The sequence below is a fragment of the Stenella coeruleoalba genome (assembly GCF_951394435.1).
Source record: "Stenella coeruleoalba genome assembly, chromosome: 3".
NCBI classification, from domain to species: Eukaryota; Metazoa; Chordata; class Mammalia; order Artiodactyla; family Delphinidae; genus Stenella; species Stenella coeruleoalba.
The window spans coordinates 42,132,424-42,276,602 of NC_137148.1; the positions used below are offsets into that span (position 1 = coordinate 42,132,424).

Consider the following 144,179-nt stretch of genomic DNA (forward strand, 5'->3'; position numbering starts at 1 on the left):
CTGGCCATGGGCCACATCTTCAATGTAGAGAGAAAACTTCTTTGAGTCAGTCAGTGCCAGTTACACTGTGCCAGCGTCCCGGATACACCACTTCCTGTGTGTCTCAGTGTGCTGGTCTGCCTGCAGAGGAGGAAAGAGACCCTACCAAATGCTGGGGTGATGCTTCAGTCTTTGAGATGACCCCCAGGTCTCACTGAAAGTGTGATGTAAGTGCAATGCCCTTGAAAGCACTGAGTCAGTGGTGTACTGGTAAATGATTAGCAACAGGATGGCCCTTAAGGGGAAAAGCCCTAATTTATAGTGTTTGCCAATTTCTGTGGTATAAATAATCCACCATAGCTGATTTCAAACAACCAATGTGACATCACTGAACATGGAGTTGGGAAGAGATGCACAGTAATCCATCCTTATATAGCACAGATATGACTGAAATAAAATATCTCAAAAGCACAGATATTAATAGAACACCGTAAAATGATTAAGTGATGAGTTTAGAGTATTATCTTTATTTTATATAATTTATTTAATTGCAAGTTTATCTAATTTAATTTTTAATATTGCCTGTGTTTAACAACTGGCTTGCAACTTTCCTGATAATTTAACAATTGGCTCTTGTGAGCTGGTATAAGCCAGAACCAGTATCCTTTTGAGCCAGTGTTTTCTTTTATGGACAAATATTGACTGAAAGGTGAAATTGTAAAAGGATAGGCATTTTACAAAGAGATAAAATATCCAAGGAGGTAAGCATTTGTTTTTGTTTTTGTTTTTTACTTATGCTATGTCAGAATAGGTTTGTTATATCGTTTTACTTAATGCTTTGTCAGATTGTGATTTCTCTCCTCTACTGAGCCCTCTACGGAATATATCAAAGGCCTAACCCAGTCTTCCATATGCTTCCATTATAATAAAATATAATAGGCGCCATCTTTACAGTTTTATCTGTGTCTCAAAGACAACATGAATGGGGGACAGGAGATGCATGGGGGAAGACGGTAGTTAAAGAAGATAAAATGGTGGTTTAACACCACTTCACTGCCAACAAACTCTATATTAAATTTAATGCTGCTCCCAAGATCACAGAGGCAGTCGGACACATGTAGAAATCAGCAGGATGCGCTGGAGCAATTAAAGATCAAAGATATGGATAATCCCTGCCCTTGAGGATTTTTGTTCAGGGATGTGTCCCCAGTGTCCAACACAGTACCAAGCAGATACACAATGGTATCTGGTGCTCACTCACTGGCCGTTGGTTCTCCCATCCTTCAGAAGCAAGCTCAGTGCTCCGATGCAGAGAGACCTATCTAAAGAAGGAATTGCCAAGCAATATGAACATACCCTATGGGAATTCAGTGCCTTGCTGCATTGTCCAGAGTTCTAAGGAAGGGCTTCTTAGGAATATTTATATTGCTGGAAGAGTTACAGGAGTTTATAAATTGTAGACCTCACCTCCAATCCTCCATCAATTATTAAGGAAAATCAATTTACTACCACCTGTTTTGTAACAACCAAATACCACACTAAGGTCAGTTTCTCCTTAAATTGTTAATGGCCTCACTTATGATGGGTTCACCTTCTCTGAGAAAATCTTCAGATTGGTTTGTAGGATTCTTGACCACCAACTAAATCTAACCTTCATCTGGCCCCAAAGCTTTAGGGGAAATTGTATTTCTCATCAGAAGTTACCTCCTCAGAGTCTGCCTTTTTCCCCTGGACAGGATCCCCTTCCTTGAGCTCCTGGCTATAAATTTCATCTGAAATAAAAAAATTTTAGTGAGTCTGTGGTGAAACAGTTAGACTGCCAGTAGCACTCAAAAAATTAAAAACAACTCCTTGACCACATACTTTTCATGTTCCACATAAATCCTCACTTAAGACATACAGAGTATGCAACTTATGGCAAATCATGTTCTCACTTAACTAGAAGTAATTTGCCCAGGAATCTTTAAATCATCTTCCTTCTTGACACTCATGAAAGTAATATTTGGAAATAGGGAATTCAAATAATGGCCGATCAAACAAAATGTTAAATATATCCCATTAGACTTGATGGGGTGAAATTTCACAAATGAGACTCTCAGCACAAAAAGAAAAGGCAATAAATATTTCTCTACATATGTAAAGCAAGGAAAATAGAACTTCAAGTTCCACTCACCTTTTAAGATTAAGAATAGCTGGAAACAATAATATACCCAGGAACAAGCATGAAGCCATCTTTCCAAGGTAGGACATTGGAGGAATCTGAACCATTAAAGATAACCTAAGACATCTGTGAAAGACACAGGTTGTATTCTAAGGATAATAGAGACAAGACATTTTCAAATCTTGTATATAGCAGGATGATCAAAACCTTGAAATGTTCAAGGAAATTTTTTATTACATATGTAAATAACTTCACAAGGAAAACACACATAGAATACGTCCACCAAAAAAAACCCCGTTTATATAAATGTATAACCAGTTCTGAAGTTTATTTTCACACAAGCATAATTTTAATCTAGTTATAGTCTTTTCATGTATCACTATTTTATAAACTGTTTATCATGTAACAACAAAGTCCACCTGGTCATCCATCATTGTAATGACTGTCGTAGGCTGGGTTCCTCCAGAAGCAGACGCTGAGACAGATGTGAATGCAAATAGCTTCTTTAGGAGGTGATTCCAAGAAGCACTCAGAAAACCAAGGAAGTGAGACAGGGAAGAATGCCAATGAGCAGGCTATCACTGTGGGCAACCAGGGCTCAACACGCACTGGGGACCTTTGGAAGACAGTGTGGATCAAGCCTCAGAGTTAGCCCAACCAAGGAGGGAAGCAGTTGGGATATTTCTACACCAACCGCCATCAGTCATGGGTTGAGAACAGTTTCCAGGGGGTGTTAATTCCCCAACACCTCCAGGCTGCCCTGTTCATAGGCTGAGAGGGCGCCAACAGCTAGAGAAACCTCACAGGCAAAGATCTGTAGATGCCTGTGGTTGGAGGTTTTCGGTTAGAGAACATGAATAGGAAGTCCTGCAGGGCCCAAGAGCATCAGACACAGTAACTATGTGATATCTCATCACATTTCTATGGCATTGTTTTTCTATTTGCTTTGAGAAATACAAATTTAATTGTCCAAGTTTCAGAAGGAAGTCAGTCAGTGTAACATCCATGTGAAACTTAGAATAGGTACCTGGTGAAAGAGATGCATTAAATTGTTTTGTAATCAATGTTGTGGAAAGCTAAGTAAATTATTATTATTCAAAAGGCATTCATTCACTTCACCTCCATTATGGTAGCTAACATAAAAAAACAGAAAATAGCAAGTGTTGATAAGGATATGAAGAAATTGGAACACTTGTGCATTGCTGGTGGGAATGTAAAAAGCAGTTGCTATGGAAAACAGTATAGCAGTTCCTCAAAAAATTAAAAATAGAATTATCCATATGATCCAGCAATTCCATTTCTGGGTATATACCCAAAATAATTGAAAGCAGGGCCTCAAACAGATATTTATACACCCATGTTCACAACAGCCCAAGTGTCCATCAATGGATGAATAGGGAAACAAAATGTGGTATATACATATAAAGGAATATTATCCAGCCTTATAAAGGAAGGAAATTCTGACACAAGCTACAACATGGAAAAACCTTGAAAACATTATGTGAAGTGAAATAAGCGAGTCACAAAAGAATAAATTCTGTCTGGTTCAACTTATATGGGGTACCTAGAGTAGTCACATTCATAGAGGCAGAAAGTAGACCAGTGGTTTCCAGAGACCGGGGGAGGGAGGAATGGGGAGTTACTATTTAATGGGCACAGCGTTTCAGTCTGGGAAGATGGAGAAAGTTCTGAAGATGGTGTTACTGAAGGTTGCAGAACAATGTGAACATACTTAATACCACTGAACTGAACACTTAAAAATGGTTATAATGGTAAATGTTATTTTATGTATATTTTACCACAATTATTTTAAATCCTGCAAAATTTTTTAATTTTTTTAAAATAAAAAAGTGAACTACTATTCTATGCAGCAATATGGATGAATTTTTCAAAGATGTTCATTAATTTTCTCAACATCTTCCAAGCTGTATATACTTAGTTTCTGGAAATTAACATCTAGAGCCTGTGAAAATATTTTAGCAAAAGCCACTCCAGGGCCCTCTGATGTTCTTCCCATCCTTTCTCTAAATGTGTACACACCAAAGGTCTTCCTCATGCCAGAATAAAGGCAGTGCTAGATCCAAAAAATGGAATGCTTTCACTTCAGCTCTTTCTCCAAGATACAGTTCACTTACAGTTGTGTGTTTCTAGGGTTTGTGCAAAGGAGCCAACTCATGAAACCAGGAACTTTCAATACTCAGGAAGAGTTGGCAGCAGGGAACTACCAGCGGTGTCTGTGTGGAGACCTGATTTGCCCGTCCCCTTTAGAATGGTTGTCAGAATCTGCTTAGGAAGCCGTCAAGGAAGGCAGTTTTCAAGTTAGTCTTTTGGCAGGCTTCTCTCCTCGGCAGGATCCTAAAGACTCCAGGATGGAGGTAGCTTTTGTCCCTAACTCCTTTCTCTTTAGCACTAATGGAGGCAAGATTTGGGCCTGCTACTGTCTTCCATATGATAGTATGTTCTTAAAGGTGTAGGTGGTGGATGAGACAAAAGCCTCCAAATCGCTTTAAGTAACCTCATGCTCCCACCAAACTGAATTGCTTGCTGTGCCCCAGACACTTTCCCACATCCCTGCATGTGTGCACGAGCCTCCCTTCAGAGGAAAGAGACACTTCTGCCCTCTCTCCCCAACCTCTGTACATCCAAATCCAATCCTCTCCTCCACAATCCCTTGCCCAATGGCTAATTAGAGGTAATTTCTTCCTCTTCCAGAATTCCATAATGCTTTAGCAGTTCTCAGGTCTTTGCATTTTCTACCTTGTATTTTAGATATTGATATTTCTATCTTATCTCCCTTACTAGACTCTAACTTGCTTTAAGACAAGGTCTCTATCTGATTTACCTTAGTACCCATTCCACACAGAACATTAGGTCAGCATGTTTCCCATAATAGGAAGTCAGTAAATATCCCACAAATGAATGAGTAAACCAATGAATGAATGCAAGCATGAAATCCTACAAGAAAAGCCCAACAAGTCTGGGAAAAGCTGTGCCACGAACCACTTCTTTCTCAAATGCCCATGTTTCTGGCCGTGCCTTGCCCCTCCACACCTCTGCAAGAAATACAGGCTATAATGGGAAGACATGTCATCATCGTCAAACCTCTGTCTCTACCCCCTTGAGCCTCTGAAGCATGAGACAAGCAATAATTCCCATGGCCCCCTCTGCACACCCCCATCCCCATGCCTTACAGTCACTGCAAATCTGAGAGCCCAGATTCCTCCAGTTAAGGAGCCTGAGTATAGACCACAACTTTCCAGCTCTTCCCTGGAGCCCTATAGTTCCAAGAAGGTGAAGGGGCCACGAGGAGGAGACTGGGACGGCAAGGCCTTGGGAGCCACACACATATACATATACTCACATTGTGCTTCAGCAAGAGCAGCTCTGGTTTTCATCTATTTTATATTGTAGTTTTCCACAGAAGATTTCATGGAGAATAGAAGCTTCCCTGCTAAAAAAAAGATATCTGAAAAACACTGGTGTAGCCCATGTACTGGGACTATGATCTCTAGGAGGGCAAGAGGTCAGAATTGTACCGTTCATTACCCCCCATACCTGGCACAGTGCCATAAAATTAAGTAGGAAGCACCTTGGTGGCACCAGGCGAGAAGTGCCAATAACCCGAGTCCTGGTCCCAGCTCTAGTAGGAACCAGTTGGGTAAGCCTCTTCTCTGAGCTTCAGTTTCCTCATTTTCAAAACAAGGGGAGGGCACAAAGAGAGGACACTCAAACTTACAGCAAAGGCACAGGATATGCAGGACACTAAGTAACAGAGACTGCAGGATCCCCAACATATCCCAAAGAAATCTCAACCTTGGCTTTAAGGGCTGAGGCCTGAGTCGCTGCAGTGCCTCACCCACTGGCAGCCCGGCGATGCCGGCTCCTAGTTAAAAGGGCCGATGCCGTGGGGCCAGGTGGCCCCATTTATGCGCAAGTGCGGGCTCCAGCTCGACAGTGTGACTCCAAAGTGCCAAGCGCAGGCACGGCAGCGGCTCGAGAAAATATAGAAAATATAGAAAATATATATATAGAAAAAATATATATATTTTTTATATTAAAACATTTTATTTTTTATTAAGACATTTTATATTAAGACATTGTACTTTGAAGTGTTTGAGAAAAGAAGAATTTACCTGTACTTTTATATACATCTATTTTTATTTCATTATTAAAATTTTCAACTGTTTTAGCCAGCTTAGGCTAAGTCATGCTGCAGTAACAAATGATCTCAAACCTTGTTGATGACACAATAAAAGTTTATTTCTTGTTCAAAAACAAAACAAAACAAAAACCAAGGGATTTGTCCAGAAGATTCTAGAACACCACTGTCCAACAGAACTTTCTAAGAGGATGGAATGTTCTATATCTGTGCTACCCAATATGGTAACCACCAACCATATGTGAATAGTGAACATCTAAAATGTGGCTACTGAGACCAAGAAACTGGATTTTAAATTTTAATCAATTTAATTTAAATTTAAACAGCTATATGTGGTAATGGCTGCCATATTGGACAGCACAGCTCTAGAACATGATCTCCAAGAACTCTTTCAGCTCTGACATTCTAGAACTCTCTAAATAACCCTGCCGCCACCTCACTACTCCCACCACCAGGCATTGTGATTACAAATCCCTCCCACTAACAAACACACACACACACACACACACACACACACACACACGAACACACACACACACACACACACACACACACACACACACACACACACGACATTGGATTCAAAGGACTAAAGTTAGCTGTCTTCCTCAAAATGAACAGTAGGTGTCTCCCTTACCCTGAAACATCCACTGCTGCAATTACCTCAGAAGCTTCGGTGATTAAAGCAGCCGTAAGACGCAGGGATCTTAGATGGGCAAACTACCCAGAGCACCATAAGACAGAGGGAGAAAGGAAAACCAGATTGGAGGGACTCCATGATTCTTCTCCAACCGTGTGTCTGACAGGGTCTTGGTGCTCCAGCCAGGTGTCAGGCCTGAGTCTCTGAGGGGGGAGAGCCGAGTTCAGGACATTGGACCACCAGAGACCTCCTGACTCCACGTAATATCAGTCAGCAAGAGCTCTCCCAGAGATCTCCATTTCAACGCTAAGACCCAGCTCCACACAACGACCAGCAAGCTCCAGTCCTGGATACCCCATGCCAAACAACTAGCAAGACAGGAACACAACCCCACCCATTAGCAGAGAGGCTACCTGAAATCATAATAAGTTCACAGACACCCCAGAACACACCACCAGACGCAGTCCTGCCCACCAGAAAGACAAGATCCAGCCTCATCCACCAAGACACAGGCACCAGTCCCCTCCACCAGGAAGCCGACACAACCCACTGAACCAACCTTACCCACTGGGGGCGGACACCAAAAACAATGGGTAGCTGCAGGTTCATAGCCTGGGGGCTGCAGGCTTTGAACCTGCAGGCTGTGAAAAGGAAACCCCAAACACAGTAAGTTAAGCATAATTAGAAGACAGAGAAATATGCAGCAGATGAAGGAGCAAGGTAAAAACCCACCAGACCAATAAATGAAGAGGAAATAGGCAGTCTGCCTGAAAAAGAATTCAGAGAAATGATAGTAAAGATGATCCAAAATCTTGGAAACAGGATGGAGAAAATACAAGAAATGTTTAACAAGGACCTAGAAGAACTAAATTGCAAACAAACAATGATGAACAACACAATAAATGAAATTTAAAATTCTCTAGAAGGAATCAATAGCAGAATAACTTAGGCAGAAGAACAGATAAGTGACCTGGAAGATAAAATAGTGGAAATAACTACCGCACAGCAGAATAAACAAAAAAGAATTGAGGACAGTCTCAGAGACCTCTGGGACAACATTAAATGCACCAACATTCGAATTTTAGGGGTCCCAGAAGAAGAAGAGAAAAAGAAAGGGGCTGAGAAAATATTTGAAGAGATTATAGTTGAAAACTTCCCTAATATGGGAAAGGAAATAGTCAATCAAGTCCAGGAAGCGCAGAGAGTCCCATACAGAATAAATCCAAGGAGAAACACGCCAAGACACATATTAATCAAACTATCAAAAATTAAATACAAAGAAAAAAAGCAGCAAGGAGAAGCAACAAATAACATACAATGGAATCCCCATAAGGTTAACAGTTGATCTTTCAGCAGAAACTCTGCTAGCCAGAAGGGAGTGGCAGGACATATTTAAAGTGATGAAGGGGAGAAACCTACAAACAAGATTACTCTACCCAGCAAGGATCTCATTCAGATATGACAGAGAAATTAAAACTTTTACAGACAAGCAAAAGCTAAGAGAATTCAGCACCACCAAACCAGCTCGACAACAAATGCTAAAGGAACTTCTCTAGGCAGGAAACAAAAGAGAAGGAAAAAACCTACAATAATAAACCCAAAACAATTAAGAAAATGGTAATAGGAACATTCATATCGATAATTACCTTAAATGTAAATGGATTAAATGATGCAACCAAAAGACATAGACTGGCTGAATGCATACAAAAACAAGACCCGTATATATGCTGTCTACAAGAGACCCACTTCAGACCTAGGGACACATACAGACTGAAAGTGAGGGGACAGAGAAGATATTCCATGCAAATGGAAATCAAAAGAAAGCTGGAGTAGCAATTCTCACATCAGACAAAATAGACTTTAAGATAAAGACTCTTACAAGAGACAAAGAAGGACACTACATAATGATCAAGGGATCAATCCAAGAAGAAGATATAACAATTGTAAATATTTATGCACCCAACATAGGAGCACCTCAATACATAAGGCAAATACTAACAGCCATAAAAGGGGAAATGGAGAGTAGCACAATCATAGTAGGGGAATTTAACACCCCATTTTCACCAATGGACAGATCATCCAAAATGAAAATAAATAAGGAAACACAAGCTTTAAATGATACATTTAACAAGATAGACTTAATTAATATTTATAGGACATTCCATCCAAAATCAACAGAATACACTTTGTTCTGAAGTGCTCATGGAACATTCTCCAGGATAGATCATATCCTGGGTCACAAATCAAGCCTTGATAAATTTAAGAAAACTGAAATTGTATCAAGTATCTTTTCTGACCATAACACTATAAGACTAGACATCAATTACAGGAAAAAAATCTGTAAAAAATACAAACACATGGAGGCTAAACAATACACTACTAAATAACCAAGAGATCACTGAAGAAATCATAGAGGAAATCAAAAAATACCAAGAAACAAATGACAATAAAAACACAATGAACCAAAACCTATGGGATGCAGCACAAGCAGTTCTAAGAGGTAAGCTTATAGCAACACAATCCTACCTCAAGAAACAAGAAAAATCTCAAATAAACAACCTAACTTTAGACCTAAAGCAATTAAAGAAAGAAGAATAAAAAAACCCCAAAGTTAGCAGAAGGAAAGGAATCATGAAGATCAGATCAGAAATAAATTAAAAAGAAATAAAGGAAACAATAGCAAAGATCAATAAAATAGAAGCTTGTGCTTTGAGAAGATAAACAAAACTGATAAACCATTAGCCAGATTCATCAAGAATAAAAGGGAGAAAACTCAAATCAACAGAATTAGAAATGAAAAAGGAGAAGTAACAACTGACACTGCAGAAATACAAAAGATCATGAGAGATTACTACAAGCAACTCTATGCCAGTAAAATGGACAAATTCTTAGAAATGCACAACCTTCCGAGACTGAATCAGGAAGAAATACAAAATATGAACAGACCAATCACAAACATTGAAATTGAAACTGTGATTAAAAATCTTCCAACAAACAAAAACCCAGCATGAGATGGCTTCACAGGAGAATTCTAGCAAACATTTAGAGAAGAGATAACACCTATCCTTCTCAAAGTCTTCCAAAATATAGCAGAGGGAGGAACACTCCCCAACTCATTCTACGAGGCCACCATCACCCTGATACCAAAACTAGACAAAGACATCACAAAAAAATAAAACTAAAGACCAATAGCACTGATGAACATAGATGCAAAAATCCTCAACAAAACACTAGCAAACAGAATCCAGCAGCACATTAAAAGGATCATACACCATGATCAAGTGGGGTTTATCCCAGGAATTTGAGGATTCTTCAATATATACAAGTTAATCAATGTGATACATCATATTAATGAATTGAAGGATAAAAACCATATGATAATCTCAATAGATGCAGAGAAAGCTTTTGACAAAATTCAACATCCATTTATGATAAAAACTCTCCAGAAAGTAGGCATAGAGGGAACTTACCTCAACATAATAAAGGCCATATATGACAAACCCATAGCCAACATCATTCTCAATGGTGAAAAACTGAAACCATTTCCACTAAGATCAGGAACAAGACAAGGTTGCCCACTCTCACTACTATTATTCAACATTGTTTTGGAAGTTTAAGCCACAGCAATCAAAGACAAAAAAGAAATAAAAGGAATACAAATTGGAAAAGAAGAAGTAAAACTGTCATGGTTTCCAGATGACATGATACTATACATTAAAAATCCTATAGATGCCACCAGAAAACTGCTAGAGTTAATCAATGAATTTGGTACAGTAGCAGGATACAAAATTAATGCACAGAAATCTCTGGAATTCCTATACACTAATGATGAAATATCTGAAAGAGAAATTAAGGAAACACTCCCATTTACCATTGCAACAAAAAGAATAAAATACCTAGGAATAAACCTACCTAAGGAGACAAAAGACCTGTATGCAGAAAACTATAAGACACTGATGAAAGAAATTAAAGATGATATGAACAGATAAGACATATACCATGTTCTTGTATTGGAAGAATCAACATTGTGAAAATGACTCTAATACCCAAAGCAATCTACAGATTCAATACAATCCCTATCAAACTACCAATGGCATTTTTTCACAGAACTAGAACAGAAAATTTCACAATTTGTATGGAAACACAAAAGACCCCAAAAAGCCAAAGCAATCTTGAGAAAGAAAACGGAACTGGAGGAATCAGACTCCCTGACTTCAGACTATACTACAAAACTACAGTAACCAAGACAGTAAGGTACTGGCAAAAAACAGAAATATAGATCAGAGGAACAGGATAGAAAGCCCAGAGATAAACCCACACACATATGGTCACCTTATCTTTGATAAAGGAGGCAAGAATATACAATGAAGAAAAGACAACTTGTTTGATAAGTGGTGCTGGGAAAACTGGACAGCTACATGTGAAAGAATGAAATTAGAACACTCCCTAACACCATACACAGAAACAAACTCAAAGTGGATTAAAGACCTAAATGTAAGGTCAGACACTATAAAACTCTTAGAGGAAAACATAGGCAGAACACTCTATGACATAAATCACAGCTATATCGTTTTTGACCCGTCTCCTAAAGAAATTGAAATAAAAACAAAAATAAATAAATGGGACCTAATGAAACTTAAAAGCTTTTGCATAGCAAATGAAACCATAAACAAAACGAAAAGACAATCCTCAGAATGGGAGAAAATATTTGCAAATGAAGCAACTGACAAAGAATTAACCTCCAAAATTTACAAGCAGCTCATGCAGCTCAATATCAAAAAAACAAACAACCCAATCCAAAAATGGGCAGAAGACCTAAATAGACATTTCTCCATAGATGATATACAGATTGCCAACAAACACATGAAAGGATGCTCAACATCACTAATCATTAGAGAAATGCAAATCAAAACTACAATGAGGTATCACCTCACACCAGGCAGAATGGCCATCATCAAAAAATCTACAAACAATAAATGCTGGAGAGGGTGTGGAGAAAGGGAACCCTCTTGCACTGTTGGTGGGAATGTAAATTGATACAGCCACTATGGAGAACAGTATGGAGGTTCCTTAAAAAACTAAAAAAAGAACTACCATATGACCCAGCAATCCCACTACTGGGCATATACCCAGAAAAAACCATAATTCAAAAAGAGTCATGTACCACAATATTCATTGCAGCTCTATTTACAATAGCCAGGACATGGAAGCAACCTAAGTGTCCAACAACAGATGAATGGAGAAAGAAGATGTGGCACATATATACAATGGAATATTACTCAGCCATAAAAAGAAATGAAATTGAGTTATTTGTAGTGACGTGGATGGACCTAGAGTCTGTCATACAGAGTGAAGTAAGTCAGAAAGAGAAAACAAATACTGTATGCTAACACATATATATGGAATCTAAAAAAAAAAAAGAAAAAATGGTTCTGAAGAACCTAGGGGCAGGACAGGAATAAAGACACAGACATAGAGAATGGATTGAGGACATGGGAAGTGGGAAGTGTAAGCTGAGACAAAGTGAGAGAGTGGCATGGACATATATACACTACCAAATGTAAAATAGATAGCTAGTGGGAAGCAGCTGCATAGCACAGGGAGATCAGCTCAGTGATTTCTGACTACCTAGAGGGGTGGGATAGGGAGGGTGGGAGGGAGACGTAAGAGGCAGGGGATATGGGGATATATGTATATGTATAGCTGATTAACTTTGTTATACAGCAGCAACTAACACAACAATGTAAAGCAATTATCCTGCAATAAAGATGTTAAAAAATAAATAAATAAAACAGCTGTTGTCCTCCCCAGTGTGTTGTCACTCAGCTATAACTAGGCCCAGGAATCAAGTCGCTCTATGGAAACTCTCCTATATGCCAAACTGTTGGGGAGTTACCCCAAGAAGCAGAAAGTCAGGCTACTCGCAGGCCCCCGGGCAGTTGTCCAGCCATTCACCACCAGAGGTTCTCCCTACTCCCCTGAGCCCCAAGGTCCCCTCCACACTTCCTCATAGATTCCCACACTTTGTGGAAAATGGTGACAAAGAAATTGTAGCTTGGTATGTATTTGTCCAAGATGACATTCTGCAAACAAATTTTTGCAAGTCATTCACCTCGTCTCTGAGGCAGTGCCAGGACTTCATGTCTAACTATCCTCCCACGAAAGAGACAGAAATTGTAGCTGCCAAGTAAATAAATGGATTAGAGTGGGGGCAATCCACAGGGCACTGAGAGAGTCAGGGCAAAGATCCAGATTCCCTGCAGCTTCCCACCCTTTGTAAACCCAGGCTGACTTGGGTTGACCAGCTCCCTCATTTTAAGGAACTAGTTTCAGACATCACTGTTACACAGACATTGCTACTACACAGTGATTAACGGAATGGGCTCTGGAGACAGCCTGGATTTGCATTCTAGGTGCACAGAGTCAGTGAGCTGTGTTACTTAACCTCCCTACTCATCAGTTTCCCCATGTATAAAGTGGATAGTTGACAAAACTGCAAGAGATAATCACAGTGGCTGTCTTCTACTTGTATGTTAGATATTATTAAAGAAGATTAGTTCTTTCTTGTAGCTCGGCTATATGATAACTGCTGTTCCATCTTACTCTTTAAAAATGTTGCCACCAAATTAGAGATGAAGCTGGCCTTCCTTCTGGGGAGAGCGTCTGGCCTGAAGACAGTCTGTGACTAAATCCTTCAGGAGTCACTGCAAAGTCTGGGGTGGATCTGCAGAGCCCGGAGCCTCTCCTTCCACCCATGTTCCTCGTACGGTCTGAGAAGAGTGGAAGACTGAGGGAGTCACCTTGCTCCAGGTCAGCTGGACAAGTCCTGCGAGTACATAGGCAGGAAATTTAGCTCATACCTGAGTGGTCTTCTGGAGGACACAGGCTAGCAAAGGGGCCAAAAGTCCCTCTCATTTGGAGGTTTCAAAAACAGTAAGATCCTTTACAAAAGGGATATAGATGGACAAAAGGCACAGTATTAGGAACACAACCTTAGATAGGCAAGTGTCTTATCAAGTCTCTGATCCAACAACTCACCAAACTTTAAGGGCATTGGTCAGTTTTTGGGTCAGGCAGTACTGGGCTCAAATTCTGATTTATCAGCTATTAGTGGTGCAACTTTGGTCAAGTTATTTACCCACCTGAACTTCAGTTTCCTCATCTGTAGATTAAGAATAAACAATTCCTCTTTCACAACAACAACAAATGGTGCCACTCTGGAGATATTCCTGTTTAACATCTTAGTAAAACTACCTCTTTTATTATTTTCTCAGCTTAGTTGAAATTCTTCATTTCAACTAAACACATCCTAATGAAGCCTTTGTTTTGACAATTGGTCAGCTTACAGCACACACATACATATACACACACTTTCACTCCACACCATCCCCCTACACCTCACCCCACATCCCACTGCCCCAGGGCACCCTGGGACCCCAATCCCATCCCTTTCCAGATGTCAATTAAGAAGATAAAGAGATCTCATTCTCCATTTACCCTCAAACACCTTCTTGAGAGATAATTTAATCTGATCTAATAAAGTGGCCTGGTGGACAAAGCAAAAACAATAACTGAAATTACTTAGTGCCCACAGGAGCGCCCCAGTAACTAGCTCTATTCTCCTCCAAAATCAATGTGGTCTTCATCCTCTGAACATTTACTCTAGTAGGATGGGGTGTGTCTAACTCAAACAGCTAGGGAGCTACCACTCCCTGCCCAACAGCTGTGCTTTCAAGTTATGGTTCAGTTTCTGGCCACATAACTGTGTCTATATTGCTCTCTATGAAGCTATAAAAAGTCAAATATACTATACATCTCTTCAAATTCACCCAGATCAAAAATAAAAGATCAGTTATCTCACAGATTATCAATAAAAAACTCAAAAAATCCAAATAAAAACAGAATAAACATTTAAAATACATTAAAAAGGAGTTTAAAGTTTTTTTACATTATAACTCATAATTAGCCAAATTCTTCTGGACTGTTGATACGGGATATTTGGTAAACTGGCCAAGTTCAACAATACCTCTCCCTATGAATGGCAAGAATATACTAAAAGGTCACTCTTCTTCTGTCAAATAATACAGAAAGCACAGGAAAGCCAACAAGGACTTTATTTTGTAATGTCCCAAAGTATAAAGAATAATATATATGAATCCCTATATATCTATCACCCAGCCCCCATCACCAGTTAATTATCAACTTTTGCCAATTCAAAGACTTTTGAAAGGAAGATTTTTTTTTTAAAGGATTAGATTTTTTTTTTTTTTTTTTGGCTATGCAACTTCATTGCTGCACTCGGGTTTTCTCTAGTTGTGGTGAGCAGAGCCTACTCTTCATTGCGGTGCACGGGCATCTCACTGCAGTGGCTTCTCTTGTTGTAGAGCATGTCTCTAGGCACGCTGGCTCCAGTAGCTGTGGCTCACTGGATCTAGAGCTCAGGCTCAGTAGTTGTGGTGCACGGGTTTAGTTGCTCTGCGGCAGGTGGGATCTTCCCGGACCAGGGCTTGAACCCAGGTCCCCTGCATTGGCAGGCAGATTCTTAATGAAAGGTATATTTATACCATCATCTAAAGTATGTGTTTTCACAAAAAATAAAACAAGCACCTGGTTGTTTTGAGTGAGAGGAAAGACTGGATTAAATTTCGGAGAAACAAGAGAAAGGTGCTACCTATGCTGTGGCCGAGAGTAAACTGCAGAAGTGTGTTGCCTTGAACTAAAGTCCTTGGTCTCTAGTTGCTGAGAGAGGCTGGGGAGGAGGGATTATAAAATTCTAACCCCCTATGTTCCTGGGAAACAAGTCTCAGGCAGCTACAGCCCAGTCAGTCTCTGACTCACTGGCAGCAGACTTTCTTCCTTCTGACTCCATCCAATCCCCACCCCAGTCACAATAAAGAAGAAATCAGCCTTGCCCTCCGGGCTGCAGCTGGCCAGGAATGTGAACTGCAGGTGATTCCAGGTTAGTCCAGGAGGTGCACCAACATTGCTGAGTGCCGTCTATGTGCCAGGTAACACTTTACCCCAGCACTTCTCCACGCTGACTACTGCTTTATAATCACCTGGGAAACTTTGGGAGAAATGCCTGGGATCACTCCAGACTAAGTATCTCAGAGCGAGAACCATTACTTTACAGCAGTCCTTTCAACAGCCCAATAAGCTAGGTACCATTGTGCTCAGAAAGGATGTGGATGTTAAATGACAGGGCCAGGGTTTAGAGGCAGGGCTCTCTCATTTCCAAAATCCTGCTCTTCTCACTGACCACAGCACCAGACATTAGTATTTCTAAGTCTCTATTTAGGCCATAAGATCCATTCAGACAGTAACTCCCGGATCTAGCTCATGGTAGGTACTTTATACGTATCTTAAATTGAATGAATAAGTGAATGGATATTTCACGGTTAAGTGGGTCCACATAGTCCAGATCAGTAAAACAAAGAATCAGATTGCAAATGTAGGCTCAGACTAACAAAGAAAAGTGCAAAGACTTTCATGCCTTCACCAGGGTTAAATCTAATCCTATTAATTACCTCTTCAAGTATTTCTTCTGCCGCCTTGCCTCTCTTCTTATTTGGATTCCAATTACATGACTGTTAGTTTGATATGGTCCCACAGGTCTTGCATGGCCTGCTCTGGGTTAATTTGTTTCTTTTTTCATTTTTCTCTTTGTGCTTCAGTTTAGACAATTTTGATTGACTTATCTTTAAGTTCCCTATTTTCTCAGCTGAGTAAAGTCTCCCAATGAGCCCATCAAAGTGATTAGTCTTTCATCATATTTTTCATTTCCATCATTTCTGTTTGGTCCCTTCTTAGTTTCCATCTCTCTGCTGATAGCCTTCCTATGGTCATACAGTTGCCCATCTTTTCCACTAGAGACTTTAACATAATAGTTATAATTATTTCAGCTCTCTTTCTGATAACTCTAACCTCCAAGTCATATCTGAGTCTGATTCTGTTGATTGCTTTGTCTCTTGACTGTGTGCTGTTTTCTTTGCTTCTTTGTGGGTCTCATAATTTGCAGTGTTTACTAACACTGAGGTAAACAGTTTCATGTCTGGATATGTGAATAACTCTTCTTTTTCTAGGCCTCTGCTGTGAGGAATTGAGTCAGTCTAGTGAGGAGCTGATCTGGGTTTGCATTTATTGTTGCTACAGGTACCCTCAGGACACCTCAGGCTAGAAATGCCTCTGGCATTACCTCATACTTCTGGCTGGGTTTCGGTTTCCAGAGAGCATTTCTCAATGTTCTGTTCCACTTCAGCCTTAGGCTTTGCCTGTGTCCCTAAACCTCAAAGATATTTTCTCCCCTCATTTTTGCCTCCACCTAGTAGTAGACTATTGTTATTTGTTACTCAGTTCTTGCTATCCTTGGAGTGGGAAGTGGGGAGACATTTTCTGTTGTCCATATTCAGGCCCAGTCCTAGGCAGGCATTGTGTGCCTTAGTCTCAGGTGTGGGACCATCTCAGTGATCCTATCTCTGCCCTAGTGGCAGAGGCTCTTTCCCTGCCTCTCCCTCAGAAACAGAGGGTTGGTTTTTTTCTCTTCCCTTCTTCTAGCTACAATGTGTCTTCACCTCGACCCTGAGGGTGAGAGTGTTTGCTGCCCTTTCCTCAGAAACTTAGGGCTTTTGCTCTGTGAAGAAGGTAGGGGCAAAGCATCCTGGCAGAGCTTTGTGCCCTGCCTGCAGAGGTGGCTGCTCTTGTCCCCTGCACCAAAGGGGAGGCTCGTTCCAGTCACTGCCTTGCCCCCAGCTTTCTCCTGGTGAGGTCCATGGAGAAAAGCCTGCCAGCTAGTGTCAATTCTCCTTATGTCTGTAGCTCCCAGGGGTGCTATATTTTTATGCTAAGCCACACTCAGCCCTTAGGGATTCATTTTAAAACTTACCTGAACTCTTCCGATCAGCTTCTATGATGTCCAGCACCTCTTCCGATCATGCCTTTCTCCAGGTAAGCAGGTCCTCCCTGGAGGTACCTGTCTTCCCTTAGATTTCAGCCTACTTGTTTGACCTGCAGCCTCAAGTCTGAGAAGTTAAAGAAAAATTATGATTTTGTAGATTATCCAGATTTTTCTTTGTTATAAATGTGGAATTAGCACTCTTTCCAACTTTCTACATCCTAAACAGAAACCAGAAGTCTGCAGCTAGAGTGCTGCAAGGATCAACTACTTGTATACTGAAAGTCCCAAGAATTAAGACGTAAGTAGGAGTAGAGAAAGTAACAGGAAGCTAGGATCTAAAGTTGTCAAATAAAGGGATTCCTCAAAAAGCTTAACATAGATTATCATATGACCGAGCAGTTCTACTCCTAGGTATATAACCAAAAAGCAGGGATTCAAACAGATATTTTTACACCAATGTTCATTGCAGCATTAGGCACAATAGCCAAAAGGTGGAGACAACCCGAAAGTCAATCAGCCAATGAATGGATAAACAAAATGTGGCATATAAGTACAATGAAATATTTTTCAGCCATAGCAAGGAATGAAATTCTGATACTTGCTACAACTGAAATAACCTTGAAGACATTATGCTAATTGAAATAACACAAGCAAAAGGACAAATATTATAAGACTTCACTTACATAAAGTATTGAGAATAGGCAATTTCATAGAGACAGAGGGTAGATTAGAAGCTGCTGGAGGCTGGAAGGAAAGGGAGATGGGGAGTTATTGCTTAATGATTACAAAGTTTCTGTTTAAGATGGCTAAAAAGTTTTGAAAATAGACAGTGGTAGTAGGTGCACAACATTGTGAATATAATTAATGCCACTGAATTGTATATTTTAAATGGTTAAATGGCAAATTTTATGATCTATATATATGTATATAAAACCACAATTTTAAGAATTAATAGCTACATATCAAGAACCATTGAATTGTACATTTTAAATGGGTGAATTGCATGATATATAAATTATATCTCAATAAAGTGGTTTAAAAAAAATGAAACGAAGGGGACTGTCCCAGTGGTCGCAGTAGATGCAGCAACAGTGAGGTGGTGAGTGATCTAGTGGGGTGACATGAGATGCAAAGCTGGGGGTTGCGGAATGGGGGAGGAAAATAGTTTGTCGCTTCATAGAAACCTCTGACCCTAGACCACATCTAAATGACCGAACTATAACCAGAAAGATTTGGTGGGAACCTCATAAAGGTCTCTTCTCACTCTAAGAGTTCACTCAATGCTCACTCTAAGTCCAAAGCTCAGAAAATCAAAAAAGTTACAATTACCACTTTGCCACCTGACCTACTTCAGGGAAATCCCGTTCCCTCACGTGTCCTTCTTCACTGGAAGGCAGGGGACAGGGCTACCCAGATCCCACATCACAGGGTAGGAGAAGCAAAAAAGCCCACTGCCCCTGCACTCTCACCACTTACCACCACCAGTGGAGTCCCCAGTGTTTCAGTTCAGTGAGTCATTCAACTCCAAATCCTACTTTGTGGGTCTAATTTACAAGGTCACTCCCAACTCCTAGTGCCACTCCCAACTGTCAGCATGAGCTCCCGGAGGGGAGAAGTTATGTTCTACCACTGTCTTAGAGATCAAAATACTTGAGAAGGGGGTAGCAGGTGGTGTGAAGGGAGAAAAGAGGAGTGTTGAGGAGAAGCACAATACAAAGGTGCATGGCTGAACAGGAAACCTCTTGGCATCAGGCACAACTTATTGCTCAGACTATCTTCCAAGAACTCTAAGAATTAGGGCTTCAAAGAATAGCTTATTTATCAACTAGATTCCATCTCCTACTAATCAATAGATTTCCCTAAAAGGCTTGAATTCCCCTACATTTCTGCATCATACCCTAGATCTCAGCAGCAGCAGTGGAGTCCAGTGGTGGAGGCAAAAGCTGTATCATGCAGGCATGAGGCAAGGTGCTGTCAGGTGGTGCCCAATATGGTACAAGGCCATGCAGAATTGGTCTCCACAGAGTAAGTGGAGAAGAACAAGTGGCCAAGGTCCATGGATTTTTTTAAATATTTATTTATTTATCTATTTATTTGGCTGCACCAGGTCTTAGTTGCGTCACGCAGGATCTTCAGTTGCGGCATGCAGGATCTTTAGTTGCAGCATGCATGAGGGATCTAGTTCCCTGACCAGGGATCAAACCTGGGCCCCCTGCATTGGGAGCATGGAGTCTTGGCCGCTGGACCACCAGGGAAGTCCCAAGGTCCATGGATTACATGAGGCCAAGGGGATCTGTGGTGACACACAAGAGGTGTCTGATACAGCAACATTTTTGTGATCACTTTCCATGCTATTTAGTGGTTGCACAGAATGGTTGTACTAATGAATTATAATTTACTTACTATGATATGCAGAATAATGTTCCCACCCACCCAAAGCTGCCCACATCTTAATCTCTAGAGTCTATGAATCTTAGTTTACTTGGCAAAGAGGAAATGAGGTTGTAGATGAAACTAAGGTTGCTAATCAGCTCACATTAAAATAGGGAGATTATCAGAGTGAGCCCAATGTAATCACAGGAGTCCTTAAATGTGGAAGTAGCAGGCAGAAGGAAAGTCAGTGTCAGAATGAGAAAGACTCCACCAGCCACTGATGCCTTTGAAGCTGGAAGGGGGCCAAAAGCCAAGGAATGCTGGCAGCCTTTAGAAGCTGGAAAAGGCAAGGAAATGGATTTTCCCTTAGAACCTGCAGAAATGAATGCAGCCCTGCTAATACCTTGGTTTTAGCCCAGGGAGACCCACATCAGACTTCTGACCTACAGAACTGTAAAATAATAAATTTGTGTTGTTCTAAGCCACTAAGTTTGCAGTAATTTGTTACAGCAGCAATGGGAAACTAATAGGCTTACCTAATTCCTTACTTGGGGGCATTTAGATTATTTTCAACTTTTTCTCATTAGGAACAATAATGCAATGGAACTCCTTATTGCTAAATTTCACAATTTTTTAAATTATGAATCATAAACATGACTTGTTGGGTCAAAGATCATGCAAAATTTAACAACCCTTTCATATGTATTGCCTTCCAAAAAGATAGCAGCAGTTTGAAATACCATCAACACATGAGAATTTCCAACAACAGAGAGTATTTTTTGTGTATTTTTTAATTTTTAGTAATTTGACAGGCAAAAATAGTACCTAAATGTTTTAAATTGCATTTTTATTACAGATAAATTGTGCTATGTGATTATGCATTCCTCCATAGGTTAGGAAGATAGGAGCCATTTTTATTTCTTCTTTTGTAAATTACTTGTTCAAATTCTCTGACCATTTTTCTTTTCAGGTGTTCATATTTTCTTATTGCTTTATAAAAATATCCATTTGTGTCACATAGATTGAAAATGTTTGCAATTTGGCTTTGTGTTTGCTGTGTTAAGGTACAGAAAGTTCAATTTTACATCATTGAATCTATCAATCTCTTACAAATTCTGCCTTTGATGTCATATCTCAAAGTCCCTTTCTCATTTTTACATGTGTGTGAATATCTGTATATTCAGTTAGTGCTTTTATAGTTGAATGGTGTGCTTTAAGAATCTAACTTCAGGTAAAGTGGCAGGATACAAAATTAATGCACAGAAATCTCTGGCATTCCTATATACTAATGATGAAAAATCTGAAAGTGAAATCAAGAAAACACTCCCATTTACCATTGCAACAAAAAGAATAAAATATCTAGGAATAAACCTACCTAAGGAGACAAAAGACCCGTATGCAGAAAATTATAAGACACTGATGAAAGAAATTAAAGATGATACAAATAGATGGAGACATATACCATGTTCTTGGATTGGAAGAATCAACATTGTGAAAATGACTCTACTACCCAAAGCAATCTATAGATTCAATGCAATCCCTATCAAACTACCACTGGCATTTTTCACAGAACTAGAACAAAAAATTTCGCAATTTGTATGGAAACACAAAAGACCCCGAATAGCCAAAGCAATCTTGAGAACAAAAAAAGGAACTGGAGGAATCAGGCTCCCTGACTTCAGACTATACTACAAAGCTACAGTTATCAAGACGGTATGGTACTGGCACAAAAACAGAAAGATAGATCAATGGAACAGGATAGAAAGCCCAGAGATAAACCCATGCACATATGGACACCTTATCTTTGATAAAAGTGGCAGGAATGTACAGTGGAGAAAGGACAGCCTCTTCAATAAGTGGTGCTGGGAAAACTGGACAGGTACATGTAAAAGTATGAGATTAGATCACTCCCTAACACCATACACAAAAATAAGCTCAAAATGGATTAAAGACCTAAATATAAGGCCAGAAACTATCAAACTCTTAGAGGGAAACATAGGCAGAACACTCTATGACATAAATCACAGCAAGATTCTTTCTGACCCACCTCCTAGAGTAATGGAAATAAAAACAAAAATAAACAAATGGGACCTAATGAAACTTCAAAGCTTTTGCACAGCAAAGGAAACCATAAACAAGACCAAAAGACAACCCTCAGAATGGGAGAAAATATTTGCAAATGAAGCAACCAACAAAGGATTAATCTCCAAAATTTACAAGCAGCTCATGCAGCTCAATAACAAAAAAACAAACAACCCAATCCAAAAATGGGCAGAAGACCTAAATAGACATTTCTCCAAAGAAGATATACAGACTGCCAACAAACACATGAAAGAATGCTCAACATCATTAATCATTAGAGAAATGCAAATCAAAACTACAATGAGATATCATCTCACACCAGTCAGAATGGCCATCATCAAAAAATCTAGAAACAATAAATGCTGGAGAGGGTGTGGAGAAAAGGGAACCCTCTTGCACTGCTGGTGGGAATGTGAATTGGTTCAGCCACTATGGAGAACAGTATGGAGGTTCCTTAAAAAACTACAAATAGAACTACCATATGACCCAGCAATCCCACTACTGGGCATATACCCTGAGAAAACCGAAATTCAAAAAGAGTCATGTACCACAATGTTCATTGCAGCTCTATTTACAATAGCCCGGAGATGGAAACAACCTAAGTGCCCATCATCGGATGAATGGATAAAGAAGATGTGGCACATATATACAATGGAATATTACTCAGCCATAAAAAGAAACGAAATTGAGCTATTTGTAATGAGGTGGATAGACCTAGAGTCTGTCATACACAGTGAAGTAAGTCAGAAAGAAAAAGACAAATACCGTATGCTAACACATATATATGGAATTTAAGAAAAAAAAATGTCATGAAGAACCTAGGGGTAAGGCAGGAATAAAGATGCAGACCTCCTAGAGAACGGACTTGCGGTTATGGGGAGGGGGAAGGGTGAGCTGTGACAGGACGAGAGAGAGTCATGGACATATACACACTAATAAACCTAGTAAGGTAGATAGCTAGTGGGAAGCAGCCGCATGGCACAGGGATATTGGCTCGGTGCTTTGTGACAGCCTGGAGGGGTGGGATAGGGAGGGTGGGAGGGAGGGAGACGCAAGAGGGAAGAGATATGGGAACATATGTATATGTATAACTGATTCACTTTGTTATAAAGCAGAAACTAACACACCATTGTAAAGCAATTATACCCCAATAAAGATGTTAAAAAATAATAATAATAAAAAAAAATAAACAACAACAAAAAAAAAGAATCTAACTTCAGTTTTCCCTTGATGATTACCCAGCAATCTCAACAATGAATGCATCAAATATCTGTCCTTTCCGCCACTAGAATAGGTTTAAAGATGCTATTTCAAAATAATTTCTTATACAGACTTGAATTCTCAGATTTTTAAATAAACTCATATTTGAAAGTGAAAAAGTTGCCAAAGAAGAGCAATTTTCTATTTAATGTTCTTAATTTAAAATAGTCCCCATGGCTGATTTGCTTCGTTGTGCAACAGAAACTAACACATTATTGTGAGGCAATTATGCTCCAATAAAGATGTATTAAAAATAATAATAATAAATAAAAATGAAACAGTCCCCATGGCTTCACATTTACCCTTTAAGGTAGGAAAGGTCTAACCCTGAAGGAAATGTGAAACAAATAAGTAACCACACCATCTCTAAAATAAAGCTATGTTTTCCAGTAATAAAATACCAAACTCTTTAGCCACATAGCAGAGAAAGATAAAAAGAAAGAACCCACATCCTTTGTGTTTCATTATATATTACTAAGTCAGTACCTGAAACTAAATAGTCTCCATATGTGAGTAACAGAAGCCATGAAAATTCCTTTCCTTTTCTCTTTTCCCACTGGCATGTGTCTCCTTCTAATTCCTGGAGGTAAGACACATTTCCATATGCTTTTTAGTTTTGCTTATAAGAAAATAGACTTTTATATTGCTTTAATTTTTGTTTAATATTGTGTAAAAGGGAAAAAGAAATCACAACTTAATTTCCAATAATTTTTCATGTTACGTTTTTTCTTTGCTATCTAAATGGTATATTGGCTTTTTAAGATGAAAACATACTCTATTGTGTCTACAGCAAAAATATGAAAGCATTAACTATATCTGGAGGTTATCATAAATTCAGGCCAGATCTACAGAGCTCAACCTTCAAGTGAAAAACCAACAAAGCCATTAAATTGGGGATGGATAGATTACTTATTAACTGGAGGGCTCAGTCATACAGATACAACTGAGTAGTCATAGCTCTCAGATAAACCTTAAAACTTTGGTTTTCAGAAGGTATTTGTGAGTGCCTATTTCCAGCAGTGGGGGTGGTGAAGAAAGCAATAACATCAATGTAAAATACTCTAATGAAGTGTGTGTGTGTGTGTGTGTGTGTGTGTGTGCGCACGCGCGCGCGCGCGCCAACACTGCATAAAACTTACAATGAAGTATAGCAGTATTCTATGTGGTTTACTTATACTCTTCTTAAGTATCATTGTTATCAGCCCATTTCATATATGAGGAAACCAAGGCACAGAGAGGTTAAGTCCATTTACTAAAGTCATCAACTAGTAAGTAGTAGGGCTGGGATTTGAACCCAGAGTTCAGGTTCTTAACCACACACTATGATATCTTATAGCTCAATGATACCTTCAGAGCTGGGATTCTTAATGTGGGATCCATGAGCTCCTTCAAGGCCATGGATGGGCATCAAGAAGTCTGTGACTCTCCCAAAACTGTATGCAAATATTTACATGCATCTGTGTGTCTGTATTATATCAGATTCTCAAATGGCTCTATATTTCAAAACTAACAAAGGTACAGAGCCACTACTTTAGGCAAACAGTACATCACAATGGAAAGGATATGATTTTTCATGATGCGGAACTGTATTAGAAGACTGCTTTGCTATTTATTAGTTGTGCAAACTTGGGCGAGGTGATTGCCCTGTCTAAACTTCATGTTCCTTATCTCTACATGGGAATAATAACACCCACCTTGCATTGTAGCAAACATCAGAACCAGTGTCTGAAACTAACCAGTGCCTGGTAAATCATAGATGCTTTCATTATTATTGCTACTATAGTTGTTGATTTTTTTTCTCTGAATTTAATATAACTTACCAAACCATCATTCCAAATAATAATCTCACCATGGAACACTGTGAGATTTTTAAGATCAATAACACAGTGTCCCACCCAAGACTGAGAAACTGCAGCCTGTAATAGGAAGTGAACAGACTAGTAAAGGCAGAAACAGGAGAATGGGGTTTCTCCCCAATCTGCTTTTACTGTGTGATGTTAAGTCTTTAACCTTTTTGCTTTTTGAGCTTTAAGAAAAGAGACTCTATTGCCTGACATTTTCTACCTCCTAGAGGTAGGAAGGAGACAGACATTATGTTAAAGGTGTTTTGCATTCTTGAGGAAGAGAAGATTGTTTAAGTTCAAGATGCTATTATACAGAGCTGTCATGGAAAATTTTAAAAACTCTGTGCCACCTGGACTGCTTTGATCTTCTCTCCCTGACGCAGAGTGCACATCTATGTACTCGATCTCGATCTATTCATTATATCAGAACTTTTCAGAGGAAGCATGACTTGGTAAGATAGGATTTCACTCTGGATCACTCTTTTAGTTTTTCCAGTATCCTGTGAGGGAATTATAAGAGGAAAAGAAGTACCACCTCACACAAGACGCTACATGGCTCTAATCAAAGGGCTGAAAGTCTGTGCAGGGGCTTTGATCAAAGAAAACTGGGTGTTAACAGCTGCTCACTGTGACCTGTAAGTAATTCTGAGCTCCTCTCATTCTCAGGCAGTTTGCGGGGTGGGGTGGGGGGGACAGGGGCTGTGAAAATGAAGTCCAAAACCAAAATTAGCTAGGGATGGAGAAGAAAGTACACAAGCACATTCACTGATATGTACTATTATTAACTTTATCTCTATAAGCAAAGGCCAGATCCTATAGAATAAAATTGAAATACATGACCATTTTCTCATATTATTTAAAAATATTTTTTGCTATAAATACCAATATTATCAACATTTTGAAAAAAATGGTGAGAAATAGCACTCATAATCTTATCAACTTCACACAATCACTGTTAATATTTTGCTATATTTAGTTGCAGGCTTTTTCCATAAGTATATTTTACACAGTTGAGCAAGTTAAGTGTTCTCTATGATTACAAGCGATTTACTTACTATTATATAATTAGTTTTGTCCCATGTTGCTACATATTAGATTGAACCATAAGAAATTACTGATATTTAACTGTTTGACTTTACAAAATAGCCATTTCCTATGGTTCAAACTAATGTTTTTCCTAATTGTGATTTGAAAGTCAAAATAACGTTTATCACAAGGATATGCTGCTGTTTTCTTTAACAGTACCTGTTGTTGGTACCTACTATTTCCCTGCTCACTTTTGCATAAATTGCATGAATAAAAGAAGAGACTTAAAAACTAGCTTCCCACAAAGAAGATCAAAAGAGATCCGCATTACGTTGTTGTATCAAATGAGAATTTATCAAGTAGGAAATTCAGCACAATGTACACTGTGAAGATCACCACTGGCACTTTTGATTAACAGACCCACTTGGTGCAAAGTCTGTCCGGCAAATCAAGAAATGCTTGCACCCACCTCTCCCGGATTAGCTATCATTAGGTTCACAAACTAGACTTGGCGGCTAGCGGTTTATTTGCTCCTGTGTGTGTGTGTGTTTAGATTCAGCTTTAAAATTTCACTATAAAGTTGATTCATTTCTTCAGTCTTACCTATTAAAAGCCTGACTCTTTTCCATCTTTGTCATCTTTTTTTTTTTTTTTCTGGTACGCGGGCCTCTCACTGTTGTGGCCTCTCCCGTTGCGGAGCACAGGGTCCGGACGCGCAGGCTCAGCAGCCATGGCTCACGGGCCCAGCCGCTCCGCGGCATGTGGGATCTTCCCGGACCGGGGCACGAGCCCGTGCCCCCTGCATCAGCAGGTGTACTCTCAACCACTGCGCCACCAGGGAAGCCCCATCTTTGTCATCTTTGAAGACTTAAGCAAGGTACACGGTCTCCCTGAAACACAGAAAAGCAAACCCACTACCTCTGCTCTCACTCTTAGGTTTAGTCTCTAGGTCTTGGGTTGAGTCTCTTCCATTAAGTGTTGATTCCACAAATCCAAGGCAGATGGAGACACTGGCAGCTCCTCTTCCTGCAGCAGTCCTCTTTGGTCAGCACCCAAGCATACCTCTCCAGGCCTTGCCAACCAACGCTCTTGCCTCTGCCGGAAGACCTGGGATTTCTCTCCTGTTGCTTCTTCCTTGAAAAGATGTGAAGCTGAAGCACCTAAGATAACACGTCTTGGGAGTTTTAGGTAAAAATAACTAAAACAGGGCTTCCCTGGTGGCGCAGTGATTGAGAGTCCGCCTGCCGATGCAGGGGACACGGGTTCGTGCCTTGGTCCAGGAAGATCCCACATGCCGCGGAGCGGCTGGGCCCGTGAGCCATGGCCGCTGAGCCCGCGCGTCCGGAGCTTGTGCTCCGCAACGGGAGAGGCCACAACAGTGAGAGGCCCGCGTACCGCAAAATAAATAAATAAACAAATAAAAAGTAACTAAAACACCAAAAGAAAAAAACCTCATAAATTCCCCCCTGCCTTGCTGTGCTTGTTTATAAATAGGAAACCATCTGAAATAACTGGTCAGATTTAATAAGTTCATGCTTAATTTCATCTATTCCCTCACATAAATGATACATCGTCCTTGTTTTTTTCCAGGAAAGGCAATCCTCGAGTTATTCTTGGGGCCCACTCTACCTCCCATAAAGAGAAATATGACCAAGTATTTTCCATTAAAAAGGCAATTCCCCATCCATGCTTCAATCCACAGACATTTGAAGGGGATCTTCAACTCCTTCAGGTAAATATGGCGTTTTTTTTCAATAACTATTTTGAAATTGCAAAATTTTGAAATTTGACCAGTTTAACTTGAAACTAGTTTTTACACACTGGCCTCATAGCCAGTGGTTGGCTAATGCCAGGATGTAAGGGTAAGAAGTACAGATGGGACCCAGCGCAATTGTACAGATGTTCACCCTCTTGGAATTCAGTTCAATTTAACAGATATTGACAGAAGTCCTACTGTGGTAAGACCTGTCAATCCAAAGTGGTAATGCCACCAGCAACTCAACTGCAGACAAACCACATTGCATTTATTGATTCTTGCTCAGCAAGGGAGACTGTACACCATGAGGAGCCATAGGGTGGCTCAGTAAGAGAGTGTTAGATGGGGCTTATCCTAGGATTTGTCAGATGAGGGGGAGGGTTCTAGGAAGTAGGAGTTTGCTCTGAACTGACTGTTCTCAGGAAGTGGGGTAATTCTATGACTGAGTATCTCAGTGAATCTTACTTATCTAGGAGGCTAAATCTGTGATTGATAAGAAGCAGCAATCACTCGTTTTAGCCGATAGGGGGCGCTTGGTCATTTTTGTGGTGGGCACAATGACCTTGCTTTTGCCTGTACTCAAACCTGACTGCAGAGTGGCCTGGGTTTTGCTCCCTTCTTGAGGCTCACCCTGTCTGATATTGGTGCTCTATGACAAGTGTTCATGATCAACAGGAAAAATCGTGGCCCAGCTGTGAGTGCCAGTAAGCTTTTCTCTTCCTCATAAGATAAATAGGTTCTGTTCTCAAAGTGTTCACAGTCTAGTGGGAGAGACAGACAAATACATCAACAGCTCTGATCTGGTGGTATGTGACTCATCGGTGATGGAGATGACTAAGACGGGGACTCTACGGGAGCACATGGTGTGTCCAGGGGGTCAGGGAAGCTTTCTTAGAGAAGGTGCAGGGGTTAGTAGGAAAGAAGGAGGAAAGGGCCTTTCGGGCAGGAAGAGCAGTGTGTATAAGAGGAGTCTTTCTGGAAAATGCATTTGGAAGAAGAAGGGAAGAAAGGGAAGTTATCATGAGATCTGAGAAAGCGGGGACCCACATATTGTGAACCATGGGAAGAAGTTTGAACTTTATGGGGAAGGAAATGGGAAAGTGTTTTAAGCTGGGCAGTGACATGATCAGACTTGTTTTTAGAAGGATTATCTGGCTGCTGTGCAGAAAGTATAACAGAAAAGGCAGAACTGGAAGGCAGAGTGTGAGCTGAGGTTCACGCTTGTCCAAAGGGGCTTGATGAGGAGCTTCCCTAGCAGGAGTCAAGAGGATGCTCAGGGGATCCACACACCCTCATCAGTAGGAGTAAAGACAGGGTCCTAGAGTGCCATGTGTTTCCGGCAAACTCCTCACATTCCCTGCTCCCCAGTACTTATCAGTGACCCCCATACTATCTGCCTTGAGACTCTCAGGCTGGGCCTCTCTCTCGGGTCAATCCTCCTCACCCATACTCTAATTCCCTCCAGTCCCGCTCCCTGGGCAGGGAAAGGCAATTCCCTCCCCTGTCCAGTAGAGGGCACTCCTTGGCCTACTTCCCTCCTGCGGTGTTTCTCCACAGCACGCGCTTCTTTTTTTTTTTTTTTTTAACATCTTTATTGGAGTATAATTGCTTTACAATGGTGTGTTAGTTTCTGCTTTATAACAAAGTGAATCAGTTATACATATACATATGTTCCCACATCTCTTCCCTCTTGCGTCTCCCTCCCACCCTCCCTATCCCACCCCTCCAGGCCGTCACAAAGCACAAAGCACCGAGTTGATCTCCCTGTGCTATGCGGCTGCTTCCCACTAGCTATCTGTTTTACATTTGGTAGTGTATATATGTCCATGCCACTCTCTCACTTTGTCACAGCTTACCTTTCCCGCTCCCCATATCCTCAAGTCCATTTTCTAGTAGGTCTGTGTCTTTATTCCCGTCTTACCCCTATGTTCTTCATGACATTTTTTTTCCTTAAATTCCATATATATGTGTTAGCATACCGTATTTGTCTTTCTCTTTCTGACTTCCTTCACTCTATGACAGACTCTAGGTCCATCCACCTCACTACAAATAACTCAATTTCGTTTCTTTTTATGGCTGAGTAATATTCCATTGTATATATGTGCCACATCTTCTTTATCCATGCATCCGATGATGGACAGCACGCACTTCTGATGTACCTTAGTTTGTTTGTCTGCCCCCCTCGCTGGAATGTAAGCTTCAAAGAACAGATATTTTTGTCTTTTTATTTGTATGCCCTGTACCAGGTAGTATAGTTCCTAGTACATAGCAGACCCTCCATAAATATTTCCTGAATAATTTTGGATAAGGGATGGAATTAAGCCAGACAGTGGCAAAGATCATCAAGAGAAGAGATTCTGCGCTCAGGTTTCAAGAAAGTGGTAGCAGTTGTCAAGTCTCCTTCAGGAACTAAAACTCTTACCTTTACAATAGTGTGGGGTGAGTAGGGGGTACAAGGGGTTCTTGGTCTTGAAGTAAAGTCAGGAAACTCCCCCTCACCTCTGACACTGTGGCCAGTGGGGTGATGTTGCTAGAGAACTCATGAAGAGGGCATCAGGACCTCCGGGCGGTCAACCTTCCACGGTTAAAACCTACCGATGTGCTCATCACTGCTGTGTGTGCCTGACCCCAGGAGAGCTACTTACAAACATATGCATCCCGACTCCAATTCTGATCCATTCATTCAGACCTGAAGTCCTTTCTGGGGGTTCTCCTGTCTCCTTGTCCATCCAACCAGATAACAAGCATGAAGGCTGTGAGAAAGCATGAGTAGGAGAGAAGGAGAGACGTTGCATGTAGGCATTTGAAGTCATGTTCTATGGAGAGATTTTAGACTACGGCCATCTCACTTTCTAAATGCTAGCAGGGTAAGGGTTGGGCACACCAGCAACTCAGAGTGGGCACTGAGGAAGTGGGAACTGTCTAATGTCAGGAAGTGGAGCCTGAAAGCAATGCAATGATAGGAATGTGACAGTGGCCTTTGCTGCTGTGCTCTTATGTTTTTAGAAGGTCTGTAACACCAGGACTCCCTACAGCTTGAGGCAAGAAGAAAAGAAAGAAGTAGAATTATCTTCCTCTACCCTCTACTCAACCTTGATCACACTCCCTGCTCTCCTTGCCTTGACTTTTCAGAAAGAGAGAAAGCAAGGTGGTGAGCCAAGAAGAGAGCTTTAGTGAGTCAAAGAAAAGGGCAGAGCGTGGGTGAGCCCCCAAAGGCAGTTAGGCTGGTTAGCACCTGCTCAGAAGCGGGGAAGCCACATTTCCACGTGGAAAATGAGGACACTGGCCCTTTTCCCACCCCGCCCCACTGCACCTGGAGCCCTGGCTTCCTTCCATTGGTCTCAGTACCAGTCAGTTCACAAACCTAAGACCACCTGAATAAAATAATGATGGCACTCTCCAATACAGCTTTTCAACCACAGAGCTGTCAGCCACCACCAACATAATTTCATCACTGACAGGTCAACTGGACTGAAGTTTATCTAGACCAGCCTAGCAAAACATGCATGAAAAGGTGTGCCGTGACTTTTAAAAAATCAGTAACTGATGGTCAATTAGGTTGGAACAGGACTTCGGCCACGTCCTTCGTAAGAACATGCTAAATAAGCAAGATATCTATTTCAGTCAGCGCTGTTTTCTGGGTTTGGTTACTGTTGTCCTTCCCTAAAACTGCATCTCCTGTCTCTTTTCTAGCTGGATGGTAAAGCAACTATGACCAAAGCTGTAGGAATACTTCGGCTACCGAAAACAGGAGACGATGTCAAACCCCACACCAAGTGTCATGTGGCAGGATGGGGAAGCACCAGAAAAGACACGTGCAAAATTTCAAGTGCCTTGAGAGAAGCCAACATTACTGTGATAGATAGGAAAATATGCAATGATGCCCAGCACTATAATTTTAACCCAGTTATTGATCTCAGTATGATCTGTGCTGGTGGTAGAAAAGGTGAAGATGATTCATGTGAAGTAAGTAAATTAAAAATTTTAACCGTTTGGGGGCTATAGGAAATCAGGCTAAATAGAGTGCCTAGGAACAAGATGGCGGACTGTCATTATTACTTTTTACGTGTGAGGCCTGCAAGAACGTCAGCTTGACACTGGGCTGGTGTGTGCTCCTTTGTCTCAAGGGAAACATTCTGCCCAGGGAAACTTCTCTCGTTCCTAATAATCAGGATCCCATTTAACCACCGCTTATCGATGCTTTTCAGCCCTCTCAGAACTGGTCACATCAGCGGGCATTTATCAGATGGCAGGAACTATATCAAGTCCTATACTCTATGCCACTTGATCCTCAAATAGCCCCATGGGATAGACACTATTATTACCAACTCTATTTTACAGATAGGGAAATTAAGGCTTAGAAAGTTACTTCCCCAAGTTAGATAACTCGACTGTCAGTGGGGAGGACCTGGACTTAGACTGGGGCCATGTGATTCCCAACTCCTGTGTTGTTCTGCCTTTCCATGTGCTTGACTACGGTTTGGCCCTATTTGGAACTCATGATCCAGAAGTGGTTTGCAAGGTCAGAGAGAATATGAAATGAGGGCTGTTGAAAACTGGAAAAGATCCCTAAAAATTGTTTGAACTATCACAAGTACTCCTTGGTCTGAGACGGCTTAACCCATGTCCTCCTTCAGAGCAGGGAGTAGCTCAGATCCCATCTCATGCCTTCAGGCAGCGCCTACATTCAGTTTTTTCCGCTAACATCTACTGACCAAGAAAAGGGGATACAGGTCAACTGAAGGAGACAATTATTTTCACAATTATTTTAAAGGCTTCCTTTGTTATTCTTTCTTTGTTTTACTGATGAAAATGAGTTTGTACATCTTCTCCAGAATTGCCTTTTGCAAAATGAAAATGATCGGAAAATATAAACAAATTGGTGTTAATTGATGCTGAGGGCAGACAATTAATAAAAAGAGATATAAAATTAGCCTTTAAAAAGGAAAGAGAGAAACAATGTGTGAGCGAATGAGTGAATAAATGAATGACTAAAAAGGTAAGTAAATATCTTTGGAAAGCACTCTTGTTTAAAACATATGACTTTCTTTTCCAGGGGGATTCTGGAAGTCCTCTGATATGTGATAACGTTTTCAGAGGTGTCACTTCCTTTGGGAAGTGTGGTAACCCCCAGAAACCTGGCATCTACATTCTCCTTACCAAAAAATACCTCAACTGGATAAAGAAAACCATTGCAGGAGCAATATAACATTTCTTCTTCAAAGTAGAAAATTGAGGTAACCAAGTAAAGGGTGTTTTAACTTGACCTATCTGAAGAAACACCTCACAACCCTCTTAACCTCGTGTACAAATGACAGTCTGTCTGAAATAAAATTAGCAATGAAAGAAATAACCTCCTGCCTTCACTCTTCCACGACTAGTGAAGACTGATTCATCACATGTTCTCTATCCATGGCAAGAGATGTCCCTTGAGAAAAAGTTCCCCAGTTCAGTGATTCTCTGTTTTATTCAGAATTTGAGGATTGTCACTTTTGTGTTCATCCGTAAAAGGAAGTCAGTCTCAGGGAAATTTAGAATATTCTTCTTTCTTCCAAATGAAACTACAAAATATTTGTGGCCTTAGGAATTTAGAGCCTGATATTCTATTCCATGTTGGAATAAGGACAGAGATAAAGAGGGATTTTTCACTTCCTACTCTATGCTTCTGTATAGTTTAACTTTTTACAAAAATTCTAATTATAAATACAGTGGGAAAGATGAAATGTGTGTTTTAGATAGTTGGAAAATTTGGAATTTGAGGTTAGAGATAGTTCAGGACAATTGCATCATTTATTAATTATAAGTAGACTAAAATTTCATAGACCAATAGGCCACAGTCCAGCCAGTATCTTGATATGTATTTTGCCTTAGCTAATCAATTTATACATGCAAGCACTAAGCTTCATTCTATGTTATTCTTTTTTGGGGGGAGTATAATTGCTTGACAATGTTGTGTTAGTTTCTGCTGTACAACAAAGTGAATCAGCTGTATGTATACATATATCCCCTCCTTCTTGAGCCTCACTCCCACCACCAGCATCCCACCCCTCTCAATCATCACGGAGCGCCAAGCTGAGCTCCCTGTGCTATGAGGCTGCTTCCCACTAGCTATCTATTTACACATGGCAGGGTATATATATCCATGCCACTCTCTCACTTTGTCCCAGCTTACCCTTCCCCACTATGTCCACATGTCCATTCTCTACGTCTGCGTCTAGTTCTATGTTATTCTTAATAGATTGTGATATGTAATAAAGGAAAGTGGCTTTTTTATCACCTACCATTTGTATCTCATCTCTTTGTTGTGTTTTTCTCCAAAGAGTTGATTTATAATAAACTCATTCTCTAATAATCCTGGGTGATTTATCCAATTTAATTCCTCAAACATTTCCTGAGGGCCCACCATGTACCAGGCATTACGTCCAGATTTATAAATACTGAGACATGACCACTGCCCTCAAAATATTTGAAGTCTAGTAGAAAACTAGGAGAAATCCATAAATAAGAGGACATATGTTTCAGGTTCTGAAGAACACATAACAGAGTAAGGCTGTCTACTGTGTTGGGAAGGTGATGGGGGAAAAGATAAATAATATTTCACACTCCCAGCAGACCTCACAATTAGCCCTCAGAGCCTTCCTGCTGAGATCTTCCCTGTATTTAGACAGACCAATAAAAATTTCAGATTCCTGACTAGAATGCCACAGACATCACAACAGCCTGGTGGAAAGAATCACTGGTCCACAAGTCAGACACCAATTCCATCACTGGACAGTATAAGACCTTGAGCAGGGAATTAGTCTGTGCCTCCATTTTCACATCTGTAAACAGTAACATAAAAGGGTCTAATGGGAGGTGCCCCCAAAATCTGAAGTTGAGTGGTCCCGTCCTCCTAGCTCACACCTCCTAGGATGGCTGTCATCAAAAAACAGACAATAACAAGTGTTGGCGAGGATGTAGAGAAACCCTCGTACAACACTGATGGGAATGTGAAATGGCACAGACACTGTGGAAAAGTTTGGCTGTTCCTCAAAAGGTTAGACATTGTGTTAACATATGACACAGCAATCCCACTCCTGGGCACATGCAAAAATCCGTGTCCTCACAAAAGCTTGTATATGAATGTTTATAGCAACATCGTTCATAATAACCAAAAAGTAGAAACAACCCAAAGTCTACAACTAATGAACAGATAAACAAAATGTAGTATGTCTATACAATGGAATGTTATTCAGCCATAAAAGGAAATGAAGTACTGATACATGGTATCATGTATGAACATGGCTGAACACAGCTAAAGCTTGAAAACACTATTCTAAGTGAAAGAAGCCAGACAGAAAAGGCCACATGTATGATTCCATTTAAAGGAAACGTCCAGAGTAAGCAAATTTATTGACAGAAAGTAAATGGGTATTTGCCAAGGGGTAGAAGGAAGTGGGGGTTGGGGAGTGGCTGCTAATGGTTATGGGGTTTCCTTTTTTGGAGTGATGAACATCTTTGGGAATTAGATTATGGTTATGGGTGCACAAACCTGTGCATATACGAAAAACCATTGAATTGTACACTTTAAAATGGCCAGGTTTATGCTATGTGAATTATATCTCAATTTAAAAAAAAAAAAAGAGCTGTCTGTCTTCTAAGAATGAAACTAGAAGCAGCAACTTTCAACGGGTGCACAGGGGTTACCCAAGCATCCCACCCAAAGGGAGGGAGTTGTCAAGAGCCCGCTAAATAGACTTGAGAAGAACAAATCAGACAGTATCTCCAAAGGGCATCCTAGAGATTGAGAAATAGCTGAAGAAAGCTATTCTGTTGTAATCTAATCCTCTCTGTTATCACCAGTATGTCTGAGGAAAAGAGACAGGAGAGACAGACCACTTTCTGAAAAAGGAGAGATAACGATGAATCATTTGTCAGTGCTTATTGTTGCAGAATTACGGTATGCTGATTCTGGAGGCCTGATGTCAGCTCCTTTGAGAGAGACAGCACTAGATCAGCAAGGCAAAAGTCTTACTGGAAGGAAATGTGATTTCAGATTCGGGGTAGGAGTTAGGGGAGTTATAAAATCCTATCTAACCAAGCAATCTTCTGCCTTCAAGCTGATGTGTCTTGCGAGGAGAGAAGACGTGCCCAGAGCAAGTGAAAAATGCCATTCTTCTGTCACACGATAGTGTGCTAAATCTGCTCTCCATTTTAAACATTACTCTCCTCCAAGTTTGGGTACGAGGGTTAGGCCTCCAGAGCTTCAGCAAAGAGCAAACTGCAACATGGATTTTAAGGAGTGCCTCTCACCAACTCAAAGACATCAGCTCCAGCAATTCTGCATCCCTCCCCAGCCCGCCACCTCATCCCCAATTTTTTCCATTCCCATAAGCATATAAACATGCTTCTACCCTCCCCAGCTTAAAAAAAGAAAACGAGACTCCTTCTCCAGGCATTTCCCCCATTTCTCTGTTTTGCTCTATGTCAAAACTCCTCAAATGAGATGTCTATACTCCCATTTCTCTCCTTCCATTCTCTCTGAAACTGCAATATGGCTTTTGCCCCACACTCTACAGAAATGGCTCGTCGAGGGCTTCATTTTGTTAAACCCAATGGTCAGTTTTCAGTCCCCTTTCACTTGCCTTCCCAGCAGTATTTGACACAGTGGAACTCTTCCTCCTCTTTTTTTCGGTAGGCGGGCCTCTCTCTGTTGTGGCCTCTCCCGTTGCGGAGCACAGGCTCCAGATGCGCAGGCTCAGCGGCCATGGCTCACGGGCCCAGCCGCTCTGCGGCATGTGGGATCTTCCCGGACCGGGGCATGAACCCGTGTCCCCTGCATCGGCAGGCGGACTCTCAACCACTGCGCCACCAGGGAAACCCTCTTCCTCCTCTTTGAAGCACTGTCTTCACTTGGTTTCCAGCACGCCGCCTTCTCCTGGCCCTCCTCCTGCTTCACAGGTCCCTCCTCCTCAGGCCCCGTTGCTGGAGCTCCTCTTCTCTTCTACCTCTTCATGCTGGGGTGACCCGCAGCTAAATCCCGGGACTTTTCTGCTCCATCCTCACTCCCTCTCCCATGGCATTTAGGTTCTATGACTCTGGAGATGGTGCGCCATCTACACGCTGATAATTCCTGATCTGTCTTTAGCGCAGACATCTCCCTAACTTCAGGCTGCTAGAGCCAGCTGCCTTACTCTGAAGCTCCACTTGGGTGTCTAGCAGACATCTGAAACGCAACCTGTCTGGAGCAGCCTCATATCTTCCCTTCCAAACCTGCGTCAACTCTAGACTTCCCCATTATTTCATGGCAGCTCCATCCTCCAACCTCCCCGTTGCTCAGACCAAAAATTCTGGAGTCTTTTGGACTCTCCTCTTTTTCTTTCACTGCACATCCATTCTGCAAGGGAATATTACCTGCCCTACCTTCAAAATATATCCAGAATCAGACTGTATCTTATGACCTCTGCTGCTACCTGCTGGGTCCAGCCCACCATCCTCTCCGTCCTAAATCACTGCAATCACCTCCTAACCTCCCCGCTTCCTCCCTTGGCCGCATTCAGTCTGCTCCCTGAACGGCAGCCAAAGTGATCCTGTTCAGACACTTCAGCTCATGTCTGTCCCCTGCTCAAAGGCCAGCAATGGCTCCTGTTTCTGTTGGGGTCAAGGTCCCATGAGGCCCTCACAGTTTTGTCTCCAGCATTCCCCTGACTTCATTTCCTTCTGTGCTCGCCTCAATCTCCTCTCTCGAGCCATGCTGGCCTTCCTGCCCTTCCTCATACTCACCAGGAACCCACTTAGGGCTTTTCCCCTGTTCCTGGAAAGTTCCCCCCCAATATCTTCATGACTAGCACCCTACCATCCTCCAAATCTTTGCTAAAGTGTCACCTTCTCAACACACCTTCCTAAATTTCCCTGCTTAAAATCGCATTGCACACACATCCAATTCATGCTCCCTCCCCCTCCCCCTGACCTTTATTTATATAGTTGACCCTTGAACAACAGCAGAGGTTAGGGGCACTGACCCTGTGGACAGCCGAAAAATCCATGTATAACTTTATAGTTGGCCCTCCATATCCATGGTTCCGAACCTGCGGATTGAACCAACCTAGGATCAAGTAGCACTGTAGTGCTTATTTAGTGGGAAAAAAAATCTATGGATAAGTGGACGCTCGAAATTTAAACCCATGTTGTTCAAAGTACAGTGCCTGGAAGGCACACCCAGCAACCTCCACTCACTGAAACCCAGCGTGCATAAAGCCCATGCTGAAAGAACCCCAAGTGATCAAAACAGTGGTTTCAGAAACCCACACCCTGGCCTTGTATATTCACTGACTGTTAAGCCTAGAAGGGCTCCAAAGAGCACTTAGTCCAACTCTCTCCCTCACTATGTAGAGAAGGATGCTGAAGCCTGGAGCAGTTCAGAAGCCTGACTTACAAGAAAATACTTTCTGAAATGTCAGTTTTCCTGCTCCTTCCCTCTCCAAGTCTATTATCTCTTCTTTAAAATATGTAGAAATAGACATTTCTGTGTATCCAATGAGACAATTCCAAATATTGAATGCTTGTTACCTACAAGGCACTCAGCCCTGAGCAATCTCCCCCACTGAGAACACTGAGACAACTTGTACAAAAAGAACTGTACCTTCTCTAAGCAGAAACCCAGCTACAGAAGCGATTTGTCTGCAGCCCTGACTGGCAGAGTAAGAAGAGCAGTGAACCTGGGACAGAGCTCCTGATCTCACTCTGCCTCTGACACACCCCAGGACCCTGAAGAAACCATTCAAGCTCTCTGGGCCTTGGTTTCCTCAATCTGTCATGAGCGGAGAGGACAAGAACATCACCCTGTTCCAAAAGTGTGTAAATAGAATGTCCTCTAACAGAGGCCTTTTCACAGACATTGAGAACAGATCTGAACTTCCCATGGTGTACAAGGCCCTGCTCCAGCTGGAGTCTCTGCCTCACTCACTCCACTCTGGCTGTGCCAATATTCTTCTCTCAGTTCCACACATACACACACACACACATGCACTTTGTGAGCACCCACTTGCCCTCACACATACACTCTCACATACGTCCCCATCCCCACAGGCACTCACATTCACACCTGCACACACACTCACTCCCCATAAACTAGGTTTTCTCAGGTTGGCACCCTTTCATCCGGCAGTTCTGGGCTTTAACGTCAGCTGCTCATCTTCTCTGAGACAGACCGTCCCTTAGTATTCTCCATTTCGGCACCCAATTTTTTTCCTTTATGTTACTTACAACAATTTAAAATCATTTCACATGTCTTCCTTAGTAGACTCTATGCTCCATAATGGCAAAGATTAAATGTGTTTTATTCACCTTTGCTTCTTATCCCCAGCATTTACACTGTGTCTGGCACCTGAGAGGCATTCAATAAATATTTATGTAATGTATCAATCAGTATGATTCCAGGCCTTTTCCCCAATAGCTGATTCACTCCTCTATGACCATGGAAAGAGGACAGCAAATTCAAATACAAGTGCATGTAACAGCATGCATTGCTTTCTTGAAAAATATCAATTCATTGGGTTATGTAGATTTTCCAATTGTTGGCACATTCATTGCACAGTATGTTTTAAAATACATTTGTTAATGTCACTACCATCTCATTGGGAAAGTCCTTAAGTGTTTGGAAGATGTCAAGCTTGTGATAGCAGACACAAGTGTTCCCAAAATTCTAATTTTCACTTGAAAGCTCTAATTTTATCATTAGCAACACATTGTCAGTTGTTTTCTCTAAAGCAACAGGCTCACTTCATTCATGTTTGAGAAAATGTCTGTCAAATACCCAAGTCTGAATAATCATATTTTGTCTGTTAGCATTCTTTCAAATAAAAATAGTATTCCATGAAAGAGATAGATAAGTTCACAACTCAACCAATTGCACCAGTGCCTTTCCCCAAAGCAACCATTGTACTTTCATGTGTAACCAACGTGTTTCATGCGTATTTTGCACAGTTCCCACATCACAGAGAATATTAAAGAGACATTTACTACAGGGTAAAGATGTGTTACATTTTTTTTTAATTTTCCTGTTTCTACTGTCTCATCAAAGACATTCTTTTTTTTTTTAATTTTTATTGCAGTATGGTTGCTTTACAATGTTGTGTTAGCCTCCACTGCACAACAAAATGAATCAGCCATACACATGCAGATATCCCTTCCCTTTTGGAGTTCCCTCCCATTTAGGTTACCACAGTGCATTAGGTAGCCTTCCCGAAGCTATACAGTATGTTCCCATTAGCTGTCAAAGAAATTCTTAGTTGAAACTGGTTTTCTCTTCTGAGAGTGTCTGACAATGAGGAATACAGTGACTGCTAGTATAGTTTGGTGCTACTGCTGATTTGTGCTAAGGCACCAGCAGTTTTATCCGTCCTTCCCTTTGTGACATCAGTGAAGATGTCAACACAGATGAAAAACCAACACCTTAATATTATTATGAAAATAATTTTAATCTTGCAGACCCCTGAAAAGGTTTCAGGAACCCCTAGGGGTTCACCAACCACACTTTGAGAACTACTGGCTTACAATAGTGCAATGGCTCACTCACAGCTGGAATAAATTAAAATGTTTCCCAAGAACATAAATAAACAGCCTTAATACACAATTTTTAGAATTTATACTTTACAGTCAAAACATCTTGAAAAAGATTGTTAGAATGAACAAAGTTAGTGGGAAAGTTAGTGGACACACACCTTTCAATTTCAAAACTTTCTACAAAGCCTCAGTAATTAAGATAGTATGGCACTGGCATAAGGACATACGCCAATACGGTACTGACATAAAGACAGATAATGTTATAAACTGAGAGTCCAGAAATAAACTCTAACGTTTATGGCAAACTGATTTTTGACAAAGGGATCAAGACAATTCCTTGGGAAAGAATAGTCTTTTTAAGAAATAATTCTGGGACAAATGAATATCCACATGCAAGAGAATGAAGTTGGACCCCTACCTCAAACCACACACAAAAATTAATTTGAACCAGACAAAAATTTAATTAAAAAGGCGACCTAAATGTAAGTACTAAAACTGGAACACTCTTAGAAGAAAATCTAAGAGTAAATCTCTGTGATCTTGGATTAGTCAGTGATTTTTCAGATGTGAAACTAAAGGCACAAGTGATAAAAGAGATGGATAAGTTGGACTTCATCAAGATTTAAAACTTTTGTGCTTCCAAAAGACACCATCAAGAGAAATAAAAGACAACCCACAGACTGGGAGAAAATATTTGGAAATCATTTATTTTATAAGGGGCTCATATCCAGAACATATAAAGAACACTTACAACTCAATAATAAAAAGACTAATAAGTCAGTCAAAAAACAAGCAACATTTTTGAATAGCCATTTCTCCAAATAAGATATACAAATAGCTAGGAAGCCCATAAAAAGAAACTCAACATTAGTCATTAGTCATTATAGAAGTGCAAATCAAAACCACAATAAGAAACTGCTTCACACCCACTAGAATAGCAATTATAAAAAATAATACTAATAGAAAGCACTGGCAATAATTTAGAAACCTGGAACCTTCATTGTTGATGGGAATGTAAAATGATGCAGCCACTTTGGAAAATAGTTTAGAAGTTCCTCAAGATGTTAAACGTAGCTACAATATGACCCAGTAATCCTGCTCCTAGGTTTATGCCCACACCCCAAGTGAAAACGTATGTCCACCCAAAAATTCGTACATAAATGTTCATAGTAGCATTATTCATAATAGGTAAAAAGTAGAAACAACCCAAATGTATATCACCTGCTGAAATGGTAAATAAAATGTGATATTTCCATATGATGGAATATTATTTGGCAATAAAAAGGAATAAAACACTCATACATGCTATAATATGGATGAACCTCAAAAGCATTATGCTAAGTGAAAGAAATCAGTCACAAAAGACCACATATTCTATGATTCCATTTATATGAAATGTCCAAAATAGGCAAGTCTAAGGAGACAGAAAGTGGATTAGAGGTTGTCTAGGGCAGGGGAGTGGGGGAAGGAGGGTAATGCTGAGTGACTGCTAATAACTATGAGGCTTCTTTGGGGAATGATAAAAACGTACTAGAATCAGATTATGGTGATGGTTACACAACTCTAGAAATACATTAAAAGCCATTGAATTATACACTTCAAATGAGTGAACTTGATGGTATGTAAATTATATCTCAGAAAGCTGTTAAAAGTCAACATGAGTCTAGGAAAGGTAACCATAGTCACATAAAAAGAAACAGAATTATCAATGTTTCCTTTAGGAAATTTTCAGTAGCTGTAGTCAATTAAAATTTGATTTTTTTTAAAGTCTGCACTAAAATTATTCACCAAAAACAGAAGCAGGGTATCCCACTGCTTTACTGAAAATGATTCATCTTTGATACCCTAGTAATATCTGGGAAAAGGAAACACAGGTATCTCAGTAGGGCTTCCTTCCAAGGTCATGTGATTTCTGAAAAAGCAACTTCTGAGTCTGAAGTCATCAGGGTGTTAATTCTGGGGATGGCTGGTTAACACCAAACACCCTGATCAAACCTATGACCATATACATGTCATATAATAAAGACCACATCCTCAGCTCAGAAAAAGAGCTAAAGACATTTCTAATAGAAAGCACACTGAATACTGTTTGTTCAGGGACTGAGGATGATCCTTCTTAGAGTGAGATATTTTCCTTACTGAAACAAAGTAGCCATGTCTGACACCCATTTTCCTTTCTTAGCTAAATCCAGAAAGAAGGAAGGAAGGAAGAAAGGAAGGATAGGAGGGAGAGACAGGAAGGGAGGAAGGAAGGAGCAACTCAGAGATACTTCCATATGTCTAAAGCTGTAAAATCAAATGATCAGGGGAAGCCCAATCAGGGGACTGGAGAGAGCTAACCCTCCCTACTGCACCAGCCTCTGTCCCCAGCTGCCGAACTCCAGACAGGGACACAATATGTTACCCTCCACAAAGTGGGGAAGGAAAATCCAAGCAGGAGCTTATGAATAAATAAGCCTCCATCCTATATTTCCACGTGCCCTTAGCTGATTAATCCTTACAAAATCCAAGGAGATGACTAGAAAGACACTTGGTTGGTGACCAACTTTTAGGTTACCAATTTTAAATCTCTGATTTAAGTCTTTAAAGAGCTTTCATTTGTGGATAGAAAAGATAATGTTGCTGCTGATGAAAACCAGAATCCACGAAATCTCAGCTGAAACATTTGGAGTCTCTTCTTGTATACTATGTTCTGATGGCAACGAGGGCCCGTTGTCCCCACCCACTCTGTAGAATTACAACCCTCTCCCCTCGGCAATCCTAGCCAAGGAAAGCATGCCCGCAGATGAGTGATTACTCACTGTTCTCACTTGTGGCTTGTTTTTTCTTTTTCCTGATACTCAACTTTGAAATTGGAAAGAAAGAAAAGAAAGGAAACCACATCCTTTGTACTCTCGATATATAAATAAGAGCCAATCAAGAACTGAAAACAGATTTTCACATTGATTGACGTAGGGACACCAGCCACAATGAGGAACTCCTCTACCTTCCTGGCAGCCACTCTCTCAATGGTCATTTTCCTCCTTCTAATTCCTGAAGGTAAGACTGATTCTTGTCATTTCCATTATAGCAATTAAGCAAAATGGAGCAGACTCTTTGGCAGTATTAGCTAAGTGTACTAAGAGGAGATTTTTTTCTCGCAAGCCTTAACATTCTTTCTTGGATTCTACATATATCTTTATTTTAGAAAGAAAAACAACCTTCTTTCTTCTTTACAATTCCTTTACAAAAGATAATAGAACCACCAGTGCTGCCAACTTGGGGCTTGAAAACTGTCAAAAAGGACACTGTAAAAACAAGTAAACAAACAAACAAAAAGTTCTTAAGTTAGGAAAACAAATAGGACCTTTCAGGGAAGGAATAGTGATGCCTCAGCCTTTCTTGCTGCAGAAAATGCATAGATAGCTTTAATGACAAAACCGACTATACTTCAATAATAAATAAATAAATATATATTTTTTAAACCTGACCTAGACACACCCCAAGAATCAGGAATGATTCGAATATTTATCGTTATTTCTCTAGGTTAGTGTGTCCTTGGGAATACATTAGGACATTGGGAGCATCCCCGCATTGACTCTTTGGAAGTGCTATAGTATTTTGTATTAAGCGTATTCTTTGATGTACTAAGTAGTAGCCAACTTGCCTGGTTTTGTGTGAGTTGCACATGCATCAGTTTGAAATGCTGCAAAAGTCATGGGATTATCACTAGAAGGGTAATAGCCCCGGGGTAGCTCTAGATGTTCCTTAAAAACTTTCTAGGCAGTGAAAAGCACTCTGGGGCTAGGCTGAACTGTGCTGGACAAATGTGGAGCAGCCATGGGTTTTCCCCACATCGTGGCAGCTTTTGGAGATGGAAGTGGTGGGCAGATGCTGATGCAACAACCTATCTTACCAAAAATTCCCAAGGAAGTTCTCTAGTTTATCTTGTACCTAAAAGTTTTAGAAATAATAAGGTTACAGGGCATTAGAAACAAAAGGGTGGGCAGAGTACTATAAGTAGGGCATAGCACGACTATGTTCAGGCATGTCAAATCCTCCACAACAGTGAAAACAGAGCAGATTTTAAAAATCCAATCTTATCTTTTCTTCAAAGGAAACAACAAAAGCAACTTACTCTTTGTTTCCTGTGGGCAGAGAGAGCAATGTGGGTCCCTAAAAGGAACAGACACAGCAAAGCAAGACTTGATGCTCTGGATGGGAGGTCTCAATCCTTCTACACATTAGAATCCTCTGGAGGGTTTGAAACAATGCTGATATCCCAGTCCCAGTGATTTTAATTTATTGTGATTCTGGGTGGGAACCAAGAATTGCTAGTTTTAAAAGCTTCTCACCTGCTCTAAATCCTATTCCCGAATCCTAGGTTGTGGGATATGGGGACTTTTTCTGAGGTGGTATTTGTGCTCACCAAACACAGGACTCTGCAAAATGAACTATTATACTGAGTTTATGATTTCTGCAGCCCAGACGGTCCAAAGATGCATCTTTGAAATCCATCTATTTGTGATACACCCCAGGAAAATTGAGATGTGGGTGAAGTTCTCTTGGTTTCTCTAAGTTCCTTACCTTTTTACTTCTAGAGTCTAGGACTTCTCCTTCCCAACTCCCTTCTGGAAACCCACTTCCCCTTCCCCCACTCTCATCATTTACCCCTCATTGTAAATCTGGCAATGAGTTAGCTTTAATAATGGAGTAACAGGCACTGTGCCCTATTGAAGCAAACCTGAGTCCCAGCCAATGGTCAGGAGAAACGTTTGGGGAGAACCCAAGAATGTCTGGTGTAGGAAGGTGATGCTGAGAGTATATCACACGGGCACAAGACCCTCTCAACCAACATGTATGGTTTGCCTCGTGCTTTGGTCTCACTGTTCGCTAATAGTGAATCTCTACTCTTGTTCTATCACCAGAGAAATTTTACTAAGGCAGAATTCTCTCCCTATAGCATCTTCTCTCCTCTCTTCATTGGAAAAGGGCTTAAATTAAACCATGTGGTTCAGTCTGGAGATTGAAGGGGAGCTTCAGTTGCAAAAGATATTATTCTCTCAATTTATGAATGAGAAGAGTGCAAATTTCAATAAGCAAAAGTCTCACAATGACCAAAGAACTCAAGGGAAGGGTCACAGCTAAAAGGTACTAATATCAGTTTGTAAGCTATGGGGTTTTGCAAGGGCTTGGGGCAAAAAGGGTGGTTTTCAAGCTTCTAAAAGCCACTCTGCTTCCCCAAATTAATACTTAGCCAGAAAGGGAGAGGTGTGGGAGAGCACTCAAGGTTGTCATCATCACCAGCGGCTCCTTGTGTTACTGGTATAAACCCATGCACAGTTGTCTGCCTTTGCAAGCCCTGAGGCCTGAGGTCAGCGGTTGTGACAGATTTCCAGCCTGATAATCCCTGGAACGACCAAAGGCATGGTTTCTGTGGATGAAAGAGCAGGACCTTCTCAGAAAGTCCAACAGGAATGGGATTTACATTCAGATATCTGAAATCCACATGAAGATGGGGAGGATGCCCTCATCTCCCCTCCTCTCTAAGTGGGAAATGCATGTCTAGTCTTAGAAACATGGCTTTAGGTAGAACTCTTTGGAGGGGTCACTGATATGACTTGTCTTTTTCTTTTTAACAGATCTCTGTGTAAAAATTATTGGAGGAAATGAAGTGACTCCTCATTCAAGACCCTACATGGTGCTACTTCAAGACAAAAGTATCTGTGCCGGGGCTTTGATTGCAAGAGACTGGGTATTGACTGCAGCTCACTGTAACGTGTAAGTGCTTGGGTTTAAAAAATATTTGTGGAGATATTCTAACTTGGGGGAATATTAATGAAGACAGTAAATACCACTAAAGCCACAGGATCTTTACATCGCTTACATCTTTGACAAATTGCTTTACCCCAAAAGGGAGTTGAGCCCAGGCTCGGCCCCAAAGAATCCGACCAATGAGGAAGCAGCAACCAGAGCTCTTCCGGAAGATCTCCCCTAGAGCTTCCCTAGATGCTTCTGATCTTGACTTCATGATGGTGCGGAAGGGTGAAAATTTCAGTGTCCCCTCAGGGGCCTGAGCACCACTGTCAATCAGAGAAAGCTTCTTTTGAATGCCTTCCTGTTTTTCTTATGAACTTCTCACGCCTTCAGCCATCTCTTAACCACCGTCAACCACTGCCTTCAAACCTCTTCCAGGGCTGGTCTTTTCTCCGCTCCCTAAATCAAGCTTCTAAACCTGGGCTGTCTATTATGATAGCCACTATCATGTTGGCTATGTAATTACCTATGGCTATATACATTTACATTAATTAAAGTTAAATCAAATTACAAATTTAGGTCCTCGGTCTCACTGGCCACATTTCGAGTCCTCAGTAGCCTACACGGGGCTCCGTATTGGACAGTGCAGATTTATAGAACATTTCATCATCAAAGTATAGTCTACTGAAAGCACTGTTCTAATGTCTTAAGTGAGACTAATATCAGCTGTGTAATGGAAAAACAGAGATGTGAATATATGGTTGGTGTAGTTTATACACTAAGATGTGAGTGATAATGGCCTTCATCATTAATGCATCAGAGAGGATCTTGATTTTATTAACCAAAATGAACCTTTAGCATGGAGTAATAAGAGGAAAGAATGCTGGGACCCTCCTGCAGACCACCATCCCCTCAAACACACACTCAATGCCATGCAAATAGGGTCTTCCACTAAGCGATCTATCTCTGAAAGTTTTCCCATTTAAGTCTGCTGTTCTCTTACAAAGATTTCTTCAGTGCATTAGTCTACAACTATCGAGTGTCTTTTGCTTTTGTCTCTAGACTACTGAGATCTCTGTTTTCCAGTCATCTGCAACCTGATTCTCTATGACAACTAAAGGAAGGTTGAGGGGATGGCAGTAAAACCCCAGCAAAGATCCAAGACTTGGCTTAGCTGCCATGGAATTCTTATCATTTGTTTTTCAGTGAAACTAGTTTAGCTTGTTATAAATAAGCTGCAGGTGATCATGATGATAATGGTAATGATAAATTCATAAACAATTCACTTTTTATTCTTTAAAGTAAACATTTTTTTCTGAGCCACAAACAAGTATTTTCACAGCAAGCGTATTTACAAATGGGACAATGAAACTGATCAGCACATAATATGCTCAGCTTCTGATTTAAAGAGTAAACCAAATTAACGGTGTTGTGTCTGTTTTCAGGAACAGAAGATCCCGGATCGTTCTTGGGGCTCACTCAATAACCAAGAAAGAGCCTGAAAAACACATCATGTTTGTTAAGAAAGTGTTTCCCTATCCATGCTATGACCAGGACACGCATGAGGGTGATCTTAAACTTCTACAGGTACGAACCTTTGATTATACTTTTGATTGAAAGTATAGAAGCTCCTACAGTCTGGTCACCTACATGGAAACCTTTCTCAGTGCCCCGATAACTACAGACTGTAGCTGCGTAAGGGGGTGGGGGGTGGGGGTCCCTGAGGGTTCAGCTAGAATTTAAATAAAAATGTGCAATTTTTATTTTTTTTAATTCATTTTTATTGGATGAAATTCTTAATTATCTCATTCTGTTAACTTTTTGCTTGTCTTCCAACAGCTGAACAAAAAAGCAACAATTAATAAAAACGTGGCTATCCTTACTCTCCCTAAATTGGGGGATGATGTGAAACCTGGAACTATGTGTCGAGTTGCAGGGTGGGGTAGGTTTCACAATAATTCACCTCAGTCTGATATTTTGAGAGAGGTCAATGTCACCGTCATAGACAGACAAATCTGCAACGATCGAAGCCACTATAATTATAACCCTGTGATTGGACTGAATATGATTTGTGCCGGAAGCCTCAAAGGTGGAAGAGATTCCTGCAGTGTAAGTAAAATAAGATCCCAAACTCTAGCTGTTGGGTTAACTCATGCAGATGTAGAGAACGTGAAGTCACTCTTTGCCTTGTCATGACACTGGCTTCTACAGCGTCCTAGTGCTTTTAAAAAGAAGTTTGATAGGGCTTCCCTGGTGGCGCAGTGGTTGAGAGTCCGCCTGCCGATGCAGGGGACACGGGTTTGTGCCCCGGTCCGGGAAGATCCCACGTGCCGCGGAGCGGCTGGGCCCGTGAGCCATGGCCGCTGAGCCTGCGCGTCCGGAGCCTGTGCTCTGCAAGGGAGAGGCCACAACAGTGAGAGGCCCGCGTACCGCAAAAAAAAAAAAAAAAAGAAAAGAAAAAGAAAAAAAAAAAAAGAAGTTTGATAAAGCTCCAGTCAAATTAATTAATGTTCTCAGCTCAGGTGAGTTGTTCATCATAAACCACGCTAGTGCCTGGGTTGAACTACTACATCTTCTTGATTTTATATCGAAAACCACTAAGAAGCTATTTTTTCTCATTTTTCATATTAACATATATAGATCTAAACTGAAAAATATATAACACTGAGGAGAGCTGAAGTCAGGGTTCCTCTAGGGCCTTCAGTACGTTTTCCCCATCTGATCACCCCCCAAAAATCCCTCTGCCATTTAACCAGGTAAGTCTGAAATGCCTGCATTCCCAAGACAGACTCAAGATCTCCGGGGTAAACCCCATAGCTTCCTAGAGCTGAGCTCAACCCCTGGAAACAACTTCCAAGCATGATCCATTCCAAAGTACACACAAGCCTGCCTACCATATGCCCTGAGAAGGGCTGGGACTGGGCTCCGCTTAAAGATAGGAGTAGAAGAACCCTTGACAAAGGTTTAAGCTCTGAGCACTGGTTTGTCACTTCTCACTTCACTGGGATGGAGCTGAGCCCTCAGAGCCTTGCATTTGCAGAACTCTGTGTACAAGCCTCAACAGCCCTTCATCTGGCACCACCCATCCTCCCTAAAGCCGAAACAGCCAAGCTGGTCTCTAGACCTTAAATACATTTAAATATGCTGATTCTAAAGTTCCTTGAGAGAATACAAGGTCGCATATTGGGTGGCTCACGCACAAGAATAAAGCATGATTTACAGCTAACTGAAGGCTCCCTCCTAGTGGAACCAGGCAGTACCAAAGTGTTATCACTGACTTCCGGGAGCATCCATCTAGCATCAGATGCTCTAAGGAGACTCGGGAGGAAAATCAAAGAGTAACGTAAATTCCACGAGAGCAGTACTTTTTTGTCTATTTTTTTTTCTTTTTGTCTATGTTGTTCACTGATTTAGTCCTAGTGTCTAGAAGACTACATGGCACATGGTAGATGCTCCATAAGTACTGACTGAATGAACGATGTTTGCTAGAAAAGAATGGTGTTTGTGGGAGTTTGAAGGAATTGGCCTCCAAGGTCTAATTTTAATGTTCATTGATACTATATAGGGTGATAGACTGGCAGATTAATAACGCAAGTTTTAAAATGTAATTTTCTCTTCAGTGATTACTGTATTGATGAGTTGAATTTTATTTTCAGTCTTTCACATTCAATACGCTCTTTAGAGATAGTGTTGTATAACTTATTTCATTAAATGTTTCTTTCTCATTAAAAAAAAAAAGGAGACTCGAGGTAGCAATTTCTGTCTATTTGAGAAGGGGAAGGAAAAGGTTGCTTCGGTTTTGTTCCTTTGGAGAGACAATTATCTGCTGGAGGAACTAGAAAACATGGCTTTTATTCTTTGCCTCAGTGGCCAATCTGCATTTGACTATTTTATCCCTTGAGCGATTATTAAACATTCTGAGAAAATGACAAACAGGAGAGTTTCTAAAGCAGAGAATTTGTCTCAACGTTAGTGGATTACACAAATAATACAAGTTTCATTTCAATTTTCACTGCTTCATAAACAAATCGAGAAAACCAATTTGAACATATTATTGAATATTCCCAAACATTTGGGTTTTTTAAGCACTAATTGTCAAGTAAGTCAGGGTTGGTCTTAACTTCACCTTAAAGGCTCCACATTAAATGGAATTTCTTCCATTCTGCTAGTGGTCATATTTGGTGCTGGTCTTCATCATTCCTCTTGTTTTCCCCCAGGGAGATTCTGGAAGCCCTTTGATATGTGAAGGCATTTTCAGAGGCATCACTTCCTTTGGCCTTCCAGGGAAATGCGGAGACCCTCGAGGACCTGGCGTCTATACTCTTCTCTCAAAGAAACACCTCAGCTGGATAGCTAAGACTATGAAACATGCAGTTTAGATAACCGTATTTCATTTCATTTGCTGTTACTTCTTTTTTTAAAATTTTTATTAGAGTATAGTTGATTTACAATGATGTATTAGTTTCAGGTATACAGCAAAGTGAATCAGTTATTCATATACATATATTCACTCCTTTTTTTTAGATTCTTTTCCCATATAGGCCATTACAGAGTACTGAGTAGAGTTCCCTGTACTATACAGCAGATTCTTATTAGTTATCTGTTTTATATATAGTAGTGTGTATACGTCAGTCCCAATCTCCCGATTTATCCCTCCTGCCCCTTATCCCCTGGTAACCATAAGTTTGTTTTCTTTATCCATGACTCTACTTCTGTTTTGTAAATAAGTTCATTTGTACTCTTTTTTTTTAAGATTCCACATATAAGCGATATCATATGATATTTGTCTTTCTGTGTCTGACTTACTTCACTCAGTACAACAATCTCTAGGTCCATCCATGTTGCTGCAAAGCATTATTTTGTTCCTTTTATGGCTGAGTAATATTCCACTGTATATGTGTACCACATCTTCTTTCTCCATTCCTCTGTTGATGGCCATTTAGGTTGCTTCCATGTCCTGGCTATTGTAAGCAATGCTGCAATGAACACTGAGGTGCATGTATCTTTCTGAATTATGGTTTTCTCCAGGTATATGCCCACTGCTGTCATGTCTTAATTTTATCATAAATAAAATCAATTTGTATCACTGTATTTGTTGCTCTCCTATAACTTTAGCAGGCAGATCTCCACCAGCAAAGTGAACCAGAGTAATATAGAGACCTTGCGGATAATGCAAAGGAGAGATCAGGGACCAATGTCACCTGTGTCATCCATGTGACAAGTGACATGCAAACTTGGCTTGAAATATTCACTTCACTAATTCAGTGGGGCCCAGCAGGAGGGACACTAAGGTCAGTCTGTCTAGTAACAAGTACAGTGAAGGGCTCAGCAATTCTGCAAGAAACAGAGACAGCCAGTCTGGAGCGTTTGGATTAAAAGGAAATGTTTGCCCTTCAAAGGCCATTGTTCCACATCAACACCTGCTATTCAGATTTATATGTAAGAACCTGAGTCGATGGGAGAAGTAGAAACAGAAAATGCCTTACAGTATTCTCCAAAGGCAGGTGAGAAACAGAAATTAAAATTCTAGGGGATATTAATGAGGCACTTAGCTAGCCAAAAAAAGGATACAAGGAAAGTCAGCCTCCTTTCTCAGTAGTTTGAATTTAAGCCTTGGATTATCTAGGTGATTTCTTGGTTCCCCTTGTCATTGAGTCTGGGTAGGTCTAATCAACATGGTGGTTACAGTGACTGCCATCTCATACTAGGGAGTGAGTGTTGAATCGTGGCCTGAAATTTTCCTTTGGGAAAAAACTCAAGATACTTATTCAGCATATTGAACTTAGTGGATAGTCATCAGCCCAGTAGCCACTTGAAGATGAGATTATGTGAACAGATTCCTCTGATTTCCATCAGTTCCCTTTGGAATATAAATCTTATATGTGTGTGCATGTATACATACATAAACATATACATACACACACACACGGTATATCCAAACTAAGAACATACAGCAACACTAAGAGACAGCTTCTTAAAACAAATGAAGGAACATAGCTTAAAGACTGACCAGAATACTGGTCCTTTGGTTTTCAACCATGGCTGCCCATTAGACTTACCAGGCTCTTTCAAATGACCAATGCTCAGGTCTCACCCTTAGAAATTTTTATTTAACTTGATGAGAACCAAGACAAAGTATTCTTTTTATAAGCTCCCCAATGATTTTAATATGCAGCTGGGGATGAGAACCCCTATATTAGAAAGTGAAGTCTCATGCTGATATCTAAAAGAGATGCTCTAAGAGGATATTTTAGATGCCTGCTATAATCCCTAATTAGGATTTTAATAGCAATAAGAGGATGGATGGCGTATTCCCTACTGGCAACATTTATTACAGATTTTGAAGTCCACTTAAAAAGAGTTGTATGAAACCCTTGTTCATTGCTGGTAGAAGTGTAAATTGGTAGAGCTTTTCTTAGGAAAAGTGGCAGTGTCTATTAAAACTGAATGAACACATATGCTATGACCTAACAATTCTACTCCTGGGTATATACCAAACAGAAATGAGGGCTTTTTTTCCACCAAATACGTGTTTGAGGATGTCCATAGCAGCTCTATTCTTAAAAGTCAAAATTGAAAATAACTCAAATATCCATTCATAATAAAATGGATAAACAATTGTTGTATATACAATGGAATATTACACAGCAGTGAAAAAGACCAAACTACATGCCTGTGTCATGCATGAATGCAACAATATGAATTACTCTTACAAATCTAAGGTTGAGTAAAAGAAACCAGACCAAAAAAAAAAAAAAAAGAAAGAAAGAATATTTACGGTATGATTACATTTATCTGAAGGTTGGCATGAGGCAAAACTAATTCATGGTGACCGAGGTCAGAATAATGGAGGGGTATTGACTGAGTGGACACAAAGTAGTCTTTGGGGGTGAAAGAAATGTTCACATCTTGATCTGGATGATTTATTCATATGATCTTGATCTTATTCATAAATTAAACACTCACTGAGCTGTACACTTAAGATTTATGTGCTTTATATGACTTATTAGTCAATAAAAGTTTTATATCACAAAATTTTTGTAGCAGAGGCTTCTGTTTTGTGTATTATCTGTAAGTTCATTTTTTTCTTTACTGAAACCATATTCCAGACTTCCACCAAAACTAACAGTAGTAAAAGATAAATTGCTATTTTTCTTAAATGAGAGCCTAGTTCACACACCAGTATTAATTGAGAGAAGTGATCTTTGGTCATGTCATTAGTGCCATGAGATTGTTAAGATTGAAGTAACCACATCAGAATGGTGGGGGACACTGGAAGTGGCCTCACCATTTTGCTCCTTTCCCTGCTAAACTTTTTCTTGTAGTTTATACCTGGCTAAATAAGAAGAAGATCAAATGAAACCCATTTTCTTAAAGAAGAAGAGTGTGTATTGCGGGAATGTAGCATATTTGCAGCTTCTGGTGACCTAAAATTTTATAAGGTAAAAATTACTAGCACTACCAAGCAGATTTTCTGAGTTTAAAAACAGGGAAAAGAACAGAATGTATGGCAACTTGTCAGGAGAGTCCTAACACCCCTTGTATTTACTATTCCACTTTTCAATTATCAAGGCTTTTATTTGGTTTTTTTTTTTTTTTTGAGGAGGGGTATTACGGGAGTGTGTATGTATTGGTAAAAACTATTTATGACAAAGCAAATAAATTAATCAACATATGTTAGCTGACACATGCAAAACATTCCAAAGGACACTAAAAAATATAACATCTTGACACTAAAAAGCACGTCATCTTGTTTGAGCCTCATGACAACACCATGGAGAAGGCAAGGCCAATATCCCTCAACTCCTCAATCGAATTGTCCGGAAGAAATAAGCATGTTAAAACTTAAATAAACAAAGATTCACATAGTAACAAAAGATTTTTTTAAAACAACTAGAATAGTTATATTAACACAAAGTAGGTGATACAGACTGATGTCAAGAGTTAAAGCCAGGTAACATCATTTCAAAACACTTCCTGGAGAGGTCAGGACTTATGTGAAGGTGCAAAGCAAAAGAAGAGAGGAGCAGGAATTCCAGACTAGAAAGAAGAGGTCTAACAAAAGCATAAGGCAGGAAATCACAAGACTTAGCCCAGGGTTAACACAGGAAGGAGTGAGGATTAACGTTAAAAAGATAGAACAGTGGGGCTTCCCTGGTGGCGCAGTGGTTGAGAGTCCGCCTGCCGATGCAGGGGACACAGGTTCGTGCCCCGGTCTGGGAAGATCCCACATGCCGCAGAGCGGCTGGGCCCGCGAGCCATGGCCGCTGAGCCTGCGCATCCGGAGCCTGTGCTCCGCAACGGGAGAGGCCACAACAGTGAGAGGCCCGCGTACCCCCCAAAAAAAAAAGATAGAACAGTGGCCTGATCAAGCTTGAAGAAACCTTAGCAGCTATCAAATCCAAATTCCTATTCTTGCAAATGTTGTGACATACCCAAGGTCACTCAGCAAGTTTATTGCAGAGCCATAACTGGTACAGGTCCCCAGCTTCAGGTTCTGGGCTCAGGACTCCGAGGTGGAGGCCTGGGGGGTTAGGTCATGGGAGTCATTGAGAGTCTATGAGCAGGGGACGGGAGGACCAGCACGATGCTTTTAGAAATGTAACCTAGCAGTAACGTGGAGACCCATGAAGAATAAAGACAGGAAGCCAGTTAGAAGGCAATTACTACAAACTGGTCATCAGGTATGCAGGACATTACAAGGGTAAAACAACAAACAGAGAACAAGGGGCAAACTGAACAACCAGGAGGCTCCCTGAGTAATGGGAGGACCAGGATAAAGATGACACCATGATAAGAGAAAAGGGAGTCCCACAGAAGTCCTCTTTTTGAGAGGAAATAATACGCATGCTTAACATAGAGTAGCACTTTAATCAATGTTTTTCAAGTGAATAAGTTGTGTTTTTAATGTATTGAGTTTGAGCTAAAGACAAAAAAAGTATCTCAGAAAAGAAATATCCAGAGACAGACAAGTATGAGGCTGGAGCTTGGGAGAAAAGCCGAGTGACAAAGAAGCGTTTAGAAATCTTTGCTGTAGATAGTCTTGTGACTATAGCAGTGAAAATGCACCTCTAACGAGGAAAAGACAGAGAGAGAAGAAGAAGAAAAGGGGAAGAGGAGGGGGAAATCAGAGAGAGAAGCATAGAGTCAGAGACGGTGTCTGGGAAATGCAATGGAACGAAGCAGAGCAAGTGAAGTAACCTGAGAAGGAAGGTCGGGAGAACAGGCATTCACCTCAGGAAAAGCACGTCATCTTGTTTGAGCCTCAGGACACCACCATGGAGAAGGCAAGGCCAACATCATTATTCTCACATAGAAATCAGGAAGCTGAAGCTGAGAGGGGCTGAGTGACTAGCAGCAACTCCACACACAGGCCGTGCCATCAGCTGCGGCAGAAAAAACCCGGGTCTGGTCTGGACTCAAAGCCAGGTGCAGCACTCTGCCTCGGTGGCCTGTGGGAAGAAGGACAGGCAGCTCACGTTCCACATGTCAAGGGCTGTTGCTGAGGACAGGGAAGCAACCTAAGCTGGGGCCAGGAATCCCATCCAGGATAAAGGGCTTCTCCAAACCCCTGCCACATTCAGGGCTGGCGCTCCCACTGCGCCTTTACCATGGAAAACACCAGTCAGGGAGGGCTCTGGGTAACACCCTAAAGTGGCTAAGGTTTTGCTTCACTGTTGCCCTTCAGAGCTCTTCCCCCTTGTTTTGGTTCCCTAAGGCTGCTGTAATAAATTACCACAAACTGCACAGCTAAAGACAACGGAAATTTATTCTCTCACAGACCAGAAGTCCAAAATCAAGGATTTGGCAAGCAGGGGAGATTCTATTCCCTGCCTCTTCTACTTTCTGGCAGTCATTGGCCATCCGCAAATTGTAGCCACATCACTCTAATCGCTGCTTCTGTGGGCACATCATCTCTGATTCTGTGTGTCTGTTCTCTGTGTGCCTCTTATAAGGACACTTGGCATTACATTTAGGGCCCATCTTGATAATCCAGAATGATCTCATCTCAAAATCTTCAACTTAATTACATCTGCAAAGACCCTTTCACCAAATAAAGTCACACTCACAGGTTTCTGGGATTTGACGTGGATAGCTTTGACGTGGACCAGTTTTTAGCTTACCACACCCCTCATGCCTTATACAATTATTAGTTCTATCTTCTCTAACCCACCAACACCCAGGGATTACCATGGCTGTGCTCCTACCACACACTCTATCTCTCTTCTTATCCTTCCCTGAAAGTCATCCTTTTGGGATCTTGGTTTCAAGAAACTAATCAAGGGCTTCCCTGGTGGCGCAGTGGTTGAGAGTCCGCCTGCCGATGCAGGGGATGCGGGTTCGTGCTCCGGTCTGGGAGGATTCCACATGCTGCGGAGCAGCTGGGCCCGTGAGCCATGGCCGCTGAGCCTGCGTGTCCGGAGCCTGTGCTCCGCGACAGGAGAGGCCACAATGTTGAGAGGCCCGCGTACCGCAAAAAAAAAAAAAAAAAAAAAAAAAAAACTAATCAAATAAACTGATGCAGCTTAATGGAAAAGGACCCAAAAATCTGTCTCACAAAACATACATGAGTCTTTCATATGGAATTCTGAAGACAATACCCTCTTTCTATTATCTATCTGATCATTTCTCAAAGAACACTGTGTGGAACAATAGTTCTATACGAGGTTGATAGGTATTAAAAATGAAAAGAGTCTTTAATGTTCACATTAATTTGGAAGCTCCAAGTTAAGAAAATTATACAGGATTCCTTATTTCAAAACTGCTATATGCATTAGAAATATTTGGAAGAAGAGGCTATAATAGGCAGCATTTCTGAAACTTATTTCACCAGAGTCCTTTTGACTTGAACATCTCAAACTACTAGGGTTCCTTGGAAAATACTTTCCAAATCTATCCTAATCCAACAGTAACTTTCACGATCAAAAACTTCAGGCCAAAATCCACAAAGCTGACTCCGTGAAAGAAAGCTGGGACTGGGAAGATGAGAGGAAAAAAGAGGTTGGATATGTTTTTGACTGGGTAGGTATTTGGAGGCACAACTAAAATCAAATGAGGTGGGTGGCCACCCCCTCATAGGAGGAGTACTGCTTACAACTCAATTGAGAGCTGGAATTTCAGAAATAATCTTGTTCTCTGACACAAGATTCTCAACAGCCAGGAGTGCAGATACACTATCCCACTCCCAAAGGAGACATTTCTTAGATACTTGGGGCTTTTTCCATCTAAACACATAACTCCCAATGCTCTCCTTCATGCACACACACACGCACATACACATACACACGTGCACAGACACACCACCAAGGAGACATGGGATTGGCCCTAGGCATGTTGGTGCATTAAAAATGTTTAAATTTATAGATATAATGCCGTCTTCTTATTTTACAGATGAAGAAAAAATTTAAGAATATCGAGCAATTTGTTTAAGGTCACACAGCTGATTAATGGCAGAGCCAGAACTAGAATCCAATTCAATGCTTTAACTGTTTACCACGCTCCAAATCCAATGCAAAGAAGAATCTCTTTTTCTAATGAAGGCCAGTATCCATTAGTTTTTAAAAATTAAAATTTTTTTAATTTGAGCCATATAAATGAAAAGCAACTTAATTTAGTTAGGAAAATATAGATCATTAAACCAATGCTTTAAAATTAAACCTATTCAATAAATATAATCAGTGATAAATACTCTTTCATTCTTTATTATGATGTGTTAAGATGAAGAGGAAGGAGGAAGAGAAAGTGGAAAAAGGAATAACAGGGAAAAAATCCCACATGTTTTGTAGAGCAGGCTTTGAAAAATATCTTGACTTAAAAAATGGAGAGCTGCTTCTAGAACTTGTTAGGAATATGGCATTTGGATGGAAACAAAAACATTCTTGAAATACATTTTTCACATTAGTGACAATCTTAGTTTACTAGATAGTGGGAAATGCCACCTTATCTCAGATGAAGGTCCTCTTTTAGGATTTACATCTCCACGTGCCAAGAGTACTGTCACTGAAAGCATTCAAAGTTTGGTTTTCTTTATGCAGCTGCATCCATAAATGAGACCACATACTGACGTATGTGCAATGGACTGATGAAACCCAGTCAAAGGCCAGATCTCACTTATAGACTAGAAAGTTACCTACCGCTGTTTCAAACCTTGGAAATTACAACTCTCGGGGGGGGGTGGATAGGAGGGGGAATTATAAGGTATCTTTCTTCTGTAGTCAGGTGGGTGAGACCTCTTTAACTAAAATTTTCCCCCAGAGAATTATGACTGTGGGTAACAGGGTGAGACTTACTAAGGGCATGACCACAATCTAGAACAGCTTTTTTCCAGCTTTATGACCACAACTCATTGTCAAAACTACATTCTATGCAGTGACCCCATACATGGACATGCAAATGTACTGATAACTATGACAAAAGTTATTCACAAAATAATACCTACTTTTCCATTTTTCCATTCTATACCATTCTATTTCTTTTTTTTTTTCAGTGCTGATCTTGACCCACAATGGAAACATTGACAGACAGTAAAAACACATAGAAGCTGAAGACCTCAGCAGCCCCATGCCATGTGGCAGTGCCCCCTGAAGCATGTTCACCAAGCAAGAACCCCAAGATGCTCCCATACAAAGATTTCCCAGATGAATTTGGGAAACAGAGAATGCTGTAACTCCTCTTGGAGATTCCCAAAACACATAACGTATCAAAGGCTTTGAGACATTCTTAGGAAAGAAAAACTGTTCTTGTTTAACCCAGAATTTCCAAATTTATCTGACCACATGATGTGTGTTTGTAAAACAATCTTCCTGCTAAACACTTTGGGGAAATCTCGTACACAGCAGAAACTACTGAGTTAGAGATGAAAATTAGTGTCTAAAAGTTCAAAATTAACTGCAACTTCTCCAGCCAAAAGCATTTTAAAGGAAGGAGAAAAGGTTAAATGTACCTTTGGATAGCTCTCTAATATCAATGAAAAAAATTCACAAGTCATTAAAACTAGAAAAGTATAACTTATTAAGGACAGAGAAACAAAAACGCACTAAGTACATTCCTTATTCTAAGCATCAGCAAATGGTTCAAGTATCTATCAGTACTCCCACCTAGCTGATGGACCTATCTAGCTGCTGGAATTATAATTTTGTAAAGAACTGGGTTTTGAGGCTTGATTTTAAGTGTTTGTCTAAACTGAAAAGGTCTGGTGAATTGTGATTAAATATATGCAAAGGACCAACTCATGCTTCTCCTGCACTCTTGCTGGTACTGAAGTGGCTCTGTCAAGAGCTGCCTGTATTTTTTTTTTTTAACGTCTTTATTGGAGTATAATTGCTTTACAATGACGCATTAGTTTCAGCTTTATAACAAAGTGAATCAGCTATACATATACATATATCCCCATATCTCCTCTCTCTTGCATCTCCTTGCCATCCTCCCTATCCTACCCCTCTAGGTGGTCACAAAGCACCGAGCTGATCTCCCTGTGCTACGCGGCTGCTTCCCACTAGCTATCTATTTTACATTTGGTAGTGTTTATATGTCCATGCCACTCTCTCACTTTTTCCCAGCTTACCCTTCCCCCTCCCCATGTCCTCAAGTCCATTCTCTAGTAGGTCTGCGTCTTTATTCCCGACCTGTCCCTAGGTTCTTCAGAACCTTTTTTTTTAAAGATTCCATATATATGTGTTAGCATATGGTATTTGTTTTTCTCTTTCTGACTTACTTCACTCTGTATGACAGACTCTAGATCCATCCACCTCACTACAAATAACTCAATTTCATTTCTTCTTATGGCTGAGTAATACTCCATTGTGTATATGTGCCACATCTTCTTTATCCATTCAACTGTCAATGGACACTTAGGTTGCTTCCATGTCCTGGCTATTGTAAATAGAGCTGCAATGAACATTGTGGTACATGACTCTTCTTGAATTATGGTTTTCTCAGGGTATATGCCCAGTAGTGGGATTGCTGGGTTGTATGGTAGTTCTATTTTAATTTTTTAAGGAACCTACATACTGTTCTCCATAGTGTGCCTGTATTTTTATTCACCTAGTCACACAGTATAACAGCTGAAGGATATATACTCATTTTGAGGCTAACCTGAGCTCCAGCCAGCCTGACCGCAGAAGCAGGAAGTCTTTCTGTTAAGGGTGTTTTGTTGTGGCCAATAACATTCTCAGACTCTCCAAAGAGAGTCATGGTATTATCACTACCTAATATTGTATATATTTGGTTTTTGTCTGTCTGCTCCCACAAAAGTGTGAGCTCCATGAGGGCAAGGATATTGTCTGTCTGGTTCACCTGTGTATTCCCAGTGCCATAAAAAGTGCCTGGCACATAGTAGATGCTAAATAAATAAATGTTGAATAAATAACTTCCAGGGATGACCAGAAGACAAGTTGAGTGGCAAGAGGAAGAAGATAGAATATGTAATCAGAGGTCTACAAGAGACTGGATGCCAGTGCTCTGTTCCTTCATTAGCCAACACTTCTGTCTCCCTATTTCCCTAAGCCCCCTTTAACATTTCAGATTGCACCAAAGAGCATTTAACGTTCTTGAGGACAAGGCCCGGGTCTTGTTCTCCATCATGGGGTCTTGCTCTCAAGAAGTAACCAGTAAACATTTACAGAACTACTCTGACAAAGAACAGCAGTCTGCCTTGAAAGGGCAGAGGCTCCCCAGAGTCTCACAGTCTGGAATGGTCTCCCCACATACAACAATGTCTCGCCCTTTTCATACTTCCTTATCTCCCACACATTTCAGCTCTGCTGGTTCTTCTGCAAAATAGGGTAAGATGAGTCATAATGCTAACTCCAGAGTTCGGAAACACATTTTGAAAACTGTCCACAATCATCACTGCATACACGAATGCAAGAAGACATGACAGTTATAAGTGATGAACAATCAAATTCAGAAACACTCACACCAGAGGTGTGGTGGGTGTAGGGCTTTTTCCTCTGATAAAATATATACTTCAAAGAACCAGAAGGAGAAAGTCTTCCATTCATGGACTTTTCCACCAGTAGCAGCTCACTTTGCAATAGGGACATGGAATTTTACTTACCTATTTACTTACCAAAAAACCCACGTGACCTGGCCAGAGCAGGACAGGACCACACAGTCACATCATTCTTAGGAGACCCTTGACCAGTTGCGATCTCCTTTGTCTTAGGTAGCCAGACTAGGGAACAAATCTGTAATAATGACCCCCAAAATATAGAATTACGGCAATTTCTGATTCACTGAATGCATTTTAAACTGATTCTAGGCAGTGTGCTCTGTCCACGTCTATCCTCCAGTCCATACGTGGGGTTAGGTTATTAGAGGAATTATGTTAGTTCTAGGAAAGTTTATCCCAAGGCAACAAAAGACTAAATATACAAATAGGCTTAGGCACAATGAACCTATGAACTGAAGTGGGCTATGATCACTGTCCAGGAACAGTCAGACTACTCTCAAGTTTCTCAGTCAAAGCAGTGCTGAGAAAGAAGGGAAATGAAAAAGAAAGGACACACAAGTTAAATTAACTTTCAACTCACAGATGAAGAAGGTTTTACAAAAAGAAACTCTTAGGAACTGAAATTCCTGTAGACTTAGCAGGTAAAGAGAGGTGTGTTTGGGTCCTATGCTCTATCGTAAGTTATTTTCACAAGATTCTGGAAGACCAGAATGAAGGTAAACTCCCTGAGAGACATTTACCTGTGAGTTTGTGCTTGGGGTCTGGATGCTCTGCTCAGTATTGATGTCCAGGATGTGTAAGTGTCCATCCTTCATTCCTCCTCCAACAGCGAGGATTTCAGACTGCCAGGGACACCAATCCATGGCCTTTAAAGTTCCAAATAATTACACAGGCAGGTCAGCTTTGGAGAAGGTGAAATCATGAATGAGCTGCACGCATATAAGCAGAAGCTCCAGAGCTCTGTCCCTGTGGCAGATTTCCAGGACCTCTGATCCAAAGGCAAGAGCTACTTTACTCTCCAGAGATTACTTCTCAGGGACTAGAAATCACATATTGGTGCCTTCTTCAAATTTAGATAACAATTGCAAATATTTTAAACATAGAAAAACCACACAATAATATGTTTGAAAAACTTCATTCAACACATCCTCTGGGGCAAAAATCTGCTGCTGGAAGAGTTGACATGTGCCCCTAGCATCTGGTTATAAAATACAGTCTTCCTCTGGTTTGTCTACCTGTGTCCTTAGGTTCTAGGTCAGAGAGGGAATAGAAAAGAATGGAGAGCTATACATGCTTGTTCACAACACAAGAAAATCTGATGTATTTCAAATCTTAATACATTTTAGAAAATAAAATTGCCTTTTCTTTAGTTATAAATTGTTATTGTTAATTCTGAAAAACAGAATTTAATATTTATACTGATAATTGAAATGACTAATAACAGTAACTTTAAAAAACATTTTAACAAATATTTCAGTCATATTTATCTGTATATCCTTATCAATCATCCTGGCAACTATTCTCATTTTTACATATTATCTTCTATATGTAAAAGTATTTTATAAAGTACTAAGCATGATGTATATACTATTTTATTTTTCTGTTGTTTTCACTTATTATATGGCTTTCCATGTTTATTTTTCATAGTTATCATTTTTAGTAATCCCACAATATTCCATCACGTTATTATACTCTAATTAATGTTTGTTCTAATTCTGGACTCAGGTTGATTTTTTATCTTATTTTGGTTTGGTTTGCATTGGCTTGGGCTGAGTTTTTTGAAAAGAAGTGGATTTGGGGGGATTGTGTTTTTGTTGTTTGTTTTTATAAAGAATACTTTAATAGGGTTCAAGATGGTGGAGCAGAAGGATGTGTGCTCACTCCCTCTTGTGAGAGCACTGGAATCACAACTAACTGATGAACAATCATCGATAGGAAGACATTGGAACTCACCAAAAAGATACCCCACATCCAAAGACAAAGGAGAAACTACAATGAGATGGTACGAGGGGCGCAATCACAGTAAAATGAAATCCCATAGCTGCTGGGGGGTTGACTCACAAACTGCAGAACACTTATACCACAGAAGTCAACCCACTGGAGTGAAGGTTCTGAGCCCCAGGTCAGGCTTCCTAACCTGCGGGTCTGGCAATGGGAGGAGGAATTCCTAGAGAATCAGACTTTGAAGGCTAGTGGGATTTGATTGCAGGACTTTGACAGGACTGGGGGACACAGAGACTCCACTCTTGGAGGGCACACACTAAGTAGTGTGCGCATCGGGACCCAGGGGAAGGAGCAGTGACCCCATAGGAGATTGAACCAGACCTACCTGCTAGTGTTGGAGGGTCTCCTGTAGAGGCAGGGGGTGGCTGTGGCTCACCACGGGGACAAGGACAGTGGCAGCAGAAGTTCTGGGAAGTACTCCTTGGCATGAGCCCTCCCAGAGTTGGCCATTAGCCCCACCAAAGAGCCAGGTAGGCTCCAGTGTTGGGTTGCCTCAGGCCAAACAACCATCAGGGAGGAAACCCAGCCCCACCCATCAGCAGACAAGCGGATTAAAGTTTTACTGAGCTCTGCCCACCAGAGCAACACCCAGCTCTACCCACCACCAGTCCCTCCCATCAGGAAGCTTGCATAAGCCTCTTAGATAGCCTCATCCATCAGAGGGCAGACAGCAGAAGCAAGAAAAGCTACAATTCTGCAGCCTGTGGAACAAAACCAAATTCACAGAAAGATAGACAAAATGAAAAGGCAGAGGATTATGTACCAGATGAAGGAACAAGATAAAACCCCAGAAAAACAACAAAATGAAGTAGAGATAGGCAACCAGAAAAAATTTTTCAGAATAATGATAGTGAAGATGATCCAGGACCTTGGAAAAAGAATGGAGGCAAAGATCGAGAAGATTCAAGAAATGTTTAACAAAGACCCAGAATTATTAAGGAACAAACACCTATAAGAATTAAGGAACAAACAAACAGAGAAGAACAATACAATAACTGAAATGAAAAATACACTACAAGGAATCAATAGCAGAATAACTGAGACAGAAGAACCTATAAGTGACCTGGAAGACAGAATGGTGGAATTCACTGCTGTGGAACAGGATACAGAGAAAAGAATGAAAAGAAATGAAGACAGCCTAAGAGATCTCTGGGACAAAGTTAAACAACATTTGCATTATAGGGGTCCAAGAAGGAGAAGAGAGAGAGAAAGACCCGAGAAAATATTTGAAGAGATTATAGTCGAAAATTCCCTAACATGGGAAAGGAAATAGCCACCCAAGTCCAGGAAGCACAGAGAGCCCCAGGCAGCACAAACCCAAGGGGAAACATGCTGAGACACAGAGTAATCAAACTGACAAAAATTAAAGACAAAGAAAAATTATTGAAAGCAACAAGGGAAAAATGACAAATAACATACAAGGGAACTCCCATAAGGTTAACAGCTGATTTCTCAGCAGAAACTCTACAAGCCAGAAGGGAGTGGCACATGGCACAATATATTTAAAGTGATGAAAGGGAATAACCTACAGCCAAGATTACTCTACCCATCAAGGATCTCATTCATATTCAACGGAGAAATCAGAAGCTTTATGAACAAGCAAAAGCTAAGAGAATTCAGCACACCAAACCAGCTCGAAAACAAATGCTAAAGGAACTTCTCTAAGTGGGAAACACAAGAGAAGAAAAGGACCTACAAAAACAGACACATAACAATTAAGAAAATTGTAAGAGGAACATACATATTGATAATTACCTTAAACATGAATGGATTAAATGCTCCAACCAAAAGACACAGCCTTGCTGAATGGATACAAAAACAACACCCATATATATACTGTCTACAAGAGACCCAATTCAGACCTAGGGACACATACAGACTGAAAGTGAGGGGATAGAAGAAGATATTCCATGCAAATGGAAATCAAAAGAAACCTGGAGTAGCAATACTCATATCAGATAAAATAGACGTTAAAATAAAGAATGTTACAAGAGAAAAGGAAGGACACTACATAATGATCAAGGGATCAATCCAAGAAGAAGATATAACAATTGTAAATGTATATGCACCCAACATAGGTGCACCTCAATACATAAGGCAACTGCTAACATCTATAAAAGAGGAAATCGACAGTAACACAACAATTGTGGGGGACTTTAACACCTCACTTACACCAATGGACAGATCACCCACACAGAAAATTAATAAGGAAACACAAGCTTTAAATGACATAATAGACCAGATAGATTTAATTGATATTTATAGGACATTTCATCCAAAAAGAGCAGATTACACTTTCTTCTCAAGTGCACACGGAACATTCTCCAGGATAGATCACATCTTGGTTCACAAATCAAGCTTCAGTAAATTTAAGAAAATTGAAATCATATCAAGCATCTTTTCCAACCACAATGCTATGAGATTAGAAATCAATTCAGGGAAAAAAACGTAAAAAACACAAACACATGGAGGCTAAACAATACATTATTAAATAAGCAAGAGATCACTGAATAACAAAGAGGAAATCAAAATATACCTAGAGAAAAATTACAACGAAAATACAACAATCCAAAACCTATGGGATGCAGCAAAAACTGTTCTAAGAGGGAAGTTTATAGCAATACAAGCACACCTCAAGAAACAAGAAAAATCTCAAATAAACAATCTAACCTTACACCTGAAGGAACTAGAGAAAGAAGAACAAACAAAACCCAAAGTTAGTAGAAGGAAAGAAATCATAAAGATCAGAGCAGAAATAAATGAAAGAAAACAATAGCAAAGATCAATAAAACTAAAAGATGGTTCTTTGAGAAGATAAACAAAATTGAGAAACCTTTAGCCAGACTCATCACGAAAAAGACGGAGAGGACTCAAATCAAAAAAATTAGAAATGAAAAAGGAGAAGTTACAATGGACACCGCAGAAATACAAAGCATCCTAAGAGACTACTACAAGCAACACTATGCCAATAAAAAGGACAACCTGGAAGAAATGGACAAATTCTTAGAAAGGTATATCCCTCCAAGACTGAACCAGGAAGAAACAGAAAATATGAACAGACCAATCACAAGTAATGAAATTGAAACTGATTTAAAATCTTCCAACAAATGAAAGTCCAGGACCAGATGGCTTCACAGGCGAATTCCATCAAACATTTAGAGAAGAACTAATACCCATCCTTCTCAAACTCTTCCAAAAAATTGCAGAGAAAGGAACACTCCCAAACTCATTCTATGAGGCCACCATCACCCTGATACCAAAACCAGACAAAAATACTACAAAAAAAGAAAATTACAGACCAATATCACTGATGAATATAGATTCAAAAATCCTCAATAAAATACAAGCAAACAGAATCCAACAAGACATTAAAAAGATCATACACCATGATCAAGTGGGATTTATCCCAGGGATACAAGCATTCTTCAATGTACACAAATAAATCAATGTGGTACACCATATTAACAAATTGAAGAATAAAAACCATATGCTCATCCCAATAGATGCATAAAAAGCTTTTGACAAAATTCAACACCCATTTATGATAAAAACTCTCCAGAAACCGGGCACAGAGGGAACCTACCTCAACATAATAAAGGCCATATATAACAAACCTACAACAAACATCATTCTCAATGGTGAAAAACTGAAAGCATTTCCTCTAAGACCAGGAACAAGACAAAGTTGTCCACTCTTGCCACTATTATTCAACGTAGTTTTGGAAGTCCTAGCCATGGTAATCAGAGAAGAAAAAGAAATAAAAGGAATACAAATCAGAAAAGAAGAAGTAAAGCTGTCACTGTTTGCAGGTGACATGATACTATACATAGAGAATCCTAAAGATGCCACCAGGAAACTACTACAGCTAATCAATGAATTTGGTAAAGTAGCAGGATACAAACTTAATGCACAGAAATCTCTTGCATTCCTATACACTAATGATGAAATATCTAAAAGAGAAATTAAGGAAACACTCCCATTTACCATTGCAACAAAAAGAATAAAATAACTAGGAATAAATGTACATAAGGAGACAAAAGACCTGTATGCAGAAAACTATAAGACACTGATGAAAGAAATTAAAGATGATACAAACAGATGGAGAGATATACCATGTTCTTGGATTGGAAGAATCAATATTGTGAAAATGACTATATTACCCAAAGCAATCTACAGATTCAGTGCAATCCCTATGAAATTACCAGTGGTATTTTTTACAGAACTAGAAGAAAAAAATCTTAAAATTTGTATGGAAAAAAAAAAAATTTGTATTGAGGCACAAAAGACCCCGAATTGCCAAAGCAGTCTTGAGGGAAAAAGACGGAGCTGGAGGAATCAGACTCCCTCACTTCAGACTATACTACAAAGCTACAGTAATGAAGACAATATGGTACTGACACAAAAACAGATATATAGGTAAATGGAACAGGATAGAAAGTCCAGAGATAAACCCACGCACCTATGGTCAACTAAGCTATGACAAAGTTGGCAAGGATATACAACGGAGAAAAGACAGACTCTTCAATAAGTGGTGCTGGGAAAACTGGACAGCCACATGTAAAGGAATGAAATTAGAACACTCCCTAACACCATACACAAAAATAAAATCAAAATGGATTAGAGGCCTAAATGTAAGACCGGACACTATAAAACTCTTAAAGGAAAACATAGGAAGAACACTCTTTGACATAAATTACAGAAAGATCTTTTCTGATCCATGTCCTAGAGTAATAGAAATTAAAACAAAAATAAACAAATGGGACCTAATGAAACTTAAAAGCTTTTGCAAATCAAAGGAAACTACAAACAAGATGAAAAGACAGCCCTCAGAATGGGAGAAAATATTTGCAAACAAATCAATGGACAAAGGATTAACCTCCAAAATATATAAACTGCTCATGCAGCTCAATATTAAAAAAACAAACAATCCAATCCCAAAATGGGCAGAAGATCTAAATAGACATTTCTCCAAAGAAGACATACAGATGGCCAAGAAGCACATGAAAAGCTGCTCAACATCACTAATTATTAGAGAAATGTAAATCAAAACTACGATGAGGTATCACCTCACACCAGTCAGAATAGCCATCATCAGAAAATCTACAGACAACAAATGCTGGAGAGGGTGTGGAGGAAAGAGAACCCTCTTGGACTGTTGGTGGAAATGTAAATTGATACAGCCACTATGGAGAACAGTATGGACGTTCCTTAAAAAAACTAAAAATAGAAGTACCATATGACCCAGCAATCCCACTCCTGGGCATATACCCAGAGAAAACCATAATTCTAAAAGACACATGCACCCCAACCTTCATTGCAGCACTATTTACAATAACCAGGTCATGGAAGCAACCTAAATGCCCATCAACAGAGGAATGGATAAAGAAGATGTGGTACATATATAGAATGGAATATTACTCAGCCATAAAAAGGAATGAAACTGGGTCATTTGTGGAGACGTGGATGGATCTAGAGACTGTATACAGAGTGAAGTAAGTCAGAAAGAGAAAAACAAATATCATATATTAACACATTTATGTGGAACCTAGAAAAATGGTACAGATGAACTGGTTTGCAGGGCAGAAATAGAGACACAGATGTAGAGAACAAACGTAAGGACACCAAGGGGGGAAATTGGGGGTGGGGGGGTGTCATGAATTGGGAGATTAGGATTGACATGTATACACTGATGTGTATAAAATTGATGACTAATAAGAAACTGCTGTATAAAAAATAAATAAAATTTTAAAATTTAAAAAAAGAATACTATAATAAATACATTCTGGCATATGTCTTTTGTTTCTCATATATTATTTTTTTAGGTAAATTCCAAGCTTCAGAAGTGCTGATATAGGTTTCAAATAGTTGTAACTTTTTATAACACCAGCATCAAATGAGTACATTAATCTCATCCTGAGTTTAAGCTTAATTGGAGTTAAAAATTAATCTCCCATCCCACATACCCTTTACCAACATCCTCCATCAATATGTGGAATCTCATTCTACTCCCTTTGAATCTGGGAGGGCTGTGACTGGCTTACAAACAACAGAATGCACCAACAGTGTCACTGCGTCACTTGTGGAATTAGTTATAAAAGGTGATGCCGCTTTCACCTTGTTCTCTGAAGCACTGGCCCTGTTGCCCTGAGCCACAAAGTCCAACTCTCTTAAGACTGCCATGTTGTGAGGAAGCCCAAAGTGACCCAATGTGGAGAAGCTCTGAGACCACATGAAGAGGGAAGGATGACTAGCCAGCCAACAGCTGCGCCAGCTCCCAGCACTTTTAGCTTCAGTCACTGTCTGACTACAACCCCATGAGAGACCCTGAGCCAGAACTGCTGAGAAGAGCCCTTCCCAAAGTCTGACCCCCAGAAACCATAAGAGATAATAAAATAATCGTTGTGTTAAGCCACTAGGTTTTAGGGTAATTTGTTACATAACAATAGATAACCAGAATAAATACCATAAATAGAAAACGTAAACAGTGAAATATGGTTGTAGTTCATATAAGAAAGACAGTGAAGAACTCTAATCAGTCAACCTACCTTCAAAGTAAAGACCTTGACCTTGTATTGTGAATAAATGTACAATTTAATTTTCAGTTGAAATAAAATATTTGCAATATATATGTATCATATCTTATGGTTACCTACCTTAGTAGTCTTTTTTAAATAACCATTCAGCTACACCCCTGACTGGGCTGGATAAGAGGGCTATTTCAGTAAACACAAAATTTTGCATACAATTTGAAAAGGCTGAGAAATTCTCCTGAGCTCATGGATCCCAGTTTCATCATAGAATATTTTTATGTTTTTTAGAGAGTATCTTTGTGTTTATTAGCAATCATTTTCTTCAATACCCTACTTCCAGCTAGCTTTTACTATAAACACGCTGTTTTGGCAAAACTAGAATCTCCATCATGAGAGAAATCACACAGACGTCAACCTCTGAGTCTGCTGCTGCTCCTGCTATACTAGTTGGCTAGTCGGTGGTGAGTGTGAAAGTATTTACACTAGTGACTGTTCTTATGATTCCCCAGGTAGTAGCTGCCACAAGGTTTGGCTTGCCCAGGTCTCCAGAAACTCTTAGTTCAATTCAATGTATTTCTGATAAGACATCGAAGAATGTAAGCAGCTCTTTCCAGGTAACAGCTCTCTGCAGATCTTTTGTCTTGTCACTTCAGCAAAACTATATGTTAACTAACTTTACACCAGATGCCCCATGCTTAACTAACCTCCAGCGCAAGCACACCTTTCAAAACTGTTGGATTTATTACCTTGACTGCTGTAGGTTGGGGTATGACGTTTAGCGGGTGACCCTGTGCATTCACACCTGGATCATGGGGCCATATAGTCAGCAGTCCGTCACTACAGCCACTGGAAAGCAGCCTGCCACCCGGCGACCACTTCAGGGCACACACAGCTTGCTTGTGGTGAAGAATTCCAACATGGTGCTGGGCTACCCGAACATCGTGATGATAAACACGGCCCAGTCTCGACCCACTGCCCAGAGGTAAAGGGGCAGGTTTAGGACAGACAACTTGAGCCCTAATGCTGCATAAGCATTATGCAGAAAGTATTGTTCAAACTCCTGAAAGACCCCTTAGGACAGATTCAAAACATAGACATTTCTTGAGTTAATAAGGATGGAGTATTCTGCCTGGGTGATTCTTCCCACAAGTGAAATAGATGTGCTTGGCAGAGTTTCAAAACTGGATATTTAAAAGATATATTTTGAAAGATAACTCTAATGGCTTTAATATGATGCTTTAAAGTTAATGGCTTTAACTTTAATGGCTTTAATGCAGGCATGGAAAAAATAAATTTAGAAGATTATCATATTTTCCCAGATAGTAGTTTATGTACTGAACCCAGGAAATATTACTTTTCTGGAATTCAGAATATTTCATATTATCTTAATGAAATGGCATATGTGTATGATATATGTGTTAGACATAAAAATGTATTATTTCCTTTTTCTATTAATCTACAGATCTACTATTAGTTTGCTCATGCTACTAATATCTAAAAAGAATATAAAACTATCTGAATGTCACAGCAAACTGCAATATGATTCAAAATCACTGGATAATGTCTCCACTCTCAGTGATTCGGATCCAAATGATGATAAGGGTCCTGTCTCACAAAGATAATGAACTCTTTCTGGACTAGTTTTCTCCAAGGAGAAAGTAAATAACTGCCTACAATTATTTCTGAAGTTTCTCAAAGCGCAGTATCAGATTTTTAAAAACAACTTAGGCACAGCCCAGATAGCATTTTGATGAACAGTATGGACTCTGTGGCCAGACCACCTGGTTCGAAGCCTGACTCTTCCCCTTACGTTAACCATGTGACCTCAGGCTGGTGTCTCAGTCTACTCCTCAGAAGAAGAGGGTGGGGGGATATAAACCACTTTATAATGTCATTGCAGGGATTAAAACGTGATTACACACCTAAAGAGTTAGCACATTGCCTGGCACAGAGTATTCTAAAATGTTAGCTGCTATGATTATAAGAAAGTGTTTGTTCATGTTCCTCATGGATAATGAAACTAAACTTAAGCAATGTAAATAGATTGTAAAAGGAACTCGAGTATAGAATTGACCAGAGTACAACAACTTCACAGGGTAAATATTTAGGTCTATATAAGAGCAATTTGCTTAAGTAGTTTTAAGTCTGGCCTATAATCACAAGGTATTAAAATACCAAATTTACATCTGTGCTACTTAAAGAAATTGTAAAAGGCTTCAAATTTTATTTAAATTTAAATCTACTTTAAGAAATACAGTATGAAGATGAATGACTGTTATTAAATACGTATTTAGACCAATTATGTAGGCTCACAGGGACAAGTCGCTTAACGTTCCTGGTCAAAAAGAAGCAGTTAGATGACTAAATCAGTAGTTCTCAAAAGTGATAAAGTGTCAGCATCACTTGGGAAATTAGAAATGCATATTATCAGCACACCTCAGACCTACTGAATCAGAAATTCCCAGAGTGAGAGCAGCAATCTGGGTTTTGAGGAGCCCTCCAGGGATTCTGACACACTCTCAAGTCTGAGAATCACTGAACTGGTTAATCTATGAGGTTCCTTCCAGCTCTAACCTCTGTGGGTCTGTGAATTGGAAATGTGCCCCCCAGAAAGCTTAACATATTCCAAATTAGTGATACTGATATCAATAAATACCCATTTCAGAAAAACATCCCTCTAGTAGGTATTACTTGGTACAGAGAAACTTTTTGCTTAAACAGAGTTTTACATTTTATCTGAACAATCTAATGAATCCTGAACGTCACATCTCAGTATGAGTACATGCTTTAGGCACAGAGCCACCATGGTACACGCGGCCACTGGACTGCTTATAGCACCAGGTCTGAATACCTGACAGGTAGAATCATAACTGTTACTAATCATGTCTGCTTTGTTTTACTTTGGTTTTGGTTTTAAATATTGCAGTTCTGTTCACTCAGCACCCATAGTCAATTGGTGATGCAAATATAATTGGTTCCAGTAAGACACTACTCACCTGCTAAGGATGTAGTTATTCCAGCTTAGAGCCCCAACTACTGACAAATGACCAAGCATATTTCTCTGTCGCTTTTTAGTGACCACATCCCATAACTGAAAAAAATGAACAAGCATGGTTATGTAGCATTTTCACAACCCACGGTCTTCTCAAAGGCCTGATAGCCAACTAGTGTTGATATAGCCAGTCCTTATGCTAAGTGAAAGTTCAGCACCTCTAACCCTAGTCAGCAGTTTTCAATGCTGTCTGCATATTAGGATCATTGAGGAAGCAGGCTATGGGTGCTAGCCATTCTGATTTAATGGTGGGAGTAAGAGCCTGGGGATATGGCATTTATTTTAAAGTTCTCCAGGTGAAGTCAATGGGCTGCAAAGGGTTAAGAATCACTATGACACTTCTAGTTCCTTCAAACTGTGGGAATTCCAAACCTGGAAATTCACCTATAGTTATCAACAAATAAAATTTGAGTGCCTAGACACTTTGTAAAGTCAGGAATTCTATTTCCTGCTAAGAGACTCCTTTTCTGCCAGCTATCAATGATATTCTGACCCATATTAGGAATGAGAACTTTGGCATAAGAAGAAATCATGACATAACCCTCATAGTATCCAGTATCATTACAGAGATGAGAAAACAGTAGAGCCATCTGTGGCCCTCCAAAGTCATTGAACACCTGAGCGATACTGTTTACACTATTGCTAATAAACAACAATAACAATAACGGTACATGAGAAATTAGATAGATTGATGGAAACTTGGTAAGCTCCCATTTCAGAGAGCCTATTAGAAAAAAAATTCACTCATTTTAAGTAACTCTACTCCTGATCATGGCTTAAGGTGAGAAAGGAAGACTGGAAGGTTGTTTTCTTCTCTCCAAAGTCCTAAAACTGGGGATCTCCTAAGTCCAACTTTAGTCCGAGAGAAAGAACGGAGGGGGAAAAAGGAAATGTGACAGAAAGAAAGCTTGTGTGAAAAAACTAAGCAGAGTACCCCTACATCCTCATTAAACACCATTCAGAAAAGACCCAAAATGGTATATCCTCTTACTCCTCATAGCTTCAAGTACCACATCTACTATAGTTTCTTTATTTTATAATAAGCTGTTATTAAAAGTCAATCTCAGTTATCTAGCAACTATACAGAACACATTATGAGAAAGAAAAAGCTGACCAGTACTTGCACTTCTCCCTCGCTGGTGCCAACTGCCAGGCAGGTTCCCTCTTTTGTCCAGGACACAGAAGATATATAGTTACAAGTGACACTTAAGTCTATATTTTCAATCCTATTGTGATTATCCCCATTCCAGATGTATACAGAAGATCCAAGGGCTATAGCAACAAGATTATGCAAGTTCCAGTCTAGGATATTCAGATCTATAAGAAAAGCATTTCAAATTAGGGTGATTATACAGCCAAATAAAAATATTTTCAAATAACTTTATTTATAGGTAGAGGAGAAAGATTGATAACTTCCCTATGGTCGGCTGGAAAACAGAATCATGGATCCAAGTAGACCATGAGAAGTTCAAAAATGAAAGTTGGAATAGAATCTTGTATCAAGATACACAGTGTAGGGCTTCCCTGGTGGCGCAGTAGTTGAGAGTCCGCCTGCCAATGCAGGGGACACGGGTTCGTGCCCCGGTCTGGGAAGATCCCACATGCCGCGGAGCGGCTGGGCCAGTGAGCCATGGCCGCTGAGCCTGCGCATCCGGAGCCTGTGCTCCGCAACGGGAGAGGCCACAACAGTGAGAGGCCCGTGTACCACAAAAAAAAAAAAAAAAAAAGATACACAGTGTAATAAGCAATAACACTTACCATTTATGCTCTTATATACTTACTTAGAGGCATTTAGAAAACTTGGCAGTTTCATCTACCATTATAAATATAAATGGATTTCATCTAACAGATCATTAAAATTTAAAAGCATGTAATTCTTATGGAGACATCCTCAGACCTAGAATATACATATGGGAGATGACACCATCATTGCTAATCAAAAGGCAACCCAATTACAGTATATCTAGAAGAGGTGATCTCTGGCTTATTTATTATATCTAGAAGTTCTTAGTAGTATTCTCTATCTTACTCTATAAAAATCATATGATTGCTCAGAGAAACCATATTTGTATGACCACATACTAAACTGTACCCTATCTTATTTCTTATAAGACAGAAACTCCTATCCTGATTGACACATATCAGTACAAAACTATGAAGCACACCAGTTTCACTAGAGCAGTCTAATCCCCTATAACTCATCCTTCCCACTGATGCAAACTACAAACTCTGAACAAAATTCAAAAAACAAATACCTGAGAACTCTAGAAAATCAGCAAAAGCAGGTAAACCATGTAAGGGAGTGAAAACTTGGAGAAGCAACCTGCCCAGGGGTGAGTTTTCCATTTTTTTCTTCACACAGCTTTACCCTGAGGGTGGGCCCCAATCATGGAGTAACACCAGCAGCTCAGACTCTGACAGAAAGCCCACCATGTCGCTAGTCAAAGAAACCAGAGAAAGGAGGCTGAAATGGCCAAAGTGTGAGGAGAAAGCCTGGGAGGGATGGGAGGGGAGCCACAGAAAGGCATCCTCTAATTGTGAGTGTATAAACCCACACACATCTCAGCCTAACCCCAAATCTTGTAAGTGCAGGGAAAGCTCAAATTATCCAATCTAAAGAACATGGAGGAAATGTAAAATAGATAGCTAGTGGGAAGCAGTCGCATAGCACAGGGAGATCAGCTCAGTGCTTTGTGACCAGCTAGAAGGGTGGGATAGGGAGGGTCGGAGGGAGGGAGATGCAAGAGGGAAGAAATATGGGGATATATGTATATGTATAACTGATTCACTTTGTTATAAAGCAGAAACTAACACACCATTGTAAAGCAGTTATACTCCAATAAAAACATTTAAAAAATAAATTAATTAAATAAAATAAAGAATATGAAGGGAAAAAAATGTTAAAGAAATGGACAGAACCTCAGGGATTTGTGGGATAATATCCACAGATCTAACATATGTGTAATTGGAGTCAGGTCTTGGAAGCAAGAGAGCAAGGTTTCAAAGGAGTTCTCACCAGAAACCATAGAGGCCAGAAGTCAGTGGAACATCTTTAAAGTGCTGAAAAAATACATCTGACAACCCGGAATTCTACATCAAGCAAAAATATCATGATAAGGGTAAGAGAAGTCTTTACCAACAGACCTGATCTGCAAGAAATACTAACAGAAGTTTTGACTGAAAGGAAATTATATAAGAGGGAAATTTGGATCTTCAGGAATGAAGGAGAATGTTGTAATTGGTAAATATTTGGGTAAATATAAAGGACAATTTTTTCTCTCTTAAAATATTTAAAACACAAATACGTATGGCTTTTTAAAGTAAAACTTAACGATGGTGGAGTTTTCAATGCATGTAGATTTAAAACATAGACAACTAAAGTAACTGTCCCAAAAAAGTTGGGGGCTGGGGAGACACATATGACTGCAAGATTTTTACATATTGTGTGAAATATGCAATAGTAATTCTAAGTAGACTGAGAAAGTTTAGATTGCATTGCAATCCCTAGAGCTACAACTAAAAACATAATACAAGGAGATATAGCCAGAAAGCCAATAGATCAACTAAAATAGAATAGAAGTCAAAAAGAAAAGATGTCCAAGGAATGAGACTTGGTGCATTCCAAAATTTAGGAGGCAGAGAGATAGAAGAGGAAGAGAAACCAGCAAAAAAAAGACTAAGAAAGAGTGAACAGAAAGCTAGGAGGCAAACCAAGACAGTGCAATATCAAGCAGGAGGGAGTGACCAACTGCCTCCAATGTGGCTGATAGAGTTAAGTAAATGAGCTCCAAGAAGTGACTGCTGGATTTAGAAATGAAGAGTTTTGGGTGATGTTTGGAAGGGCAGTTTCAATGGAATGGTGAGATTTAAGAACTGACTAAAGCAGATTCAAAGACGATGGGGAGAGAAATAAGAAATTGTGAATATAGACATCTTTTGACAAGTTTTGCTGTCAAAGGGAGGAGACAAAAGGGGTTATGGCCTGAAGGGGAAGTAGGCACAAAAGGTTTTTGTTTGCTTTTTTTTAACATGAGTGTTGTGCTTTTTAAACATCTATTGAAATGAATTCTTCAATTTTTATTAGTCATGGCAATAAATTCTCTTAGAGGTATAGGAGGAGAATGGTAGGAGAACTGTTCCCTTTAATGATTTTGCTTTTTCCTGCTCATTCCTCTCTGTGAATGCTCCCGAGAAGCAGACCTCTCCCCTCTGCTCCTTTCTCCCTCACCAGGAGAGCTCACCAGGGCTCTCAACTTCAATCATACTCATCTGACCTACACTCTAGCCTTTCCCCTCTTTCAACTACAAACCTCATTTCTAATAACCTGCCAGAAAATCTTGTATATCTCACTGTCTCTTCAAGTGTAATATTGCAAGAATAATCTTCCCTCCTCACATGACTTCTCCTGCTAACTTGTCTTCTCAGTGACACCATCCTTCCCCTGCTTCAAAACGTGGAATAATCTTAAACTTGTCCCTCTTCCCATATAGTTTTCCTCATGGAGAGAAAACAGTCCCTTACTTTTTGGTAGCTCTCCTGCTAAATGCATTCTGCATACTCTGCCATGAATTTTCCTTTGATATCTCTCCTAGTTGAGAATTCCCACAACAAATCTAAAAATCTACATCAGGGTTTGAAATATATCCATAATCTGCATCCACCTCCTATTCACTAGTCCCTAGTGTATCCTCTTCATTGCCATTAATTACCATGAATTACCAACACCCTGCCTTTGTTCATGCTGCTAACACCACTGAAGATGCTCTATCTTCTCTCTTCCACTCCTCCAAGTCCTACTCATCTTTTAAGATCCATCTCAAGTCTGAATGTCTCCACAAAACCTTTCTGAACAAATCCAAAGATCAGCAAACTACTTATAGTCCTTATAACTCCTTAAACCCCACAATTTATTATTTATACTCTACATTGGCATGTTGGTAGCAGGTCAATGTGGGTTAGTCCCATCTTCCCAACTAGATCACAAGCTAGTGACATAAGAAGAAGCTAGAGACAAAGAGCCAATGTGGTTGTTTGACAAGATTTATCCATGTTTAAAATATAAGCAAAAAGAATGGATATATGTATATGTATAACAGATTCACTTTGCTCTACACCTGAAACTAACACAACATTGTAAATCAACTATATTCCAATAAAAAAAAATTTTTAATAAAAAATAAAAGTTGTGAGTGTAAATAAATAAGTAAATAAATAATATATAAGAATAAGAACAGGCCACCATTTATACACTTCATTCTTTTTTTTAACATCTTTATTGGAGTATAGTTGCTTTACAATGGCTTGTTAGTTTCTGCTTTATAACAAAGTGAATCAGTTATACATATAAATATATCCCCATATCTCTTCCCTCTTGCGTCTCCCTCCCTCCCACCCTCCCTATCCCACCCCTCTAGGTGGTCACAAACCACCTAGCTGATCTCCCTGTGCTATGCATCTACTTCCCACTAGCTATCTATTTTACGTTTGGTAGTATACACTTCATTCTAATACAGTAAAACATAATGTGTAGTTCTTGTGCCTCACCAAGACCAACAATACCCATTCTTGAACATGAAAATTCCACAATGAAAAAACCACTATATTAACCATATTTGGATGGTACACCATTTAAGCATGAGGCACAAGGCCATCTGGTTCTTCCAGAATAAAATTTCAAGTTTATGCCAGAGCACAGAATACATTTTGTCATTTCAACTTTTCAATTCATGATCTAAGCAATAACTTACAATAGTCATTTCGAAGAGCGGTAAGATGAATCTTCACCTCTGGTTGGAGTATGGAATAGTTTATATCACTGAACCTTTGAATGTGGAAGTATTCATCTCTGACTCCATCACTGCAGCCTACAAGAAATGAACAGTTCTACACTATAATCCTGAAAACAAAATCTTTATCCTTGCAGGTATTAAGAGATAAGTGGGTGAAAAACAAAGTGGTCATCATGATAAAATTGAATTATAAGTTGCAGGGGGAGGAAAGGAAGAAAAAGACTTCAGTATTAATTTAAACAATTTTTTAAAAAATATTCATTGACATTTTCTAATAAAAAGCACATGAATACCAGGCCTAAATGTAATGACAGATTTTGCGGGGAGCACACAGAGACACTACATCATGCTTTGACTATTTATTCTGTCACTTGAGATTTTAAAACCAAAGTAATGTTCACATATCCATGTATCTATAACATCAACAATTATCTAATAGACCTAAGCCCTACTCTGAGTCTTTGTCAATAAGACTGTTGAGTCATTGATTTTGGCTCTTTCTCTCTCTGTTTCTGTACCAGAGCACACAGAGTTACTTTTGGCTAGTGTTACCCATGACTATCTGAATTCAAGGTTCTATCCTGTGCTCAGTTTTACTTCTCATCAAATGACCCCACTAAGCCTAAACCATAAGCCACTGTCTTTTCATCTTTCCAACCACTTGGCTTGTAATCAAACTGAGAATGACATGATCAACAGGAAATGAGCCCCACCCAGGTAACTTGTGGTCCTAGGACCACATGGTTTCTAATAAAAGAATGAGAGCTTCACAATGCTATACCAAGAAGCCAGATTGTTACTCATAGTTGCAACGTTAGCTATGAAAACCTGCAGTTGTGGGCAGAACTACAAGGTTACTAGAAATACATACTCAAGCACTGCTGATAAAGGTTCAAAAAAAAAATCAAGTACAAACTTCCAGTTACAAAATAAATGTCATGAGAATTTAATGTACAGCATGTACAGCATCTTCGAAAGTTGCTTAAAAAGTAGATCTTAAAAGTTCTCAACACAAGAAAAAAATTCTGTAACTATATCTGATGACAGTTGTAAACTAAACTTATTGTGGTGATCATTTTGCAATATATACAAATATATCATTACATTGCACACCTGAAGCTAACATAATGTTCTATATTAAAAAAAAAAAAGCAATACCCAAAGAATCAACAAAAAACTCCTGGAACTAATGAGTGATTATAGAAAGATATAAGATTAATATACAAAAGTCAACTGCTTTCTTATATACCAGCAATAAGCAATTGGAATTTAAAATTAAAAGCACAATACCATTTATATAAGTACCTCAAAAATGAAAAACTTAGGTATAAATCTAACAAAATATGTACAAGATCTATATGAGGAAAACTACAAAACTCTAATCAAAGAAAAGCTAAATAAATGAAGACATATTCCAGGTACATGTATTCCAGGTACAGTATTATTAACATGTTAGCTCTTTCCACCTTGATTTATAGATTCAGTGCTATACCAGTTAAAATCCCAACAAGGTATTTTGTGGACACTGACAAGCTGATTTTAAAAGAGTATATGGAGAAAAGTCAACACAATATTGAAGGAGAAGAACCAAGCTGAAGGACCTACACTATCTAACTTTAAGACTCACTAAAAAGCTACAGTAATCAAGACAGTGTAGTACTGGCAAAAGAACAGACAAATAGATCAATGGAACAGAATAGAGAGCCCAGAAATAGAGCCCCACGAATACAGTCAACGGATCTTTGACAAAGGAGCAAAGGCAATACAATGGAGAAAAGTTAGTTTTTTCAACAAATGGTGTTGGAACAACTGGACATCCACACGCAATCTGGAAAAAAAAATAATCAAATCACTTTGCTGTACACCTGAAACTAACACAATGTTATAAATCAACTATACTTCAATTTAAAAAAATGTATCTAAACACAGACCTTATACCCTTCTCAAAACTAACTCACAATGGATCGTGGACCTAAAAGTAAAACACAAAGCTATAAAACTCCTAGAAAATAACACAGGAGAAAATCTAGATGTCCTTGGTTTTGGCAGTGACTTTTTTTTTTTTTTTTTTTTTGGCCACACCACACAGCTTACAGGATCTTAGTTCCCCGACCAGGGATTGAACCCGGGCCCATGGCAGTGAAAGCACTGAGTCCTAATTCACTGGACCGCCAGGGAATTCCCTGGCAGTGACTTTTTAAATACAACACCAAAAGCATGATCCATGAAAGAAATCACTGATATGCTGGACTTCATTAAAATTAGAAACTTCTGCTCTGCAAAAGACATATCTAAAGAATGAGAAGATAAACCACAGACTGAGAAAAAATATTTGCAAAAGACATATGCGATAAAGGACTGTTATCCAAAACATACAAAGAAACTCTTAAACCTCAACAATAAGAAAACAAAAAACTCAATTTAAAAATGGGCAAAAGATCTGGACACCTCACCAAAGAAGATGGCAAATAAGCATAAGAAAATGTGCTCAACATCATATTTCATTAGAGAATTGCAAGTTAAAACAATAATGAGACACCACTGCACATCTGTTAGAATGGCCAAAATCCAAAACACTGACAAACACCAAATTCTGGCAAGGATGTGGAGCAACAGGAGCTTTCATTCATTGCTGGTGGGAATGCAAAATGGTACAGCCACTTTGGAAGACAGTTTGGAGGTTTCATATGAAACTAAATATGCTCTTATCATACAATCCAGAAAACGCACTCCTTGGTATTTACCCAAGTGAGTAGAAAGCTTATGTCCACAGAGAAACCTTCACACAGATGTTTATAGCAGCTTTATTCATAATTGCCAAAACTTGGAAGCAACCAAGATGTCTTTGAATAGGTGAATGGATAAATAAACTGTGGTACATCCAGACAACAGAATATCATTTAGTGCTAAAAAGAAATGAGCTATGAAGCCATGAGAAGACATGGAGGACACTTAAACGCATATTACTAAATGAAAGAAGCCAATCTGAAAAGGCTACACACTGTATGATTCCAACTAAATGACATTCTAGGAAAGGCAAAACTATGGATACAGTGAAAAGTTTGCCAGGGTTAGAGGAAGAGGGAGAGATGAATACGTGAAGTACAAAGGATTTTTAGAACAGTGAAACTACTCTACGTGCTGTTATAACGGTGGCTACGTGTCATTACACATTTGTCAAAATCCACAGAATACTCAACACAAAGAGTGAAAGCTAATGTAAACTATGGACTTTGGGCAATAACAGTGTGTCAATGTACGTTCATTGATGATAACAAATGTACTATTCTAGTGTGGGATGTTGATAGCGGGGGAAGTTGTGCATGTGTTGGGGCAGGGTTATAGGAGCACTCTCTGTATTTTCTGTTCAATTTTGCTGTGAATCAAAACTTCCTAAAAAATAGGATGGATGAATGGATAGATTGTAGACAGATAGATAAATACATAGATACACAGAGATAGATAGATTTCCTAGGATAACAAAATAATACAGGTACATTCTTTCTGCCTTTATAGAATATACAATTTCTATTCTACATCATATCTTCAGCATGTTACAGAAACACAAACTTGTTGCTGATCAGATCAGAAGAAATGGGAGAGCTAAGGTAAGACGTGTCCCCAGATATTTTATTTTGCTTTTAAGAAATTATAACTCTAAAATAAAGAAGTAAAGGATAAGTTTCACTCATTCATCCAACTGTACATTCCCAAACCTCCCAAAAGAATATTCAGCAGGCCTGAAACTTTTTGTGCCTATTTTTATGCATCTAACTCTGTTTTTGTCCCTTTTATACTGCTGGGAAACAGAGGCATGAAAAATACACATGCACAAAGTTATCTTATCCCAGAGGGAAATTTAACAGGCAAGTTTCCTTGGCATTTATGAGTTGAACCACTAGTTCTCTTAAGTTTCTCTCACAGAGCTAGGCTCCTAATCAATTATTTTCCAACTATGATAACAATCTCATGAATGACACAAAGGCTTCCAAGATGGAAAGAGGCAGTAGGAAGGAGAACACATGGGATGCAGGGTAAATTTGACTTTGGGAGCACTGAATGCAGCATGGAAGGAGGACCTTCTAGAAACTGCCACAGTAGCAATATCTCCCCACTGCATGGCTGCAGAGTCGCCCTGATGCACACATGACATCACCACCCAAAGATTTCTACCAGCTTTGGCCCCGATAGGTATACTTACAAGGCACAGGAGGTGCCTACTGTGAGGTTTCAGAGTCTTAGCAAATATGGGTGAGGCATGAAGAAATACTTCATATGCACAGCACCTGGATAAAATTTGTCCCAGTGATCCACATGCCTAAGAGTAGTTACCTGGCTTATGTGGAATCTGTTTCACACTTTAAATCCCCTTAAAAGAATTAAGAACAGAGCCCTTCATAGAACATTCCTTTCAATTAGACTCTGCTTCCAACAGCCCGCCCCTTCAAATCTTCCTCAGTGCTGCCACCAAAGTCATCTACCTAAAGCAGAGCAACAGACTTGCAAGTCAAGTCCGAAGAATGGCCACATAAGTGTATTTCCTCTGCCTCCTATTTTCAACCTCACTAGAATGACAGCAAATGACTTTTTTAAGGTGTGAAGAGATAAGAACAAAGAGTATGGGAGTGAAATAGCAGTACGAAGACATTATAGTAATTTTCTGCAAAACTGATAAAGATTTGATAACTGACCAGGAGGAACATAAGAAATGACCCTCAAGTGCCTATAGAGGGGCCGTGGTGAAGAGAAGCAAGCTGATTTGTCTTGCAGAAACCCCACAAGGGGTCAGGGCTCAGAGGCACAGGGAAGGTTTAGAATGAGATGAGTTTGGTTTTAAGACTGTCAAGTTCACACACACACACAAACACCCTGTACATACACACATGTGCACATGTCAAAAGAAACCAGATGTTTACTCCCTGAATAAACCAAAAAATGACAGCCTCTTAACTCAAGAGCACCAGCAAAAACAGATAGAGTGAAAATTGTCATAGTGAATTTGGCAGGTCACAGGTCTTTACCTTAGTGCTATTTCCAGAACACCACACATTTCAGGAAGCTTCACTGAAGCTTTCTTCACTCTGAAAGAGGGAAACCAAAACTACTGTGGGAGGAGCTAAGCAAAGAAAGACAATTCAGGAAGAAGAGCAATCCTTCCAAAACTGTATGTGAAATTTTTTCAGAGAAATAAGAGAAAATAGTATATACATGAAGCATGAACAGGATGCTGGAAAGAGAGAAAGAGAGAAGGAAGGAAGGAAGGAAGGAAGGAAGGAAGGAAGGAAGGAAGGAAGGAAGGAAGGAAGGGAGGTAGGAAGGAAGAAAGGAAGGAAGGAAGGGAGGGGGGGAGGGAGGAAGGGAGGAAGGGAGGGAGGGAGGGAGGAAGGGGTATAGGGGAGAGAGAGAGAGAAAGAGAGGCCTGACAGTGTCTAAGAAACTTTAAAATAAAAACTAGGATAGCCAAAATAAAAACTTTAATCTCAAGGCTAGTGGACAGAATGAGGTAACCACCTACAAAGTAGAAGAAAAAGTGAGATGAAAAATAGAATAGAAAAAAATAAGAGAACTAATCCAGAAGGACCAACAATTATGGTCAACATTTCAGAAAGAAAGAAACAAAGGTGAAGAAATTACTAAAGAATATTTCAAGAAACTTTCCAAGAATTAAAAGACATAGGTCTCCAAGACTGAAAAGATCTACCGGTGGGCTTGTCAGTTATAATGAGGTTTTTTTTTTTTTTATTCTGCACGAAGCTTTATCATCATGAAATTTTAAAACACTAATAAGAGATTTTTCTATGTGCATTCAGAGAGAAAAAGCAGGTGGCATACAAAGGACAGGAAGTCACAACATCATATAACTTCTCAGCAGCAACAGTGGATGCCAGAAAGCAATAAAGCAATACCTTTATTCACAAAATTCTGAGTGAAACTAGAATCTGTAGCCAGCCAAACTATGAATCAAGTGTAAAAGTAGAGTAAGCACACTTTCAGACCAGCAAACCCAGAAGGAGCACAACATGGCTGCCTGGAAATAGCGGATCTAACATCAGAGAAGAGAAGTCCCAGAATCACAACTGTGGGACTGGCCAAGAGAGCAGCGTGTTCAGCAGGCTCTGGGTAGGAGGCCACCAAGGAAAACAAGAACTGACGTGGGTGGGTACGTGGAAAATGTTATTGATGGCTGTGGAACAAAACATGGGAGCATTTAGGGAAAACAGTCATAATTTCACAGGTATCTAATAAATGAAAATATAAAGCAACTTTTTAAGTCTAGGAAAAAAAGGTTATACTAGAAAAGAGGCATAGTTATAGTACACTATTTGGCTTGACAGGAAATAATAGTTTTATAGTAATATGATGTAAATGTTAAATACTAATTTTACTCTTTAAAAGTGTAATATAAATAGACTGAGGGAGGTGAATGAAACAGGAGGAGAGCTAAGTTCTTACTATGCTAGAAAGTTGTGATAAAGTCTAAAATTGTAAAAAAAAAAAAAGCAGTTTACAAACATTATTTAGAACATAGATGTAAATAGCAGGGGGTATAGCTGGAAGAGCTAAGGGTGGTTGCCTCTGGGAAATAGGAAGTGTTGGTAGGGATGGTTAAGACAGAGGATCACGAGAATTATCTACATTTTACAATTATGTTGAGTTTGTTCTAATAAATATAAAAATAAAATATTTTAAGATAAGGAAGAAATGAAGGAGGCAGGGAGAGAGGAGGGTAGGAAAGAAGAACAAACAGAAAATCTTTGGTCCATACCTTTCCAAATGCATTGGGATTGCTCGCAGAGCTGCATTTTCTCATTAATCTGCTGAGCCACTTTCTGGGTCGATAATAGCTGGTTTAAGCATTTCTGAAAACAGACACAAAGAGATTACTTATTCAGAAACATATGTGTACATCTCAGATGTGTTGCATGGTATAGAATTAAAGCTGCTAATTCACTACAAAGTTCAAAGTCTACACATTACCGAAACCAAAACTAGAATAATTGCCATTATTTATTAGCTAACCACTGTGTAATAAACACAGTGCTGAACCTTTTACTGCTATATTATTTCTTATCTCCCCAACAACTCCAGAGGGAGGGTATCACTCAGCTACAATAAAATCCTCTTTTATTCTTCTGGTCTAAAAATCCTTTTAGCCCACAAACCAACCATATGCCAGTGACATCATCAAAGCCTGCAAGAACTGAAATGTCGTATTTCTAGTACTCTCTGAAATTAAAAGACCTCCTCAAAACAATAAAGTTGAGGGCTTCCCTGGTGGTGCAGTGGTTGAGAGTCCGCCTGCCGATGCAGGGGGACACGGGTTCGTGCCCCGGTCCGGGAAGATCCCACGTGCCGCAGAGCAGCTGGGCCCGTTAGCCATGGCCGCTGAGCCTGCGCGTCCGGAGCCTGTGCTCCACAACGGGAGAGACCACAACAGTGAGAGGCCCGCGTACCGAAAAAAAAAAACAATAAAGTTGAGTATTAGTAAGAATGCTTTCCCCGAGAAAGATTTATTTCAAAGGGTGCCTCTCAGCATCCAACCCAGAGATGGTCTCTCAGTCTGTTACTGAGATTTTCTCTGGACCTCAATTTTCCTCATCTGTAATATGTTGGGATTAAACTTATTATCTTAAAGGTCCTTTTCCACTAACACCTTTACCCATGAGAACTGGGACTATCAAGTCAGAGACAGCTTAAGTAAATTGCCTAAATTTCCATGAGCACAAAACTCTGATTGCTATCTCTCTGGGCCAGTATAAAAAGAGCACTCCTGATGTTCTTACTTCCAGCTCCAATCAAAAACAGATGGGCAAATTAGTAAAAAGGGAAAGAAAAGTACTTATTCTAGAAATACAATAGTAAAGAGTTAAAACAGAGAAGATTCTCTTTTATCTCTTTCACAACAATACATTTAATCACTGGATCACCATAATTCAGACAGAAGTCTCTCTGCTGAGCATCATTTTGATATTTTGGGTTTCTTCCCAGATATTGTATCACATAATAGGCACTGCCAGTCAATGAATCATGGGTTTTTAGATATTCAAAGTAAAACAATTAATTATAAAGCAGGGCTTCACAACTTCAGAACTATTGGCAGGTAATGCATTATTGTGGTCTACTAGATACCTATCCCTGGTTGTGATAATCAAAAATGTCTTCAGGGCTTCCCTGGTGGCGCAGTGGTTAAGAGTCCGCCTGCTGATGCAGGGGACACAGGTTCGTGCCCCGGTCCGGGAAGATCTCACGTGCCGCAGAGCGGCTGGGCCCGTGAGCCATGGCCGCTGAGCCTGCGCGTCCGGAGCCTGTGCTCCGCAACGGGAGAGGCCACAACAGTGAGAGGCCCACGTACCACAAAAAAAAAAAGATGTTCTCAGACTTTGCCAAATGTCCCCTGGGGAGTAAAGTAGCCCTCGTTTGAGAAGCAGTGGTATAAAATAACATTCCTACAATGACCTGATGGTCAATAGCTCAATGTAACTCTTCACAGATTCACTTCTTCAGAATCCCATAGTTACCTCAAAGCTGACCAAGGCATTGCCCAGACAGTGTGCTTCTGCTCAGTATACCCGGGGATACTCTTCCCTAGGTGAGATCCACTTATTATTGGGTTGGCCAAGAAGTTCATTCGGGTTTTCCTGTAAGATCTTATGGAAAAACCCAAACGAACTTTTGGGCCAACCCAATACTTTAATGAGCAACTTGGCATAGAGCCGACTGGATATGAGAATTCTGAAATCTCTAGAGTTAGGCAGGTCTCATTGCAGAAACACCCCCCAGGTGATCTCTAAGGACCACATGAAGACACACGTTTACTGTCAAGGTAAAAGACCTCACTTTATATCTGCACCGTTCTTGCTGATGTTTGACTTCCAATTAGTCGTGACAACAAATGCTCTACATAAAGTAGTAAAAAGGCTTCCATTATTCCCTGCCCAGGTTCTTCAGTGATGCTGGGATGATGTTCTTGCTGGATAACAATTGCTATAACAATAGTAACTTGCCAACACCATCGTGACCCCACAGACAGAGCCACCAACTTTGCTGCCACGAGTTACCAGACAGCACAAGGGGAAGGAAAAGGGAAGTTGTGATGGCCAGGGCAGTAAAAACTCCAAACAGCACTAGAGGGTGGAAAGGACAGGTGTGTTAATAGCCGGGCCTGGGCATGAGCTCAACAGCACCCATAGTTATCTCAATAGAACCCCTTGGCCATCCACCCACCCCAAACCCTTACCCAACAATAAGCACCCAGCAAAAGACCTGCTCTAATAACATTTGTTTCCAACTGCATATGAGTTCAAATAATTAAAATTTACATTCACAATATTTTATTGTTCCTCCAGCAAGATATATATGCCAAACACAGGAAGCACACACTCAATGAGTAGTAGCTTTGCCTAAATTGAGAATCTATGACATTCCTAGTTCAAAGTTTTCTAAATGAAACATTGATTTCTTCAGAGGCTCTTCATGCGATTTGATAAACCTAAAAACATGCTACTGATATTTAATGTGCACAAAGGATTTAGGGCAGACTCCTATGATCTTAAAACCATAATAAATAAGATACTTAAAAGAATTAAATTAACTTAGTAGAGAAACTAAAAAACAACAAAGACATAAGGGAAATATTTAAAAGACCATCTTATAGACGAAGAGTCAAACTGATCCTGAGACACCCCAAAGGGCAGACCAAGTCACCACATACTTTCCAAATAGTTGGGAAATGATCGTACAAGAGACCTTTGGGCTGAGAGGAAACATACCATAGTACGTATAATTTTATTCTATTTTTAGTCTTTACCTTGTTGATGGTTAGTCTCATTTTCACTTTTTTGACTGATGCTAATTAAACACTTTTTTGTGTATTTGCCAGGTATTCTATTTCTTTTTGGAAATGCCTCTTTTCATGTCCTTCACAGACTCATTTTTTTCTATTAGGAACCCATCATTTTCTTACTGATTTGTCATAGCAGCTAAGCCAGCTCTTACCTCACATTTGGGACTCAGTTGTTTGAGCTTCTCAAGATGTGGGATCTTCAGTTTTCCCTCTTTACCTACCTGGCCTTTTGAGGCAACAGTTTTCCTCTTGCCTCCGTCCAGTGCATGGGGTGCCTTGCAAAAATGGAGAGCAGAGCTATTTGTTTCAAAACTTCCTTTGTTGGGGGTCTTCAGTGGCTCTTTGTAGGATCCTGCCAGAAGAAAATTTAGCTTTGAATTTGGTTTTTAAAACAATATAATCTTTTAAACCTTTGGTTGGAGGTCAGCCCTTGGCATGTACCATAGAACAGAATGTGAAGATACAGGTCCTGGTCTCTGCAAAATCCTGGGTGGGATGGGGTGGAGAGGGCAGCACAGGGCCTATGCAGAGCACTGGGTTCATAAGTGAACGCTGGGTAAGAAAGTGCCTCAATGGCTTCCAAAACCGGGAGGAAATGCTAAGATTAAAGACCTGACCCCAACAGCAGCAGCAGCAGAAATGCTTTATGTCTGCCTGGAAAGGACACATTTGCAGATTTGAAGAATGGATACAAACAGTTCAATAGTTTAAAATGATGGAGCGAAGCATACCTGGTTTGCCCAGGCTGTGATCATCCTGCCAGGAAAACACTATGGGATGCTTGCTTTCCAATCATTGACGTTCACTACATGATCATAAGCAAATCACTTTGCCTCTCCCTCTTCCTATTGCACAAAGATGTAAAGCTAGTTTGAGATGACTTTAGTAAAATACTTCCTAAGTTACAGTCATGGAAGAGTCAACGTTATTTACATTGTTACTGTCCATTTCTATTCTCTTCTCACAACTGAGAAAGCCCTTTACCATACTTAACTGCACTGAAAACTTTGACAAGTCATCTTCTAAAGCTAAATATCTGCTATATCACTTGTTCATCAGCGGAACCAAGGGACCACTAGATTAAGTAACTTGGCCTTTTGCGATATGACAATCCCTTCTTCATTTGGACAAATGTGTGCTAGATAAACTGTCACTAATGTTCCTAGAGCCCAACACCTCAATTTCTGGGCTATCCAAAGTCTAAGAGGAAGGAGGAATCCAAAATCTAATTTCAAGGAGGAAAGAGGGATGAAAACATGAAATGTTCTGCAAAGTTTTATTTTTTTTAAAGGCTTTTTTATTTTAATGTATTTTATTTATTTATTTATTTTTGGATGTGCTGGGTCTTCGTTGCTGCGTGCGGGCTTTCTCTAGTTGTGGCAAGGGGGGGTTACTCTTCGTTGCGGTGCACGGATTTCTCATTGCAGTGGCTTCCCTTGCTGTGGAGCACGGGCTCTAGGCGCACGGGCTTCAGTAGTTGCAGCACACAGGCTCAGTACTTGTGGCTTGCGGGCTCAGTAGTTGTGGAGCACAGGCTTAGTTGCCCCGCAGCATGTGGGATCTTCCCGGACCAGGGATTGAACCCGTGTCCCCTGCATTGGCAGGAGGATTCTCAACCACTGTGCCACCAGGGAAGCCCCTTCTGCAAAGTTTTACATCTTACTCTTTGTCTTGCAAAATTATGCATCCTTGTTTTGTCCGATTTGTAGACAAGTAAAGAGGAGAAGAAGCTGTCTCTCTGAACCTCAAATGAGAAATAAAACGTTACAGTTGGATGCTAGTACTGACAATCACCCCAGTTATCAACAAAGAGGTCAGGTCCACCAGCCTAAGGAATCCAGGACCTCTCAGGTTTTGTTCACAGAGCATGACTGCAAATGAACCTCTCTGCAAACATCCCTTTTAGGATGGGAGGGTCTTCAGTGTTCACCCTTCTGGAACAAAAAGAAAGAAACCCCACCAGCAAAACATTGAGAAACCAATGTTTCTGATTAATATGCAGTATTAACTTAATAGAAAATGAAATATACTTTCTTGTAAAATTATTTTGACTGATAATCTCTCTTAGAATTCTGAATTTCTCATGCAATGCTTTATTTGAAAATAATTAATTAATTAAGGAACTATGAAGGAAAAGGGAGCCTTAATTTTAGCCAGAAATTCCTTGATACAATTAGCATTAAAATCACCCCTCAATTAAAACATCTTTCAGAAGATAGCCATAAGAATGACCGTTCTTACAACCCTTTATCTCCTACTGTTTCAATCAGCTATTTTCTGTGTTGATACTTACTATTACAGGAAAATTTCATTGGTTTAAAAATGATTTGAGGCCTTTCTCACCTCTGAGATGGCCCACACTCTGTCTGTGGAGTGTGTTTCTCTCTAAATAAATCCACTTCTTACCTATCAAAAAAAAAAATGATTTGAGCTCCCTTTCCATCTGCAGGACTATGGTGCCTCACTGTGTCTAATGTCATTGAGAAAAGAGTAGCAGTAAGTTACCATTTGTCTTAAACATGCTGATAAGACAATGAATTACATTGCCTAGGATTTTAAAAAGGAAGAACAGAAATTAAATCACTAAGTGTCAAGTTTTGCTTCTGAAGGATGGGAATAAAAAAGGTTGTGCTGCAACAGGGAAGACATATGGGAACATATGTTTATGTATGACTGATTCACTTTGTTATAAAGCAGAAACTAACACACCATTGTAAAGCAATTATACCCCAATAAAGATGTTAAAAAAAAAAAAAAAAAAAGGTTGTGCTCCTATTGGTGGGAATGTAAATTCATGCAGTCACTATGGAAAACAGTATGGAGGTTCCTCAGAAACATAAAAATAGAACTATCAGCAATGATCCAGCAATTCCACTTCTGGGTACTTATCCAAAGGAAATGAAAATAGGATCTTGAAGAGATATCCACAGTAGCCAAGATATGGAAACAACCTAAGTGTTCATCAACGGATGGACAAAGAAGATGGGGTACATAAACATACAATGAAATATTATTCAGCCATGAGAAAGAAGGAAATCCTGCCATTTTCAACAACATGGATAGACCCTGAAGGCATTATGCTAAGTGAAATAGTCAGACAGAGAAAGACAAATACTGTATGATATCACTTATACCTGGAGTCTAAAAAAGCCGTACTCAGAGAAAGAGAGAGTAGAATGGTGGTTGCCAGGGGCTAGCGGGTGGGGAAAATGGGGAGGTATCAGTCAAAGGGCACAAATTTCCCATTAGAAAATGAATAAACTCTGGGGATCTAATGTATAACATGATGATTATTGTTAACAATACTGTATTATACACTTGAAAACTGTTAAGAGAATAGATCTTAAATGTTCTCACCACAAAAAAAATGGTAATTATGTGACGTGATGGCAATGTTAACTAACTCTATTGTGGTAATCACTTTGCAATACATAAGTGCATTGTGTCATCATGTCATACACCTTAAACCCACACAGTATTATATGTCAATTATTTCTCAACTGGGACTTCCCTGGTGGTCCAGTGGGTGAGACTCAGCACTCCCAATGCAGTGGGCCCGGGTTTGATCCCTGGTCCGGGAACTAGATCCTGCATGCATGCCACAACTAAGAGTCCACATGCCACAACCCATGCCACAACAAAGACCCAGCACAGCCAAAATAAATAAATCTCAATAAAGCTGGGAACATTTTTTTTTAAGTTGTGCTAATGAGACATATTTTAGAAGGAGAGCTTGTGTTTCAAAGCTTTGACAGGTTAATCCTGGATCCCTGCCCACCAGATCACAGCTTTGCTGCCCATTCCCCATCTCTGTCCCAGGCAGGCATTAGACTGTCCCACTCTCATCTTTCCTTCTCTTTGCTTCCCTCTTCCCTCTTTCCCTCTCTTCTTGTTTCCCTCCACTCCCCTCATCTCTTCTCTTCTTTCTTCTTCTTATTCCTCCTCTCTCTCTCTCTGTCTCCTCTGTACTCTCCATCTCTCTCCTCTTCCTTCCTTTTCTTTCTCTTCCACTCATCCTCTCCTGTTTTCATCTTTTTCTTCTATTTCATACCTAATTATTTCATTACTAATACATCTTTTTCCTGACTGTTGTAGACAAGGAATCTTCAAAATTGAAGAGTCATCAAAAACTCTATACTTTACAAAACATAAGAGAAACATATTTGTGTGTATACATATGTATACATACACATATTTATACATACTTAAAGTCTTTACAAAAGCAATAATCTACCAATGCAAATCTCAGAGACACACTTAAAATACAACATACTTTCTTCTGGTTTTGTTTCAGGCCTCCCCTTCCCCCTGCCCCTGGAAATTTCTTATTCAAAGGGAGAAAAAGAGAAAAGCAGCTGACTAAATGTGACATCAGATATTTCTGTAAGACAAAGATTCTCTCAGGAATACATCTTTTTTTTAAGATTTCAAAACTGGCCTGTGGCATTTTTATTACCTCACCTGGAATCAAGGTCTCTTTCTCAGGAGTTATCTTCAGCGCAGTTTCTGGGAGGTCAGCGGTTGAATGCTCTCCCCCAAAGGAATGGGCTGCCACATCCCTGGTTTGGCTTTGCCGCCATCTTGTGGTAATTGGGCTACTGGCAACAGGAACTTCAGCCGATAGCCTCTTCGCAAAGTTGCTCTTGAAGTTAGAGTATGTTGGATTAACTGCATCAAATACCTATTTAACAACAAACAGGTACATGATTTATAGTAGCCTCAATGATACAAAAGTTAAAATTCCTTAAAAGAGAATTATAAACAACTCACCTAGTACATTTTATATATGTATGTATATATATAACACACTTAGAGCCTCTGCTCAAGGGTCTGAAGACATTCCAAAGCAGTTTCAGGAGTAATTATGTTTATGCTTATTACTATTACATACAAATATAAAATATGAAGTTGAATAACACTATATACTGATCATAGAAGATGTTAATATAAAATCATAAAATTTCATAAAAGCATAAAATATCATAAAGTCTGTAAATAAATAGCAATTTTCTAGTCCAATCCCATTTTTCAGATGGGAAAACTGAGGCCTAACTTGCTCAACTTCTGTCCATCCCCTCTGAGAAACACCAAGAGTTTGGTATTTACAGATCCTTTAGTGGTGAGCCATGCCATGTAGTTATGTGAAATTAAAATGCAAATGACAAACAGAAAATGAATTATTTTTTAACAAAATGACAGGCATGTTAGGTTAATATCTTTGTATAAAGGGCTCTTATAGAAATTTAGACAAGTTTATCATCCCAAGAGAAAAGTGAGCATGGGACATAAAAAGACAATACATTAAAGAGATATATAAATGCCCCAAATATATTCAAGCTCATTAATAATCAAAAATGCAAATTTAAAACAATATTGAGATGTTAGCAATGATTTTTTAAATGACAATTCCCAATGTTGAAGGTTCTAGAAACAAACACTGGCATACAGTGCTGGTGGAATGTCAATTAGTATCTGGAAAGGACAATTTGGCAATGTGTGTCAAAAGCCCTCAAATATGTGCCTAACCTGTACTGACCCAGCAATGTCATCTCTAAGAATTTAAGGAAGAAATCAAAGATTCCAGCAACTATTGATTGCATACCACATACAAACCCATATGTTAATGGCTTTATGCACATTCATATTTAATCCTCTGAAACACTTGGTGAAGCAGGTCTGTTATTTATTCCCATTTTACCAATGAAGAAACTGAGATTTAGAAGTTAAGTGAATTGCCTAAGACCACACTAGGAGTAAACGGAGATGCTATACCCTAAACTCATCTGTCTGACTCCACAGTCCATGCTTTCAACTGAGAACGTGAGGGTGTGTACTGAAGTATATATGTAAGGGCAAAAAGATGAGAGGGACTCAGTGTTTACCAGTGGAGAATTGACTAGGTAAACTATGTGGCATCCATAAAAGGGAATACTCTGCAGCCATTAGAAATTAGGGAAATGAAATCAAAACCACAATGAAGCACCACTTCATACCCACTAAGAAGGCTATAGTCAATCAGTCGACCTATCTATAACAACTATTGGTGAGGATGTGGAGAAATCAGAACCTCTGTACATTGCTTATGAGAATGCAAAATGGTGCAGCTGCTGTGGAAAAAGTTTGGCAGTTCCTCAAAAATTTAAACCTCGGGCTTCCCTGGTGGCGCAGTGGTTGAGAGTCTGCCTGCCGATGCAGGGGACACGGGTTCGTGCCCCGGTCCGGGAGGATCCCACGTGCCGCAGAGCAGCTGGGCCCGTGAGCCATGGCCGCTGAGCCTGCGCGTGCGGAGCCTGTGCTCCGCAACGGGAGAGGCCACAACAGTGAGAGGCCTGCGTACCGCAAAAAAAAAAAAAAAAAATTTAAACCTCGAATTACCATATGACCAGCAATTCAACTCTTAGGTATATACCCCAAAGAAATGAAAACAGGCACTCAACTACAGGTACACAGATGTTCACAGCAGCATTATTTATAATAGCCAGAGGTGGAAATGGATAAACAAATTGAGGGGGAATGTATGTGTGCAATGGAGTATATATATGCCTGTATAACAATGTGTATATGAATATTACTCAGCTATAAAAAGGAATGAAGTACTAATAAAATGCTATAATGTGGATAAACCTTGAAAATATTATGAAAAGTGAAAGAAGCAGACACAAAAGAAGTCACATATTGTATGATTCCATGTATATGAAATATCCAGAATAGGTAACTCCATAGAGGCAGAACACAGATCAGTAGTTTCCATGGATTGGGGGAAGGAGGAAATGGGGAGAAACTGCCTAATGGGTACGGAGTCTTTTTTTTTTTTTTTTTGAGTCTTCTTTTGGGATGATGAAAATATTTTGGAATGAGATAGAGGTGGTGGTTGTACAACACTGTGAATGTACTAAAGGCCATTGAATTTTTCACTTGAAAATGTTTAATTTTATGTTTAATTTCATGTTTTTTAATTTTTATGATTTCACCTCAATTTAAAAATCTTTAAAGATAGGATTAAATTCAATAAAACACAAAAATGCTTATACTATACTACCAAGTGAAAAATGGACACCATAAAAGAGTATTCCAATGTGGTCTTACTTCCTATCTATAAATGAAAGATAGGAAGGAAATATGCCAGAACATTAAGGCAGTGAATATTGGTTTTGTTTGGGTTTTTTAGTAAGTGTGTGTAAGGTGATCACCTGGTGGCCTGCAGCCACTCCAGCTGGTGGGTGGAGATCTCTCCCCTACTGCTACTCTGTTTTCCTCCAGAAACTGCACCAAAAAGGGCACCTTCTCCAGAAAAAGAGAAGTCAGGAGCCCGAGGCCTTTGCTGTTGTGAACAGTGTTGTTTGGGGTCAATTTTTTTGCCTTTCGATTGTTCTACCCTTGTTCTTGTTTTTGAGTAGGAACAGGAAAAGCTGAAAAGCGGGAAAGATAGAGCCCTGGAAACGTAAATCTGGCGTCTCATCCTCAGAAGCCCAGACAAGGGAGCAGCAGGGAAGGAGCTGGCAGAAGTGGGCCTGGAGGGAGAAATGTGGCCCACTCAGACTTTCATCTCCTACTTCTTGGTTTCTCTCAGACAAGGAAACCACAGATCCAGCTCAAAGACTGGAGAGACTCAGCCCCAGTCAGAAGGAGACTGGGTGGTGGGAATCTCTCTCTGATCAGAATGCTCGTGTTTCAGCAAGAAAGATAGTCAGAGGGGTACGTTGTCCCATGTTTTAACAGAAGTTATAAATTGAGACTTTTCCTATCAATTTCCCTACTTTTCAAAGTTTTCAAGTGATTCAAAAATTTTAAAACGCGTGGGATTAAGCAAAGCATGTCTGTGGGCCCCATTCAGGCTGTGGGCTGGGCTAGGTCTGCAACCTCTGCAAACACCAGCGAAGCAGCCCTCACCCTTCTAGGCAGCAAGAAAGGGAGCAGCCACCATATTTGAAGATATATTTAACTTGCAACAAACATGATACTCTTGATCAAGGTTTTCCTGGAGTCCCAAATTTAAATATACATTTAAAAACAAAATAATCCTGAGTTTAAAAGAGGGAAAATAAAGAATTTGATGTGTCAGCTAAGAAAAATGATTTAAAAATTTCACACTGAACTGACAATGAGCCATGTTTCTCTGGCTTGTCCACTGTCACTCTCTCCATACGGTTTCCCCACCTGGGATGCTCTTCAGCAGTTCTCTAGCCCACCCTCATGGCTGGGGTCAGCCACCAACTCCTTCAGGAAAGTGTCTCTGACATTCCTTTCCTCCGCATTCTAAACTGGGTTGGGCAGCCTGTGGTGGGCTATATAATTGTGATGGTTAATATTATGCATCAACTTGATTGAGCTAAGAGATGCCCAGATAGCTCATAAAATGTAATTTCTGGATGTGTCTGTGAGGGTGTTTCTGGAAGCATTTGATTCAGTAGACTGAGTAAAGAGATCCACCTTCACAAATATGGGTGGGCACCATCCAAACCACCAGGGCCCCAAATGGAACAAAAAGGCAAAGGAAGGGCAAATTCTCTCCCTTTGTGAACTGAGACATCCATCTTTTCCTGGCCTCAGACATCAGAGCTCCTGGTCCACAGATCTTCAGACTCCTTAACATACAACAGCAGTCCCCCAGTTCTCGGGCCTTTGGACTTGGACTGAATCATACCACCAGCTTTCCTGGTTCTCCAGCTTGCAAATGGCAGGGTTGTGTGATTTAGCTTCCATAACCTCATGAGCCTCTTATCTATATCTATGTCTATATCTATACCTATAACTATATCTCTGTCTATATCTATATATCCTATTCATTCTGTTTCTCTAGAGAAATCCTAATACAATAATGGCCCCGTAAGATATCCATATCCTAATCCCTAGAACCTATGAATGTTACTTTCTATGGCAAAGGGCTTTCGCAGATGTGTTTAAGTTAAGAATCTTGAGATGGGGAGAACATCTTGGATTATCTGGGTAACCCCTAAATGAAATAACATGTCCTTCTAGAAGGAGGCAGAGGGAGATTTGACTACACACAGAGGAGGAGAAGGAAATGTGACCACAGAGACAGAGACTGGGGTAATGCACAACCAAGAAATGCTGGTTCACCAGAAACGGGAAAAAGCAAGGAATGGCTTCTCCCCTAAAGCCTCCCCTGCTGATTTCTTGCCTTATGCCAGGGAAACTGATTTTGGACCTCTAACCTCCATAATTGTGAGAGAATAAATGTGTCCTGTTTTAAGCCTCCAAATTTGTGGTAATTTGTTACATCAGTCATTGGACACTAATACACAGCACTCCTGTGCTTCTATAGCTCACTATGTGTGCTTCCAATAGAGCCTGGTCACATTTTATTAATAATAACAGCATTTATCAAGCACTCAATAAGTGCCAAGCACTGAGATAAATGTATTAGAGGGTTTTTATTTAAACTTCATCACAACCCTATGAGATAGGTACAATTATATCCCCCATTCTCCAGAGTCAGAAAGTGAAGGTTAATAGGTTTGAACAAGGATAACTTGAGAAAAGATACAGCGCTGATAAGTAGCGGATCCAGGATTCAGACCACTGCACACAATTGTACACAACATTGCCTTTATGAATGGCAGCCCCTGGAGCATGCAGTGCACAGCCTCAAAACCAACCAGGGTAACCCAAGGTTTAAACTCACAAAGTGATTCAGTCCCCGTGCTTTTAGCACCTCTGCTCATGCTGTAGTCTCAATGCTTGTGTCCCTCCTCCCCCCACAAAAAAATCATGTTGAAATCCTAACCCTTAAAGGTAATGGTGTGAGTAGGTGGGGCCTTTGGGAAGTGATTAGGTCATGAGGGCAGAGCCCTAATGAATGGGATTAGTGCCCTTATAAAAGAGGCCCCACAGAGCTCTCAAGCCCCTTCTATCATGTGAGGGTACAACAAGAAGTCTGCAGCCCAGAAAACAGCCTTCAACCGACCATGCTGGGACCCTGACCTCAGACTTCTAGCCTCCAGAACTGTGAGAAATAAATTTCTGTTGTTTATAAGCTACCCAGTCTATGGTAGTTTGTTACAGCAGCCCACAAAGACTAAGATGGCTTATTTTCCACTTTTCTGATTATTTTTATGTCCTTCTACTATATTATCAATTCATTAAGACCAGAGACTTTGTATTTTCTCTTACTATTCTCAGATTATAAGACATTTAGGGCATCTAGGAGCTCATGAATAAATGAATGAATCTCTTCCCTCAGAGGCAGTGAATCCTAAAAAACCACAAGGGATTTAAGAAAGAATTCAGAGGCAAGGAAATAAGCTATTTTCTTTCTTTCTTTTCCATTAAGAAGAATGATTGTCAAATTGGACAGGACATAATAAACATTTCTGCAGAAACTGGAGAGTGAGTTTTAATTAAGCAATAGATATTCATCTGGGCAATTTAAATAAGTTCAAGTCTCTGGGACCAGATAAATGAAACCTCAGAACACTGACGACACTTCCAGAATGGATACTGATTAGTGATCTATGATGACAAGTGAGAAAATGCCCTCCCCCCCTCAAATTTAGATAGACAAGTGTTCTCCATGGTTTTCCAATAGGAAGAACAAGTAACTAGAAATAAGTAGCTTTTGTCACCAGTGGCCTGGATCACACGAGTCTTACTGGATCCATGTTGGCCTGAATGAATCCACCTGTGATGTACAGAAGGGGTTCTGTCCCTGGCCTAATGCTGTTGAGTTTGTTATCAGTAGTTTGAATGGAAATTTATTTATCGAAATGGTTTTTCCTAAGGTGAGAAGAGAGTTAAAATATTAAAGGACAGAGTAGGATTCAGAATAAAGTCTGGGACAAAGACCAAAATCAGCAAAATTCAATTCAATAAGAATATGTGAACATTTTTCCCATTTAGATTTTTTTCACAGCACAGGCCTAACATGGGAAAGAACTGATAAGAAGTGAAAATGATGGGCAGTATTAGACAGCCACATCCAGAATACGAGTCAACAGTATAATGCAATTCCTTTTTTTTTAAGTAGTACAATTCTAGGCCTTGTTAAGAGAAAAACGGTGTCCAGAAGAAAAGCAAGCAAAATCTGATTATCTCTGCACCGGTCAAAACTCATCTGGAGAACCGTGGCCAGTCTCAGAACTGTTCTTTCGGAAGGAGATGGACAAGCCAGGATTCAAAACTTGATTTTATTTGGAGGAAAGAGACTGCAGTGATAGGAAGGCAGGGAACACACAGTAAAAGAGCCACACGTGAATGGAGTGAGGGCACCTGGGGTATCTAGTCCAGAGGAAAGGAGACCCAAAAGGAACTGTCTTCTTTAAAGAGAAGCAATTTATGACAAAAAAGCAAAACTTATTTTGTGTTGCTCCCTATGACAAAACTAGGATCAATGCATAGGAAGAGGCAAGTCTGTATTCAACACAAAGAACGTTCAAAGAGTTAGAACGCAATTGTTCGTAACATTTTGAATATATTGTTCTCAGTCAGCCCCTCCACTAAGGACATATGGTCTGTAATGGCACAGAGGAACATTTTTTAATAGTTATGTATTTTAACGTGCATTTTTTAATGTTTTAAATTTTTCATTGTTGATAGAAAATTTTCCCTTATAAAAATTAATTTGAGTAAAATAAGTGACTCGATTTGGACAAAAAAAGTTAAGTAACTAACAAATGGTATGCAGACAGGGCAAATCACTGAGGCAGTATGCAAATAACTACAGCTTAGGAAACACTGCTGTAGGTTGTGGTATTTCATCTTCAATGTTTTTAAACTTCTGTTCCAGGATCTATCTCCTGCTGAGGAAATGCCTGTCGCATAGTTTTAAATGACTCAAGTATTTATTAATAGAGAGGAAGAGGGAGATAAGGAAAATAAGACAAAGAAGGGAAAAGGGATGAATGACTTGATACTCCAAGCACATCAGTGTGCCTTGTTTACCTTTAGAGTTCACATCATATTGACACTAAATCGGGAGGAATTCAGGGCACCGGGGCCAAAAAATAAATAGAAAGGAACCTAGAGAGGTTAAAAATAAGGTCAGGAAGTAACAAAATGAAACAACTGGGAAAACAGAAACAAATATATATCTAGTGATAAATAATCTGACACACAAATATTCAGTGGGTGGGAAAAACCTAGACATTCCAAGGAAAGACATGCTGGTGATGCCAGGGTCTTTCTAGAACCTTATGGCAGAGACAAAAGTAACAAAGATGGTCCTTAGCTCTCAGGCATATCCCACCAACCCCTCTTCCTTAGCCTCTGAATGTCTGCCCTTCCCACCTGCCCCACCAGCAGCAGCCCAACACGGCAGCATTCTGTCCACAGGACATTTCGAAATCAGGGTCTAAATATTATTTAAAATTGATCGTGAAGAACAAAATATCTACCGTCTCATTTTTTAACTTCCAATGCCCCCTCATCCTAGGGAGCAATACAACCCAAGCAAAAACAATCAAGGTCAGATATCCTTTATTCTGCATTGCCAACACCTGCCACTGGGGGCTCCAGAGTGTCTTTAGCATCTACCCCTTCCTTTCTATCTCCCTCATCAAGGTTGCCTTCGTTAAGTACACTATCATCTCTCAGCTTGACTTGTTGCTCTGCAGGCTCTGACCCCTTCCACATAACTTCAGTACACGTGGCCAAGGTTTTGTTTGTTGTTCTCCATTCCCTCCCCTCTTCAGACCCTTACAGTGATTTCTTATAAAACTAAATGTCGGGACTTCCTTGGCGGTCCAGTGGTTAAGACTTCACCTTCCAGTGCAGGGGGTGCGGGTTCCATCCCTGGTGGGGGAGCTAAGATCCCACATGCCTCTCAAACAAAAAAATCAAAACATAAAACAGAAGCAGTATTGTAACAAATTCAATAAAGACTTTTAAAAAACAATGTACCACATTAAAAAAAAATCTTTAAAAAAAATCTAAATATCTAGTGATGAATAAAACCCCTTCACCAGAGTACTACAGCAATCTCACATATCACATTTTCTTCTAAGTAAACATATTTTGTCTATCACAGAGAAATAGTTTAATGTCATTAAAATAATTTCGGTTATAAAGTTGAAAGTCCTAAACTCTAGTCTTGGTTGTCCCACTTACTAGTTCTGTGATCCTGGGTGAGTTATTAACTTCTTCATATTTCAAAGAATTGTTACATAATGTCTGTAAAGAGCTTTATACTACACTCGATCCCCTGTAATATAAATATATGCATATTTATATACTAAATATTAAAAATAGCTTTCTACAAACATGTTATTTGTTTAGAATCATGGGTAGTACAAAGCTCTTACCAACATGTCATTTCTTTAGCACTTGGTTATTTGCTGCCTTATAATTGTTCCCTTGTTTCATGTGTGTTTTGTCTCCAAGCTTGATTTCATACTTGTGTGAGGCTGCTTACATCACTTACACTTTATTGTATCTTCTGCAGTGCCTTAGTTGGTTGACTGAGTCCACTGCTTTATCCCATTTTTGACCCAGTAGCTTCCCTTAACCTTGACCTTCTACCTCATCAATGTCTTCCCCTCCTTTAGGAAGCCTTCCTAGAGCTTCTGAAAGAGAACTGGTGGGTTTTCTAACATATGATCCCCTAAGCAGAGTAATTTGCAATGTGGATTTATTTATAATCTGAGGATGGTCTTAGTATAGACAGAACATGTAAGCAATGATGATGATCCCCAGAAAGCTGAGAGATGATGAAATCAAATATATACAGAGAAAGACTCTAGCAAGGTCCAAAATCTATCTGTGGTCACCACTGTCTAGGGTGGGTGTTCTCCAAACTACTGTCTTAAATGTTTGGTTAATGGGCCTGTATGGATATTTAGATATCATAGATATATATATACACATATGTTTATATTTATATCTCATGCTCCTAAGCCTTAAGAATTATAAAATTAACAAACTGGCTCTGATCTGATTTCGTCCTTGACAAGAGACTTACTTAAGCTTTCCAAGTAGTTTTCATATAGAGTGAATTTTCTGGTCAAACGAACAGGAAACATCAGGTCTGCACAATTGTTTTATTTCTGGTTGTAAAAACTGGCATGCTTATACAGCAATCTCTCATAAGTTCATATAGCATAATATTGGCCTTCTCAAGTCCTTTCAGCTCTGGATCACTCAATGGGAGATTCATAGAAAACAATGGACTAGAAGCTAGCATAATGATTTTATCAAAATAATATCACCCTATGGAGTCCTGCCTGGGAGATGGTCAGTCAACATCCCTTCCAGAGTTATCCCTCTGTCTCCTCCCTCAAAGCACAGTTATAATGGAATGAGTTTACATGGTTCAAATTACAACAGGTTCCATGAATTAACTTTTAAAGCTATTTGCTTAAACAGCCTGGGGAGTTAAAGTAGCTAGTGTAGACACAGAGACACGAAACACATCTACTGTGGAAGATAAAGGGAAACCAAAGAAGCTTGTTACTCTGCAAACCAGAAAAAGATTGAGGTCTAATTTCTCAGACTTAAATGTGCCTTTGAGTCATGAGGGGATCTTGTAAAAATGCAGATTTTGATTCAAAAAAGGCTGGGATGGGGCCTGAAAGGCTGTGTTTCTAACAAGCACCCAAGCGATGGCAGTGCTGCAGGCAAGGACCTGACTTGGAGGAGCAAGGGCAGAGAATTTAAGCTACGTAGCAGTGTTCGGAGGTAATATAAACACAGGCACTTTGTCTCTTTCAACAACTCAGCTAGAGAGCACCAAAGTAAAGTTATCACAGTTAAGAAGTGATATAATACATTTTGTATTAGTATTTCTAGTTTTTACTAGAAATTATATTTACAAGAGAATAGTTTTCTTTTGTATCCATTCTTATCAGGTCCCAAGAGTGGGAGTGAAGTGGTTTATGTTCTCTGACAGGTTTATGTGCTTAAGCTGTGGGCTTTGCTCAGCTACCTCCAAACACATACCCCAGGAGCAGGGACCAGAGCAGGGCTGATAGCCTCCTTAGCATGTCCTCTAAAGCTCCAAATACCTAACGATGATGGGAAGGGACTCTCACAGCTTCTCAGATCATTCTGTGCACTTTTCTAGCACTTTCTGGAAACTTACCACAACACCAACAGTCAGGCCCTAGCGGAACAAAGTACCTTCATTCAAAACCTGCTATGTGTCCTAGAACAAAAAATTTCACAATTTGTATGGAAACACAAAAGACCCTGAATAGCCAAAGCAATCTTGAGAAAGAAAAATGGAGCTGGAGGAATCAGGCGCCTGGACTTCAGACTATACTACAAAGCTACAGTAATCAAGACAGTATGGTACTGGCACAAAAACAGAAATATAGATCAATGGAACAGGATAGAAAGCCCAGAGATAAACTCACACACATATGGTCACCTTATATTTGATAAAGGAGGCAAGAATATACAATTGAGAACAGACAGCCTCTTCAATAAGTGGTGCTGGGAAAACTGGACAGCTACATGTAAAAGAGTGAAATTAGAACACTCCCTAACACCATACACAGAAATAAACTCAAAATGGATTAAAGACCTAAATGTAAGGCCAGATACTATCAAACTCTTAGAGGAAAACATAGGCAGAGCACTCCATGACATAAATCACAGCAAGATCATTTTTGACCCACCTCCTAGAGAAATGGAAACAAAAATAAGCAAATGGGACCTAATGAAACTTTAAAGCTTTTGCACAGCAAAGGAAACCATAAACAAGACGAAAAGACAACCCTCAGAGTGGGAGAAAATATTTGCAAATGAAGCAACTGACAAAGGATTAATCTCCAGAATATACAAGCAGCTCCTGCAGCTCAAATCAAAAAACAACCCAATCCAAAAATGGGCAGAAGACCTAAACAGACATTTCTCCAGAAAAGATATACAGATTGCCAACAAACACATGAAAAGATGCTCAACATCACTAATAATTAGAAAACTGCAAATCAAAACTACAATGAGGGGCTTCCCTGGTGGCACAGTGGTTGAGAGTCTGCCTGCCAATGCAGGGGACACAGGTTCGTGCCCCAGTCCGGGAAGATCCCACATGCCGCAGAGTGGCTAGGCCCGTGGCCCATGGCCCGTGACCCATGGCCGCTGAGCCTGCACATCCAGAGTCTGTGCTCCGCAACGGGAGAAACCACAACAGTCAGAGGCCCGCGTACCAAAAAAAAAAAAAAAACTACAATGAGGTATCACCTCACACCAGGCAGAATGGCCATCATCGAAAAATCTACAAACAATAAATGCTGGAGAGGGTGTGGAGAAAAGGGAACCCTCTTGCACTGTTGGTGGGAATGTAAATTGATACAGCCACTCTGGAGAACAGTATGAAGGTTCCTTAAAAAACTAAAAATATAACTACCATATGACCCAGCAACCCCACTACTGAGCATATATCCTGAGAAAACCATAATTCAAAAAGAGTCATGTACCACAATGTTCATTGCAGCTCTATTTACAATAGCCAGGACATGGAAGCAACCTAAGTGTCCATAGACAGATGAATGGATAAAGAAGATGTGGCACATATATACAATGGAATATTACTCAGCCATAAAAAGAAACGAAACTGAGTTATCTGTAGTGAGGTGGATGGACCTAGATTCTGTCATACAGAGTGAAGTAAGTCAGAAAGAGAAAAACAAATACCGTATGCTAACACATATATATGGAATCTAAAAAAAAAAATGGTTATGAAGAACCTAGGGGCAGGTCAGGAATAAAGATGCAGACTTACTAGAGAACGGATTTGAGGACACGGGGAGGGGGAAGGGTAAGCTGGGAAAAAGTGAGAGAGTGGCATGGACATATAAACACTACCAAATGTAAAATCATTAGCTAGTGGGAAGCAGCCTCATAGCACAGGGAGATCAGCTCTGTGCTTTGTGACCACCTAGAGGGGTGGGATGGGTGGGTGGCAGGGAGATGCAGGAGGGAGGAGATATGGTGATATATGTATATGTATAGCTGATTCACTTTGTTATAAAGCAGAAACTAACTAACGCGTCACTGTAAAGCAATTATACTCTAATAAAGATGTTAAAAAAAAAACTTGCTTTGTGCTCTAAACAGGGCATTTTCTAAGGTGGCTAAAAGAACCATGGATTTCAGGATATGCAGCCCTCAATTCCCTTTCCATATCTGCCCCTAAAGTTTTCAACAAAGTTAGGCCTCCTGTAGAAAGTGACAGCCACAGAAAAAAATGAAGATAATAAGCAACTAGGTGATGCACCCAAGTAGGATGGGGGATGGAGTGTTTTTGCCTTTAGTGTAGAAATATCTTATTTAATTATTAAAGTCCTGCTTTATTATACAGTTCAGTATTTTTCTCTCTACAGTTTGCAGCCCATTGGTGAACCTTGAAATCATTTTCATGGTTCAGAACCAGGCTGTTTTAAAAATGCAGTAGACCAGGGTGCAACGCAGTTCAAAGGGGAAGTATCATTTAATGAAATGTCTCAGTTACACCTGTCTATGTACTGAGCTATATTGTAAAGTACATTTCTTACTATGCATCATAATCAAAAATTTGAAAAATCACTGAACTATAGCTTGCTTTATGGTAGAGGAGGGTTTTTTTAGAGCCATCATTGTTTTTAATCTATTTATTTTTACTATATTCACCTGGCATTGCCTTAGCTAGATAAGGTCATAGCGAGTAGCCTTTTCAGAAATTTCACTGCCCTTTCCACTATAAATTCCTTGAACTCATATAGCATGCTTAAGCCATATGCATTATATATACACATATAATATTAAATTCCTATAGATCATGTGTCATACTAATAGACCAATTTAATTGACATTCTGAACTATTCCTGGGTATTATACACCAAATTCCCTACATCCAGTCAATTGCTGGGAGCACCTCACAGCTTTCAAGTTACAAGGGCACCATCTTCTGGTGAAATATTTTCTTTGTTGGGCCGATATTAAAGAGCTACCAAAAAATGTCCTGATTTTTCAAGCAAAAATTGCAATTGACATCATATATACATTGATATTCTTTAGAGCTTTTTACTTCATTCAGGAGTTTCACTCCATTCCCAATCTGAGAAAGGTCTTTCTATTCCTCAGCAGTGAGAGGAGCTAGTCTGTCCTTCCTGACTTTCCGTTACACTAGGCTGGTTTCAAGTTTCAGCTCCTCCTTGAATTCCAGCCTGCTGAGACTTCCCTCTAGAATCATCCAAAATGGAGCCTCTCACAGCCTACCCTCTGAGATGTTCAGGGCCCAAAGCAAAGGTATTTGCAGTTTTGCTGTCTATGGTTCTATGTACAGTAATGTTATTTCTTCTACAACTAAAATTCCTAAAACCTAAAATCAACAGCTTTTATACATTTGAAGTGAAAGATGCAAATGGAAGAACGGTTTCTCTGGAAAAGTTTAAAGGCAAAGTAAGTTGTATCTTCTGATTTTTATTTCTGTTGTTTGTCCGTGTTCTCTGCTTATTCTCTTAATAGTCCATTTTTCACTGTTAAACGGTCATATTATAATTTAGTCTTCAATGTAATGTTATTAGTATATCACTTTAGCCATCAGAGCTCTCAGTTTATATACTTCTAACTGATAACTGATTATGTTAACTGTTTGCTTTAAGTGATGGATCAATACTTTAAGTTGCTTAGGAAATTCTTAGAGTTAGTAATGTGAATATGGAGTATTCCATATAATGTGAATATGAAAGTATTAATTCCATAATCTAACAACATTAAAAAGTACTCTATCAATAATCATATTTTATCTTTTATTTTTTAAAAAAAAACTTTAGTTGAGTACATAGGGCTTTTTCAATGGTCGTGATTTTTCAGAGTTTTAACTCACGCATCCATGTTATGATTTTCAGCAGAATTGGGTATATCTAAAAATATGAGATAACCATCTATCAAAGGTTGTATTCCTCCAAAATGGTTTAGGATTTTAACTACTTGCAAATATTTTTTTTAATCTTTTATTTGCTTCACTTTCCGGTTGGATTTTTTCTTTTTCCGGGAGGTTGCACTAGTTGTAAACGTGGCTAGTGACTGCCAACTCACAGACAGAAATTACTTAGCACTGCAGGAACTGCACAAAGAGTTTGGACCATTCCACTTCAGCGTCTTGGCTTTTCCATGCAATCAGTTTGGAGAATCGGAGCCCCGCCCAAGCAAGGAAGTAGTATCTTTTGCAAGAAATAACTTCGGAGTAACGTTCCCCATCTTCCACAAGATTAAGATTCTAGGACCTGAAGCAGAACCTGCATTTAGATTTCTTGTTGGTAAATATCTACCTTGTCTCGCCAATTTAATGTTTTTAATTGCTTTTCATTTTTAAAACAAATATACCAGGACAATACATTCATTTGAAATGTTTTAGTGGGAAAGTTTTATAAAACTATCAAAGAGCTAGATTCTCATCCTTTGTGACTTTCTATAAGTTATGCTTCCCTGAAATCAATGTTTTAACATCTTGGATGGCAAAATAAATCTACTCCAGTGTATTTTATTTTTATGATCATTTTCCTGAAGAATTTACTTTAAGTGTGGTCATGGCTATTTTCACAAAATATTTCAATTCTCATTTAACTAACATGTGGGCAAATATCCCTCCCCAATATTAAAGCTATACGTCCCACATCAATTTTGCTGAGCGTCATTAGTTGAACTTATCTTTGTGGTTATTTTTATGTTGCCTTACTTATCTAAGATATTATCCTCAAGGGTAAATAATATCTGTTTGCCAGGTGGTTTTTGGCAAAATTCAAAACAATATATCTTGATTTTTTTTGGAGGAGGGTAGTGTTAGTCTATCTCTGTAATTAAGCTAGCTACAGAAACCTATTTAAAGATTTTCCAGCATAAACGTGGTGCAGTATAGTGACTAAAAGCCAAACTTTGGCCCCAGTCTGTGTTGAAACCCCTGCTCCTTTACTTTTACTGGGTGGCATTAGGCACATACTTTCTCTGTGCCCGTTTCCTCGTTTGTAAAATGACGTTATCAATAGTATCTACCCCCTAAGATTGCCTGGAGGATTAAGTGTGTTAATAATAAAAGTAAAGTACTTATTCACATACAGCTTACACTGTGGCAGACACTATTCTAAAGGACATTCAGCTCATGTCCTCTCATCTAACTTATATAGATAACAGCCTCAGTCATTTTCACTGTGGGTAATTTAAGTTTTGCTAAAACCATGACCTCATCCAGGCAATCAAGCTTCCAATCAAACAAACCAGCTAATGATGTCCTATAATATTTCATTTAAGTATGAAATCAGAATCATCCAAAAACATTATATTCAGTTTCTAGGGAAAGTCAATATAATGCCTAACACCACAAATAGCAACTAGAGTGAGGTCTTCATTCCTTTTATTTCCAGGGTGCACGGGAAAAAAAAAGCCAGAGCATGTGCCCTGTAATCATCTCTCAATTACAGCAGGCAAATACTTGGGCACAATAGCTCCTAGGTTCTTCCCCTCTGTCACTAAGAAAGCTTCTGAAACTCCACTTACCCTGTGTGATCAAAACATAACAGTGATTTAAGGTTTCACTAAAGTTAGATGAAGCTCCAGAGACAAAGATTATGAGTTGACGGCCAAATGAAAATTAGATCTTTGAAAACTGGCCACAATGGACAGTACCTGATCATGCACTCACAAACAAGATGGCTCTGTACAGGTGTACAGGTTGTCCACTAAACAGGAGTAAGGAGGCAAACGGGGGCTGAAACACAGGCAAGTGCAAGGTATGTGCCGAGGGACTGTCCCCACCTGGAAGGGTATCTTTTTCTAATTCACACGAAGATGTTACACTGACTAGAGAGAGCCCTGCCCTGATGGGCATTATCTTTAAAAACACATTTTCCATCATAAAAATGGCTATTTTTCAAAGCGATTTTAAGAAGGCTTTAGTTAATAATATGATGTTCATACCAAGTCACTGATGTTTGAGCTAATCAGCAACACTATTAAAAATGAAATAACCAGTGTAAATGCTTGGCACAGTACACAGAATAAAACACATATAAGTAAATATTAGGCTACTTTTCATTCATTATTTTTAACCTGTGCTCCCGCATTTGTTCTGTCCCCAGCATAAAGCAAAGTATCCCTCAATTTTAAAAACTCTAGGCAGTGTGTTCCTTCTACCTACCTCATCAGCAACGTTTTTGAAAGGATAGTTAACATTTGTTTTCTCCACTTCCCTGTCTCTGCTTCCTTCTTAGATCACTGTGTTTGGCCTCACTCCATAACTCTCCTGAGCCTGGGGGGTCTCGCTGCCTGTGACTTCTACTCTGGCCCCTTCTCTTCCTCCCTTGCAGGTTCCTCTTTTCCTCCACCCTTAACGCTACTGATCCTCAGGATTCTGCCACATCCACATGGGCTCTCCTTATTCTGTCCCCTTTCCCTGGGTGAGCCCTTGCTCTTAAGCTCCGAAGCCTCCTCTGATTGGGTGTCCCACATAACCTGAATCTCCTTGTGTACAAAAATGAATTTGTCATCTTCCTCCTAAAATCTGTTTGCTTTGCCATGTTCCCTATTTTAACAGCACGAGCTCTGCAAATAGGAAGGTCTAGATATCAATCCAGGCTCTACCACTCACTAGCATGTGACTGTGAGTCCAGGCCTCCATTTGTCTCATCTGCAAAATGGGGATAATAATAATATCCAATGTTTACAGGGTTGCTGTAAAGATTAAAGGAGAGGATCCATTTAAAGCACTGAGCATACATTACTAGGCACATAATAATTATATTTTTTCTCATGTTAGTCAATAATAATGCACACAAATCCTGTATGATATAAATAGAAAAAAACTTCTACATTTCTTACCTAAATTAAGATGTATCAAAGGATATCTACAATTATTTAGAATTCCTTACTATATAACATACAACAATATTAAAAACATATATATATTTACTATAAAAAGTAATCCATACATTCCTATTACCAAAGACATTTAGAACATCACTTTATCTTTAAAAAAATGTTAAGAAACTGAAAGTTTTCACCTAGTGACAGGGTAAATTTTTTGTGGTGGAGATCAACAAATCTAAAATAAACTAATTTATTTCATTTCTTGATTCTAGGTCAGTAGAATCATCAGTGAAGTCACCAAGTATTTCTATAAATCTGTTTACACAAACTTTGAGTTGTTTTGTTTGGGTGTTTTGCTTTTTGTTTAGTTTGGTTTTTGAAATGATGACAATACTAGAACTTGATTCTAAAGTTGTAATTTATGCAGATACTAACAAAAATGAAAATCTTGAAAAAGAATTTACTCATGAAAATATATTCTCATATTTTAGATTCGTCAAACAAGGAACCAAGATGGAATTTCTGGAAGTATCTGGTCAACCCTGAAGGTCAAGTTGTGAAATCTTGGAGGCCAGAGGAACCCATTGAAATCATCAGGCCTGAGATAGCAGCTCTGATTAGACAAATGATCATAAAAAAGAAAGAGGATCTATGAAAATGCCATTGAATCATTCTAAGGCAATAGTCAGAATACAGAAATGTCTCCGTGAGGGTTTGATCCCATTTTAAATACTCTGACAATTAAATGTGGCACTGAAGGATGACTTTCCTTTTATGTTATCTTGTCAGTGACTGGTAATGAATGTCCCCACGATAGAGATGTTACCTAAAGCAAAAATGAAGAGTAGCCAAAGACTCTAAATGAAATATATTAAATACTTCATCTGACCACACTAAATAATTCAGAATACAGTCACCAATGTGCTTCAATATCCTATTGTCTGACTTGACATTTTCTAGTATCATTCTTGATGGAAATGCCAACACACTAGACCACTGTTTGAATTCAAGACACTGTGTGACATTTCCAGAGTAACTAGTTATAAATGATTATTTTTATGTAATAAAAAACAAAATAAACATTGAAAATGTGAAATATAGATTCTAATCCTTATGTATTTTTATTTGTTTCAGGTACAGGATTTTGGGGGTTTTTTTAAGTACAGGTTCATGGTATGTTTTTCTACACCTGGCCAAATAGTCACTTATAAGTGACATTATCACAACATTTGAAAAAGCCTTCATCTTTCTCAATATTTATTATTTTCTAGAAGCAACTCAAATTCCATAATTAGAATATTAACACTTGAGTCAGTCTGTATTTTTGAGTGAAAATCCCAAGTGTAAGAAAAAAGCCATGAGTATATGATCATTCAGCTTGATTCCCCTTCAGGTTAATTTTGATAAATTCGTTACACGTTAATTCCTTACAGGTTTTGGTTAATTCTTTACAGGTTAATTCCTTACAGGTTCCTTACAGGTTAATTTTGGTTGCTAATCTAGTCAGACTAGATTAGCCATTTGGAAAGAATTCAATGCTGCATCATTCTCATGGCTGTAGTAAGAAGAATCAACTGCAAACAGTCAAAACTCTTAACGAAGAAAAGGGAGTGATTGCAACTACATGAGTCTTAGAAACATCAGCAACCACTGAGCCTTTCGATAGAGCCACAACATACCTTTTCTCCCAAAGTCCTGATCTTTACATTTTGTCAGCCTTCTAATTATTGGAAAAAAAGCAACCTGCCAAGTTGATGAAGGTTAATTATTGCCCCATGAAATATATATTCATTTCATAAAGGAGTTAAACAGGAATACTGGAGCCAAAAACCAGTGTGAAAAAACAGTCATGTAGAATTTGGCTAAGAAGGAAGACCCAAGCTAAATAACTGTGAATTGGCTCTCCAATTCTGACCTGATGAGTGAAAGTGAAGATATTTTTTTTATGGTGAAATCAGTAGTGCCACCTCAGTAATTCTGCAAAAGTGTTTAAAGTTCTTAAAAAAATCAAATATATTTCCCGGAATACCTTCTACTTCAACATAGATGTCCAACCCCCAGCTCTGAATGTATTTAGTAAGCTCTCTGATGGGGGTGGAGGTGTGGTTCCCCTCAGGTCAAGAGGATGTGCAGAGGCACCTCAAGAATAGCAGTCAATATGGTTAAAATAGTATGTTTTATATTATGTGACTTTTACCACAATAAAAAAGACATAAAAAAAAAAAAAGAATGGTGGTCACTGTGTGAGCAAAGCCCGCTTCTACCTCTCACCAGCGGCAGGTCCTTGGGCCAAGCTCGACTACTTTTCAGTTTCCTCACCTATAAATTGGGGGTGGGGTCAAAGTGAACAAAAAGCCCCTTCCAAGTTCCCAAGGGCTTTCAAGTGATCAGGAATCAGTACTAACCTGGATTGTTGTTGAAGAAATGGAAGCCACCTCACTAGTCTATCTGTCTTTTGCAAGCTTGCCCCAAAAATGCCTGTTAGCAGTTTGAATTCTGGGCCTCTAAGCAAAATTTTATTTAGGATAATCCCTCCAAGTGTTGCTTCTGGAGCACTCTTGCTGTTTACCCCCGCTTACGACTTCCATGAATTCATATCAGCGCTCCAGGACGGCTGGGGTGTTTATGTGCTCACAGTCAGGGTGTGAGCAGAAGTGTATCTGCCAGCACCACAGAGGTTACGTAGACACCCCACTGCCAGATAGAGAGTAATGAGCTGGGGGACGACCAGGACTGTCCCAGAGAACGCAGTTGAGGTGTCCATCCTGCCCCAAATCACTAGTTCTCTCCAAAGCCATAAAAAGTGGGTTTTTCACTTATATATCTCCAAACTTGGTTGCCTTATTCAACCTATAATTTCTGCTAGGTTAGGCTTGATTCTCTCCTCTTGCCCCTCTGAGTATGCAGGGAAGGCAGGTAGGGATTTGAAAGTGTGTCATACAGGTGTCCATTCAGGGTTCTGTAACAACCAGGCTATGTGTGATGAAAGAGAGGAGAGCCATTTGCTGATGTGCCGCCACCCAGACCTCAAATGTCTCATATGAATACCGTCAGGCAAACACACAGAGAAAAAAAATGCATTTTTCTTGAACTAAGCACAATACCTTCCCTATCTCAGCATCAAGAAGTCTGGGACAGGGCTTCCCTGGTGGCTCAGTGGTTGAGAGTCCGCCTGCCGATGCAGGGGACACGGGTTCCTGCCCCGGTCCGGGAGGATCCCACGTGCCGCAGAGCAGCTGGGCCCTGGAGCCATGGCCGCTGAGCCTGCGCGTCCGGACACTGAGCCTGCGCGTCCGGAGACTGTGCTCCGCAACGGGAGAGGCCACAACAGTGAGAGGCCCGCGTACCGCTAAAAAAAAAAAAAAAAAGTCTGGGACATAAACTGCTACGAACTGCCTGAACTGAGAAGTATAACAAAAATAGTAGGCATCCCATAAAAGAGTATTCAGCAGTTGTCCTCCTGACAAAGGAAAGGGACAAAATCAAATGCTTTTATCTGTGGTTAATAATTCATTGACGAAGTTTGTTTTTGTTTGTTTTATTTGGGAAGTGGAGAGGAGTACTTCCTACTAACTTCTGATCATCATCTTATGGCAGATGTAAAAATACAGAGTGTTGGAGAGTGGAATAAATATGAATTTGCCTGAAATATTCCCAAAAAATTGTACTTCATTTTTGAAATTGCGTACTAATTATAGCATACCTATAGTATGTATATATGTACATATACATGATTCTTAATAACTATAGTATATATAGCATATATACAGTGATGACTGGTAAATGTTTAACAACCAAATCTCTGGAGGAGTCGTCCCAATTTGCAGCATTTGCAATTTCTATGGTGTGAATGCTCCCACATGGTCAATTTTAATCTACTAATGGTTTGATAACTGGCTTGTAAAATTTCTGAAAATTTAACAATCAATTCTCACAGACCAGGACAAGCTGGCTCCAGCACAACAAAATTTTTAAAATCAGACTTACGGTAATAAGGATCTCCACAGAGAAAAACCTAAAGCAAAAACATATCACATATACTCTTTATTTTTATTACAAATATATTATTTTGACAGGTTATATATAAATGTGGATGTATATGCAGTTATACTGAATTATGAAAAGCTGCTAACATTATAATATAATTATACATATAACTGTATAATCACACTATAATCTAACGACGTAACTGGATTGCCTGCAGGTAATTTCAAGTAGGAAAACACTCCAGTAAAAAATAAGAAAAAAAAATATATATATATATAGAGAGAGAGAGAGAGAGAGAGAGACAAAGTCTAAGAAGGAAAACAAAAACTAGTTCTCTACATTTATTTTCTTTAAACATATTAACTGTTTCAAGACTGCCCGATGTGAGCGGGAAGGTCTTGGGTGATCCCTGTACAAAATCATGTGTATTCCTGCTAACGTGTTCCTTTGAAAGAAAAATGTCATGTTTGGGTGCAGCTAACATGGGGACGCTCTGTATTTATCCCTCAGCTTGACTTCATGTTCCCCAGGGAATAATAAAATCCTAATAACTGTTATACCAAGAAACTAATACATCACACTTCTTCCCACTCTTCTTGTTCCCTCCTCCCTCTGAACGGTTAAGGCCACACCTTGCCAAGGGAAGCATTCTCTTTTGGGGGCAGAGGCTGGTGGGGGAGAGCCATTAAAGAGCACTGAGAAACTCGGACATTTTCCAGAGGGTGTGATGGGAAGCAATTACATCCCCAGCACCAGTGAACAGCAGTGGCTGCCCCCAGAGAAGATACTTCCAACCAGCTTTGCCTCCCTCCTCCTCTTTTTTTCAACCCACTTCCATCTTCTCTTCCTCTGACATCCCAAGTGTGGATCCCTCTCTTTCCTTCCACTCTTACGAAAACGTTTTCTTTTTGAATTTAAACATTTAATCACCTCCTTACCCATTGACCTCCTTGTTTATCTTTACTACACTCGATTCTTTCTTTCCTTTCTCATCATCTCAATAATAGGAACTGAACTATGTATTCTTTTTATTGAGTATAAATGTTGGCATTTTATGTCTTGCTCTTTAAAAAAAATTTTTTTAAGTAAAACACAAAGGACAAGCCTTCTAAATTTAGTAGGTTTTATTTTTATCAACAGATCAGTGATTTTCTATAGAAAATAACATGTTGAAATTTAACCTTAAAAAAAGATGAAAACAATATTTACATTAAAGGAATACTTAAACACAAAGATGCTGAAATGGAATGATACTAGGCAACAACAAAAAGAGGATGAGATTTGAAAGTAACAATATGCGTAAGAATCAAATTATAGTTACCTCTTTAACCCATGGTTCTAGAAATGTTTACATTTAAATAAGGTAAGAATTTAATTTTACCCATAACTTATAGTCCAATGCAGTAGAGAATGTGATACATTTCTCACTTCTCATTTAGGGTGTAAATAATTGACCAGACCACCAAAGTCAGTTCCATGAACTTGCTGCAAATGTTTATACAACCACAGTGTGTCTGGGACCCAGCACACACCTGACACGGCTCCATGAGTCAAAATGGCCTCCAAGGGAATGAGAAAATATTTTAAATTATATTGTGCGGTCAGTTCTCCCCCTTCACAAGCTAAATATCATGCTCTCTTCCAAACACTGTATGAGTCTGTGATTTTACAGAAAATGAAGACTCAAGGCAAATCTTCCAAACAATTTAGCCCCATCCCCTAACCCCCAAAATCCCCAATTCTCTTGATATTCAAGTGAAAATGTTTTAGTTGACTGACTCATCTGGAAAGTTACTTCAATTCTCCCTTTAGCTATACACACCCTTGGTAACTGAAACCTGCTCTAATGTCAAATTAAGAAACTAATGATCCAGAAAGAATTCTAAAGACTTAGTTGAAAGTTGAAAATTTGAGGAAACATTTTAGGTTTTCCATTCCAAATTGTCATTATATTCTAAATTTTATATTTAAAATAAATATATAATTTCACAAATACTTTAATACTGTCTACAAGTATTAGAGACTCCAGAATATTACCTGAAATTTTTAAAATAATTAATTGGAGTCGTTTCTTCAGCATTATAAAGCTGTTTGTTGTATTATAACTGAAAAGTAGTAATAAACATTATGGTAAAGAGTGACCCGGTTCATGGCAAAAAGTACACATACACACAAACATACACACATATTACTTACAGATTTAATTATACTCTGATGTTCATTGTACATGCAATGAGATAGCAGTTGCATGTTAGCTGATGCCATTCACATATTCAACCAGCTAACAATACACTGCCAACCCATCACACACAGGTAACCAGTGTACTTCGTTAACAAGAAGAATTTATCCAGAAGCAAGTGGCAGGGTAGTTGTGGCTGCTGAATTGACCCAAAGCAGCCAGCTAACAATACACTGCCTACCTGATTCAGGTCACCGCTGCTTTTCATGGCCCATAAAGTCACTGAGGCTAAATTTGTAACATGAAACAGTGGCAGAACTTTCATCTTAATAGTCACATTAAAGAAAACTTACAGGCAAAACCTGTTCCTCCAAAAATACTATAAGAAATAAAACCAATATTTTCTTTAATCTATGCAAAAACTTAAAAAGAAAACTTTCAAAATACTTCCACTTAGGTTTTACAAATTAAAGGCTCGGATACTGCTATACAAGTGAATTAACAAAGTTATACATAACTGTAGCTTTTCCCATTACTTCTATTTACTGACGAAAAGACCAGTTGTGTGTATCAGGTAGTCAAATATCTAGGAGCCATGGTGATACAAAAGGTAGGCAAGACAAATCTTCAGCTTTGTTTGGGAAAAATAAATATTAAAGTATTTAGGGAATTTTAGGAGTCAAATGTCATTTGTTTTCTCTGGCTACAAAGGCTATTAGTCATTGAATTCTGAAAGTTATGTGTTCAATTTATTGTGTCACCAATTAAATACAGAAAAATTTAAAGAAGGTCTAGAAAAAAATCTATAAAACTGGTGATGGTTTTGAAACTAAAATCTATAAGTAAAGACTAAAGGAATGTGAACTATTTAGCCTAGAGAGAAGCAAGGTGAATCCTGATAATTATTTACACTGATTACAAGAGACGCTAAAGGCCTTTGGGTTTGGACTTTCAAGGTGAAAAAGTACTACATGGGATCAACTGTTAAATTACTAACCTAAGGGCCGTAGATTATGCCACTTCTCCTCTTGACCACAAGATAGCACCATTTCCGTTTCTTTGGGGGGCAAGCTTATGAACACAACAGAGGGGAGTGCAACTAGCAACTGTTAAAATGAAATTATAACAGCCAGCTAAAGATGCACTGCCTACCTGACACATCCAAGCTTCATCTTTTGCTGTAGAGGCAAAAACTAGAACGTAACATTCAGATTAAAATGATTACCATTATTTGTCAGTCAGAGATCTTCAGTTTCTTACAAAAATGTTTCAATATATACTCTTTAATATATAGACTGTAGTTAGTGATAGTATGAGATTTTTTAAATTTTTCGTATTTTCAGACCAATTCATACTTCCAGCAAATATCTTTAGCAAGAATTAGTTTGTTCGAGGTCATATTCAAGACAGAGAACTGGAGTAAGCACTGGACACTCACCTTGGGAGAATCTTGAGCTCTCTTCTGTTTCATGTCTTTGGCGAGCACCCGCATGACCTCCTCCTTTGAAAATACAGACAACATATATGAATATAAACTGTTTAGGAAAATCATAATATTAGGCGTGGAATGTTTCTAGATCCTTACTTAGTCAAACTACATTCACTTTTCTTAGAAAGAAAACAGGCACCGCCAGAATATAACTAAATTACACAACTCAAAATTAAAATCAGGATTTAGAGTTTTGAACTACCTCTTGGTCCTAAACAGGTATTATAAACGGTGCCTTCGACAAGAAGTCCCTTTAGGGAGTTGGGGCGAGGAAACAAAAGGGCGTTACTCACCCATAGGATCTCTTCTTCGGTCCGGACCCTCCTCCGGGCGGTGCGCTCAAGTTTCCACTCCATCTCTGGAGGAGTTTGCCCTACCTGGCTGGAGAGTAGCCTCTCCTCGATCGCTTTTGGTTTTGCCCCCCAGGTCTAAGCCAGTCTTGACTCTTAATCATCAAACCTCTGGAGTCTTGTCCCCCAGGACGATCATATTTAACTCCTAACCTCCCATTTTTCCCCACTCCTCCCACCGCTCTCAGCGAGCTTTCCCCAGGGTACGGTTTAAAAAGCCGGCGGGGCGGCAGCCAGAGCGGGAATCCCCCTCTCCGGCTTCTTATTGGCCGGCGCTTCGGTGACGTCAGAGCCCGGGAGGGCTTCCCCCTGCGCGCGCCTGGGTCCTCACTCTCTCTCTCTCTCTCCCTCTCTCTCCCCCTCCCGGCCGGCGGCCGCGCCCCGCAGCCTCCAGCTCTTTGTCCGCGGAGGCGCGCACAGGAGCGCCAAGCTTTGCCGCGAGCGGTGGCGGGCCTGAGCCGGGCCAGGAGCGGAGGGCTGGACAGCTGCAGGAGGCAAGGCCGTTGGCGGGCGAAGAAGCGGGTTCTGGGAATTCACGTTCTTTTCATTTTAGAAACAAAAATGTTCTGTAATAACGAACTCTGCTCCGTTTTCCTCGGCCCCCACTTCTCATTCTCCAACCCCATCATCCTGCCTCTGCCTCTGAGGGATCGGAGGGGTGCATAACTCTCCGGCCTCCTCTCTTTTGACGCTAATCACCCTTTGCTTAAGCTACTGAGTCTAGGCGTGTTCCCTCAACGTGTCATCAGCTCTTCCTCCACTTTCAAACGGACAAGAAAACGTGGCAAGATTTCTATGCTAATGAGAAAGGGGGGGAATCATTGACATATTTATTCAAGAAATTCTTCTTTGCTCTAACCATTTGGCAGTGGTCATGTTCTCTCACTTCAGCTTCTGAGCTTTCCCTCCTAACAATGGTTAGTGAAAGTTGGTGAAACGGCCGGTGACGGGGAGGACCTGATAGGGAGTGAAGACCCAGCAAGAAAGCTGAGCAGACTGGGGGCTAAGTGATAAAGGAGACGATGATATTCGGGGTTGAGGGAGGGGTTTGGAGGAAAATAAGCCAGTTGGGCTGTGCACACCTGAGCTGCCAGGAGAGGAGAGCTGTGCCGTATGGCATGGGGGGAAACTGTCTGGGAAACCTCTGACAGTCTAGCAGTCTGCTTTTCCCCCCTCATTACCTCCTCCCTCCTCTCCACCACCCCCCCACAATTGAAATTGGATTGCTTTCCCTCCAATGCAACATGTGGGTTTGTGCATTGGGGAGGGGGAAGGGCTAATAGATATCAGATAGTCAAAATGGTCAGTGAGTTTTAAAATCTAAACTCATTTCTCCTGCTTTCCTTCATACTGAAATAAAAATGGCCTCAAGGCTAAGATCCAATCTTAGGCCAGTTCTCCATTTACATGATAAAGGGTTAGAGGAAATGCTGCACAGGGTAACTTAATCTTCAAATGAGATTTATCAAAATGCTTGCTAGTCAAATAACCTTCAGATTAAAAGACCTCTAAGTTTCACCCACAAGAATTCCACTTTCCTTGCAGTGCATTCAAAGGATACTCATTCCAACTTCCAGTAAATCCTTTCAGCAAACATTGAGGCTAAGTAAAGTGAAATATCATTGGATGAGAGTCAGAAGTATTGTTGATTTAAAGGATTAGTTTTCAATACCAACTAAAAGTAGCAATACATTGAAATAAAATTAAAAACTTCTAATCTTAGTTCTATTTAAAATACCATTTTATGTTCACCCATTTATAAGAATGGGTACAAACATGGGAGTAATAAAAACCAATTCAATTAATGAGCTTGTAAATTCATGTAAATTGGGATTTCAGATCCCATGTTCCTTACAAGTACTAAGAATAGTGAATTATTCATTTAGAATTCAGTTATCTATAAGTAATACATTCAACAATTCTATTTTAGCCACTAATTCCATGGCATATCACACAGCCTCCAAATGCCTTTTCCCCCCTAGTGTAAAGTAGAAAAATATTAGTCAAAATCTTCCTTTTAAAAGTTATTGTGCATTTAAATATTCAGATTGAAATTTAACATCAGAATAATGTCAACAGAAAAATCACCATTTGGCAAACACCACATACTGTCTCAGTCAGGAACCATGAATGCTAAAATTGGTGTGCATGTGATGAGGATGTTTGCCTCGTATGATTAAATACAAAAAGAAAAATTACAGCTTTTCGTTGGACAAACCTGGCAGACACCACCTTAACAAAGTAATCGATTAAGGTCACCATTAATGACACACGGACATCATGTGCCTCTTGATATAATGTACTGGGAAGGGTACAATATTACCTCTGTAATATTTTTGCCAAAAAAAAATTATAACTTGAATAATGAAAATACTAAACAAACCCAAATTGAAGGACATCCACAAAATAATTGGCCAGTAATACTCTTCGAAAGGGTCAGTCATGAAGAAACACTGAGAAACTGTCACAGATCAGAAGAAACTAAGTAGACATGACAACTGAATGCATTATGAGATCCTGGATTGAAATCTAGACCAGAAAAAAAAAAAGGACATTTGTTGAATAATTGTAGAAATGTGAATAATATCTGTAGATTAGTTAATAGAGTAATAATAATGCTAATTTCCTGTATATAATCATTTATTATGGTTAAGTGTTAATATTTAGGGAAGTTGGGTGAAGGATACAATGGGATTCTTTGTACCATTTTTGTAACTTTTTCTAAGTCAAGTTAGTTCAAAATGAAAACTTAAAAAAATTAACATCATGTGGTCATACAAATAGAAAAACTATGGTACACCTGTTTAGGAGAAAAAAGATATATTCTATAAACATTTTATCTTAATTTGTATCAAATATGTTTTAGGAATAATGGCTAGTTCAACTGTTCAGGTGCCTGTGAGTAATTACCTGTTTTCAAAGTGTTTCCTCTTTGAGAGTGGGTTTGGAAGGTAGATTTATAATAATGAGAAAGGCTGTGAGGACTCCTCGGCAAAGGGCAAAGGCCACTTGGAAAGACTTTGAATAAGAAGGTGAGGGGGAAACAGGTAGAGTAGTGAGGCAGAGAGAAGGGCGAGTGGGAAGAAGCTTTTCCTGACTCATCTCTTGTCGGTGCTCTGAGTCTGAGCAGGTCCCTACCTATGGGAAGCAAAAGGATAGCCAAGCTTCCCAAATGCAGATTATTTTTCAGTTACATGATCACACTTTCATGCTAAATAATAATAATATTAAGTAGCTCAGAAATGTACAAAGTAAGCTCCCTCCCTTCCAGTGCATTTACATACGTACACATAGATAATTTGGCGCTGTGAATCTTTCTACATAAATGGGATCTTACTATACTTATCGGTTTTGCAACTTGCTTTTTCTACTTCACTGATTTCAGTTGCTTTCCAGAAATGCAAACCGGAGAGCCCCTCATCCCCAACTCCAACGGTCGGTTGTCGCGTCCCTCGGGCCGCTGCTCCTCCCGCCGGACTGGAGGCTGGTCCCGCGTCCCGGCCGGACCTCCCCCGGGCGCCCCACCTCCCCTGCGCCAGCCAGCCCGGCTCGCGCCCCCAGCTCCCGCGCGCCAGCCCGACCCTCCCTGCGCGCTCCTTACTGGACAAAAGGGACGGTTGGGGTTCGCTCCAACGGTCCCCGGGGCACGTGCCCCGCGGGTGGTGGGTGGGAAAAGCGCCAGCTGATGGGGATGTATCCGGCTCCAGCCTGCGTGGGACAGGTGGGGACGCTGGATGAAGGGGGACTTCCCTCACTGCGGAGGAGTGAGGGGAAAGGAAGGGAAGGAGACCATCGTGTCCCGGACTAATAAACTCTCTGAGCGGGACTGCTCCCCAGAATGTATAGCTCAAAATAGCGCTGGGGAAGGAATCAGTGAATCCCTTATAATTCAGACTCAGTAGGACAATAAAAAAGTAACCTGAGAAGGTTTTAGCAACGTAAAAAAGCCTCAGTCAGAAGAGCAGTCAATAAACTACGTCACCTCTGGTTACATGACTTATTATTTATCAATTATAAGTAGTTTGTGTATACGCATATTGTCCCGTTACTGAATGATTTCTAAGTAGTCTATCCTTTAAAATGTCTTTCTCCAATACAAAATAATATATGGTGAGCCCAATAACTTATGATGTATTGCAGTAAAACTCTCACCACAGTCACCAGAAAGTTCCAGAACTGAGCAGAAGTTCACGATATGAGAATGTCTGGGTAACTTTGTAAGTAACTCAATAATAACTAGAAAATATTTTAGGTTGTTGTCCTGACACTTTCTAATTACCTTCTTACCTTATGAAGTACTTCTAAAGTTTTCAATAACTAGATTTAGAGAGCATTAGAGATTAGGTTAATTGTACTAAATGTATATATTAATTTAGAGATAATTACATATTGTAACATAATTTCTTCCCATCCGAGAACGTGGGATGACTTTTCTTTTGTGCAGATCTCATTTTGTCTCTCAATAAATGTGCCCTCACTTTGTTCAAAAAAATAAATAAAATAAAATGTCTTCTCCATCCATACCCCAATTAATGAAGATGGGGAATAAAGTCTGCCCAGCTGAAAGTATGAAAATCATATCACTTCACCTCCAACCGCTTCAAGCATTTTCCCCTTCTCTTTTTCTCTGTGGTACAGCTCTTGCATAGGGTACTAAGCTACCTCCCCATGATTTTAAGGAATGTAAGGAAACTATCAAACTGAAATGAGTACATATCTGTATAAAACAACTGATGAAGTCAGGCTTATGAACATGGTACCCTCCTCAAAAGAGGGCTCATAAATGCTCTAGACCTGATAATCCTTTTACTAGATATCCTACCAGCACTTGAAATACAACATAATCCAAAACAGAATTGGGAATCTTTCCCTATTCCCATTCTCCCCAAACCAGCTATTCCTCTGCATGCACCTTGTTCCCAGTATCACTTATCTTCCTTGTACAGCAAAGTCAAAGCCAGCCTTAACTCCTCTTTCCCATGTGCCCAAATCCAACTATCAAAGACAGTCATTTTCACCTCTGTAGTATGGATTACATCTGCCCTCTTCGTCAATGATTACAAGAACCTAACTGATAATTCAACCTCCAGTCTATTCTCCTCTAGTCCGTTCATTTAGCATGTTTATTCGCACCCAGCAAGTGCCATGCACTAGGCAAAGTAGTGGAGATCCAGTGACAAAACTATAGAAGGCAATAAGCACGATCTTGCGCTGATCATATTTCTCCCGTGCCCTAAATCTGGGAAAGGATCTTTCTTACACATAGAATTAAGTTCTAAACTTCCTAGCTCACATACAAGTCCTCTATTATTTTAACATCTCTCTACCTTTCTTGCATCCTCTCTCACAATCCCACCAGCATCTCCGGTCCCCCACAATGTAGGGAATGCCCAGCACTCTCCTGCCTTCTGGCCTTTGCTAAGGCTGCCTCACCTTTGGGTTCTTTTTCCCTATCTTCTCCTGGCAATCTTATCCATGAAATTTCAGTTCCCATTTCCAAAAACCCTTCTCAGATCTTCCTAGTTGGAATTCTTTTCTCTTCCCTAAGTTTCCATAGCATATCTTTTGTACTGTTTGTCTACTTAGTTCCAGCTTGTGTGTGTGTGTGTGTGTGTGTGTGTGTGTGTGTATGTGTGTGTTCTCCACTATGTTGTAACTCCAAGAATACAAGGATCTTGTCTTTTTCATATTTGTGTCCTCTTCAGAGAATGGCTAACTGTCTTGTATATAGTAAGCTTTGTACATCATTGTACAATACAATAAATGTTTGTTGAATTGATGTGTAGATGAGCTTAGTAGCTTTCCTAAATCATGGAACTAGGATTATAGAGTCACAAAAGAAAACCTTAATATGGCTATGCTTAGAATGTAATAAACTCAATTTTAAGAAATTTGTGAGTTAAAAGGTGTAGTGGAAAGCAAATGTGCTTGGGCAAGGTAGACCTGGGTCTTCCTAGGCCTGCCACTTGCTAATTGTGTGACAGGTATTGAAAATGATATTTTGCCCCTTTAAGTCTCAGGTTCCTCATCTGCAAAATGTGATAATTATTTTCTACTGTACATATTTATGATGAAATTAAGATAACTCATAGAAAGCCCCTAAAATAATAAATTTTTCTTTTGAGATAAAGTAATGGTACTTAGATGTCTAAATTTAAAAATTATTTGGATAATAAATATGTCTCTATAATGCACTTGTCCAGAGAACACTATCCTTGGGCCCAGATCCTACACATAGTAGATGCTTGACACATAGTAGGTGGTCAATAAATTTGAGTGAATAAATTCTAAACTTCCAATCTCATTGTCTAAATAGAAATATACTAAATCAAGAGCAATCCATATGGCTTCTCTAGTTTGATGATTATGTCACTAGAATACACATTTATTTATTTGTTTATTACTTTTTTTGGCTGCACTGGGTGTTCGCTGCTTCACGCGGACTTTCTCTAGGTGCAGCGGGAGAGGCCTACTCTTCGTTGTAGTGCACATGCTTCTCATTGCAGTGGCTTCTCTTGTTACGGAGCATGGGCTCCAGGGCACACGGGCTTCAGTAGTTGTGGCATGTGGGCTCAGTAGTTGTGGCGCGTGGGCTCTAGAGCACAGGCCCAGTAGTTGTGGCACATGGGCTTAGTTGCTCCGTGGCATGTAGGATCTTCCTGGACCAGGGATCGAACCCCTGTCCCCTGCATTGGCAGGCGGAGAGAATACACATTTAAATGTGTTCCAATTCTGTGCTCACCAAGCAACCTTCTGATTTAAGACTTAAGTTTAAGTCTGGGAAGACTTACCCCTGACAGGGAAGTGCCCCTACTCTAGACAGTTACACACCTACAACTGGAAATGAATTGAATTGTGGTTTATCCACCGGATTTGAGCTTGGTTAATGTAAATCAGTATCCCATAATTGCTATGAATTGGGAATAGTTCTGGAGAAGCAGAATAGAACTGGAGTGGTGAAATGAACAGCGGACTTCTACTCCAAGCCAGATACTCTTGCTCTGCCATTAACTTGCACTGTGGTTTTGGCCAAGTTACTCCTCTCCCAAAAGTCAGATTACTTATAAAATGAGGAGCTCTAACATTCTTTCCACCTCTGTATCATACAGTTCACAAATTACCAATTGAAGTTGGTACTATCAACTTAGTAGTTCTCTGCCTTAAGTCACGGCTAGTCATCTTTTCACCATATCTGACCATGCAACACGAATGCCCACTGGAACAGTTCCCACCAACACAGAAGTTAGTTTCTTCAAGTTTATCATGAGAAGCAGAGTGCCATTAAGGAACAATTAGCCCTAAAGCCAGGGCTTCTTTTTACAAAGCCAGAAGGTAAAGAGTTGGAGAGGCGTTTAGATAAATCCATGCAAAAAGTTCGCTAATTAAAAAATTCATACTTGTCCCTTCTTTCCTATTTTATGATTGCTTGCTCTTATACCCTCATTTTTCCAAGTTTTCTAGGAACCATTAACACATTAAAGTTTGTATCTAAACTTAGATACAAACTTTGGGGTCTGGGATTTGATTTTATCCTATTTACAACCTAATAAGTTAGCCTATTACTGTTTCATGTATGCTGACAGAAGACACAAGACTCCTGGGTCAGAGACAAAGGATTGTATTACTCACAACACAGCAAGCAACATGAGCACCATGTTTACATCAGTTCACCTTGCCCCCAAATCCCACAGGGATTTCATGAAGGACCCAAATATGTGCCTTCCCCCACAGTCGGTTGTATTAGAGAGGACTGCATTAGATTGGGGAATCCACTGCTTTTGCAGTAAGCAGAAGAAAGCCTGCTCTTTGCCCCAGATGGAGAGGTTACCCCATCCCTCAAGATTGCCTGTTGCAAATCAATTCTGAGAAATGGTTTAGATAGAGTCATCCAGACCTTGCAACCCATCCTTAGCATATTCAGCAAGACATTCAGGAACATGAGAGACCCATGTGGGAGTGTCTTCAAGACAAATGTTAGGGTTTCTGCTCCTAATCAATTTTATTTTTATTTATTTATTTTTTCTAAGCATTTTAAATTGATGTATCTTTAATTTACAATGTTGTGTTAGCATCAGGTGTATAGCAAAATGATTCAGCTATACATATATATATTCTTTTCCAGATTCTTTTCCATTATAGGTTATTACAAGACATTGAATATAGTTCCCTGTGCTACAGAGCGGGTCCTTGTTGTTTATCTATTTTATATAAAGTAGTGTGTATATGTTAGTCCCAAACTCCTAATTTATCTCCCCTACCCCACTATTCCTTATGGTAACCATAAGTTTGTTTTCTATGTCTGTGAATCTGTTTCTGTTTTGTAAATAAGTTCATTTATATCATTTTTAGACTCCACATATAAGGGATATCATATATTTGTCTTTCTCTATCTGACTTACTTGACTTAATATGATAATCTCTAGGTCCATCCATGGTGCTGCAAATGGCATTATTTCATTCATTTTTATGGCTGAGTAATATTCCATTGTGTATATGTACCACATCTCCTTTATCCATTCATCTATCAATGCACACTCAGGTTGCTTCCATGTCTTGGCTATTGTAAATAGTGCTCCTATGAACATTGGGGCACATGTATCTTTTTGAATTAGAGTTTTCTCCAGATAAATACTCAGGAGTGGAATTGCAGAATCATACGATAACTCTAGTTTTAAGGTTTTTCAGGAACTTCCACACTGTTCCCCATAGTGGCTGCACCAATTTACATTTCCACCAACATTGCAGGAGGGCTCCTTTTTCTCCACATGCTCTCCAGCATTTATTATTTGTAGACTTTTTAATAATGGCCATTCTGACTGATATGAGGTGATACCTCATTGTAGTTTTGATTTGCATTTCTCTAATAATTAGAGATGTGAGCATCTTTTCATGTGCTTGTTGGCTTCTTTGGAGAAATGTTTATTTACGTCTCCTGCCCATTTTATGATTGGGTTGTTTGTTTTTTCGATATTAAGCTACATGAGCTATTTGTATATTTTGGAAATTAATCCCTTGTTGGTAGCATTGTTTGCAAATATTTTCTCCCATTCCGTAGGTTGTCTTTTCCTTTTGTTTATGGTTTCCTTTGCTGTGCAAAAGCTTTTAAGTTTATTTAGGTCCCATTTGTTTATTTTTGGTTTTCTTTCCATTACTCTAGGAGGTGGATCCAAAAAATATTGCTGCAATTTATGTCAAAGAGTGTTCTGCCTATGTATTCCTCTAGGAGTTTTATAGTATCCAGTCTTACATTTAGGTCTTTACAATTTTTTTTATTGCTTTATTGTCACATGTTTTATTTTGGGCATTTTTATTTTCACCTTTTGGCTCCCTTCACTCATTTCTCCTACCCCCAATTTTATTTTTATTGAATTTTATTGTTTTAAACTCGGAGTGAGACAAAATATGTGCCTTTTTGTTTGTTTGTTTGTCTTTGTTTTTGCGGTGGGCGGGCCTCTTACTGTTGTGGCCTCTCCCGTTGCGGAGCACAGGCTCTGGACGCGCAGGCTCAGCAGCCATGGTTCACGGGCCCAGCCGCTCCGCGGCATGTGGGATCCTCCCGGACCGGGGCACGAACCCGTATCCCCTACATCGGCAGGCAGACTCTCAACCACTGCGCCACCAGGGAAGCCGCATAATATGTGCCTTCTTGTCCTTCTGTTCCTTTGTAGCATAGTTATGAAAACACCAGACTTTGGAGCCAGACTGCCTGGGTTTAGAATCCTAGCTTTTTCATTTATTGCTGTGTGAACTCGGCCAAGTCACCTAACGCTCCCCTCCAGAGTCTCAGCTTCTTCATCTGAGAAGTAGAACAAATAATGGTAGGATGATATGGCTGACGCTATTGCTTAAAGTAGATTTTAGGATTGTTTCTGTATTTCTAAATTCTTAAAACTATTCTCCTCTACTAGCTATATAGGTGGGAACTGACTATATCATGGTATATTGAATTAGACTTGCTATAATTAGGTATTTGGGTGTTGTGGTGGTAAAAGGAGAGGAATACTCGGAGAATATTCTCTGAAACCAAGGAGGGAACATCATCCCACCGATGCACTCACTGGGGGAATGGCTCTGTAACTGCGTAGAGTCCTACAAATAGCCTGTGTGTCTTGAGGCTTTACAGCACAAATCTGGACTATGGGCTGAAGCAAGTAAGTGTAAATGGCAAAGTTCATACAGGTGTACTTATAGCAATTCATTTGCAGTTTTCTTCTATGTTGACTCAAATACCTTCACTCTTTTTTAATGGACAATCCTATGAGTGCTGACAAATTCATACAGTCCTGTAACCACCCTCACAATCAAGATGTAGAACAGCCCCATCACTTCCAACAATTCCTCAGTGCCCCTTTTACAGTCATTTCCTCACCCCATCTTCAGCTTCTGCCCACCATGGGTCTATTTTCTCTTCCTATAGTTTTGTCTGTTGCAGAATGTCACATAAATGGAATCATATGGTCTGTAGCCTTTTGAGTCTGGCTTCTTTCACTTAGCATCATGCATTTGCGATACACCCACGATGTTATTTGCATCAGTGGGTCATTCTTCCGTGTTGCTGAGTCCATTGTGTGGATTTAGCACAGTTTGCCTATTCATTCACCAGATGAAGAACATCTGGGTTGATTTGGGTTGTTTCCAGTTTTTGGAGATTGCCTCTTACCTTTTACAAACCTTTCCTCAATTTCTTTTTCATTTGACCTTTACAGCAACATGTGAAGTAGACATTATTACTATTTCCCTTGGGTCTCTCACATTCCTGCATGTCTTGTTGAATATGCTAAGGATGGGATGCAGGGTCTGGAATACTCTTTATCTAAACCATTTCTCAGAATTGATTTGCAACAAGCAATCTGAGGGATGGGGTAACCTCTCCATCTGAGACAAAGAGCAAGCTTCCTTCTGCTTACTGTAAAATCAGTAGATTTCCCAACCTATGCATTCTTCTCTAATGCAACCCACTGTGGGGGAAGGCATCTATTTGGACCCTTTACATCATCCCTGTGGGATCTGAGGGCAAGGTGAATTGACGTAAACATGATGCTGAGGAGACCTTCAAGATGGCGGAGGAGTAAGACGTGGAGATCACCTTCCTCCCCACAAATACGTCAGAAATACATCTACATGTGGAACAACTCCTACAGAACACCTACTGAACGCTGGCAAAAGACCTCAGACCTCCCAAAAGGCAAGAAACTCCCCACGTACCTGGGTAGGGCAAAAGAAAAAAGAAAAAACAGAGACAAAAGGATAGGGAGGGGACCGGCACCAGTGGGAGGGAGCTGTGAAGGAGGAAAGGTTTCCACACACTAGAAGCCCCTTCGTGGGCGGAGACTGCGGGTGGCGGAGGGGGGAAGCTTCAGAGCCACGGAGGAGAGCACAGCAACAGGGGTGCGGAGGGCAAAGCGGAGAGATTCCGGCACAGAGGATCAGGGCCGACCGGCACTCACCAGCCCAAGAGGCTTGTCTGCTCCCCCGCCGGGGAGGGCGGGGCTGGGAGCTGAGGCTCGGGCTTCGGTCAGAGCCCAGGGAGAGGACAGGGTTGGCGGCGTGAACACAGCCTGCAGGGGCTTAGTGCGCCACGGCTAGCCGGGAGGGAGTCTGGGAGAAAGTCTGGAGCTGCCGAAGAGACAAGAGACTTTTTCTTGCCTCTTTGTTTCCTGGTGCGAGAGGAGAGGGGATTAAGAGCGCTGCTTAAAGGAGGTCCAGAGACCGGTGCGAGCCTCAGCTATCAGCGCGGACCCCAGAGACGAGCATGAGACGCTAAGCTTGCCGCCACCAAGAAGCCTGTGTGCAAGCACAGGTCACTGTCCACACCGCCCCTCCCGGGAGCCTGTGCAACCCGCCACTGCCAGGGTCCCGTGATCGAGGGACAGCTTCCCGGGGAGAACGCATGGCGTGTCTCAGGCTGTTGCAACATCACGCTGGCCTCTGCTGCCGCAGGCTCGCCCCGCATCCGAACCCCTCCCTCCCCCCGGCCTGAGTGAGCCAGAACCCCCGAATCAGCTGCTCCTTTAACCCCGTCCTGTCAGAGCGGGAACAGACGCCCTCAGGCGACCTACATGCAGAGGCGGGGCCACATCCAAAGCTGAACCCCGGGAGCTGTGCGAACAAAGAAGAGAAAGGGAAAATTTTCACAGCAGCCTCAGGAGCAGCGGATTAAAACTCCACAATCAACTTGATGTACCCTGCATCTCTGGAATACCTGAATAGGCAACGAATCATCCCAAAATTGAGGTGGTGTGGACTTTGAGTCAATACAATCCTACCTCAAGAAATAAGAAACATCTCAAATAAACAAGCTAACCTTACACCTAAAGCAATTAGAGAAAGAACAAAAACCCCAAAGTTAGCAGAAGGAAAGGAATCATAAAGATAAGATCAGAAATAAATGAAAAAGAAATGAAGGAAACAATAGCAAAGACCAATAAAACTAAAAGCTGGTTCTTTGAGAAGATAAACAAAATTGATAAACCATTAACCAGACTTATCAAGAAAAAAAGGGAGAAGACTCAAATCAATAGAATTAGAAATGAAAAAGGAGAAGTAACAACAGACACTGCATAAGTACAAAGGATCATGAGAGATTACTACAAGCAACTCTATGCCAATAAAATGGACAACCTGGAAGAAATGGACAAATTCTTAGAAAAGCACAACAGTCCGAGACTGAACCAGGAAGAAATGGAAAATATCAAAAGACTAATCACAAGCACTGAACCTGAAACTGTGATTTAAAATCTTCCAACAAACAAAAGCCCAGCACCAGATGGCTTCACAGGCGAATTCTAGCAAACATTTAGAGAAGAGATAACACCTATCCTTCTTAAAGTCTTCCAAAATATAGCAGAAGGAGGAACACTCCCCAATTCATTCTATGTGGTCACCATCACCTTGATACCAAAACCAGACAAAGATGTCACAAAGAAAGAAAACTACAGGTCAATATCACTGATGAAAATAGATGCAAAAATCCTCAAAAAATACTAGCAAACAGAATCCAACAGCACATTAAAAGGATCATACACCATGATCACGTGGGGTTTATCCCAGGAATGCAAGCATTCTTTAATATAGGCATATCATTCAGTGTGATAAACCGTATTAACAAATTGAAGGGGAAAAACCGTATGATCATCTCCATAGATGCAGAAAAAGCTTTCGACAAAATTCAACACCTATTTATGCTAAAAAACCCTACAGAAAGTAGACATAGAGGGAACTTACCTCAACATAATAAAGGCCATATATGACAAACCCAGACCCAACATCATTCTCAATGGTGAAAAACTGAAAGCATTTCCTCTAAGATCAGGCACAAGAAAAAGTTGTCCACTCTCAACACTATAATTCAACATAGTTTTGGAAATTTCAGCCTCAACAATCAGAGAAGAAAAAGAAATAAAAGGAATCCAAACTGGAAAAGAAGTAAAACTGTCACTGTTTGCAGATGCCATGATACTATACATAGAGAATCCTAAAGATGCTACCAGAAAACTACTAGAATTAATCAATGAATTTGGTAAAGTAGCAGGAAACAAAATTAATGCACAGAAATCTCTTGCATTCCTATACACTAATGATGAAAAATCTGAAAGAGAAATTAAGGAAACACTCCCATTTACCACTGCAACAAAAACAATAGAATACCTAGGAATAAACCTACCTAAGGAGACAAAATACCTGTATGCAGAAAACTATAAGACACTGATGAAAGAAATTAAAGATGATACAAACAGATGGAGAGATATACCATGTTCTTGGATTGGAAGAATCAACATTGTGAAAATGACTATACTATCCAAAGCAATCTACAGATTCAGTGCAATCCCTATCAAACTATCTATGTCATTTTTCACAGAACTAGAACAAAAACTTTCACAATTTGTATGGAAACAGAAAAGACCCCCAAATACCCATAGCAATCTTGAGAAAGAAAAACAGAGCTGGAGGAATCAGGCTCCCTGACTTCAGACTATACTACAAAGCTACAGTAATCAAGACAGCATGGTACTGGCACAAAAACAGAAATATAGATCAATGGAACAGGATAGAAAGCCCAGAGATAAACTTATGCACATATGGTAACCTTTTTTTTTTTTTTTTTTGTGGTACGCGGGCCTCTCTCATTGTGGAGCACAGGCTCCGGACGCGCAGGCTCAGCGGCCTTGGCTCATGGGCCAAGCCGCTCAGTGGCATGTGGGATCTTGCCGGACCGGGGCATGAACCCGTGTCCCCTGCATCAGCAGGCGGACTCTCAACCACTGCGCCACCAGGGAAACCCGGTCACCTTATTTTTGATAAAGGAGGCGAGAATATACAATGGAGAACAGACAGCCTCTTCAATAAGTGGTGCTGGGAAAACTGGACAGCTACATGTAAAAGAATGAAGTTAGAACACTCCAAACACCATACACAAAAATAAACTCAAAATGGATTAAAGACCTAAATGTAAGGCCAGACACTATAAAACTCTTAGAGGAAAACATAGGCAGGAACACTCTATGACATAAATCACAGCAAGATCCTTTTTAACACATCTCCCAGAGACACGGAAATAAAAACAAAAATAAACAAATGGGACCTAATGAAACTTAAAAGCTTTTGCCCAGCAACGGAAACCATAAACAAGACTAAAAGACAACCCTTAGAATGGGAGAAAGTGTTTGCAAATGAAGCAAGTGACAAAGGATTAATCTCCAAAATTTACAAGCAGCTCATGCAGCTCAATATCAAAAAAACAAACAACCCAGTCCAAAAATTGGCAGAAGACCTAAATAGACATTTCTCCAAAGAAGATATACAGATTGCCAACAAACACATGAAAGGATGCTCAACATCACTAATCATTAGAGAAATGTAAATCAAAACTATGAGGTATCACCTCACACTAGTCAGAATGGCCATCATCAAAAAATCTACACACAGTGAATGCTGGAGAGAGTGTGGAGAAAAGGGAACCCTCCTGCACTGTTGGTGGGAATGTAAATTGATACAGACACTATGGAGAACAGTATGAAGTTTCCTTAAAAAACTAAAAATATAACTACCATATGACCCTGCAATCCCACTACTGGGCATATACCCTGAGAAAACCATATTTCAAAAAGAGTCATGTACCACAATGTTCATTGCAGCTCTATTTACAGTAGCCATGACATGGAAGGAACCTAAGTGTCCATCGACAGATGAATGGATAAAGAAGATGTGGCACATATATACAATGGAATATTACTTAGCCATAAAAAGAAACGAAATTGAGTTATTTGTAAGGTGGATGGACCTAGAGTCTGTCATACAGAGTGAAGTAAGTCAGAAAGAGAAAAAAAAAATACCATATGCTAACACACATATATGGAATCTAAAAAAAAGAAAAAAAATGGTTCTGAAGAACCTAGGGACAGGTCAGGAATAAAGACGCAGACGTAGAGAATGTACTTGAGGACACGGGGAGTGGGAAGGGTAAGCTGGGATGAAGAGAGAGTGACATGGACATATATACACTACCAAATGTAAAATAGATAGCTAGTAGGAAGCAACTGCAGAGCACAGGGAGATCAGCTCCATGCTTTGTGACCACTTTGATGGGTGGGATAGGAAGGGTGGGAGGGAGACACAATAGGGAGGAGATATGGGAATATATGTATATGTATGGCTGATTCACTTTGTTATAAAGCAGAAACTAACACACTATTGTAGAGCAATTATACTACAATAAAGATGTTTTAAAAAAATAAAAATTAAAAAAAAACATGATGCTTATGCCTTTTTTTTTTTTTTTTTTTTTTTGCTGTGTTGGGTCTTCATTGTTGCACTCAGGCTTTCTCTAGCTGCAGCAAGTGGAGGCTACTCTTCGTTGTGGTGCACGGGCTTCTCATTGAGGTGGCTTCTCTTGTTGCGAGCTCGGACTCTAGGCACGCAGGCTTCAGTAGTTATGGCTCATATGTTCAGTAGTTGTGGCTCATGGGCTCTAGAGCACAGGCTTAGTAGTTGTGGTGCACGGCTCAGTTGCTCCGCAACATGTGGGATCTTCCCAGACCAGGGCTCGAACCCATTTCCCCTGCACTGACAGGCGGATTCTTTTTTTTTTTTTTTTTTTTTTTTGTGGTACACAGGCCTCTCACTGTTGTGGCCTCTCCCGTTGCAGAGCACAGGCTCCGGACACGCAGGCTCAGCGGCCACGGCTTACAGGTCCAGCCGCTCCGCGGCATGTGGGATGTTCCCGGACCGGGGCACGAACCCGTGTTCCCTGCATCAGCAGGCGGACTCTCAACCACTGCACCACCAGGGAAGCCCCATGCTTATGCTTCCTGCTGTGGTGTGAGTAATGAAGTCCTTTGTTCTCATCTGAAAAAAAAAAATTATAACTATGTATGGTCACAGATGTTCACTAGATTTATTGTGGTGATCATTTCCCAACATATACAAATTTCGAATCAATATGTTTTAGACCTGATACTAATATAATATTGCATGTCAATTATACTTCAATAAAAATTTTTTTTAAATTTTGTTTAAAAGTCCTTTGTCTCTGACACAGGAGTCTTGTGTCTTTTGCCAGCACCCATTCAATCGTAATAGGCTAATTTATTAGGCTGTAAACAGGATAAAATCAAATCAAAGACCCATGTCCTTAAGTGAGAAGTTTCATGAGAGACTAAAAGAGCAGAAAACTGAGTCTCATATAGCCATGGAATTTTTTATGCTTTCTCTTTTGGATCATTTTCATAGTTTGATTTCAAGATATCTGCAGTTGGCTAGAAATTTAGATGTCAGAGAAATTTAGTTAACCCCCAGGGTTAGTAAAATATTAACAAGATCAAAATTATTATTTCAATCTCTGCAGAATTTATTTTTTTTTAATTCTGAAATTTTTTGGATACCTTCATTAAAAGTCAGTTAACTCAACTGTGGCAGATAAGAATTTTAAAAGCCCAATAAAATGCATTAAAATTTTGCATTCTAAATAGATGAAACTTGTTCCATGGTTGAAGTTTTCAATGTAATTCCATATAAGCCATCATATCTTCTTATTATCCTAATTGAAATAATGTGTTCAAAGGACCAAACTGGCCTTTATACTCTATATTTTGATTTAAATTTTTAGTTTTATTCATTACATACATTTTAGTAAGAATGAAATAGGTCATATTCAACAAAATCATTTCTACTTTATTTTTGTTTTAAATTCTGTATTGTTCTACTTAGCAAATTAAGCAAATCTACTTGCAAACCATTTCCAAAGACTAAAGCTTGATCTTTTAATCATTTTAATAATTTATGGAGTGTGGTGATATGGAGTCTTTAAAAGTGAGAAGCATAGTCTTTGTTCAGTAATGGAAGACATTACTCTCTGAAATCCAGGCTCATGCAACTCCAGTGACATGTGAGAGCTTCACTAATTTATTCTCACCTTGTTTCACTTCTAGTTTCTTTCACTATAACTTGACCTTTAGTCTGAACAATTCTTGGTACTGAGAACCAGAAATACCAATAGCTTTGTTGATTAAATAAGAGGATTTCCTTCATGAGGATATTAGCCATTTTTCTTAATTTTTTCAGTTGCATTTTTTAATGGAAATTATTTTTTTAATGTAAGTTTACCTTTAAAATATTTATTCTGCACATGAGAAAAATCTCAGGTCTTTTTTCTTTTTTTTGGCATGTGGGAACCTTAGTTGCCAGACAAGGGATGGAGTGCAGAGGCTTAACCACTGGACCACCAGGGAAGTCACCTCAGGTTTTTTTTTTTTTACTTAAATCCACACATGGTACTTGGTTTTTAAAAATGTTCATTCAAATACTTAAGCCTATATGAAGCACAACATAATGTCTTTGTTCCCATGTAGGAATTATTAAAGCACTAAATAACATAAGTACTCTAAAAAGCCCTCTTCTTATCTGAAATCATGTGAGGTACTTGGGATTATTAACATCCCAAATTTTACCTTTGAAAAATTAAAGGCAGGATATTATAAACAGAGGGTCTGCCTATTTAAGACTTCACTAGCCCATGGCTTATCATTTGTATTTTTTGGTTGTATAGTTTGCTTTTAAGGTACTGTTCAATCATCAAAAATACTCATAAGAGTTGAAAGAGTCAGGCTTCCGTGGTGGCGCAGTGGTTGAGAGTCCACCTGCCGATGCAGGGGACACGGGTTCGTGCCCCAATCCAGGAAGATCCCACATGCTGCAGAGTGGCTGGGCCTGTGAGCCATGGCCACTGAGCCTGCGCGTCCGGAGCCTGTGCTCCGCAACGGGAGAGGCCACAACAGTGAGAGGCCCACGTACAGCAAAAAAAAAAAAAAAAAAAAAGAGTTGAAAGAGTCAACATGTCTGGAAGAATTAATTCAGTAGTATCAAAATCTAAAATTACCTCCAGGCTGCAACAATGTGCCAAAATAATATTTCATCAAGCTAAATATAAAATCTACACTTATTCTTAAAAAAAAAGCTCACAAACGGAACTTCGAAGAGGGAGGAGTAGGCGACAGGTGACGAAGGGGGTTGTGGGGAAAAAAAAACCTCACAAACTAAAACAACGAAAACAAAAACCATACTCTTCCAAGCAAAGGATGATTATGATGGAGAAAGAGAAGTAATGTTTAAAAACTACCACCATATAAGAAAGAATTGAGGGTTTTAGTTGACTACAAATTGGTATGAGTCAGCAGGATGATGTCAATGTGGCTACCAAAAAAAATGCAGGTTCTATTTATAGAAATGTAACGTCAGCACAAAAACAGAAATATAGATCAATGGAATAGGATAAAAGTCCAGAAATAAACTCACACACCCATGGTCAACTAATCTACGACAAAGGAGGCAAGATATACAATGGAGAAAAGACAGTCTTTTCAATAAGTGGTACTGGGAAAACTGGATGGCTACACGTAAAAGAATGAAATTAGAACACTCTCTAACACCATACACAGAAAGAAACTCAAAATGGATGAAAGACTAAATGTAAGGCCAGACACCATAAAACTTAGAGGAAAACATAGGCAGAACACTCTTTGACATAAATCACAGCAATATCTTTTTTGATACACCTCCTAGAGTAACGAAAATCAAAACAAAAACAAATGGGACCTAATTAAACTTAAAAGCTTCTGCACAGCAAAGAAAACCATAAACAAAATGAAAAGACAACCCACAGAATGAGTTGAAATGGAGAAAATATTAGCAAACGAAGCGACTGACAAGGGATTAGTCTCCAAAATATATAAACAGCTCATGCAGCTCTATGTCAAAAAAACCCAAACAGCCCAATCAAATAATGGGCAGAAGATCTAGATAGACATTTCTCCAAAAAAGACATACAGATGGCCAAAAAGTACATGAAAAGATGCTCAACATCACTAATTATCAGAGAAATGCAAATCAAAACCACAATGAGGTAACACCTCAAACCGGTCAGAATGGCCATCATCAAAAAATCTACAAACAATACATACTGGAGAGGGTGTGGAGAAAAGGGAACCATCCTACTCTGTTGGTGGAAATGTAAACAGGTACAACCACTATGGAGAACAGTATGGAGGTTCCTTAAAAAACTAAAAATAGAGCTACTGTATGATCCAGCAATCCCACTCCTGGGCATATATCCAGAGAAAAACATAATTTGAAAAGATACATGCACCCCAATGTTCACTGCAGCACTGTTTACAATAGCCAGGATATGGGAGCAACCTAAATGTCCATCGACAGATGAATGGATAAAGAAGATGTGGTACATATATACAATGGAATATTACTCAGCCATAAATAAGAATGAAATAATATCATTTGCAGCAACATGGATGGACCTAGAGATTGTCATACTGAGTTAAGTAAGTCAGAGAAAGGCAAATTTCATATGATATCCCTTGTACATGGAATCTTTAAAAAAAAAGGGTACAAGTGAACTTATTTACAAAACAGAAGTAGAGTCACAGATGTAGAAAACAAACTTATGGTTACCAGGGGTAAAGGGGGGAGGGAAAATTTGGGAGATTGGGACTGACATATACACACTACTATATATAAAAAAGATAACTCATAAGAACCTACTGTATAGCACAGGGAACTCTACTCAATACTCTGTAATGGCCTATATGGGAAAAGAATCTAAAAAAAGATGGATATACGTATATGTATAACTGATTCACTTTGCTGTACACATGAAACTAACACAACATTGTAAGTCAACTATACTCCAATAAAAATTTTTTTAAAAAATAGAAATGCAATGTCCTCAGGAGAGAAATGTTACTCCTTCCTTTGTATGAGGCAGACCATATCTGCAGATATCACTTTTGAGTATCATACTTCACAATGGTTATCGATTGTCATAACCAGAGAAATCTCACAAGTATATTAAAGTATCTAAAAATCATGTCAGAAAAAATTCATAAACTAGAAGGTAAATCTGAGAAAAATAAATCCAAGTCTGCCTCCTGGGAAACCCAACCCGTGACACCCTTTTCCTCATTCTCTCCTATGCAGTAGAGAAAATAGCCCTTCTCCTAAGGTTAATTTCTCTAGGAATTTTACCATCATCTCATCTCGGGATCCATACTGTAGTAGTATCTCCCCAGCCCTCCCTGTCCTACCTTGTTTGCAACCTTTCCCTTGGATTCATCCAATAAGCACTGAAATGTGTATAAATCTCCAGCTATTATTCTAGACTATCCTCCCCACAGCTAAGCTTCTCAAAAGATTTGTCTATACCCCACTCTCGGTTCCTAACTCCAGCTCACTCCTCAACCTACTCACTATCACTTCCCCATTGCTACAGCCCATAGGTCTCACTTTTCATCTTACTTGATAAAAATGAGCAATATTTGAGATTACTCATCATTCCCTCCTACTTGAAATTTTTTCCATTTTCAGCAACACTACACATTCTTGGTTTTCTTCCTTCTCAGTAGTTACTACTGGTTCATTCTTCTTACTAGACTTTTGAAATGTTTAAGTTTTATCAGTGGCATGCTGATAATCAGCTGGGAGGCAGGGAGAGACCTAAAACTTGAAGTTTTTGCCAATTTCTGTGGTGTACATACTTCCACCATTGCCCATTTCAAGTTACCAACATGACATCATGCAGAGTAAATTGGCTCATGGAGCAGTACCGACCAGCTCCAGCCCACCACTAACACTGTACCTACCATCCATGGGTAATCTCAACCTTGTCCACAGTGTCAGTGACCCATACCTAATCCAGATCAATATGTTTCACAGGCACCTCAAACTTCTAGCTGGTCTGAACTAATGACCTTCCCCCCAAATCTTGGCCTCCTCCAATATGCACCAACTTAGTAAATGTGCCATAATCCATCCAGTGATATAAACCAGCATTTTAGGGGTCATCCTTGACATCTCATTCCTTCTCCCTGTTCAATCCATCATAAGGTCCAGTCAATTTTACCTCCTAAATTTTGCTCAGATCTTCACAGCCATCATCTTAGTCCAAGATACCATAAATTCATTTTTTTAATTGGAAAAAAAATGGTAAAAGTCTCAAGAGTAAAGTAAATGGGAATAAAAGACTAAAAACATTACAGTGAATTTAATCGTCTTTCCCTAGTTGGATGTATTTCCATTGAAAACATACAGATAGTTTGGAATCTTAATCTGTAAATGATCCCTTTCAGTTGCCCTCTTAGAAAAAGCACACATAAGTTTTAAGAGGTCTTGATCTGCTAATATCAAGAAATGAACAGAGCAGCTTATGGGTCATCTGCAACCTGACAAGTGAAACCTGGGACACAGAAGATGAGAGAAAACGGATAAAGATTTCCAAAGGAGGAGATAATGAAAGGTCTGGGATTTGAAATCCTATGGCCCAAGTCTATGTATGAGACTAGGACAGGAACCCCCCACTCTGAGATGTCTTCAGCTAAGCGTGTGAGCACCTTCTTTGAAGCAAGCTCTTACTAGAAAACTGTAGAGATTCTGCTGTGATATCCTCCTGCCCATCCTCCTCGACCTAGTGAACTTCTGCCCTTATTCCAGAGCTCAGTTCAAACATTACTTCCTTTCTTGACTTTTCAGACCATATCCCAACCCCCAATTATTTGATGTCATAGAACCCTCTTCTTCTCCTGCTTAGGATTTATCATAATTCATCCCAACCCAAATGAAGTGGTAAACTATATGAGACTCAGCTACAGGAGATCTTGGACAAGTCATTTAACTTCTCTTGTCCAGGAGATCTTGGCCTCATTTTTCCCAGCTGTAAAACTGAAAGTTTGAATTAAAGCCCTACCTTTTCTACATAGCTCTGATTTCTGTGATTCCAAGTAAAGGTTATTCCATGAGGTACTATAATGTAGATATTAAGAAAGTGGGCTGTGGAGTCACACTTGGTTCCAATACCCCCTCTTCTACTTACTAGTTGTGATACCTTGAGCAATTATTTAATCTCTCAATTCCAGGTGAAAACATGAGTGATCATGGAACTTTACTTGAAAGTTTCTTATCAGCACGTAGTACAGGGCCAGGCACATGGTATGTGCTCAGTAAATCTATCATTGTTATGAGTGCTACTGCCACTATAATATGTAGGCGCTAGAGAAGTGCTACCCCCAAAAAATGTAACACAAGCCACCTATATAATTTTAAACTTTCTAGTATCCTCATTAAGAAAAGTAAAAATAAATAGGTGAGGGCTTCCCTGGTGGCGCAGTGGTTGAGAGTCCGCCTGCTGATGCAGGGGACACGGGTTCGTGCCCCGGTCCGGGAAGATCCCACATGCCGCAGAGAGGCTGGGCCCGTGAGCCATGGCCGCTGAGCCTGCGCGTCCAGAGCCTGTGCCCCGCAACGGGAGAGGCCCGCGTACCGCAAAAAGAAAAAAATAGGTGAAATCAATTTAAATAATTTATTTTATTTACCTAATATAAAGAAAACATAAATTCTACATGTAATCCATATAAAAATATTAATAAAATATTGTAAGATTTTTTTTGTATTAATCCTTCAAAATCCTGTGCGTATTCTACTCTTGTAGCACAGCTCAATTCATACTATCTGCATTTCAAGTGCTCAGTAACCATATGTGGCCAGTGGCTATCATATTGCACAATGCAGCCTTGGAGAGGTCTTGCAGCTCTTCCCCTTTTCCCCCAGGTTGTTTATTATTATTATTATTATTTTGCGGTATGTGGGCCTCTCACTGTTGTGGCCTCTCCCGTTGCGGAGCACAGGTTCCGGACGCGCAGGCTCAACGGCCATGGCTCACGGGCCCAGCCATTCCGCGACATGTGGGATCTTCCCAGACCAGTGCAGGAACCCATGTCCCCTGCATCGGCAGGCGGACTCTCAACCACTGCGCCACCAGGGAAGCCCCCCCAGGTTGTTTAATGTGAACTATTCTAGCTTCCTCAACCAATTATTCATCCATTGGGTACTATTTTAAATACTAAAGGTAATAGCTTAATTTCATGTTTCATTCAATATAATGGAAAATTCCCTTATGAGACTGATTAAAGGAACAAACTATCAAGGGAGACTGTTAAGTCTCCTGTATATAACATTAAAATTGCATACTTTATATATTATGATGTAAGTATGATGTCCTGAAAGAAAATAAATTAGAAACCATATGCATTCCCTTTCTAATCAATTTTTTAATGCCCCACATCAAAATTTTAAAACTTACAGATTGATCTTCTGCATTGAACACAGCCAGGCAGAAAAAATCAGAGTAAACATTCTCATGATAATCAATTAAACTAAAACAAACTTTGTCTTTATTATGCCTAATCTTCAGGTTTTTGACGTAGCTCAATCCAATAAGGATGTATTTGCACTAAATTAAAACGAAACTTGTCTTTCCTGAAGGTGGCACTGTGAACAAGAAAAAGTCATTAATTCACTAAATTCTTCAGGAAATACAGGACTATCTTATTAGGTTAAAAAAAAAAACGGCAACGTAATATGCATCCTCGTGCCTTTGATTTCTTTCTTTTTTTTTTTTTTTTAATGTAGGTACTTATTTTGGGCTGTGTTAGGTCTTAGTTACTGCGCGCGGGCTTTCTCTAGTTGCGGCGAGGGGGGCTACTCTTTGTTGTGCTGCGTGGGCTTCATTTTGTTGCGGAGCACGGGTTCTAGGCGCGCGGGCTTAAGTAGTTGTGGCGTGCAGGCTCTACAGCACAAGCTCAGTAGTTGTGATGCACGGGCTTAGTTGCTCCACAGAATGTGGGATCTTCCCAGACCGGGGCTCGAACCCGTGTCCCCTGAATTGGCAGGCAGATTCTCAACCACTGCGCCACCAGGGAAGTCTCTGCCTTGCATTTCTTAATTGCCATTTTCCTTTCACTTTGATTCCTCAAATTTATTGTCTATTGTAGCTGCACCCATTAACTTTTTGAGTAAGTTTTTAGATTAAGACATTGTTTTCTTGAAAAAAACTAATAGCTAGAATTTATTGAATGCTATGTTCAGCCACTGTGCTACAAACTTCAGCAGTGGACTAAAGAAAGGAGCTATTTTAAAAGAATATTTACCTCCCACAACTCCAAATTACTTGGTTTTGCTAGTGAATCGAAGCGTTTATAAACTTGTTTCTCTGGGGTTTTTTTGTTTTTGTTTTTTCTCTGGGACAACATGTAAGGAGGCAAGGTGTGATGTTTGCCTTTATTAACTGTAGACTTGACTAAATACGAGCCTTTATTTTGTTACCTGCTACCAAACAAAAACAAATATCTCATCAAGGATGTTTTCTATTTCCTGTTAATAAACACCAACCAACTCACACCAGAATCAGACCTACTTTAGCAAGGTTCAAGCCATCTAAATTATTTTGTCATCAAATGTAGGAAGTTGTGATTCAAACAACCTAAACGTTTACAGTTACCTTACTGCTCAAGAAGCTGGTAAAATTTACAACCACCCTCAAAGTTGGAGAGCATAGTTTGACGACATGAATTGGCTGTGTGCCATTCTTAATTTTTCTTCAGATTTCACAGCTTTATCTCCTAGGTATTTCATTTTTAAAATACCCAGAAAACTTGAATTGTATCGCTATGATGGAAAACTTGCCCCTCAGCTGCAGCACAAGAGGATCAGATCATCACACTTAAATGAAACACTTCCAACTATGCTTATCCAATAAGTAAATATACCTGTGTAAATACAGAAGCATTTAGTTAACATTTCGTACAGTTCAAATTAGCAAGTGGGTCATAATTTCAACACAATTGTGTTTACATTTCAGTAATATTATACACAAGGACCTGATTTACTAGAGTAAGGCAGCAAGGAAAAGCTTAAATTATTCTTCATGGGAATAAGAAACACACAGTAGCATACTAGCAATATTTACAGTCACATGGCTGGCAATTCCTTCAGAAGCTTATGAAGATTAGCATAGTGACTGTAAGCAGGACTAGTGCTTACTAATGAGATGTCATCATTATGTTCAAATCGTGTTCAATAGACAGCACACACTACAGGTTAAACAGAGAAATGAGATCATTTCTGCCCTCTGAAAGCTCTCAGACTAAAAGTAAAGAGGAGACATGGACAATAATAATTCTAATATTGACAGACTGTGAGAGTGGCATAGGAAAATACAAGGTGGTGTGGGATATTTTTTATATAAATAAATATATAGTCATCTGTAAGTTTCCTCTTCTTAAGGTTAAATAATTTCAATTCCTATTTCTCAATGCTTTGTTTACTGACTTCTTCTGAATCCTCAGGTTTCAATATTTATCTTAGATTATAGAACTCAAAACTGTACCACCATTATAAAGGCCTGAAAGGCTGAATTTTGGAAGAAATGCCTTACTTTCCTTAATTTCCTAGCATTTTGTTCGCTTTTGAGAT

The 144,179-nt window shown here is 39.7% G+C and overlaps 4 protein-coding genes across 7 annotated transcripts; 3 read left to right on the forward strand and 1 right to left on the reverse strand.

Moving 5' to 3' along the window:
* Window positions 1–24,073: 24,073 nt before the first annotated feature.
* On the forward strand, window positions 24,074–33,383 carry LOC307184444 (granzyme A; the record flags this gene model as incomplete). Its single annotated transcript, XM_079917967.1, has 5 exons — window positions 24,074–24,134; window positions 25,880–26,027; window positions 28,009–28,150; window positions 31,868–32,140; window positions 33,231–33,383. 5 exons carry the CDS (start codon window positions 24,074–24,076, stop codon window positions 33,381–33,383), a joined length of 777 nt encoding a protein of 258 aa, XP_079774093.1.
* A 10,303-nt stretch (window positions 33,384–43,686) lies between these two features.
* LOC307185092 (granzyme A-like) lies at window positions 43,687–51,427 on the forward strand (the record flags this gene model as incomplete). Its single annotated transcript, XM_079918900.1, has 5 exons — window positions 43,687–43,756; window positions 46,339–46,477; window positions 47,899–48,040; window positions 48,293–48,562; window positions 50,671–51,427. The coding sequence occupies 5 exons, from the start codon at window positions 43,687–43,689 to the stop codon at window positions 50,830–50,832; spliced, it is 783 nt and encodes a 260-aa protein (XP_079775026.1). The 3' UTR covers window positions 50,833–51,427.
* Window positions 51,428–55,804: 4,377 nt separating this feature from the next.
* CDC20B (cell division cycle 20B) lies at window positions 55,805–118,376 on the reverse strand (the record flags this gene model as incomplete). Of its 3 annotated transcripts, none has more annotated exons than XM_079916773.1 (12): window positions 55,805–55,905; window positions 61,536–61,641; window positions 62,147–62,272; window positions 70,687–70,912; window positions 72,937–73,031; window positions 74,113–74,309; window positions 78,741–78,857; window positions 85,549–85,642; window positions 88,848–88,978; window positions 93,088–93,307; window positions 117,970–118,032; window positions 118,314–118,376. In XM_079916773.1, 12 exons carry the CDS (start codon window positions 118,374–118,376, stop codon window positions 55,805–55,807), a joined length of 1,539 nt encoding a protein of 512 aa, XP_079772899.1. The 3 variants fall into 3 exon arrangements, with proteins under 3 accessions (XP_079772899.1, XP_079772898.1, XP_079772900.1); XM_079916772.1 differs by having other exon boundaries at window positions 61,524–61,641; XM_079916774.1 differs by lacking the exon at window positions 62,147–62,272 and having other exon boundaries at window positions 61,524–61,641.
* GPX8 (glutathione peroxidase 8 (putative)) lies at window positions 106,753–111,396 on the forward strand. Of its 2 annotated transcripts, XM_079916775.1 has the most exons (3): window positions 106,753–106,962; window positions 107,561–107,822; window positions 110,856–111,396. In XM_079916775.1, the coding sequence occupies exons 1-3, from the start codon at window positions 106,759–106,761 to the stop codon at window positions 111,017–111,019; spliced, it is 630 nt and encodes a 209-aa protein (XP_079772901.1). In that variant the 5' UTR covers window positions 106,753–106,758; the 3' UTR covers window positions 111,020–111,396. The 2 variants fall into 2 exon arrangements, with proteins under 2 accessions (XP_079772901.1, XP_079772902.1); XM_079916776.1 differs by lacking the exon at window positions 107,561–107,822.
* Window positions 118,377–144,179: the final 25,803 nt, after the last annotated feature.

What these genes read in the sequence shown, in the direction of transcription:
- GPX8 (XM_079916775.1), top strand. Translation starts at nt 106,759, where the DNA reads ATGGAGCCTCTCACAGCCTACCCTCTGAGATGTTCAGGGCCCAAAGCA. An exon ending in TGGAAAAGTTTAAAGGCAAA is followed by an intron (nt 106,963 to 107,560) that starts GTAAGTTGTATC and finishes TTTTTCCGGGAG; the next exon opens with GTTGCACTAGTTGTAAACGT. An exon ending in TGCATTTAGATTTCTTGTTG is followed by an intron (nt 107,823 to 110,855) that starts GTAAATATCTAC and finishes CTCATATTTTAG; the next exon opens with ATTCGTCAAACAAGGAACCA.